A 125,194-nucleotide genomic window follows, 5' to 3' on the forward strand; every position below is an offset into this window, starting at 1 on the left:
AAGAAAAAGAGGGAAAGCACTACAGTTCAATGTGCGCATATCCAGGAATATCGACGAAAAACAGGAACTGGAAATAAATTTCTATTCATCAGAAGATTAAGCACTCTAACACTATAAAATATATTCAATTTAGGAAACTTATATACCATTTATGTATATAATAGCTAGGAATACTTTTTAATATACTATTGTTTTTCTACTATGAAATTCTTTTTATTCTCTCTCCTGATTAGAGACTGCAGTTGTTGTAGTTATAATTTTAATGCAAAATGGAAAGTACATAGATATTAAGCAACCGGAAATCCCGATTCAAAATGATTTAAAGCGTAACGAACGTAAGCGCACTCTATCGGAACTGAACAGAAATAACTTGTAACGTACAAAGCTTTTCCTCAACTAGTATTTGATACTCAGATTGGAATCTGTATGTACACCAGGGTTGGAGGGAGACAACATTGTTGCATTCTGTGGTCGAGTAATATTAGTAAAACATTTCTGGGGGTTTCATTAGATGAAAATAAAAAAATAAAATAAAATAACCATTACCTTTTTTTTAAAATAAAAGGATAAAAAAAATTCACTTTGTTATTATTTACTGCGCTACGCCAATAAATACAACCGTCCCATAGATCGCGATCATCTTTAATCTTATCTACTGCTATGAAAGAGACAATGTATTTGTTAATTTGGTGCTAACCATGAACGACATGTGAAGGTCACCTTTAGCCGGAGTCACCAGACGTCCAGCCAAAGGAGTGCATGTATTCTCCTCCCCTTCCCATTGACATCCGGTTGTCATTTTAAACACTAATATTGTTAGAGTTATACTTAGGAGTAAAATATGGATTTTTTTAAATTAAAAAAAAAAAAAAAAACAGTGCGAGTTCATCTTCAAAATAAAACGTCGAAAACAAAATTGCTTCAGTTCATCTGACACTAGATTTCCCCATCGTAATAAAAAGTACCTTCCCAAGAAAAAAGATAAACGCGAAATACGATGGTATTAACTTGCGAGAAAATGTAGGACGTTCCCAAATTATGTATTCTACACAGGAAACAGCTTGCAGTTACCTTATAATTTTGTTTAGTGAACTCTTATTAGGATGGGAGACTCCAACTTGATGAAACCAATGAAGACAATTCCGTCAGACGATGATGACGATATGGCTTAGTGAACATGACTAATCTTCTTTCTCACAGACATCATTAACACTCTTTTACACATTCGCACTTAACTCGGGTGAAAAGTAACCAAACAACACTGATGCAGCCACTGACCAGTTTGCCACCGATAAATTAACATTTTATTAAAGAGGTTAAAGTTGTTAATGGGGAATTTGTTCTATTCAAATTTTAATTTTAGTAATTTTATACAAATTCACCCAAATGTAAGTACTTGGACAAGTAGTATCCCATAATGCAAAGCACACTTCCTTTTGGACTTATATATCGGTTTGCATTATGAAAAGGATCAACCAAGACTAGTTTTATTATTATTAATTATTATGTAACATCTCCAGGGAGTCCAAAGACTCATCGAGGGAGCAGTGTGCTAACAACATCGAATGATTTACTCTTTCAAACTACTAACCGCTCTCAAACTTGCTTACTTTTTTGAGTGAGCCATTAGTAGCAGAGGCTCTGCCAATCGACCAACCTTTGCTGTTTCGACCTCTATATATAAATAGCCTATTGTAAAGATACTTAACGCACAAATTTAGTTTTTTGAAACAAAAATTAAAATAAAGGATATAATTTATTATTTCATATACTTTTTTTCATTACTAAGCTAAAACACTTTCTATAAATTTCTTTATTCAAGAATATTTTAAAAATATATTCAAAACCCATTTAATTAGTTGCATAGAAAAAACATATTAATTCTACACGGTGTATGGTTTTTGAGATTGGCTGGGTGATATGATGAAGAGATACCATACCCTTGGAGGGTATTGGATGGCAATAATGCTGTAGCCAATGAAGTTCTAACTGAGGCGCGGATATTGCTGTTACCCACCTGCCATGTACCCTTGGAAGGTAATGGATGGCAATGCTGTAGCCAATGAATTTCTAACTGAGGCGCGGCTATTGCTATTACCTTCTTGCCATGATCAGAGCTATAATAGCTCAATAACACCTTATCCCTACACTGTCCTCTACAGATAACGGGGAAGATGAAAAGCATTCTTGCTTCGCCCCTTTAAGCCAGTCCTTATAAGGACTATAAGGAGATGCTTCCTGGGTGGTGGTTGCAAATCGACCGTGAGATGCGGTGATTAATACCTTTGGAGGGTAATGGATGGCAATGCTGTAGCCAATGAAGTTCTAACTGAGGCTCGGCTATTGCTGTTACCCTCCTGCCATGATCAGAGCTTTAATAGCCCAATAACACCTTATCCCTACACTGTCCTCTACAGATAATGGGGAAGATGAAAAGCATTCTTGCTTCACCCCTTTAAGCCAGTCCTTTTAAGGACTTGAGGAGATGCTTACCGGAAGAAAAAGAAAGTCCTCTTTAGGACTTCCAGGGTAACAAATGGCAATGCTGTAGCCAATGAAGTTTTAACTGAGGCTCGGCTATTGCCGTTACCCAGCCATGACTAGAGCTTTTAGCTCAATAACACCCCATCCACACAGATTTTCTTCATTCAGATGACGGGATAAAGAGTCAAGGACTCAGTCCATCGCCCAGTTCTTTTAAGAACGTAAGATGCTTACCGGTAGCTTTTTGCCTGCTGCTTAGGAAGTGTTTTACAATCGGTGTGGGTAGTGATTAATTCCTTTCCATTGGTCATAATTTTGCAAACTTTGGTTTGCAAAAAAAAATTAGGTGCAAACTTTTGGTTTAGGATTAAAAGAAATTGTTACTCTTGAAGAGAGAGAGAATTAAAGTCATCTTCAAAGGTCTCAATTCGAATTCCCCTTATTAGAATACTTCTTGACCAGTGGGTCAAGAAGTATTCTAATATACATTAACAAGACTAATTACTTATGCAAATGGTATTCATAAGAAAATTTTTTTCTTATCCAAATAAAAGGCCGTTAAACCTTGCAATCTATTAGTGCCAAAATGTACTTGACAGTTTTGTCCCCGATGTGTACCATTGTTATCATTTACTTAACGTACGCCACCTTGTATTTCCGCATTTGTTTTGCACTTCTTAATATGTCCTTATTGGTCGCCATGCTTGCAGTTGTCAACTCAGTGATGACCTCGTGAACTTATGACCCAGCTGTGTGATTAATATTTGATGATCTTTGGTGTATATGCAGGTACTGTGTGTGTGTAGCGTCAAATAAATATCGCACAGCACAGAATGCGACTTTTAACGAAACATCAAAAGCGCCCTCTTACAACCGAATACATAACCAACAAAACTTACTAAAACTGGATGATTTCAGTTCGTCGCCTATTCGTACACTTTACTAGAACGTCTTAGGAATGTTTGGAAAACAAACTGTCCTTGAAGTGTGTCATCACATCGCTCTACTCCACCCCACCCCGTCCTGAGTCATTAGGCCTCGGGCTGTTAAGACACACGTCTCGTCAACCTTCGCCCATCTGGCACGTGCCGTTCTTTGGGAAGAAGGGGCAAGGGGGGGGGGGACGAAGGGAGGTGGAAAGAGAATAGAGGACAACTCGTTCCCGTTCCTTCTGTGGACACACTGGACGCTGGGAAAGAGTCGCGCGTGTGAACTATATATAGAAGTTTTTGTTATAAATCACGACCAACTGGCCGTAGAGTTCCAGTGGGAAACAAAACGTGAAGACAAACAAGAAACACGATTTTTGCGATGATTCCTACAATCTAAGCAATGCTGACATAGTTTTCAACTGCAGGGTCACTTCGTTCGTGAAGATAGTCCATTTAAACTATCCATTCTTGTCTGATTATTTTAATCCAGTCCGTAATATTCATCTGTATAAATATCGGTCACGGCAAGTTCTGATTGTTGAAAGCTTATCAAAGAAGGACATCGGATCAAGATGCTACAGAGCTTCCGAGATTAATATTTAACGTGTGCATTAAACTCCACGTTTAAAATACAGAGGAAGACGTGCATTTTATAAACTGCAACACACTGAAGAAATACAATGATAAACAGCCTTAACTTTAATATATAAGAAGGTTATTTTTATTTTCAACTATTTTTTGCTAGTTGCAAGGCAACTTAGAATATGAAGTATAAATAAAACAAAAAAAAGTAAACAATAGCCTTTACTATAATAAGTAACAATTGCATGTTTAACAATATCAATTGGAACAACTCTTGTTTTTGCACGAGTCACGAATATTGACTGAGTAACTCATTTCAGTCGACGCCAACAATTATCATGTTCCTCCTTCAACGATACTGCTGGTGATTCATAAGGAGAATTACGTGCTCTTGTATTATTGTTACTCTTTCTTTCTCTCTGTTTTTATGTAATCATTCTTACTATGATTCGCATGCTTGATCAGGCTTATGAATCACGTATGAGGTCAGTGAATTTTAGTGGTATCAGGCATGTGAATCACAGTGATTCAAGCGCCTCTTCCCATGTTGGAAATGACAATTTATTAAATTTATATTTAAATTTAAAAAAGAGCAAAATTTCTATATTTCAAATGAATGGCACAGGAATATAGAGAACACAACACAGAGTACTATGTCAACCTCGCTTATTATCTCTGTTACTTTGAATACGTATCATGTAATGGGCCTGCGATGTCAGCTGGTTTGGCCGTTCCCGTCGGATTTCTAAGAACTGCAGAGGGCGGTTGTAGCTTTACTATGGTTGACTGACATCACGTTGAACTACGGAATTACTTCTGTCTTCCCTTGGATGATGAGTGACAGCTACTCGCCTTTCCCTCTGGAATATAAAGCTAGGGAGAGAGAGAGAGATGAAAAAAATGTATAGACAAAAGATAATATTAAAAAGTCAGAGGTTAAAACGGAAGAAGTAAACAGAAAAAAACACAAGGACTTGGGGGATTTAAATAATAAACAACAAATGTTAATTAAATTCATTTTTTAAAAATTTCGAAATTTATCTTCATCACCTTTATATTTCTATGCAATAAAAACTCACTAATAATTCTTCTGTTCGAGATTTGGAATTCAAAATGCCCTTGGACTATTGCAGGAAGTCAATAGTAACTGCAAAGTTATTGGTATGAATTGATTTATAACAAAATTTATAATTTTGGACAAAATGGGATCAACGTAGCTCTTATAACAGAGCTAATAGCATCTTTTGTAGGGCTAAGTAAGACAGAGATGGCCAATTTATTATTATTTGATAGGATAATAATACTTATCTAATATTAGCTCATGTCTCTGGAGGTATCGAGATTAAATACAATTAAGGATCTAGAACAGGAAATAATGCATAGCCATATTAGAGGTCTGTAAATAGACGAATAGAATGTAGTGGGAAGAATGAGTCATAAAAGCAACGATAAAATGATTACTATCCTTCATTTACTCTGAGTAAATGAAGGATAGTAAAGGATACATTACACAAAAACATCATAGTTAAACATGGACTCTAGAAATAAATTGTAAACAAACAGAAACTTCTCAAAGGTCAACCTATTCAGTTTTTTGCGTTTATATATACATATACATAGAAAATTATAAAATTGTTTGATAAATGACACTTTGCATACAATTTTTACTTATATTTTTAATATATTTTATTAGAAATGATAGTAGGCCTTATATTTTACTAAAATTTGTTTGCATTTTTCTAAAATATTTTTAATTAAAAAAAATTAAAACTATTAAACACACCTATAACGATTTTATATCATAATTTTATAATTAATTATGATTAAAGGATTAATAATAGTTGAATTCCAGAAGGTTACAGATGACAATGTTGTAGCCAATGAAGTTTTAACTGAGGCTCGGGTTTTGCAGTGACCCCACAATGACCAGCGCTTATAGCTCAATAACACCCTATCCATACATTTTCCTCTACATATAACGGGGAATATGAAAAGCATTCTTGCTTCACCCATCTAGCCCAAAAAAATAAAAATAACAGTCCATGGTTTTGTTGTAATTTGTTTTGCATAGAAAAGAATAAATATTTTGTTTATTTTTTTTCCTTTCGAATCCTAGAAATTTTGTCTAACTTGGAATGAGAACATTTGAACGGAAAATATAGGATTTATGTAACACCTGAGATGCTTCATTACGAGAATCTTTTTAATTTGTGAACTGTTCCATTGTTACCAAGCTAACAATTAGACATGTAAGCATGTACAGATTGATAATTACAGAGAAAATGGACCACAAACATGGACAAAAGATAATATTGACTTGAACCGAGACACAGATAAAGACAGGTTAGCCACCATAAATAGCAAAGGGGAGGGAAGTAATGAATGATTCCCCCGGTCATTTCCTGCTTACAGTGAGCACCTGTAGTTGTGTCGAGCAAAACCGATAAAGAACACGCAACAGTGAGGTGACTGGGTTAGACAATTAAAATGTTCTGTCTAGACAGATTGGTTGATAGCAATAAGGCAACAATTGCAGGATTCTGTTTTATTATCTCCGAAAAAAAAAAAAATCGGAAAATCCAGTCAGTGAAATATATCCTTTAGGATATACAGGGTTGATGGATGGATATGCAGTCCAAATTTTGTTCCCAGAAATTACTCATAAAGGCAATCAATTTATTGAGTTAACATAATCCCACCTCTTAGCAAACAACTAATATTACAAAACAAATATTACAAAATAACTTTATTATACATTAAAATCTGACTGTGAAGAAAATAAATACAGCCAAGTCCATAGCGTAGCTATTTTTGACAGGAATTTAAGCCACCGTAAAGAAATAATAAATACTTTTTTTTTTTTTTTAATATAAGTGACTGAACTTGTTGTAAGAATAGGTGATTATGAATGATATTAAACAATTAAAACAACGTAAATGAATATTATAATTAAAGTCTGACATAACAAAATATAAGCAAGTATAATATAAATAAAATATTAATTATTTTTTAAAGAAAATCCTATTGAATAATGCATAGACGTGTCCGATGTAAAACAATGTAATTAAGAACCAACATAAGAATTGTATATTAAACTTGCAGTTGAGAAATTAGACAATAATTGCAACAGCGCCTCCAGTGAGTCAAATTAAAAATATAAACAATGTGGTTAAAGACCAATGAACAATAAAAAGAATGCATCAAAGTTGACTAAAGTGGATATTTTTATTTATTATTATTATTTTTTACTACTAATGAAAAAAATATTTCCTTAACAAGCTACATCATTACTTGCAAAATAGTGTATAGTCAAACATAAATAGGTTGATGTTGATTACCCTGTTGCGCATCTGTATATCTTACGTCTTGCACATAATGGTGAAACTCTTTATGAAGAAACCCTTCAACAACTGTATAGAAATAAACTATTTTCGTTTTGCCTGGAACCTTCAGATGGCCTCCAATTTTCATACAGAATTTGATTCAAAAGATTAGGAAAAAAATGAACCAATTTCACATTGAATAAGTATTTTTTTAAAGTGTACCTAAGCATATTTTTTTTTCTTCACTGCTGCTAGTCACGTTTTTTTTTTTTTTTTAAATTCAACATCCAAGTTATCCTCATATTTCATCATCTGACAAGCAGTTGAATAAATACATGACACATCCTGTTACTCATTTTTGTTATTTTTCAACCATTATCATTTTCCGCCATCTTGTTCTACAAAAACCCATAAGTATATTTTTCTGGTTGCCCTATGGCTCTTTTCTATTCCTCTTCAAGTGTCTATCATCAATGAAGTGTGCAGTAAATGCATGCTGGGAAATATATTTACAGATCGTAGTTTACGAAAGCTAAAAGAGAATCCACTCCACAACGCATTAAGTTGTTTAAATCAATGCTGACGACCACTGAATTGGTTCTGATTGTGCGAACGGCAGAAACTCTCTCCTACCTTCCATTCATATCTGCAGTGGATAAATGGAAACTGAGAAACAATGGGGGTACAGACCACCGAGTTTAATTATAGAACATTGATTCCATTAAGACTTGATATATGACGAGCAGGATGGTCATTTTTTTTTCTTCTTATTTTCCCCATCTTTCTCTGCTTCTATTGAAAGGATTATCCAGGGAAAACTGTGGACTTTATTAAATGCATGAAAATAACGGAGAATGAAAGACACAGAGCGCAAGAGACAACTGGGAAAACGGGGGGGGTTAATACATCGATCGCGTTCCTTTTCACAGTCCCAACAGCATCATTGTACGCTACAGATAATGGAACAGAGAGCGTCTGGGAGTCGATCTCGGGGACAGTTGCTATGGTAACCCACAGTTTTGCCTTTGCCTACCCCCCTCTCCTCTGCCTGTTTCGCATTCGCCTGCGTGCCTACCCGCTAGTAATCTTGCTTAGTGCCTCCGGGCTGAGAGACGAGTAGCCGAGCCACTGTCGAGACGGGGGTGTCCAGTGGTGTGTGCACACGCGCGCGCGCGCGCACACACACACACAGAAGAACGGAGCGTTTGCGCGCGAGCCATTTGGTGTATGCGTGCGTGCGTGTGGCGGGAACGAAGAGCAGGCAGCACGTTCGTCATACAGAAAGGTTGAATTGTGGAGTCGGGTACGTTTTTGCTGGTCAGGGGAGAAGAAAAAGAAGAAGGCTTTTATCTGTTGTTATTATTATTATCTATATTTTTTTCCCTGCGTGTCCGTTGGTGCCGGAGATTGTAGGATAATTTGAAATAGGCAGAGACCAAAAGAGAGAATTTTTAAGTCTGTGGTTTATCAAAAGGTCGCGTCGCTGTTGTTTGTACTGTGTGCAAACTGTCATCATCGTATTCTGGTTCATAGATCGAGTGAAGTGCTTTTACCTCACGGAATTTGAGACAGTGAGAAGTAAGTGTTGGTTGTCTTTAAGCGTGTGTGTTGTACACCGAATCGGGTGTTAATTTGTGTTCTTTTTTTTTGCAATAACGATTAAGGAGTTTTTTTTTTTTTTTTTTTTCTCTCGTTAGGTTTATTACGATTAGAGTTTGTGTTGAACTCAAGAGTTTTCTTGTGATAGGAAGGTAAGAAACAACTGTCTCGATAATAAGTGATCTAACGATCCCCCCCTCCCCCATTTCAATTTCTAAACGTGTCCTCTTGAACTAAATATATGTTTGTTTTATACTATTGAATGTTACCTTAATACAAGCCATTCGGTTATGTTTTTTGTTTCCAGATCTACATTCAGGTTAAGGTAAGTGAATTTAAGGTTGATTGTGTTGTTTTTAAAATTTAGTTGAACGCTTAACTTAGTTGAATTTTCCACCTAATAGAGGTGTTGTTTGATTATAAAGATAAACATGATGCTCACTAAATCATCATAAAAATTATTAGAAATACCACGCTTAAAAAAAGTGGACTATGATTTAAAAACAAACACAAAAGAACAGCCAGCCTTGTCTTTTTTAATTAACATTGATTTCAATAAGTATATTTAGCAAGTTTATTCATTATATCCTTATATTAAATGATTTTTTAAAGAGATTTAATAAATACTTCAGATTTATTAATTAAAATACCCCCCCCCCCGTTTTATCCAATATTGCATGCCCTTGATACCTACCCCACCCAACCCACTTTAAAATGGAACTAAACTGGACGGTGCCAGGGGTTAGTATCCTTATTCCAATTTAGGGCCGGCCACTTGTCCTTCCCTCATTTATTGAATTTTTTTCTTTAGACGGAGTCTAAAGAAATTACTGAAATCTGAAGTTTTTTTTTTTAATTTGTTTTTGTCTAAAGGTATTTGTTGTTGATGTTTAGAGGTTGAATTACCTGTACGTGAAAACGGCATTTGTTCGAGTTCCGCTTAAAACCACCGTGTTCTGGATATTTGGTTGCCATCATGGCGGATCGGCCATTTTGCGTTCGAGAGTAAGTCCCGTCGTTTCAGCAGCTCTGGGGAAACATGAAATGGGGTGAGGAAGCGGGTGTGTGTGTGTGTGGGGGGGGGGGGGGGGTGAGTAAAAGAGAAGGAATGTTTGCAGTAGAATTGAGACCGCACAGGATTACGGGAGATTAAAGAAGGAGAGGTAACCCCTGATGCGGGAATAAGTGAGAAAAACTACTTAAGGAAATTAACGCTGTCTTCCAGAAGGTATTCCTTAGTGGATACAGAGAATGGAGGAAAGCTAATTGGTTTTTTTGGTTGGATTAATCAATAGAGAATGAACTTGAAGTCATCTGAAGTGATTTTGTGTTGGATATCAAGGTTGTACACATTACTGCGGTTGTTGTACACAGTTTTGAATCTAAAGAACCATTCTAATGGTTCTTTGGATTCAAAACTTGTTTTTAATAGTTTATCTTCAGTCTCGCTTGTTTCGTAATTCATAAACCAAGTAGAGAGGTTAGGGGACATCGCTAGTCAGAAGAGCGCATGCGCCATCATCTTTCAATTTATGTTTGAAAAGTTTATCACACTTTTAAAATCTTTTACTATTCTTTTTATAAAACATTATTGTAATCATAAGCTAATTTAAAATATTTTACAAATTATATAATTTAATTGAATATTTATATCAATTTTGCTTTATAGAACATACTCACCTTATTTTTTTTACTAAATTTTTAGTATGAAATGTAATTGGATAAGAACTTCTTCGTTAGGAGAGATGTACTAGCCTCTTTCAGGTTGCGGGCCAATTTGGCAAATTTAGAACATTGATCTTGTGCACCAATAGCGAAATAAAATAAAATACCAGTTGTTCTGAGAATTGTAAACACAGAGAAAAGCTATTTTAACAATTTCTCTCTGTCTACAGTAATATTTTGTGTTTACTTGCAGCGTGACACTCCTTAAATTCCACATTCTTAGTTTAATCCACATTTATCTTGTTTTCTGAACGTCTCTTTCCATTGTGTCTGAGTAAGGCTCAGACATTAATATAGTTTTGAAATCGGGTCACGATATTATTTAGAAAAGATGATAGCTTAGGGGACTGAGTTGTTTATTCTTTTTTTTTATAGCACAGTTTACACAAGTGAAATGGGAGGGAGGGGGAAAATTGGGTTTATTTCAAACCGGAAGATTGACCTCGCCCTGTTATCAGTTGATCTTTAAGTCACATGAAGTCTGCTTTTTTATTTTATTTTTTTTTTGAAAAACAAGTTTTGGAGAAGATATGAACACAACCGTACAGCCAGAGATCTTTCTGTTTCAGTTGAGTTTTGAGTACTAAGTGTATCTGTCAAGAGTAATTTAGTTTTCTCTTTACACTTCCTCAAAGAGTTTTAGCTGATTAACTGAAAGAACATTTAATGGTGCCGATGCTGATTTGAATACTGATCGAGATAGATGTCCGTTCACGATTTCTTCATATCCTGGTTAGTTAAGGATTAGTCAAATAAGGAACGTTAGACACGTTTCAGACATACCAAGGAGCATCCATGACTTGGTTTCGTAATGAAAATATACTAACTGGTTTCCTTTTTTTTGGGGGGGGGGGGACAGTGAAATTAATCACCCAGACTAACATGATAAAAGGATAGAGATATGAAATAAGGCTGAAGATGAACAAACTTTCTCAATATTAGCCTTTAGACACTGAAATGTCTATTTCTTTGCATCATTTGTTTAATCTGTTAATTAAAAACATGTCCCGTCTTGTAGCACGGTTTTCACTTAATTTTTTTTTAAAAGTATTATTTATAACTGTCCTTCTTTATCCTTGACCATAATGCATAGCATCTTTCTTTCGGCACTTGTATATTATCATATATTATGAGAAGGATCACTTACCAGACCAGTTTATACTTGAATGAAATCTCGTAAGTGACACTAGATACGTAGATACTGCAAACTAATTAATGGTGGAAATCAGATTTACGTGTACTTCGTTCTCACGCATGGATAAAGAATAAAAATCTTTTGTTAAATGTCTTATTTTGGTTCACCAACACTGACTACCTTTGCCACCTAGTATATGCAAGCAGAACGCACTGTTGGTATGGAAGCATAATGGATTGGAAACGTCTAGCACATAAGTACTGCTAGTGAAGCGGATCTTTTCACAGATAAGATATTCTCATGTGATTTAGGGTATAAAAAGATTTGTATTTTCATCATTCTGTGTGAAATAACTTTTCGACTAGGCTACTTGTATATGGAGGCAGATGACTTCACATCAGATTAATCTATGAGACAGGATGGAATACTAGGGCAAAGTATCTTGAAAAAGTTCTGGGTTTACTTGCTGGAACAGGACCTTGAACAACGGTTAGTCACATCTACGAAAGATCATAACCTTTCTTGGGCAAATTTCAAAACACTTCATGCCAAAATTAATGTTTTGTTTTCTTATTAATCTTGGAATTTAAAAAAAAATGAAATGTTTAATTAAACAGCGAATTTAGAATAATATTGATACTTGAAACTGATTTGATACAGTTATAGGGATTAGTTATAAGCATTTCGGAGGGAAATTACAATACTACAAAAACAGAATAAATTTAATATATATATAAATAAAGAAATGCTGTATGACGGCATACACAGCTGGTTTGTGACTGCACGTACAGGACCAGCTGTGCATGCATTCATAAACATTAACTGTAGTATAACCGTTTCCGAATACTGGGAAGCTTCCTGAAAAGGCACCATTTTAATTATACCAAGAATGCGTCTTTATTCTGACTTACAAAGAACCTCATTTATGAACAAAGAAGCCTTCCCTCTTTAGATTGGAACCAGTGTTAAAGAAAATTTTCGTTGCATTTAAAACAGACGGTTTTGTAATCGTTCTTTGTAAGTAAAGAAAACTATCTTCACCATTTTTGGCCCATCCTAAGATAGAAGTCTTCAAATTCCACAGTGATCTTGTATTTCTCCTCTTTGCCATAAGGGCTATACGGAGGGGGGGGGGGGAACATCCCCAACGCAGCATTTTGCGCTGAAGGGAGTCATGCAAAGATTTCAGGGGACTTCCGTAACCCTGAAATGACCCTGATCTGACAGATGCGAACAAATTGTTTAATATAAATATTCTTACACGTATCCAGTGTATAGCTTGGAGATCATGAGTATCTGCGCATGCGTATATTACGAGTGATATTCCACACTGTTTATGCGGTCAATTTTGGTTTAACGTATTATGTAAAAGTGTGTGATATTTCATAGTAAATTGTATCTGAGAGATACCACGAACTCCGATGTTAGTATAGTATTGGTTTAGTGGTTTTTTTTTTTCTTTGTTCAATAATTTCTAGATTGTAACTGAAAATAAATAAACCATATTATATTTGCAGTGTTTTTTTTTTTTAAAAGTTTTATCGTATTTTAGCACATACTAGTAATGAATGTGCCTCTGAGATACACGCGACCTACGCTACAATTTTTTCGATGGCGATCTCCGCAGGGTTGTTTGTTGCAGGAGAAAAATTATAGGCAGACACTGTCTCTCCTCTAAACTCCAATTTGTTTCGGTATCATGTGACACAAGTTATCCTTCACACATGCAATGGTCACAACTATGCTGTACCTCGTATCTGTAATCCCAGATTTATAATGCCGTAAAAAAAAAAACAAAAAACTTTGGAACCAGCCTGCATGACAATTGTCTGTTCCACTTGACCCCGTTTCTTCAATCTCTATGTTCCTGTTTAAATTTATCATTTTAAATATCTTTTTGTGACGTGATTACTTCACTAGAATATCGACCTCATTTTATACTTTTAATTGCTGAGGAATTTTGTTTTCTATCTTCCTGTGTTCATTATATGGGAGATTGAAAGGCTTGAAAAGTTTCATGTTTGGTTTCTAGATCAGGGTTTTCGTATTATATAGAATTTATAAAAATAAAATATAAATTAAATTAAGAAAATCATAAAATTAAAATTTCTTTTAAAATGATTAACTATCATTATGACATTTCTCCCCCACCTTTTATAATCCTAGATAATTTTTATATTATAATATAATTTAGTCATTGTTTCAACAGTTGGGATTTTGAGTAGATGCGGTGATTGATTCATTCAATCCAATACCCTTGGAGGGTAATGGATGGCAATGCTGTAGCCAATGAAGTTCTAACTGAGGCGCTCGGCTATTGCTGCTACCCTCCTGCCATGATCAGAGCTTTAATAGCTCAATAACACCTTATCCCTACACTGTCCTCTACAGATAACGGGGAAGATGAAAAGCATTCTTGCTTCGCCCCTTTAAGCCAGTCCTTATAAGGATTGTTTCAACAGTCTGAAGTGACTTGGGAAATAGCAATTCGCGAAGTCATTGGAAAATAACCCGTATATACTGTATATATATAATTTTTTTTTTTTTAAATTTAATTACACCATGAAAAAGTGGTTTAGCGAAGTTGGTTGTCCTACTGGATAAAGTCCCAGCATTCTAATACAATGAACTCTAATCGCACTGTTTATGAAAGGTTATCCACTCTGCAAATCAACCAGGCCGGCATTTGGTACCATGGGTGAATTAAGTAGTGAATAACCGAAATTCATGCCACAAGTTGTAAATTCGAATGCTATTGTTTGAATGTTTGTATACGTCTTAAGTAGTGGACGATTTTTATTGCCCGTTAAGACAAATATTTGTTTTTTCGAATCCTGATGATGTTTTTGTGGTCTCTGAGGCAGGATTTCTAGTGTCAACACTTAACCCACCCACGGTACTAATATATTGTAAGGTAGTAAAGACTTTCATTCCAAGACATTGCTTAGCAGTATTTTTGTCTTGGAAAGGCTATAAATTTTCAGCGCATTCCGAAGATGCAGTTCTCCAACATAAGATGTTTTAGTATTACATAGTTTTAGACAGATTAACTTATTTCAATAGTTTAGTTGAAGTATTTACCCCTTTAATTGCTATTCCAGTTATGTACATTAACCCCAATACTGTGCGTGAAATGTAGGTCAAGAACCATTTGATAAACTGCCGGGAAAAACAAGCACGTGAATATTTTTAAATTATGTAAATGACAAATGTATGGAAAAAATGTATTTTTTTTATACATTAATCTTAATTCTCGGTGAAAACGAAGGATAGATAAATGAACTACTCATTACAGTAATTGTAAAATATTTTAATCGGAAAAATATAACTAAAATGTAGAGAAAGACCTAAGAAAAATCTGTAAGTCAATGACATTCTGTGTAAGCAAGATGGCGGGAAAAAGTTAATGGTTTGAGTGATAAAGTGAATTGGCACGTAGGATTCTTCGAAGTATATCACACATTAATGTGGATATCGCCTAATAGAACTCTATCCAGGATTGGCCATTGAATTTAAGGATCGCCTCAGGATCTTCTTCAGACCGGTCCCAAGAACACGCAGTACAATGGCCTCATAGTTGCTCGAGTCGTAATTCTGATCGACTAACTCGGCAATATTTTAGGTTTACGACTTCACAAAACTTGGCCTTCTAATGGAAGTAATCTTTCTAAGAAAACAGTAAGATATTGCCTAAAGGATTTTTATGAACGTAGATATCTATCGCCCCAACATTTCTGAAGATATAATGAAATTATAAGGCTTGTCACCCCCCCACATGACTGGGTTTCAAGTAAAATAGGGGGAAAAAAGGGTTCAAATGAACTTCTTTCCACAAACATGAACTTCAATTTTGTTTTTTGGAATGCTTAATTAACACTGAAGTGGCTGACGACTTGAGTGATTAAAGTGGCACATTAAGACAACGTTCTTAGTACTAAAGAGGTATCACGCTTATTTAAAATATCAAGTTCATTGCTCTTCTTACATTAACTGTGAGGACCCCAGGAATGACTGCAATTCTCAAATTGTCCTTATTAAGAGTATTTAGTTGCACATGGGAAAAAATATCAAGTAAAAGTATAGCCACGTGCCTTACGTTCTTCGAAATATGACAGGGCGGTAAAAAGAAGTGGGATTGGACGTGGAATAAGATAACTGCCGAGACAAAAGATGTTTCATTAAGCTGCATGCCCATTGTCCAAGCCAGCAGAGGCTAATAAACTGATAATCTTATTTTTATTTCCATCCATATGGCATTGTATAACACTTCCTCTGGGTTTTGATGTTATAACGGCAAATGCACATACTTTTTGCAATTGTATCACACTAGTTGACACTAATGTGAATATTAAGTTGGAACGGTTGCATTTTTTTTTTTTTTTTAGTTTCATCTTCTTAAATTAAGTGGAGAGTTAAAACAAAATTCATTTTGTTTAAAAAAATAAGTTGAAACAAACCTGCTAGCAATTAATTTGTATTAAATTTGATAAATTCATCTTTAGTTCTAATACCGTTTGTTTTTTGACATTCGAATTCAGTAATGAATGAAACTACGATACCAAATCTTTTTGTGCGTACAACTAAACTTACATAATACAGATAGTTCTCACTTGACGAATTTTTTTGGATCGGAATTTTTATTTTAAATTGTACGCTGCGAAAGACGTAACAATCGTTTTCTTCAATTACACCTGATTTTTTTATTTTGTTTTCTTTTTAACTATAACCCTTTCACTGTGATTGCAACGTTTAAAGCACATTATTTCAAAGAGACTTGAAATGTTAATAGAAGCAACTGATAAAGATTGAAACTTTTCTATCAAAGCGTTATGGAAGAGATTCAACATTTTAGACGCAATTCTGGCCTAAAAGTGTCCGAAAAAACTGAAAGGAGTATGGCATAAACTTTGCCCTCAGTTTAATGATAATTTCGACGAAGTAGATGACACTCGAGGCCTTATTTGAAAAAGAAAAAAAAAGTTGCAACGATTCACCATGTGATATAAAAATGAGAATTTTTTTTTTCAAAGGATCTTGCTTCGCCCCTTTATAATTAAAGGGGAGACGCAAGAATGCTTTTCATCTTCCCTGTTATCTGTAGAGGACAGTGTAGGGATAAGGTGTTATTGAGCAATTAAAGCTCTGATCATGGCAAGAGGGTCACAGCAATAGCCGAGCCTCAGTTGGAACTTCATTGACTACAGCATTGCCATCTATTACCCTCCCTGGGTACCAATTTTAGTCGCCTTGTACGACATGCATTAGCTACATTGGTGCTTTTTTTAAGTAAAGCCGACGCTAAAAATTAGGACGATCCCTAGACCACTCCATAGTGGCCGAAAGACCGTCCAACTCAGCGTTGGCTCCACTCGGTGATGGGGCACTCCTCCCCCCCCCCCCCCCCACCACCACCACTGAGCAGAACCGCTCATATTCCAGGGAAAAGCATCCACCGACAAAGTCCCTCAGCTGGCCGTGTTGGAGGACACCCTCCCCAGAGACTCAAAATATGCACTCCCTGGCAAACCTCCCGAAATCTAAGGGCCCCCCCCCCCCAATCACCGGGAGAGAAATTCCAGAAGAAACCTGAGAGAGCAAAACTCGAAACTCTGCGTCCGTTTAGTCGCCTCTTACGACACGCATGAATTTGCGGTGGAGCTATTCTTATCCCGGCAACCACACGGCGAATGCATTAGCTACATTGGTGATTCGCAAGAAAAGCCAATCTCTAAAAATTAAGACGATCCCTAGACCACTCAATAGTGGCCGAAAGACCGTCCATCTCAGAGTTGGCTCCACTCAATCCACTCAATGATGGCCTTCCACCCACCACCACCGAGCAGAACCGCTCAAATTCCGAAGAAAAGCATTCACCGACAAAGCCCCCCCCCCACCGTAGAAAACCTTACCCAGAGACTCAAATTGCTCCCTTAAGGGAAAAACCTTAAGAGAGCGAACTCAAACACCCGAATCTCAGCGTCCAATTAGTCGCCTCTTACGACATGCTTGGATTTGCATTGGTGCTATTCTTATCCCGGCAACCACACGGGGAAATGATAACCTGTAGTCCTTATAAGGACTGGCTTAAAGGGGCGAAGCAAGAATGCCTTTCATATTCCCCGTTATCTGTAGAGGACAGTGTAGGGATAAGGTGTTATTGAGCTATTTAAGCTCTGATCATGGCAGGAGGGTAACAGCAATAGCAGAGCCTCAGAACTTCATTGGCTACAGCACTACCATCCATTACCCTCCAAGGGTATTGGATTAAATGAATCAATCACCACATCTCATGGTCGATTGATTCACGGGCTGATAACCTGTAGTTCTTAAAAGAACTGGGAGATGGACTGAGTCCTTGACTCTTTATCCCGCCATCTGAATGAAGAAAATCTGTGTGGATGGGGTGTTATGAGCTAAAAGCTCTAGTCATTGCTGGGTAACACCAACAGCCGAGCCTCAGTTAAAGCTTCATTGGTTACAGAATTGCCATTCGTTACCCTGGAAGTCCTAAAAAGGACTTTTTTTCCGCCAGGCTTCCTGATAACCTGTAGTCCTTATAAGGACTGGCTTAAAGGGGCGAAGCAAGAATGCTTTTCATATTCCCCGTTATCTGTAGCGGACGGTGTAGGGATAAGGTTATTGAGCTATTATTAAAGCTCTGATCATGGCAGGAGGGTAACAGCAATAGCCGAGCCTCAGTTAGAGCTTCATTAGCTACAGCATTGCTATCCATTACCCTCCAAGGGTATTGGATTGAATGAATCAATCAGTTTATTGGCAAATTATTTGTAATATTATTATATGAAAAGATTAAAGGTGTATTAATATATCAAAGTTAAAAAACAAAATTAATTGGTAAATTATTGAAACTGTACCCGCATATAAATAATCATATTTCAGAAAATTTTTAATATTTTGAATTCTGTATTCATGAAAGAGGAACTACAAATTACTTTATAATTATCGATAGGTATTAGCAACTTGCCGAAATTATCGTTGGAAAGTTGAATTCACAGTACAATTTATATTAATTACTTTAATTGCATGTAATTTCTTGTTCACCTACAGACTTCTCTCACCACATAGCCTGTTTCCTCAACGACTTGTTAAACTGCTGACAGTAGTAGACTTTTTGAAATCATATCATTCCAAAAATGAAGTGTTTGGTATTATAACAGCTTGTGGCGAAACAGTACTGAATCCAAATTATGAAGTTTGTCATGTAAAAAACTGTTTTTGATTTCTTTTACTACAATTATTACTTTATGGTCCTATTACTATATTCTATCGCTATGCTTTATTATCTTAAGAATTGTCATATCACTGAAGGAACAGAGATAGTACAGGAGAATGACGATAAAGTCAAATGATACTATCTCAATCCTTTTATGCAGTGTCCGCACAATAGTCACTCAGATAATTTTTGTAATGTCTTTGTCTTACTTAAACATAACATAATTAAGAAATAAAAGTTTTTAGTAAATATAAATTTACTAGAATTTTTAAGCAGAAGATTTTTACTGATTGACATTATTTCAAACACCAAAATAAAACTAACATAACAATACATTTTATACTGTGAGGTAATGGGAGAGAGTGGAAATATAATGGGAGAGAGTGGAAATATATACATATACATTTAGAGCTTTCAAGTCCTTTTTAGGACTTCCCGGGTAACAAATGGCAATGCTGTAGCCAATGAAGTTTTAACTGAGGCTCGACTATTGCCGTTACCCAGCCATGACTAGAGCTTTTTAGCTCAATAACACTCCATCCACACAGATTTTCTTCATTCAGATGACGGGATAAAGAGTCAAGGACTCAGTCCATCGCCCAGTTCTTATAAGAACTATAAGAGAGTGGAAAAGGATCGGTCGGATTCATTTAATCCAATACCTTTGGAGGGTAACGGATAGCACTGCTGTAGCTAATGAAGTTCAAACTGAGGCTCGGCTATTGCTGTTACCTTCCTGCCATGATCAAAGCTTTAATAGCTCAATAACACCTTATCCCTACACTGTCCTCTACAGATAACGGGGAATATGAAAAGCATTCTTGCTTCGCCCCTTTAAGCCAGTCCTTATAAGGACTATATAAGAGAGTGGAAAATCAGGGATTTTTAATTAAGAAAAATTAAGGGTAACAAATGGCAATGCTGTAGCCAAAGAAGTTTTAACTGAGGCTCGGCTATTGCCGTTATCCAGTCATGACTAGAGCTTTTTAGCTCAATAACACTCCATCCACACAGATTATCTTCATTCAGATGACGGGATAAAGAGTCAAGGACTCAGTCCATCGCCCAGTTCTTATAAGAACTATAAGAGTGGAAAATATTTATATTTAAATGGGAGAGAGTGGAAAATGGAGTCCTTTTTAGGACTCCAGGGTAACGAATGGCAATGTTGTAGCCAATGAAGTTTTAACTGAGGCTCTGCTATTGCCGTTATCCAGCCATGACTAGAGCTTTTTAGCTCAATAACACTCCATCCACACAGATTATCTTCATTCAGATGACGGGATAAAGAGTCAAGGACTCAGTCCATCGCCCAGTTCTTATAAGAACTATAAGAGTGGAAAATATTTATATTTAAATGGGAGAGAGTGGAAAATGGAGTCCTTTTTAGGACTCCAGGGTAACGAATGGCAATGTTGTAGCCAATGAAGTTTTAACTGAGGCTCTGCTATTGCCGTTATCCAGCCATGACTAGAGCTTTTTAGCTCAATAATACCCCATCCACACAGATGCTTTTCATTGAGATGACGGAATAAAGAGTCAAGGACTCAGTCCATCTCCCAGTTCTTTTAAGAACTAAGAAAATATTTAAATTTGTTTAAATTTAAATAGCAGGTTATGGAAGAATCATTTCATGTCACAGTGTTGTTTGTATTGTTGATAATAACCTATAAAATATTTGTTGGAATACTTCGATTTGAAAGTATGGTGCTTGAATGTTTGAATAAAGGAGCGTCAACACGTGCATTGCCAATCACGCGATATCGCGTGATGCGAGTTCTCGCCGGTCGGCCGATCACGTGTTATCGCGTGGGCGTCGCTAACTAAATAAAAAAAATTTAGCCACCACACACGAAATTCCAATTTTCAGCTCGGCAATGAACGATATATGATATCGTGTGATGCGAGTTCTCACCAAACGGCCGATCACTCGTTATCGCGTGGACGTCGCTAACTATATAAAAAAAAATTTAAAAAAAAATTGGCCACCACACGAAATTCCAATTTTCAGCTTCGCAATGAAAGCGTTAATACATTTTTAGTTGCTCCCACTCTCGTGATATGCCTATGCATAGTAATACATTAAAAATAAATCTTGGATGAAAATGCCTGACACCTGTACTTTGAACAATCACGCTTACAATTGACATGATCTTTGGTATGTTTCTTCTATGTAAAGTGGAATACGTTCTTATTTAGATTAAAAATCGATTTTCTGAAAGTTGATTCTGTCCAAATCATTCGTAGACTAATCATCATCATCAGTAAGACCTTTCAAGTTAATATGGTTACAGAGTGCATGCGTATTTTTTTTAGCATTGCTCACTCATTCATCGAAAAAATTTTTCGAAACACAGTTTTTAATGAATTGTTATCACTTTACACCGACACGTAATTTGGATCTGGCACACCCATATGAATATGTAAACATGCGTTAACTTTGTTCCCTTTTGCTGATTTAGTTGTATTTCAAAATTGTCAGGTGAGTACTGTTACGGTTCACATTAACCTTACAAGTTTATTCTGGTTTTGGCCTCAACTTTCATTTTGTTTCGTGCTTAAGCATTGCTATGTTGATAATACGTATTTATAACCTTTCCAAAATCTTTTTTTGAATGAAGGGATGGGTGGCTTATACAGAATGGTTGTCTAGTTCAACTTCTTCAGTTAATCACAATGATTAATTTTTTTTTTTTTTTTTTTGTGAATTACGTTTATTCTAAACAATGCATTTATAAGTTTGAAGATGCAACCATATGTTCTAAGTTTATATTTAAGATCGTCAAAATGTATTATATATTTTGGTGCCACCTTTAATACGTCATTTTATCCCCATTTGAAATGTGGGGAAATTTTCAAACGACACACATTTTATTTTTAGATAGGAAATTGTATTCCTAGATGGGAATTCCTTTTCCTGAATAGCAGGCACACACACCTGTAAATCTATTATACATTTTTTATTTCGCTAATCTACAAACCTTGTCCTAGGGGCTAAACATGTAATTTTTTTTTCGGGCCCTTTCAGTACTACAACACAATCAGATTGCCAAATTGTCATTTATTCGCTTTATTTGAATGAGTAGCATTTTTGACCAGTTTGATGGAGCTCATCATTTATAACCAATCTCAACTCAGATTATAACGATGCCAAATCGAGCATTCTTAACTACGTGTTTTTGCAGTAGAACTAATTATATAATGAAACAATTTTAAGTTTTTTACGGCAACTTATTTATTGAAGACTTCACCAACATCTTAAGAAGCATTGCAGCAAAAATCTTCAGTCTCCAATTAACAAAGATTTTTTTTTTTTTGTTTTGTTTATGGATCTACTAGGATATTTTTAACATTAAAGTATAATGCTAGTTATTTTGGAATTACGGCAGAAGTAACTAAGATTAGTCAATGTAGTTATGTAAACTGTGTGTGGTTCTTGTGACCGGTTTACCCTTTTCCAGGAGGGAAAAGACCCCCCTCCCCATGAGACCAGCTAAAGAAAAAAAAAAAAATTCCCGCGCCTTATTCATATCGTTAATTCCTATAATTAGAAACTTATTCTTCCATTTTATGAAAGAATTTTCCCCTCATCCCCCCCCCCCTTCGGTTTTCCAACATAAATTCTCAGTTAAAAGCTTCAAATAATAAGACTTTGATTTTTCTGTGATATAAATGACACATAGCGATCCTTCGAATTAAAAAAAAAAAATAGTTAAAATAGTTAACTTAATGACTTTTTAGATTCATTCGAAGTTAAAGGGCACTGTACTGAAGTTGTAAATCAAGTTGCAAAATGTACTTAAAAGATGCTATCAGTATCTTAAGTATCAGTAACACGAGGATAAGGTTTATCCTGACAGGAAGTGGTTTAAGTACTTTTCATTTTATTCATATAATATATATTCCGAGGATATCTTTTGCAGCAGACAATTACAAAAAGGATATAACAGCTGAGAACTTACAACTGTCTGGGTAAAGCAGAGAAAGAGTGGACGTGGGTGCGCTTCTGGGAAGATCGGTCATTATGTCCTGTTGACCAAAAAAAAAAAAAGTTCCGTAGTATAGTTCAAATATTAATACTTTCTCTCCATTAGCAACTTGTGCGAGAAATCAAGACGCACATCGAGTTTCACCCCCCCCCCCCCACCTCTCTCTTTATTTTCTATTCCCTCGCTATCCCTTTCTAAGTCGGATATCCAGTTTTCTGCCGGCTTAATTAGCTTGGTCGTGGAAATAGTGTTAGTAGCCTAGCGTCTCTTTATCGATCGTTTCTGAGGCCGTCAGAGGGCTACTGCGTGGGTGTATGAAGTCACGTGCAATGTGTGACACGTGTGTGCCGTCTAGACTGGCTTTTCCCTAATGAATATTTGAAGCCCAGTGGAGTTATATCCTTAGTGATTTTTTATATAACAAATTTTATTTCTAAACTTACAGAAAGATTTAATGAAAAGATAAGAAAAAAGTCTAAAATTCTCTTCTATTTTAAAATTTTGATTCTGACACCTATAAAATAATTTAATAAGCTTTATTAATAATCATGTAGAGTGGGTCAATGCGCGTTTCGAAGTGAAGGGGATCAATCGACTGTGAGATGCGGTGATTGATTCATTCAATCCAATGCTCTTGGGGGGTAACGGAGGCAATACTGTAGCCAATGAAGTTCTAACTGAGGCTCGGCTATTGCTGTTACCCTCCTGCCATGATCAGAGCTTTAATAGCTCAATAACACCTTATCCCTACACTGTCCTCTACAGATAACGGGGAATATGAAAAGCATTCTTGCTTCGCCCCTTTAAGCCAGTCCTTATAAGGATAAGGAAACGCGCGTTTCATTTTATTGTTTAATTGAAATGCTGCATGCTATTCATGGAGATCACATTTCCCTATATTCTTGCATTAACAGCAATACAATTCGTTATTTCTCCATGCGACTCTTTTATCTCGGTACAGGATGCATATAATCCCGTAGCTGTTTTGATTTTTATTAACATTAACAGGAAATGCCGAAATGTTTATTTAATTGAGATGTTTCAACTTGCCATTCTTTCTGTTCTGACTTTCCATTCAATAGTTATAACAATCCGTTCATATGATTCATTAAATTTATCTGAGGTTTAATTCGTACATTCTTGGTTGTTGTAACAACCAGGTGGTCAATTAGAAAGAATTTCAAAAGAATAAAACAGGTTTTAGTTACGTAATATAACGCAGGTGATTTTAAAAATGTCTCGCGATTTTTTCAAATGCCATCATGAGCATCGTCTAGTTAACGAAGTCATCTGCAAGGACATGTTTGTACATCGTTTATTATGGAATTCATATGGCTAAACGTGGGAGAGCATTAGTGAATCCTACAAATGCACAGGTGGATTAATTTCAGTTGCTTTGTTAAGAAGCATTCAGTGGAAATTTATTATAGGCACTTGAAAAAGAATCAAAGAAGACAAAATTATGATGCGAGGGTTGTATGTATCATAGGCTTTTTCACCGATAGGTAATATATCTAAATCCTTTATCCAAGTATAATGGAGGCAACGACTTCTCTTCAAATTGTTGTGGTTCTCATAATGCACAATATATATTGTCTTTGGCACATTTCCATTTTATGAAAAAGAATCATTTTCTTTTCCAGGCTAATGATCTCAACCTAACTAATCAACTTACAGTTACACCGAGCAGTGTCCTTATAAGGACTGGCTTAAAGGGGCGAAGCAAGAATGCTTTTCATCTTCCCCGTTAACTCTAGAAGACAGTGTAGGGATAAGGTGTTATTGAGCTATTAAAGCTCTGATCATGGCAGGAGGGTAACAGCAATAGCCGAGCCTCAGTTAGAACTTCATTGGCTACAGCATTGCCATCCATTACCCTCCTAAGGGGGGGTTCATCCTTCTGTCAAACCCAGCGCCAAGCAGGGCTAAATCAGTGTAGAAGTAATATTTACAAATACAAATTATATAATGGTGTATTAACATATTAAAATACTCGACATAAATTAAAATTATATATTTTTTTACTAATTACAAGTACTTTATTTTATGTTTTATCAAGTTATAGAGCTTTCTATAAAATTTTCTTATTCAAAAGAAATATTCGTATCTTAGTCAGTATCAATGACCTTCAACGGGAAACAGCTAGATTCAAATTCCGTCGATGACATGAACTTTTACGAGGACTTTTCAACTGAAGGTGGGCAGGTTTCATATGGGGGTGCAAAGGTTTCAAGAAGCTAGTTTACTTGTTCATGATAGGCATCGACCTTAACATATATTAGTACAGAAATCCAAATCTCGTCACAAAAACGGTAAAAAGAGAAGCTAATATAATAAATGTTTGTAGGTGACTAATAAAAAGGGGCGTGGAGTAATTGTCGTCTGAAAGTCTTATATTTTGTCTTCACGGGTTATTCTCAAATATCACATTAAAGAGGACGCTGTAAACCGTGACGTTTATAACGTCACATTTCCAGATAATAAAACGATTATTATGCCTCAAACCTAAAGCATTTTATTGCAAAAAAAATCTATTTTTATATTTGAAATGTAATGAATGCATTTTAACAATCGCAAAATTCTGGCCATGGAGGAATTATGAACAGAATTGTTATAGACCAATATATGTTAAGAACCTTAACATATATTGATTCAGAAGTCCAAATCTTCTCACAAGAATGGTCAAAAAGTAAAGCTTATATAATAAATATAACCTCGTTTAAGGTGCTCAATATTTCTATTGAACACCTTGCCTTTAATGAGATTCTGCCCTTTCCCCAAAGGCAACTTTTCAGATCATTGAAACCTCATACTATAATTAAAGACGAAACAATATATGCAAACAATAATTCGAGCAATATATGCATCCCGTTCGAATTTTTTATGCAGCTACACATTTCTAAGTGGTCCCAAAGTTCGAACTTTCTTTGAATCACTTTTCCACTCCAGATTTCCTAATAGCCAAGTCATTTTTAACATTTTCTTTTTATAACTAAGATTGGGGAAACAATGTTTATGTGATGACCTAATATTTCGTAGTCTAAATAATTGATCTGTTTGCAATAAAGAAAAGGCCCTTCATGAATGGTTTAATGTTTCAGAATGGGAGATTCTTTTCGAGACGAAATGACACCGGTTTAAACAAATCTACTATTCTCTTATAAAAGGATATAATTTAAGCACAATGAACCGACACAATTTGGTCTAGATTAGAGGTCGACCCCTTCAAGAGTTTCTTGACTTTTTATCGACCCCCTGTATTTTACTATCACGTAATTATGACAGGACAAGCAAAAAAAAAAGACGCTTATGTGAGTTTTTAGATTGTTTATTTTATAGTTACAGTGTTTATTGTATGTATAATACAGTACATATTATTATATTGGCTTAACATCAAAGGGATACGTTTTTGTTTTTGACGTCCTTCTTAACATTACATATTTGATAGGAGGGATAAATAATATATAAAATGTAAAATTTAATTTAGATAACAAAATATAATAATACAATCTTCCTTATATATATGAAAATAAGACCTTTTGTTAACTTAGTATACAATTTACTAACGTTGTCAATGTGAAGGGTGTGCTTCTTTGCCGGGCGGGAACCACGAACATCCGTTTATTGGTAAATACGTTATTTTGGCCTACTTGATGGGCTTCCGTAACTATTTTCATGACCTTACTCCATCTTACAGGTCCTATTCATGTCACTGTTATCACGATTCACTCTTGTGTTGTCATTCAGGATGGAGGTAATCCAAGTTAACCGAATTAAATATTACCCATACAATGATGTCTTATAATTTTCTATCGATCCCTAAGAATGTTATATCGACAACTGGTCTAGATTATTCTCGCTCATCAGTTCATTTCTGTCTGTCTGCATTTAGATCTTCCCCATAAATATCTGTTCTATTACTTGAGATAATTTTTGCACAATTTTTATAGAAAGCACAAGGAAATCGACTAGACCATTAATTTTAAGCGAATGTTATTTAATATTATGTAAAAATAATACTAAATTCTTAATTTTAATAAAAAAAATGTCAATTTTAGCTTATTTCCAAGATATAGAATAAAAGAAAACTTCTTACACCTTTTTTTATATACTTTCCTGCTGGCTGAAATATATAAAACATAAAATCTTCGTTTTATATATATATATATATATATATATATATATTAGTTTTTAAGACGTGTGCTTATGTAAAATTAGTAGTCATCTTCCGGTTTACAATTAAAATTAATAATTATTTATTATACAAACACCTCCTGGAGTCGAGGCTCATCGAGGGAAGCAATAGTAAGATGCATTCTAACAAAGATAATGTTTATCATATCTCATCTTAAATTGGTTCAGTGTGTGCACTCTCACCATCTCATCTGACAATAAACTCCTCACCAACCACTTTTCCATTCAAAAAAAAAAATCATGCACCACTCCTTTATACAACTTCCAAGAATAACCTCTTGTCTCTATCCTCTTCCCTGCTTCAACCTTTTGAAAAATCTACTGAGTATCTATTTGATAAGCACTCTTTAACAATTTTTCACAATCATATCGCTCCTCTTTCGCCTATTTATTAAAATCTGCAATTTACATTCTCTCGATCTGTCTTCATAATCAGTATTTCACAATCCCGATATTGCTTTTGTTATCCGCCTCTGAACTTTTTCCAGAGCTTGCTTCTCACCTAGGAAAGCAGGTCCAAATCGATGCGCAGTAGTCCAGATGTGGTCTAATCAAAACATTGTACAGCTGAATGACCACATCCTTCTCTATTTGTCCGTTTTCTTAGTGTACTGGCATTTCTTTGTGCTGTTTTTAATCATTTTTGCAATATCTCCCTTAAACTTCAATTCTTTATCCACCAAGATCCTGCGCGTCCTCCACTTCCTGTAATACAACGTCTCCAATACAATACGTACCTTTTACTTTTTTTTTGAGATCCAAAATGCAAAACCTTACATTTACTGTGATAAATCGACATCACCATTGCTTTGAAGCACCTATACATCTGGATCATTCCTAGTAAATTTTCCTAGCTTTAAACAGCTCGATATCAGCTTGCAGACCACTGGTAATATCATTAACAAACAAATTAAACAACACTGGTTCTAGAACAGAACCTGTGTGACTCCACTGTTAAGTTTCCTCCTGAGAAATATGGCACCTCTATACACCACCGTTTGATATCGATTAGAAAGCCAGTTTACTATCCAATCAACCAACTAATTTTCCAATCCCATTTGCTGTAACTTATACACCAACTTATTATGTGGTAGCCTGTCAAATGCCTTTGTAAAATCCAGAAGTATCACTGTATATGAATCACCCCTATCTAGAACTATAGTCACCTTATTATAAAATGTAAGTAGATTTGCAAACCAAGACCTCCATTAACAAACCCATGTTGACAGAATATGATACATGACCCATGATACAGAATCCTTTTCTTTTCCATCCAGTCCTGTATTCTATTCCTAACCAATCTCTCCAACATCTTAACAACCGCTCCAGAAATATAAACTGGTCTGTAATTTGAAACATCTGTTTTGCTTCCATCTTTATGCAATGGAACTCCCTGGGATCCATTTCGCACCTCCCAGGTCAGGACTACATCATTACTATCACCAACTGGTGGCAATACTGATATGTTATTGACAATTACATTATCACTAAATCCAGTACATTTTGCCCACGAGTTCCTACCATCACCAATTGTATGAGATAGTGATCCCTTAAGAACTCAAATTCTCTTTCGTTTCTCCCATAAGCTATTTCTTCTTTCCAATTTATATTTCGAAAATTAAAATCTCCTATTATTATAACGCTTTTTTTACTAGCTGAACTAATTTGCCTATACATTTCTTTCTCATCTCGTTCATTGTTCCAAAGTCTGTAACACATCCCAACTAACTGCATAAATATATAGTGTAACACTTATTTCACAACCAGACACCTTCAAAATCACTCATTTTTACTTCCTACTTCCACAGACTTATATGGACACTGCTCATTTGCTGTCATTAGTAATACATCTCCCTCCTTTTTTATAATTTTTGTCTTCTCTAAAAATACTACATCTATTAACTTCAATTCCAGTCAAGATATCATTTCAGGTCAACCACGTTATTCCTATTATCTCAGGCTGGACTAATAACTAATGCTATAAACTCTTCCGACTTATTCCTTATGCTTCTCGCATTGGTATATAAACAGAGGAGGGTATTTTAAAGTTTTACCCTTGATTTTTCCATTTTTTCCAGCCTTCGTGTTATTCCTGACAGCCATTCTCATTTCCTAATAACTCCTTTCCTTGGTCTGATACCCACACATTTTCATTAAACAATTACTTCTGTAAATGTACTTATTTAAATGTAGACCACATCAGCATATAATTTCTTTCTCCCATCAGACTGATCCCATACATCCACCTACTCAAACCCTTCCTTCCTACACATTCTAGCTACTGTTTCGTTCATCATCAATGCCCTTCTTTTCCATTCTTCACTATCATATCTAGACAGCACACAGACTATCCTACCAAACTTACTCTTAAATCTAACAATCTCCATCTCTCTCAAATTCCTTACAACACGATTCACGCTGCTTCTCAAATCATTCGTCCCAACCATTACAGTAATTTCATCTACACTCTAGTCACACACTCGAAAGTACCTCCCAGCCAACATTCTTTAAAGACATCTCTGCTCTTTACTCTACAAATCGTCGAATTCCCTGGCATTATTTTCTTAACTTTCCCTCCACCTTTTTCCTCTCCTGTCTATCCATCTCAACCAAATTTATCCTTTCCATTCCAGTTCCCAAAGATCTCTTATCCAAAAAAAACCCCCCAAATCTCACTCTGTGCTGTCTGCACTGAGCTCCGGAGCCCCCCCCCCCCCAAATCTCTTTAAAATTTTGGTTCCGTACTTCCGCTCTTGATTCATCCCAGAATCATTCTCACTTTCATGCACATTTTGTCTTATGTTTTGATGTATCATCTCTTCAATTTTTATAATTTTTTTAAAGCCTGAGGCATACATCACGCATAACATTTCATATTCCTTTTAAACATATCCTTAAGTAGTGGTGGACGGAAAAAAAGAGATGCAGTCACTCAGTGGCGCATTCAGGGTTTAATCTTGGAGGGGACCGAGTACTCGAGATTTAATCTTGGTGGTGGTGGGGGGGGCTGAGTTGAGTAGATGATTTGAGAATACCCACTACGCATTGCATACGACCAATGACTGAGCATCTGCAGTGATCGCCAATATACGATACCCGTGATCTCTGGCCCAGCTAGGACAAACAAAGTATCCCCCGAGTACTACTTCGTTCGCCTTGCGTTCACAACGGCCGTGATTTCCGAGAGCCAGAGGGTATTCCCACCTTATGTGACCGTTAATTCATAAGTAGTATAGAAATAGAAGACACGACACAACATTAATAAATAATAATAAAAAAAGAATCTTAATTAAGAAAAGATTTTTGGAAAAATTTCTAGTCTTTTTTCCCTTTTTCTTTTTTTTTTTGGGGGGGGGGGGGCAGGGCCTCTTGGCCCCCCCTCCCTGGGTGCGCCAATGCAGTCACTTACTCAGTTAATCAAACTTTGCACATGTCCACTAAAGCCATTTGAATTGCCTGCCGTCCCAGTAATCCTATTTGCACGACCAAACTTACCTGAATTCTTCTTTTGTTAGATGTTGCTAATACATTTGATTTTTGTATATTTAAAACAGTGGAGTCGGTATCTTTGTTGCTACCACCATATAAAATAGCATTCCTCGATTTCGAGGTCCTCTTCTGTTTTTTTTTTTTTTTTTAATATTATTATTAAAGATTATCTTTTCCATTACCTTTCTTCCCTTCCTGGGAGAATCGCACTTGTTCTCATCCAAGTTTCCTCACAAGGCACCAGGGGAAAGTCCGATAGTGGTAGATTGGCAGCAGTGCACTCCCTCGGTGTAATCCCGAACTGCAGATCTGGTTAAGGAATGGATACCAGAATTCGTAGATGGTCATGGTTTGATAATCTCCCCCCCCCCCTTAGAAATATCCTTAGGCAACAAAGCCTGGACAACTTCTTTCGACTCCAAGGACTGCACCTGAAATTCTCCACCACCAGACCCCTCCGCAACCCAAGCAGACGACAAAGTAGCAGAAGTTGCATCACAATCTTCTTCGTGAGCCCAATTCATTTAGGTGTGACGAACACGAAATGGTCAGACCAGAAACTGGCACTCGATGAATTCAGAGGTTAGCAGGTTAGCTGGTATTTTGTATGAAACATGAATGCATAAAGGAGCGGACTCTTTTGACTAACTGGAAACGGTTATTGGTCGAAACTGATGCAAATCATGGCGACTTGTTGAACACGCCAATCGCTTCAAAATGAACTTAAAGAACAGAAGTAACTTTTTTCATTATGTATTGATAACACACGTTTCTAGGTTTTTATTTATTTTTGCAGGGAGAGGTAAGTAGGTTTTTACAGTATGCGAATGTGTATGAAAACTCGCAATAACAAAGGTGATAACCGTGTCCATGGATTTAAACAATGCAAACATTTCTGGTCCTTATAAGGACTGGCTTAAAGGGGCAAAGCAAGAATGCTTTTCATCTTCCCTGTTATCTGTAGAGGACAGTGTAGGGATAAGGTGTTATTGAGCTATTAAAGCTCTGATTATGGCAGGAGGGTAACAGCAATAGCCGAGCCTCAGTTAGAACTTCATTGGCTACGGCATTGCCATCCATTACCCTCCAAGGGTATTAATCACCGCATCTCACGGTCGATTCTCCACAACACATTTGTGGTTACATCCATTCCGAAAAAGATACTTAACGTATTCAAATATCTGTAAGGTATATAAGAATAAGATTTTTTAAAAATAATAATAAATATACTTTTTAAATAGATATTATTTATTGCAATTAATTTTATAGATACATAACTATTTCATATATTATAACTGAATAAATTTCAAATAATTTACTTTATTTTTAAAATTTGTAGATTTATGAAATCCATTTATCTGTGCATTCCAAGTTATTTTCTTGGAGACGTTATGATGGGTTGGCCTTATTGGGTAGGGTCAAACAAGAAGCTTTTAGTTCAGCTAATGTATTCAGGATGACAAAGAAACTGCTCTGTGTGGCTAGCGACAAGTATCTGCTGCTTTGTACAATGTCTCGTATTATTCCCTGAGGGTTTCACTGTTCATTCTTCTTCCAGGTGTTTGTCTGCCGCTATTAGCTAGCAATAAAGGTCACGGTACGGAAGAGGGTTGAAGGGGGGCAGCGTTGCATGTAGTAATTAGCCTGAATGAGTAGGCCTTGTGAGTACTAGACTTTTGTAAACCAGGGTAAGGCTAAATTGACTCAACCCACGCGCTGCAATATTGTGTAAACAGACACATGTTCACTTTTTTTAAAAGAGTGAATAACAATAAGCAGTCATCAAGCCTTGAATGCTCGAAACACATCGGGGACTTGTATATGTGTGAGGAAAATTTTTGATCTCGAAATACACATGCCTGCTAAAAAAAAAAAAAAAAATTATATATTCTTTAGTAGATTAGCTTCAGTTTTAACAACTGGATTTCATATTTTATTTTAATTGACTACAAAGATTTGAAAACAAAACTCTCTAATTTTGATTAAAAAAAACATCCATAACAACATAATCTGCGTTTTTTCTTTCAAAAACTAATTTCACATGTCTAAGTGTAAAATCTACAACTTAGAAAAAAAATAATTGTACTTGTGAAAATAGAATCCCTTCATGTCTTTTGGACAAATTAGTTTTTTAAACATCTTTTTAAGCAATTTTTTTATGCATACTTAATTACTTCTTTCTGGGAAGCTAGCATAAAGGCTGCACGAATATAATCCTGTAACATGTACTCAATAAATTTCCTTCCTTTGGCTTTTTTGCCACCCTCTGCAATCGAGTAACAATTTTTTTTTTTTTTTTTTGTCGTTTACTGTATCTCATGGTTGGATGGATTCCTATCTTTGAGCTTTGCAACCAATGTTTGAATGCGTCAGAACTCTATTCTATAACCTACCGTCTTTTCCCAGTACTTAAATGACAGGGATCTCTATACTGTCCTTTAAATGTGGAGACACTACTTTCCATTGGCGCACCCAGGGAGGGGAGTCAAGGGCCCTGGCCCCTCAAAAGAAAAAGGGAAAAAACACTAGAAAAATTTCCAAAAATATTTTCCTAATTAAAATTATTTTTTTTTTAAAATTTATGTTGTGTCTTCTATTTCTATGTTACTTATGAATTAACGATCACATCCCTATAGCACTTGGGAATCCTGGCCGCTGTGAATGCAAAGCGAATGAAGCAGTGCTCGGGCGCTACTTCGTTTGCTCGAGCCGGGCCAGAGGAGATCACGGGTATTATATATTGGCGATCACTGCAGATGCTCAGTCATAGCTCGTATGCAATGCTGCAATACGTAGTGTGTATTCTCAAATCGTCTACTCAACTCCCCCCCCCCCCCCAAGATTAAATCTTGAGTGTTCGGCGCCCTCCAAGATTATATTCTGAGTGCGCCACTGCTACTTTCACTCATCCAACTACTAGCTCTCGATACGAATCCCAAATCCATGCATCCTTAGAACAGCTTGAAAGAATTGGATTAGAAATGCTTGTATACGTCGGGTTCGTTTTATATCAATTTACAAATAGTGCTATTGTTATTAAATACAGATGAATAAATTAAGGCCAAGCATCCACAAAAATATCGTAACTGAAATTGTTAGCGACTATTGTTATCATCCAGCGATGACTAGCGAACATGGTCAATACTTGTAGATGAAGCACTTAGGGTTTTCAGATGTTTTAGTCTGTTGTGAATAACAGAAATTCCCGTTGATATTTTAATAAAAGAACTTTAATGTAAGGATTGCAGGGATCTCAGAAATAATGCCAAAAAAAGTCCTGAGAAGTGTTACAGGTGTAGAAGACTTAGAATTTAAATAGTTGTTTTATTCGTACTGCATTTCGCCGGTGTTCCTACGTTGAATTATTTTTACGTTCCTTTGTACGCTGACCTCGGAGTATAAAATTACATAAATAAATAAAACATTTCAGAGCTGATTCATCTGGTACATCGCTGATTTTAAGACAAGGTCCCTAAGTACACTTATTGCGTAAATTTACTGATTATATGATCTCTATAAACATTTGAACTGTGCCAGTACTTCATCCATTAATACAACATAAACTTAAGAAAAAAAAAAGCTTTTCAAATTATCCATTAGTGGGCGAAGATTTTCGGTCGCCATAGTAGACCGAAAATCGGTTAAAGAAAATGATAGTCAACATAAAAAGTGACGACATGAGTCTGGACACCGTACTTAATAAAAGCATGTGTTTCGTATGACAAACCTGACTAATATGGCCCTTTTTTATAATTTTTTTTTTTTTAAAGAACGTTGACATTAAAGGGAATTATGTGTGCTGGTAACGTCCTGTTTCTTCATAATCTTTAATATCTTTACACATTAATAACGCCCGTGTTCCGACATTCATTCACTTGCACGAGTTTGAGTAAGGACCATGCCACATGGATCCACAAGAGTACTGACAAATACGTATTGGGTTTTGCGGAGTAACAGGAAGGGGAGTGGCTAGAAATGAAAATTTATTACGAACATCGAATACTGGAACAAGCCATCTGTTTCCTGTCAAGTGTCCTAAGAAAACTGGATGAAATATTTCATCTCAGTAGACAGAGAAGCAATTTTTTAATCTTTTTTTTTGTCGCGGGTAACACACTAAAAAAAATACACTTATACAGTATTGCAGAATATTTTTCAAGCTGATAACATTCAAGTTATCTGTAGATTGAGTAGTTAGAGCAGGATTGAGACTGAGCATGCGCTTTAAGCGAATGGGTTTAACATTTTTGATGTTGTAGAGACCGTTAGTGTGTAAGCATTCGGTTCCACATAAGATAAACCAATTTAAAATGAAACGATGTAATGGTGAGGGGGCGCTCTCACGTATTTACTTGATCATTATTCTTAATTTTGCCTCATTCTGTGCAGCTGGGGTGTAGTGACGTTCCTTATACTCTAGGGTTAGAAGTCATTAACATCTAGCTACATCGGTAATGACGACGGAAAGGCACGCGTGGAACGCAATAAAATGTGGTCTTTCCGCAAAATTACCCTACAGGGGTAGTCGCTGTCCTTGACCCCCAGGGAGGTAAAGAGTTGCACGGAGCAAAGGATTTGTAAAGGGAGTTCTTTCATCTGATTACTCTGCTACTAGCAGAAGGAGAGGGACAAGATGAAATATGGTTTTGGTGGAGAGCATGCTGGGCTAATAGGGTGGTCGAATATCTTCATGTGTTAGAGAAAAAAAAAAAAAAAAACATCGCTCCGGTAATTCAGTTAGTTTCATTTCTCTCTAGAAACAGGTCCGCACATTTGTCAACTTCCCAAACATTCCCATTAGTTCGTATTTGTTTAGATAATTGTAAGGACAAAACCATACTATACGTTTCTATGTTTACTAAAGTACAATTTCTTTTACCATTTGATATTTGGCTGAACATACTACCCATAAAAGCGAACCAAACAAATATAAACTGATTATTTAATTTTTTTTTTTTTTTTAATATTTTCCAGTACGAATATAGTGTTCTATTGCAATCCCGTCCGATTTTGGAGGGAGCAAGGGCCTACCAGTACACTTAACATGAAAATCTGCGTTTATAGTATCAACCATTTAATAAATTATGAGATTATTAGCATGATATTTATCATTTGTGTAACGAAGCAGTTGACACTACTAAAATAAACTTGGATTCAGTCATGAAATCAATTATTAAATTAAATGATTAAATGTTCAATTAAATCGATTGTGGATTCAAAAATAAACGTATTCTGTTCCAGAAGGGAAACATAAAGCAAATGTTCGAAAACAACCAGGAGATCAGCAGAACTTTTTCATTTGATAGATTCAGAAAACTTGAACAGATTAAAAACAAAACAGATATTGCCAAAAAAAATGAAATAAAATTGAAGAAAAATAGAACTAATAGATATAATGGAATCAATAATTACAGCAAAAAAAAAAAAACACCAAGTCTACCAGAGAATGGTGGAGCGTGATAGTTACGTCCTATATCTCTTTATATCTCCTTTATTTTATTCGGTAAATGGTCGACGAGAAATAACTGAATTGAGAGGAAGTAACTTAATCCCAAAACGTAGTTTACGCAACTGATGTATACACTAGCTTCATCCCTGGATGTTTCATGAACTCTTTATTTTCAAAAATCTTGAATTTTAGCACACTGTTTGGGTCATCTTTGACTACAACGTCTACTAAGACGTTAGTCTCCTGAGGAGGTTGCAGCAAATGTTAGATAAAAAGCTATTCTGTTTTGGTCTGTCATGAAGTGCGCCGTGTTGGTTTCATCCTCTACCGACATCCTCTTTACCAACATTGCTTTTAATATTTTAAATCGGGATTCTGATCATGAAAAGGTTAATTCATAGCCTCAATCCAAATCATATTGTCATAATCTTTGCAGTATGACAGTGCATGACTATGTTCATTCAATAGAACCGCCACAATTTTGTGCCAGAGAATTGTACATAACACTAACATAATTTTTCCGAGTGTCAGATGAATGGGGAGGGGGGGGGTGTAGGGTTACTGGCTCAACTTGAAGATCTTTACACCCGACAGCTTTTCGCCTAGAGAACTGCGAGAGGGACGTCCAATTTGAAATAATAAATAATTTTTTTTAATCTTAAATTTTGGATTCGCTCCCCCTTAAAAGATTGAGGACCAAAATTAAGTTAAGCGTTGACAAGTTACTGATGCACATACTTAGCTTCATTTGTTAAGAAAATTTTGATCATTGATGAAAAAAAAAAAACACTAAGATAAAGTAAACGAATGATTATTAAAGGAAGTATCATAATAATAATAAAGACTATAATGAAATAAAAGTATTAACAGAATAAAGAGGTTTAATGGAGTAGATGTTTAGAAGAACAAGTCTGTGGAAAACCTGCATATTTTGTTCGCCATCCTGCTTTAACGAGATCCAGGCCAATGATATGCACTAGTTTCGCAAACAACGTAATAAATCTTGTTTTGTATAAATTCTACAAACTCAGTAATTCTATTTCTCTAAGCGATGGCGTATTCCTATTGCAAAGCTTGCTCTTGTTTTCATTCGCTGAGAGACATTTTTTCCTTTTAAGTACACGATATGTGTTCATCGGAATTTCAAAACATATGAATATTTCATCCTTCCGTTGGGTTAATGGCCGCCATAGCAAGCGAGTGGCGCTTCAGTCGCTTTGATAGATTAAAAAAAAAAAAAAAAAAAAAAAAAAACTTGCGTAAAATTAGATTTTGAATTGCGGTAAGCGACTGAATATTCACAAGATAAAATCCTAAACCTTCTACGATCTATTTTGATGGAGTAATTAGCACTGAAGATATTTACTAGCATAATATTATTTTGATAATATAACATTTGTTATTGTGATATGAATGCCATTCAACCCAAGGTTTTTATGGATAACAAATAGTCAAATATTTTGAATTGGAAATATTATCTGCATATATTATCTCGCCAGGCCGAGTATAATTTCAGATTGCTGTTTTGAGAGCTTCATATCTTTCCATAACAAATTGTTTTTCAGGTTAGAAAGATGGAATGGGAAAGTCCTTTCATTGAGGCTTCTTTGTGTTTCAAATTACATCGTTAAAGACTATGAGCGATGGTGGTTTATCAACAGCCCCTTTGTCACTGTCAGTAACCGTCACGCACTCCTTCGATTTTGCCATATGAGATAGTGCGAGAATGACAAATCGCTATAATAACAGATTGAGCTTTAACAACGCAGGGATGGGCAAATTGAAATTAATTTCCCCTTTTTTGAAGACGACCTTGGGTTTGAAATATAAGTAGTCATTGCTGTCCTCTTTCATTTATACATTAAGAGAAGGCTATTAAGTATATTTGACATTACTAGGGCAACTTCCTTCTCTCAATGACTGCCTTGAACAGGGATGTGAGAGGGGTGAATTGGGGTGACTGCGGGTTGTTATTTTACAGTAAGTCCAGTAGGATATTAGCGAATTAGACCAATCAGCCTTTGAATAGTTCGCATTTCTGTAATTATGTAGATCGAGTAACTGGATTGAAGTTAATACTGAAACGAAGGTTATATTCAGTGGAACTTCGTTTTGGTGACTATTATTCCAAATGAATTCATCAGTATATGCGTATACATTACTTTACCATACATATAAAAGCAAAGTATGATTGTTCATTCACTTGAGCTACTTTTAACGCTTTCAGGATAACAAATGGTTCCAGAATTCACTTTCAGAAATGCTTTGAGTTCATATTGTGTCATTCATAACAGTTTAGTTGGTAGTATTTCCCTTTTCAAGCTCATCTGATCCAACAATGTGGAAACAACCATCCCCTTCAAGTAGTCTTCTAATCGGAAAAGGAAACAAGCTGTATATTAAACATTTAGTGAATGAAAAAAAATAGGCTAGCATAGGAATAATATGAACACATTTAGTTCTTGAACATTGCATTACCTACACAGACATGAAGGGTACCCAGAGTCATTATTCATCCTTCCGTTCACCTTGACACAAGCCAGATGGTGGCCAGCGTCCAGTAACAGGAGTGTGGCAGCTGTCGCTTGTGTGTAATCAGTTCGGGAGGCGCTGACCACAGCAATCATCTGATAGGGTTCATTTGGAATCGGTCATGTGTGACTGTATTTGCTCTAGCGACACGGGGAGTGCTAGTGATGACAGAAGGAGCATCTCAGCATATCTGTCTACAATTTCCTTAGTTTATAAAATACAGAAGTAATTTCTGAAAACTTTTTAGAGCAGTAAAAACAAAAGTGAAGACTTTTTTTACGACAAATCGAAGAATTTGTGAAATGCTGATCACCAGACAACTTGTTTATTCATGAACATGGACTGACTACAGTTAGTTGCTGATGGACCCATTTTCGACATGCTTAAGGAATTGATTCAAGTATTTTGTCAATTTTTTTTTTAAAATTTTAATCGAGGGGAAACATACTAAATATTAGTATAAATGAGAAATTTTATACAAATGTATCTCTGTGTAGGAACTAAGCAAATTTCCCTCAAGTAATAACTTTAATTATATTTCATTACATACCCATCATATTTGAGAAATATATCTCACCATTTAACACTATAAAGATTATTTATATTATTTCTTGAGTATAACATGATAGGTATTAGATATTTATCATTTGTATGCAAGAACATAGGCAAAACTGATTTGTGTAGTCACGACAAAGTACCAAAAGAAAAGTTACACCATATAATTCGGACGTAAACAGGACGTTATACAGAATATATGCTACACTTAACGTTGCAATTAAAATGATGTACAGGAAATAGATGACAGAAAAAAGCAAAGTTAGTATGGTAGGATTCAGTTAAATTTGGAATAAGAGAATATCAAAAACATTAAACTAGCAATAGTAGGTAAGTGTTTTTCAACCAATTTTAACCTGTGGAATTCTAAAATTTGGGAGAGAAAAAAAATAGTTGAGACTAGACCACAGATGAATTCGAAGAGAAAAAGTGAAGAGATGACATTCAAAAGCAGAATCATATTAAAAATGAAGATATCAGAAAGGAACTCAACATCGTCAGCATTCAACATGCATGAATGTGGGCGATAATCTAAGGTAGCTGAGAGGTAGGCTTAGCAACAGTAACATAGATTTGACATGAACGATTCCGAGTAAAGACAAAGATATAGGTAGATTGCAATCGTCCACCCAGAGGCGGTGATCAAAACGTGAAATTTGACTATATTGGAGAATTGATAATTCATTTGGAAGGCAATCGTCTATAGAAATGCAAGCAATAATATTACTGGCTTCCTATCAACGATTCGCCATACAAATTGAATATAATTAAAGAATATTTATGTAATACTATTATATCCTGTGTACCATTTTGAGGACACATATCAGGAAATGAGCAAAAATGTGAAGCGAGTCAAATTTTAATAGCAAATCTTATAAGACAAAAAGTTTTAAAACCATAACCTTAATGGTATGTTCTGAAATATTTTGACTTTTTTCGCTCTTTCAAAATATAGAAATTTGCAACTGGTGCTCTCTCGATTTTGAGTTAAAACATGACCTAGTGTGACAAGTTAGTGGGTATTTTGATTATCAACTATCGTTTAGTTTTTCCCTTGACATCTCATCATACCCACTTGATCCACAACAATGTAATTGCTATGTAAAGCGCTTGCATAACCTCCAGATTTGCAAAAGAATGGCAAATTCTAGACAAATCGACCTGATTCATTCGAATTTTACTTACAGTCGTACTTTGAACGTATTCTATTCATTAATGTAACCATGTATCATGTCAAATGTCCTGAGCCTAATACATGGGTCCGATAACCTTTTTATCCAGAGAATGTCGGAAGCCTTTTTACATGATTAAATAATGGTATTTGAAGTAGCCAGTTATTAGTAACTCCTGCATAGGAAATTCTATAGTTGATGATCGCAATTATAACGCATTGCTGACAGCATGTCCAAATTGTGTATTTACCTGGAATATAAAGGTATCAGTGTCCAATTAGAGTTCAGGCAGATGGTGTTTCCTGTTTTCATATCACGTGACCGGTTGTAACGTGATTTCTAATTCTGTTTGTAATATGAAATGTGCACATCGAAGTTCCTAAGATCAAGCTTTGTCTTTCGTTCATTTAAAAACGTTCTCAATGTTTTATCTTACTGGATACGTAAGTTCTTTTTATTTTCAGTTATAATCTTTTTTTTTTTTCCTTTTAACTAGATTTTCACTTCAATTAGAGAATATTTAGTGTTTTGATCACTTAGTATACCAAAATATAAAATTTTCAGTGATGTATAAAACTGATCGTATAATCAGTTGGCATATTTTATGGCCTATAAGTATTCACCCCCCCCCCCAAAAAAACACCCTTTTGTCATCCGGAAATTGGATATTTTATTACTTTCTTTATACTTCAGTACGATAACGAGAGGACATAAAGTTAAGTGCGATACGCTCGGGTTATCATTATATAATCATCGTTACAAAATACTCAAATAGTTTACTTTTTTTTTTTTTTTTACCAGGAAATGATTTCGGGTATCGTGTAGAAAGATGCTACTTATCAACAAACACACGTGCAAAGTAAGTTGCACAATGGCGTAGGTGTTAATGATATTGGATATCACAATAGCACAAGTGGTATTTGACACCAGGACTAATGTGAATTTTTTTTTTTTTAATAACTAGTGCAATCGCACTTTTGATAACACGAAAATATGACTTCCATTTCCAGGGAAAAACGAACAGGACACTGTTCAAAACAGATGTGAGGTAATTGTTTTGCACTAAGTATAAAGGACAATGCACTGATGGGCTATTCTAAGGTGAATTATGTAAATTTGCCCGCTTTAGAATTAAAATTTTGCTAAAATCCTGGTATTTGTATTAATAGGATAATTTGAGCTTTCATTTGCTGTTGGGATCATTATCACAACACTGGTGCATCAGAAGAATATTTTAAATATTGTACAAAATAATCCCTTTACAGGATTTTGCCTTCTCATTGAAGCCAACAGTAAAATACTAGAAAAATTTCTTTTAGACCTTAGTTTAAAATTCTGTGAATACATAACTAAATACTGCTTAAAATGATCGTTGTCATGCATGAAAATTATGCAATTATGGCTTATAAAGAGATTGCAAATGACGTAAAAAGATTAACGGATTTTTAATTTGACATTTTTGTTAGCAAGAACTGAATCTGTATTGTAAATCTTGGATATAAACACGTCATATGATAAGCGAGAACCTTGTTGAAGAACGAACAGTAATCTTGATTTAAAACAGAATGACAGTGTCGCGTGCCTAAGTGCAAACATGTTAGGGATAAAAAAAAAAATCCTTCAACTTCAAGAGTTATTTAATATTTCGATGTTTTACATACCGCATACAAAGAAACGAAATTCCAGGGTGCGCTACTGTTCCCTGCGCTACGCAGTCGTTTTTTCGTTTCAAGGAAAGCCTCTTTTATATTTAAAATTACTTAATATATGTAGTATATTGTTATTGTTATAACTATATACTACAGTAACTGTTATAATTAAATTGCATCTCGATTTTTTAGTTTGTCTAATTTAAATTTACATCATAATTCTAATCCACAGAAGTTCCTTATGTCACATAAATTGTTTTTATTTTTTTATAACAAATTTGGCTTTTCATTACGTTTAACTACTTTTGGCGTCTGCTCTCAGTCGAATTCATCTTAAAACTGGCTTTCGCTATTTATCGTAATAATCATATATTTTTTGACAACACTATTGTGGATACAAAGCACTGTAAAATATGACTAAACAGTTAATGAAGTGACAGATATTTGAGTCGGCCGTTGACAGGACATTACAGATAACGCTATCTCCAACAAAGGAAGTCATATTATGAAATGCTTCTGACTCTACAACTACAGAATATTCCAGGATATAGCAGCATGTAAAGTAACAGGCTTAACTAGTAAGTGTTTTTTCGGAAAATTTTTAGGAGAGGCGCGTGCTTGATATTATATATATAATATTGCTTTACTGCTACAAGAATGTACTGTATTGGAACCTTTCAGATTTTTCGATAAGTACCTTTTTTTTTTTTTTTTTTTAAATTTAGTCTATAGTTTTTTTTTTTTTTTTTTAAATCTTGCACCTTAAATTCTATTTTGTCATTTGGTTAAGACAAATGTTCAACTGAAACAATATTTTTTTGTCCATTTTTTGTAACGATTACACCAATTGTCAATCTTAAAAATTTGTATTAAGAAAATTATGAATATATCCTATCGTATATTCTATCATATAACAGATTATATTAATACTAATTAATAATAATAAAAACTAAGCAAATACTTGTTTCACTTTTATGAAAATTCTGTTTCTGATGTGTAGCCATCCCGAAAAATAAGCCATGATCGATCGGTCTCTGTAGCTTCTGTCTGATGCTGGTGTATGTTCATCACAGAAGAAACACGTATTCTGGAGCAGACTCGGATATCGATCTTTGAACTGATATAGCCGCAGTTCAGTAATGTGGGTTTCTACCACTTAGACGAAAGCAAACTCAATTATATGGTTACGCTTAGCTTTCCGTGGTAGGGGAAGAACAAATTGGGAATGGAAAAGCAATGCCGTCTTTCGTTATTGCAATAGGTTTTGCTGAAAACAGAAGTGAGGGGAATTTAAAACTAGTCTGTGGTAGAGAATATGCTTAAAAAAAAAAAAAAAAAAAACTGACGTTAGACCAGTGCTTCCCAAACTTTTAATTTTGCTTCCTGCCTAAAACGCAGGAAACAAAATTTGTGAACCAACACCAATGTGTGAACTTTCCCATTAAAATATAAAAAATAGCAAAGAAGATATAATAAAAATTAAATACGTTTCTTTTAAGATAAAAAAATTCTACTTAGTCTTAAAAGATTTTAAATTTGTTTTCATTATTTCACGGTCCCCCTGAATAAAACCTACGGTCCCCAAGGGGCCGCGGCCCACAGTATGGGAAGCGCTGCGTTAGACGACTTGTGCTTCGGATACCTTGTAATGGATATACATGTCATCCGAATTTGCTTCTATTTATTTAAAGAAATTCATAATTCATTTGGTTTACATCAGAATACGTGACACATCTTGTGACATCAGCCATCCAACTTTTCATTTTTATCAAGCTGTAATGCAAGGGTATGCTTTGATTTACATCTTTCATATAAACACTTAAGGTTTTTTTTTTTAATATACAAAAATGCTTTAGATATATTATGAAGCCTTCAAATTGGGAAGAATAACAATAACCCACACTGCTAGGATTTTCTAATGCAAAAGGCAATTGACTTTTTTTTTTTTTTAAGTTAGTCCCCATCTCAAGAATGAACCATTGGTTCTTCTCCCATCATTAAGTTAATAAGGTTGGGAAGAACTCTCCTTGGTTTGTATCAGTAGATATTAATAATTATATACGTTAATTGTAAAATTTTTCTTTAGAGAAATCTTCAAACTAGAAATTTTTTATTTGAAGGAATATTCTTACTATTACGACATAAAAGATGAAGGCAAAGAATCATATCTTGGTAGCGTGTGTGAGAAAACTAATAGGCCCTCTTCGTTGTGATATCGAAATCTAGCACGACTAAGCGACTGATTTTATCTCCCAGATGAAAGATGTTTGTAAACCGATAGCAACTTGTATCGTAAATTGATTAAAGGAGTTTTATATTTTTATTAATTTTATTTAGTATTTACATAATCCGTAAACCATACTCTATAGACTTAAGCATTGAACTTTATATAAGCCACTTCACGCCTCCAATTTGCCGGTCGATAGTTTCACATCGGACAATAGAATTCATCTCCCACCCAAAAATAGTTAGACATCCGTACCCATAACGGATTCGAACCAGCAACTTGTCAGCTTGTAGAGGATACGCTAACTACTCAGTCAACATTTTGTTAATACTCAGATAATTTGGATAATGCGTTAGGCAATTTATTTATATTAATTTACAGCTTGTCAACTAAATTAATCTATCAGACTGGAGAGAAAAGAATTTGATTTTGTACCATGCGAACACTGAGTCAACCAAACTGAAAACACTCCAGGTTTTTCCCATTTTAAGTTCGTTCTAGGGGTATTGTTAATGTTTCTATTTCTCTTTTTGTCAGATGATTTTTTACAGTATAATTCCTGGAACTTATGGCTAATCGGTCTTATTCTGTCAAAATCGAAATATTGTTTCATAATTAAGATAATTTAATAGTTGATTATACCTTTTAGGTAATTGGAGGAATGGTCCTCAAATTCAGATGTTATCTATCACGTTTAAGGCCAAATGTTTACGATTTTTTTTTTTTTTTTTTTAATTTTTATAGTATGATGATTTGTTCTGAAATGTATCATTACGCTTTTTTGGATCAATAAAGACAATACAACAGCTTTTCAATCAATATCTATTTATTACAAGATATAGAAGCTGCTTAGTTCCATTTTTTCCGTTACGTTGATTTTGCGAAAAATCTTTCTTATATTTTCACTGTGTCTCCGCCTTCCCGACAACTTGTTCATATATGAACATTGGGAACCTCGGCAAAATGTCCCTCCACTCAGACGTAGCCATGTCAAACCCATTCTCTCAATGGGTATGACCCGGCTTGGAGGGACCACAGTCATGTCGCGTAATGATACCCACAGCTTCGATCGATTTCCCAATTGAATTGCTCAACGACGGACGTGAGAATATCAAGGTATAATTTAAAGCAAGTTGTCGCATACTTTGAATATTCTTCTACCAATGCCTTTTTTCTTTTGAATATTTATTTCAAAAAAATCTTTTCATAAGAAAATAGGTACTCTTGATTTTGACTTTATTAATAGTCGTCAATACGGTAATGTCTTTAGGCCAATATCGAAAACGCTAATCACACTTTTATAGTACTGTTTTTTTTTCATTTAAAATTTAAATATTAAGTCACTGCTTTAATGATTCTATATCTCTTTAATTATAAAAGATGCAGAATAACAACTCAAAGTTAATTCAGGAGCTTTTCGTTTAACATTATTAAAGAAAATTGCATAAACAATGCAAAAACATTGCAAAAAAAAAAGAAAAAAGTGAATTGTTTGACTAAACGATTTGAGCGCCACACATCATGTAAGAAATATTGTCGCTTTACAGCATAAATAAAATTAAGGTACAGTGACTTGAGACGATTAAAAAAATACTGAAAGCTGAAGTTGGGTGTAGAATCAGGCATTTATCACGTGCTGTTTTGAAACGAGATCACCTTCACTAGGATTTCGTAAATCACCAAGGAGCGTGTTTTACTAAGACTAGTGAACTGTGGCCCCTGTTGGCTATTTCACCAATTAAAGATTATTTGACAAGTTGTACGTATCTTTCTGTTAGTTTGTTTTTAACTTACTCCCTTTTACCGCTTTTCGAAATACCACACAAAGATTTTTTTTTCTATAATAAAAAGCAACTAACTCGCTTTTGTTTTTCTCGAAAATTCTCTGAAGATTTTCTTAAGTTACTTAAGGCGAAACTTTCTTGAGAAAATATTCTTAACGGTTTGCCCTTCACTGAGCTTTGTTAAAAAAAAATAAAAATAATAAAAAAAAAAGGAATGGATGATAGTATAAAATTTTCCTTTATCTTTTAACGAATTTTCGTGGCTTTTCCTCTGGAGCAAGAGTTGGGTTTCTCATCATTTGATCTAAACTTATATTGATATATGAAATTTCAGTATCAAAAGATGGCAGCAAGCTACAGGAGATCTAATTCTAGATTCAAATTGTGAAATAAATTCTTTCATTTCTGGTATTTAAAAAAAAAACAAAACATATACGATATATACTGCATTTAAGTATGTGACACTGCTTTGCTAATGACGATCCGCTCATTAATCGTGAAGTGAATATATGAATCCTTTGTATTTTTAGTTTGCTATTAAATGACTAAATAAAAGACAAAAAAATAAACTTAGTTCATTTTTGAGCCCTCCAGTTTCATAAAATCTTAACTAATATCTTAAATAATAACCCATCATAAATACCAAAATTTGTCTGTACAAAGCCACCAGCCAAGTCATATTTACATGCGATTCAGATATGAAATATCACTCCTCAACGAACAGTTAATAGCTTTGGAACAAAAACGCCTTCAATCAATATTTGAATATACACGCGATCACATTCTTAATACTGCCTTCTTAAAGACAGCCGTCAAAGACCTCCAATAGGCACAATTTAGAGAAAACAGTCGATATGTTTGTTCAATCAAATTAAACATCCATTCTCATCTAGCTCTTGCTCTCTACAGATCAACAAATGGACGCTTTGAAGATGACTCATGAACAATCTGATAATTACTAGTTTGCACATAACAGAGCAACTTAGCTCACCTTCGTTTAATAGACTATATCTGTAAGTTGTTACATGCATATTTATGTATTTCCCTAGTCATACTTGAATAAACTATAATGAATAATGATCTAGTGAATTAAAAAAATTAACTTAAAAATCAGTCTTACTATATGCAGTATTGATGACTGTTCAGAATTGAAGTGTTTTTATAAGGCAACTGCTTTAAAAGAATTTCGCAGAACGCGTGATAGCAAATAAGTCTCTTTAAACAAGAGCTGTAGGACATTAGTTTCTTTTTTTTTTTTTTTGTGATATGCGGAGCATGTCCAAGCTAGTTTTCAATTTGTAATGGTCTGAAGAGCGTGAAAATTTCAGGCTGAATTTATTTGAAAACCCGCTTTTATGTCTAGTCGCCAGGTAATTCAATTTAGATTGGTTACTATTTTTCCACCATCATCATTTCAGCAGAACCCTAGGCTATGTGTTCCTGGATTAGAAACAACCCCTATATTTACATTAGCTCTATTAAAATTTTCCTTTCTACATTTTAAGCGTCACTCTTTTAATGTATAAATGGAGGTCAAAGGTAGTTCACTTCTCATCTGGTATTGCAAAAAATAAATCAAATATACAGAAGTGTTTATTACAATAGCATTCATTTTTTTATGGTTGGCTCAAACATTAAAGGTTGTTGAACTTGTAATACACTAAGACCACGGATGGAGGAAGAAAAGGAAAACTTTTTTTTATTATTTTTTTTTTTATTAATGTTAATTTTGAATACTCCAAGGAACAGCAGGGAAGAAGGGAGGAAGAATGAAACGTCCTTTAAAGTTTAGAGTTGAAATGTGAATAGATAATAGCTGATTTACTGTAGTGTCTGAATAGGTTTTAGAGTGAGAAAACTGAAGATATCCTACTCTGAACAATGGTCATGGAAACGTGTAGGAGCTTAGCAGAAATAAGTCTGAGGGGATGCCATTGAATCAATGAGATAACGCAAGGATCACACACAATCGTTTTTTTTTTCACAGACACGAATTCTTAGCTCTTTTAATGACATTTTCAAATGCAGCAACACATGTGAATGAATGGAATTGATGTACAAGATTAATAGCTATTCAGAAATAGCGCCTGGGAGGACAATTTATCTAACTTTAATGAAGAAATGTGTAGTTTTGGAGGTTAGCAATCCGCAGAAATATCACTGTTAGACTATTGATAACATAAAAAAAAAAAAAGGAATTATTATTCTAGTGAATAACATATTCCTTTCAGTATTGTGAATGTGCTAAGTTGTTTCACTAATTTCTTGTACTTATAAATCTCATTTTTGTGTTTACATATTTGGATTAAAACATGGCTTGTATATTCTGACCAAAACTTGAGTTGATGTTATTGCGTTCGCTGCCACACGTAAGCCATGAAATTAAAACTGCATTATGAATATTGTAGACATTGTCTAAAATGGTTAAGTTAAGTGAACAAAATTGGAATTAGATTCGCAGAACATGTAATGCTGGAATAAGTCCTTGGCTTCCACTAGTAGCTGTCAGTAAATTGGCGGTGTGGCGGTGGTGTGATATCACGTCTTATTTTCTTTTTTTTTTTTTTTAATTTTATTTTTAATAATATGCAATATTTTCATAATTACATTTTCCCTACCTGGTTTGTTTGGTTAAAATTAAGGCCAACTTTGTGGGAAGCCCCCCTCTAAAGATAAATGCCTTCCAAGCAATTCGAAATCTCATCTTTGTGGCAGCAGAGCAAGTATTATGATATCCTTGCTACGACGAATCTATCAAGGAAATCTGTCCCTATAATGAACAACGTAAGTGTTCATTATAGGGACAGATTTCCTTGATAGATTCGCTGTAGCAAGGTATATAGTGGACATTTTCCCTTTATTTTGAAATTAATTTTACAATAACGAAATAAATGGTTTGTATACACAAGTATTTCAAAAATAAAACGTATTACTCTAATTAGCCTATTTGTTAGTATGGAAACATTTTCTAGGTTGATATTTTTCTCAAATTCTGATCAGATTAATGATCTTTAGAAAATCATACAGCAAAACAGCCACGAGCCACACTCGATCTTAACGTAATATATAATGATGTTTACCGACTTAGTGTGCACAATGCTTTCCGTATATTTGTTATTGTTTATAACTAAAGAAAAGGCTCCTGAAAGCTTTATCACTTTATCATTCAAAAACTTTAAAAGGAATAATAAAGTTCTGTCCAATCCATATAATATAAATGCGCATAAATCTCAAAAGTATCCATTGTTTTAAAGCCAAAAATAACAGCGAGCGCCTACGATAATGCAAGCTTCAGTATGAGTTGCCTTGGTATTGCTTTGCTTAAGACGTTGACCTCTCCAGAAATCTGTATATCCGCCCCCTCTTAATTAGTACGTTTTGAGGAATTCAATCTGACAGCTGTTGTGAACTGTAGGCCGTCATCAGCACAAATATCATACAATCCCTAGGTAGACTTTCGATAATCTTTTGAAGCCTAAAGATTTCAGAGGTAAACATTGTTTCTATTCATGGTTCTGTAAGAGAAATATATTTTTCTTTTAATACTTCGCATTATATTTTTCAATATTATTTGGGACGTGTTTTGTGCTTTTAGTGGTATCATCCGAGCAATACTAGCAAATGTAGTGTTTGCTTAGCAGCAAGCATATTACACTTGCTGTCAAATACAGTGGAACCTTGCATAAGTTATATTTTATGTAGTATAAATTTACATATATATTGCAAGAGATAATTTAAAGCTAGCATTAAGTAAATGAAACCCTCAAGGCTGTGTTCAAATTACTGTCTGGGCGATCCGTGTATACAAAATCTGCATAAATCTCAAATGGATTGGAGAATTTCGGATTTTTGATCTCCCGCCTTGAAGGACTTTTCAAAATGCAGAGTGGGTTTTACAAAATGTATTGAGAGGGATTGGAAATTTTTCTAAAAGCTAAATTACTTGTGGTATATTTTTCCCCAGTAGATATAAAACTAATCACTGCCGCTGCATTTCATCAGCTTTCCCTTCTAACACACCAGCCTTTGTATTTTATCTGTTCGGTAGTGAAGTAAGTGAAAACACTTCAGATCATGCCAGCAATCCCTTAAATCCTCGAGTTCCCCCACTTCCAATTAATTTTTGCACCTTTCTGTCCTTTACATAATCAAGTCGATTATGCATTCGAGACTACACACCACTATGGCTTGTTTACTTTCTCTCTACTCGCGCCATCTGCAACCCCCACCATTGTAATACCGCTTTCACTCGCCAGTTTGGGTGCGATTCATCATCTCTTCTCTCGCTCAGCATTGGAGTAACGTATATGCCAATAGGACGGTTCCTGTTTTTCCTTGGGCTTTACCAACTGAATAAGGCGACTGACTCATTTGGAAATCAATACTGGCGACCCCGTCGATCAGCTGCGCACCATGACGTAGCGAACTCACAAAAGATGTCTGCGCGGTTGGTCTGTCTGTGAGGCTTTGCTTTTCCGCTTATAAATTGGCTTGTAAATGAATAAATCCAGAAAAGTTTGTTTTGAACTGGTAGTTGTGTTATTAACAGTATTGGGTAGTTAATATTAACCAATTTAATTATCAACTGGTTCGTTCACTTGGATCAGATAGAAAAAACATTCAAAGGCAATGCTTGATATAACAAAAGAGAATGAAGAGATATCACTATCCTCGAAGTGGATAGTGAGAACGCCTTTTAGATGGAAAGCTGGTTTAAGTTTCTATCATAGGTGAAGATTTTATAACTTTTCTAGCGAAAAGTGAACTAGCTGGTCTGATTTTTTATGATTGTTTTCTTTACATGAAAACCAGCTAGCGATTACACCCAGTTTATAAAGAAATTCTCCTAGCCCTAGTTGCTTTGACCTAATCTCAACAAGCATCGATTCAACCCAGAACAGATTTAGTTTATTAGGGTGTCGCTGACAATTTTCGGTAATTTTGTTTTTCTATATATTTTAATGGCAGATTATTTTTTTCCCCTAAATTTATTTCAGATGTTCTTTGATGTGTTTAAGAAAAAAATTCAAAAAAGCTCAGTGGATTGCCTTCTCTTGAGTAGTTTTTAGAATTGACTAAACTATACCTGAAGCATCGTAATGATTTACAACATTACGAAATACATCTACATATCCAATGCATGACGCAATTCATTTAAACCGAAATACAAACAAAAGGAAGGACGTTTGAACACATACACTGAATCGTAATTCAAATCTTTTCAGAAAAAAAAAAAACAAGGTCATCTGCAACAAGATTCATTAAAGTTAACAAAGGCCACTCAGCTGGATACAGCAATAACAAATTACGACTTCGCAGTCACGGAGGTAAAAACTTACCTGTATTGCGGTAGCTTACTTTTAAAGTTAAGATTTCTAACCGTGATTGTAAAGCCTACAATTTTTTTTTAATTGTGAAGAAGACATTAAAAATTTAAGGAGCGAAATTAGCCTATATTCTTCGCATGTAAGAAATATGCTACGTCTTGAAACTCAAGAACTTCATGCGAGAATTGTATGCCTTGATTTCGAATGCTATTTTTCCTCAAGTTTAATTCACTTAGGTTTTTAGGTGAATCAACGAAGATTATCAGAATGCAAAGAAAATTGTACAGTTTTTGAAAAAAAAAAAAAAAAAAACCTCTGCAGATGACAAGTGATCCTGAGATAGATTTAAATCTTTCAAATGAAGACATTTTCTAAGATGAACATTTTTAATGGGCGTAGGACCCTGGGTTGTTGAATTCACAAGTGAAATGTTTTTCGTTTTTATAAGGGACCCAATAATGCTGGTGTTTTTATGGTACTCTTAAAGTGACATCTAAACCATTCAGTTGGTGTTAGAGATGTCTGCATTCGAATAAGACGATTTAGTACGTTCTTATACCTATGGAGAACACTTCGCAGAACGGCTTTATTTCACTGTAGTAAATTTTCCGTTTTTTTTTTTTTTTTTTTTAGTGATAACCTGAAACAAAAGTTTTCTGTTCTTATACAACAATCCTACATCTAGTTATTCTCAACAAAATTGACTTATGCAGTTCTTTATCGTATCTTCCCTGACAGCTTTGTTTTTATATAGTTGTTATATGTTCAGAAACCCTCTTTGTTTGCAAATCTTTTCAATTCATTCTTTGTAGCGTAGCTTACTCTTTCTTTTATACACTTTATGCAATTTAGAAAACAGGAAATCGAACTATTTTTAGAATGGTTCCAACGGGGAAACTTCCACCATTTGTTAGTGATATAATGCAGACTCATGGAGAACCTACCAGTATAATTGAGTGCGGGGAGCACATTAATCACTCGTTTTTAAGAATGGGCGAAAACTGACATGACACAACTGTTTATTTGACCGTTACAACTGGTTTGTCTAATTTGAACTTTGACAACACTCAGGTCTATTCATAGATTTCGCTATTCCCATGAGGAAATGGACAATTCTTGTTTATTTTTGATACTCTAAAAATAACTCCATAAGAATTTTTAAACGCTCACAAAGCTGTTTTATCTCTTCAAAAATTCGTGCCCTTCAAAGAAGACACCTTGGAAGGACTTGTAGAAAGTGTTTATATTCATGATTTATTTTTATCGTCCAATTCACAGAAGCAGTCTAGCTATTGTTTTATAAGTTCTTTCGAAGTGCTTTTCAAGGCGTACTTATTCATTTTTAACATACCTGTTAAAAAAAAAAAAAAGAAAAAAAAGGCAAACTGATGGCGCCATCTGTCGACTTTCTTATGAAGTACAAGCCATTATGTGGTTGTAGGAGAGAAAAATTTATGGAAAAATGCTGTGAGGGTTATTATAATTCGATGCGTTTTTAAACCAATAAACCTAATTTTGTCACTTATTTCATCCCTTATTGATTTCGAGTATATTAACCATGGATAGGTCTTAAAATTCGATACTTTGTTTCACTTTAGCCCTGTAAAATCCCAAGTTTAGTTTCAATGACACTCGGAATGGTAAAAGTGTCTTATATATTTTACACCTCACGTGCTGAATGCTGTCTGAGAATTAATGTATCAATGTCAGGCCATTGGCGATTATTCTAGTATGTTGCGTGACTATTTCGCATTCTCTATTTCCCCCCTTTTGAGATTTCGCTCCTCTTCCGACAGTCACCCCAGCTGCTTGACATGTGCGAGGTAGACAGACTACCATTGAATGGGTACGTTCAGTTAATAGACTGCGAAAAGCAATATTTGTCAAATGGGGTTACTCTGAAGTTATGGTGTGTCGGCCACGAGGAAAAAAAAAAGAAAAAAACTTGGATAGCCTACCAAGTGAAGGATTACATAATTCTTCACTCCCCTTCTCGTTCTTTGTGTGATAGTGTACTTTTATTCAATAGTTGTAGATATACATCTCTATCATATTTTCAAGCGAAGAGTATAGATATTTCACTAAATAAAAGGATGGACGAAAGATAGCTCAGCATTTCACAGCGTGTCTGTATTTAAATTTATGAGGACTTGTGTTTTTCTTCCTCGTTGTTTCAGAGTTACTCTGGTGTGAAGTTAATTCTTCTTTCAGGAATTTTTCTTTACATTTATAAATGCTTTGATTTATAATAAAATACATTTGTTTTTAACAATCAACTTCAATAATGTTTGAGTAGAACCTTTTGTTGCCATAGTAACAAAAGTTCTGCTTACTTGGCCATTTGCGACTGATATGTTAAAAATCGGAAGAATCTATTTTACTCCAAGTGCTTTGGTGTGTTTTCGCCAATCGTGGCCCCACCCTTGTGACTTGAGGCTAATCCGGTTGCAAGGCGATTGCACGTGCAATGAAGACGAGCGCAGTTTTATTTCTTTATTTTTTTTTTATCGTATTGTCATGCTTTTTTTTTTGTTTTAAACTCGAATTACCTCCTGATTTGGCTTTAACAATATAATTCTGTTATTTCTTTCGTTTGTGAGGGGGGGATACAATAAAAAAAAAATTAAATGCTAAAAGCTGCCTATGGTGGAAAATTGCAGCGAGCAGGTAAGCTATTATTATGATCAGTCGGTTAGTTAGCTAACTCACTTAGCGGCGTCGAACCCATTAGCGACCTTACTATTTTATTTATTAATATCCATACGTAATTTCTCCACCACTTTACTAAAAAGCTAAACTGTGTTGTGTGCGCTTTCCATTCATTATTGATAACGTAATTGATAGTTTTTGTTTTCTGTTACTTTTCACATGGTTAGTCTTTTAATGTTGGTTTTCATTTAATCTTTAAGGGAGTTTTTCAATTTATTTAAGTGGACGATGTCATCTACTCAAAACAACAGAAATCGGTGTTAAATCCGCTTTCGTATTGATTTATTAATAACAATGGAGATGATGTGCCTAATTTTAATTCCTGTATATCCTTCAGTTCTAAATACTGACTTATAAGCTCAGTATATGGAGCTTTGAATTATAAGCTTGAGTATTATTGGCGATTTTGCTAGCACATCTTATACATGCATTTTTAAGTATTAATTTATAAATGTACTTGCATAAGTCACGTTTAAGTCATTCAAGTGGAATATCGTATACTCCAAATCTTTGTCACATTTGAATATTTTATTTTTGTCTAGTCATCTGTTTCTGAATAGTACTTCATTTTGAAACTGAATGGGCACAATTTTTTTTTTTAATTTCAAAATCTCCTGCAAATTCAGATATTAAAGATCCGTTTAGAGATATAGTTATCGCCAACAATCTTTATTGTTCATTTGTTGTCTTCACATGAATTTGTCCATCTCTGCACATGTTTTATCACTACATAGGTAATAAAGATAATATCTCGTTCTTCCTACTTATGTTCAGTATCATAAAGCAATTAAATCTTTTTTCGTTCAAACTATTATTTTTAATATTTTTATAACAGCTGTAACGAACCGTAACTATCCATTAAACTTGGGATACTTCGCTAATCTACGTTCTATAAACAATCACCCCAGAATTGACCGAGAATAGGAAATATCACTATAAACCTGTGGGCTATTTAAAAAGTATCTGGAAAATAAATGATAGACAGATTTTTATCTTTTACCGAAACGAACAAACCAGGGTAATTACATGGTGATCATTTTCCTCCATAACCAAGTAGCCTAGGCGTGAATTTATTCAGCGAAAACACAGTTTTATTAATCTTACTTATACATAGCAATACATGAGTTTGAATCCTTATAATTATCAACTATAGCCACTTAAATAAAGCGCAGAATTTCAGCTGGTAGCAGTTACGTTAAAATTTGGTAAAGTTCAGATGTCTTTCTCTTCTGTAGATGGCCCATCTCCTATTGTAATCTGTTATCGAAATGGAAACTGCTTGGTGTGAGCAAGGCGAATATTATATATATATATATTAATCTCATGGCATCGGTGATATTCAGAGACTAGATACTGAGTAGTTACATGGATTTTTCCATTCCATTTTAAAATGCTTCTTTGGACCTCTGTTTCTCATTGTAATAACACCAACTGTTGCAAGATTGCCCATGCGCTCTAGTATTACTCCTATTAAAATCATACATAAGATTGCTGTAATGATCTGGGTTACTTTTACAACCAACCAATACGGTTTTCATCAATATTTTTGACAACTTTTGAGTGCCGATGAAAGGGTTCTGTTATGTGGTTCACTTTTTGACTATTTTACGAATCCAAAACAATACTGTAAATTATCCTATAACTGCAGAAAGGGCTCAAGTTATTGACTCTAGCAACCAATCTTTTTATTTGAGTCGAAGTGTAAGTAATTTGTGTAAAGAATCAAAAACATTTATCCGTCACAATTTGCGCAATCCCGAGTTCAATGCACTTGAAATTGTATGTATAAAATTGTGTCCATAACAGCATTATTAGATACGTAACTATGATATACATGATCTATACATTCGTTAGCTTAATGAATGACAGTATTAATTGCATTTTAAAGTAACAACAACACAACCTTCCTGTATGGATGCGGTTAAAGCCCTGAAATAAGCGATGACAGGATCTGTGTGGGCCGAGAAACATCCGGTTTATCCCAGTGCGGGAAAAAAGGCTGGAACATCCATCAGGAGGGATGTTTATTGTCTGCCACGAATGCCTTCTGAGCTTGCAGACGCAGTGATAAGAACCATGTTTTTGGTTGTCTGACCTCTATCGCTGCAGTGATAAAACGCAGGGCGCGTGCCCGGTGTTCGAGGCTGTCTCACGTGTCTGCTCCCACCATAGAGGGGGAAGAGGGAGAGGATTGAATGCACGAGACGGCAGGAAAATGAAAAGAGGGGTGGGGAAAGCTTAGAATTTGAAATAGCTTTTGCTATATAACCAGCATTTTTTTAAAAACTATTTGCGATTCCTCAGTCATATGTTATGGATTATTAAAATATTTCCCAAAATTTTCTTGAATTTCGAAAAAGAGAATTTTTTTTTCTTCTTCAAAACTGTATTTTAAACGTCAGATAGGCGGAGCCTCATTTGCCATCCATCTAATATAGTTAGACATCAAAACACTGGAGTTTGTTCAGATGTGTCGAGCTTCAGCAAGGTCTGGTCAGTCTATTATATTAGCTTGTAGCGGGGGGGGTAGTCCGAAGTGAATTAATGTACTCGGGAATCACGGTGTGATGTCCGGATCCAATAATATCAGATTTATTTCAGACTTGGTTATTCATCAAATAACCTGCTCGCTAGTAATAAATTGGACTAAACATAACGGTTTCGAAGGCTTCAGATGGACTATCCAATAATCTCGCATCCCATATTCTTCCAGATGTAGGTACTAGTTTAAGACGGAGGGTCCACCGCCGTGTTTCTAGAAGACTTGCTGAAATTCTCCATCTGTGTCCACTTATCTTAAACAACCATGAAAGGTAAGCCAAGTGAAGAGAAATGATTACATGAGGGACACACACAAAGGAAAAAAAAAAAAAATCTATAAATATCCTAAAATTTTCCAGATCTAATTCCCAAATATATGCTGTCTCCTACTTTGGTGTCAAACTCACCAAACTACATTTATTTTACAGTTTCCCATTCAACGAAATAAATCAGTTATAAATACGAAATATTATATTAGTAGACTTCGTTTATTATTATTATCCATACTAAGCATCACCAGCGACACTTGGTATGGATGCTTGGTACTCTAGCAATTCAGATCACGATCGATTATTTTTCTGGGGAGTGGGAGAACGTTAATAACCATTTTTACTGCATGTGGGCTGGCATTATAAGAATGCCAAGTGGAATGATTGTTGCGATTTTTTTTTTTTTTGCTCGTTTTCTTGGGCGGATTATCGTTTGTTCTTCTGAACACTTATTTGCATTAAATGCCTCACTGCAACAAATCGTAGTTGGGGGGGGGGAAGAAACATTGACATGCGCAAATTTTCACATTCCATTTCCCTTCTCTTAGCGGAAAGACTGGTTAAATTCTCGCTGTAGTAGGAATGAAATGCAATATTTTAAAACAAAAAAGATGAATTCTCCAACTTCCGGATGAGCCCAGTTTTTTCCAACAACTTTTTTTTTAATATATGCAAACTAGCCAGAGAACACACGACACAGACATAAGTCTCATTAATATTCTAGTTGCCTTTGTGTAATATCTAAACAACAAAGACTTGAATAAGAGGTGAGTTGATTGTGTAATAAGAATCACGCATATGGCAACTAGCTTTCGTCAAAATCTTCGCATTTTCTTTTTTTGTATGTAGAAAGATCGAAATAGTTGCAAATTATCAAGAAATCCAAAAAATGGATAATAATATAGCCAAATGTTAGAAATTTGCATTGTTTAAGTGTCAGCAGTGCTTTCCAATTATTACCAAGACTGTTTATTGGTCACAACTTTTGTCCAACTCTAATTCTACTTTTACTAATTCATCTTTTGGCTTCCTACTTTCTCTCAAATTCTACATTTATATCGGTAATTGTCCTACCATTGTCATGGCTTTTCGGCTGAAGATGAGGGAAAATTATACAGACGTAAAGAATTACTTTCCCATGAAAACAAACCAACAGACCAGAACACACTAAATTAACCTGCATCATACGCCAGCGTAATAATCTTTAGTTGGTTCAGCCTAATTCTGAACAGCCTACCTTTTTTATAAACTTGAGCATTCATATGCTCATTCATCTTTAGTGGAAAGATATTACTTGTGCAATCTGGATAGAAAAGTTTCTCCTGCTATTAATTTTGATATCTGAATCTAGACAAGATTTCTCTTCTTGAACTCTCATTTCCAACTTACTTAGCATAACCATATCACTAATATCGCCTATTCAGCATTTAAGAAATTCTCTTTCCTCACTTCAGAACAACTCTAAACCTATAAGATCATTCGTTTTACCAATGACTTGCGTGTCATGGGTAAAATTTCTCAGATTTTCTCTTGGTTGTCAGAAATGGTATTGGCAATCTCCCCATTTTTTTTTTTTTTTAATCTGTTTTAAGACGGAGTGCTATTTACCACTCCTTTAAGTTAAACTCAGAATTTGATTTTTTTTTCATTTTCGTTCGTTCTCGATGTTTTCCTTTATAATTTTTAATAACCTAGAATTCAACCAAACCCTCTACCTAAAGTCGGTGGAATTGCACGTCCCCACATTATTAATTTTCATAAACAGTAATAACCATCTATAATTAATTTAAGTGTCGAAAGTAAATTTTCGATAGTGTTGTGGAACAATTTTTTTTCTGTTGTGCATATTCCCCGGTATATTTTATCTTTTTCCACTAAGAAACAGTTTTATTTTTTTTGCCCGTCTAGTGTTCAAGGATGCGTTAAAAATAAGCATGTAAGGTCTAGGTCTGGGGAAGACATATAACCACAGCTGTAGGAAACATAGGATTGAAAGAAGGAAACAACTAAAAAAAAAAAAAAAAGTGACCTTGACTGTGGTTTCTTTTAACGATCTTATAGAGACAAACATTCTGACGTTAGCGACCCAAAAGTCACACCTGCCTCTCCTTCCTATTCTTGAACCCCCCCCCTCGTATTGCACGTGATTTCATTCTCCCTCTTGTTATTTAGAGTCCCTTTCGAAAATGCAGTAGTAAAGCCAATTGTGAACACTCCTTCAAGGGTTTAAATATAGACAGAAATTTCACTCATTTCTGGAATGCTTACTTGACATACATTAAAAGGTTCAGTTACATCGTGCGTTAAATACTCATAATAAAAGTTAGCAGTTTCCATATTCGAAGTACTACATTTTTTTCAATGGTATTTTGTGGTTGCAAGTGACATTATTTAAGTTAATATTAGTATAACTTAGTTCTTCTGAAAGGGCAAAATATTAGCACATTGCAAAATTGTCTTAGACATTTTAATGGGGGGGGGGGGAACATTACGCATTTGTTTCTAGAATCAAATTACTACTAGAATTTTTTGTCTTAAATCCATTTGACAATTCACTGACTTCTGTTTGTTGTTTGGTTCCAATATAACAGATCCTTTAGAATGTTTATTACTGTTCATTCTCTTTATTAATGTTTCTATGGTGAATACTATCAAATGCTTTATTAAAAGACCAATAAAAGAAGTCTTTCTACACTTCCAAGTTTCTTTCTAATACCATTCTGATATCAGATATTCTTTCATGTTCCTCTAGTTTTCATAAATCCACTTTGGACGTTATTCATTTCATTTGCTGTTTGATTTTTATTCTTCCCAGTTATAATTAGTCATAACAATTTTATTATGTCCCTCATTAGGCTTATTGGCTAGTAATCTTTACATTAAACTGCTCTTTATCGAGATGTTTATAAAGAAAAATTTAAATAGCGAAGTCGGATAAAAATCATGATGCAGTCAGTCGGTAACAATTTAAATAGGTGAAAATGGAATATATAGTTTGGAATCGAACCCAGGGCTTCGTCTATACTGACTGAGCTACAGAGGCTCTTCCTATCGAATGCAATTCGAAAATAAAATTGGATCGATTGATTTGAATTTATTCTTGTACTGTACTCAGAAACAACTAGAATATTTTTTTCTTTGCGATAGCATATTCTGCTGTGTATCAGATCAGATATTTAAAGATTGTCTATCCTGCTAGTTACTTCACTGAACAAATCAGAATTGATAAAGAGGACGCTAGTGACGTAGCTCGAAATAAGTCATTTTTTTTATTATTATTAAATACAAGCAGATGGAGGAAACTGACATTGGCAGGCGTGTGTGTATCGTTATGAAACACGTCAAACATCACATCAATGAAAGTGAAGGAAATTTCTACACATTTTTTAAATTAATCTAATTGAATTCGTAGGAATAAATCTGAATGCAGTTTTATTAATCCACTTTATGATTTGATATGTTCATTTGTTACATTAACATCCTACAAAGCAGGAACATTATCCGAAGTACATTGATGTTTTCTTTATAATCAGACACAGTATCAATTTCCTTGAGCCTTGACATTTTTAGATTTCATCATTTGGAAGTAGGTTGGTAGTCACATGATTATGCTTGTAGAATATTTAACCAGGAAATATACACGTGCATTCGGCAGACTGTTGGCTTGGGAAAGGTATGGGGAGATGAATTTATTTGATGCTTTAGCTCACCATACACGTGGAAGATAAATTTATTCTCACAGCAGGGAAAAATGTTCCATATCTAAAATGTTAAGTCGAAGAAATGCAAAGAGAAAAAGTAGTTCACATTAATGGTTGCAGATTAGATTACATGAGAAATGGAACATTTAATTATGGGGATTTGTAGACAATTATACAAAAAGTTTTTGTATAATACTTAATTTGTATAGACCAAATACCGTCCTGAAAATGTCCAAACATCTTATCCTTCATAAGGTGCTAACTGTGAATGTTGCGACGTCCTGCTGACTGCAAGGCGGAGGTGTTTTTTTTTATTTATTTATTATAAAGTTATCTTGTCTTTTTTTATAGAATAACTAGCAGCTCGAAAGTCAGAGTTAATGGTCCACAGTTAACGCAGTTCTCTAGAGCTTTTCTGCTATTTATGTTATTACAAACACAAGCTTTACGTTGTGTAAATATCGATTTCGAACTCTTGCATTTCCCGCTAAATCACTCTGGCTGATAGAGATACTCCTTTTCATTACATTTGCTGTTAGTTCTCGGAATTGATCAGGCATAATCCTTTCGTTAAGTTTTTGTCGACTACATCCCCTTTTCCGCTTAAATGTCACAATGCTAAACATTTCCGTCTTAAGCATTTCCTGAAGACGCCGACAATGACAGACAAGTGATATTGAATTTACTCAGATCCCCTCCTCCTCCTCCGATCTAGTGAGTTCATTAGTGTGAAGTGTGTTTTGCAACTGTTCAGCACTAATGTTATCTAAAGCGGCGTATTCCAAACTTTCAGCATCCATTTTAAATTTTAAAATGTTAGTAACATTAGGAACTCTTTCTCTGATGCAAAGCTCAGTTGAAGTTATATTTCAAACATGAATATTTATAAAGATTTCCTACGTCTGTGTGTAATCACAGTAGAAACAAAATATGAAATTTAAAATTTGAATAATAAAAAAAAAAGTAAAATGAGATTTTTAGCGGAAAGTTCAGAATGCTCACTGCTTGAATTGACACTTTCAAATGCAAGCATTTCGAATCGCGTGGTTAGAACTCGATCGTACCGTCAAACACGCGGTACTTCGATACATGCCAAAGAGACTCATTTTGTTTAAAACTTTTAGTCAATGAAATATTAATTGTAGACTAGACCTACACTTAATGCGACAATACGGCGACAAAAATAAAAGTAACATAAACAAAAAAATAATAAAAAGTTCCTTATACCTCTTAACGATGTCTTGCATACTCCTGGGGGTACGCATACCACACTTCCGTTTTTAATTACATTGGCTTCCTTTCTAATTATCAAAGTGGTTGCGTTGGCGTAATCCAGATAATGCTAATTCTTAATTCAAATACAGTACTTATCTTTCCTTCTGTTTTTTTTTTTTGTTTGCATGTCACTATATCTGGATATCCGTGATTAAAGGATTCAGAAAACTGTTGCCAGTAAAACTCAGTTGAGAAGGGATTTAGGGAATTCGTTAATCCCCAATATTTTCTACCTTCGGCACTTTCTCGCCTTTTTAAACGTTTTAAATGCAAATTATTTAAAGCAGTTCCTATTTTAAATTTGTATAAATTCAAACCACCTAACTGCTAATCAAAGTTAATATCAAATTATTACATTCCATTTGCTTATCCAGTCGGTGTTTCTCAATCCACGTATAAGGAAAAGCAAGATTTATATACTCGCCGAAAATCGGTTTTAATTCAGCTAAGAAATCGACCTTACAATATGCATTAGAATATATAATTATACTAATTAGGATTAGGAGCACAAGATGGTGGCATTTGTCTTTGATTCAATTATTTTTTTTCTTAGTTTATCCATGCCTTCTAGGGATCGCACTAATCAGTTTGAAGATAAAGGTAGGCCGGTCACTAAAAGAGTTTATTTATACAGTATATATATAATCTCTGAAGAGGATCAATTTTTTTTCCCCAGCATTAGTTAGCCGAGCGAATAGTGCTTTTCAATTAAGATTAACCTTGACAACTGTTGGCAGATATTGCCAGGTGAAAATCTCGCTTATGTGGAGTCCTTGAAATGGTTTTGAAAAGGGGAAAAAAAAAAAAAAAATCCTCTACGCTGATCTCAGTGTAGAGGATTTGTATTTTTGTTGTACTCTTCCACTGGATGTATTGGCTTATTTTTATTTTTGCAAATTCGATACGTGTTGTCTATGATGGCTGACCACTGCCTCTAACACAATGATCGAAAATGGTCATTTGGATGAGATGGTCATTTGAATAAACGATTCAACGATGACTTCTAAGGCCGGAACAGGCCATGCTAGGCCTAAATCCTTGATACGCAAGATGATGATGACGGATGACAGGAATAATAAAATATTTCAAACAGGAATAGAGACATTGCGATTAGGGAAACAGAAGCGATTTAAGGGAGAAGCTGTAGGTCAGTTGACGATGTTACACTTTGGAAAGACCTGCGAAAGGTCTTTCTAAAGTATAACATCGTCTAAGCGTAAAGTGTCTTTTGTTTGAACTTCACAACTGAGGGTGACTTACTCGTTCGTGGATGAATTTTCCCCTCTAAAACTCAAGCTTTCTTTTGTTTTCATCCAGCGAAACGGACACGCTGACCTCAAGAACACACGAACAGACATAAACATTGACCTCATAGACTTAATGGATTCAGACGTAATCCAAAACACCTCACTCTAACCACTTATGGCCATCGTTAGTGTATAATATTGGTGGTCTACATTTTTTTAAAAAATTCCCATGAGGTTAAGGTCGTACATGTGGTGAAGAAACGCTGTTTTAGATCACCAGAATAAGCCTATTTATATTTCGGAAGACCAACGCAATATTTCAAGGCTTTCAAAACACTGTCAGACTATTAGGTTAGTAATAATTAAAATACATCAAAACTGAAATAAAACTTCTGTCATTTAGCAAATGTAATCAGAAGAAACATAAACACTTGATCTTCTCTAACCGCAGTCACAAGGGAAAGAGAGTATGACCTTGCTTAAAAAAAAAAAAAGCAACAAACCCTCTTTCATGTGATATTCTCTTGAACTGCTTAAGCGTTCCAAGCAACAGTTATTGCTCCCTTAGTAACCTTGACACTGGCTGGGAAACGCAGTAATAACTGTTGAAGAAAGACGGCCACTAGATGTCTCCACTAGTTAAAATATTTACAACTGTCTAGGAGGTTAGTGCTCTCTGTAACCTCTAGGGAATCCGATCTTAGAGAGGCTTCAACCTACGCAGAAGGCACTTGATACTTGACATGACTCTTGTGCCTTCATTCTTCACTGTAAACATTGCCGGTACTATGAAAAGTTCATAAGCTTGATTAAAAGTGATTAGTACTGTTTTTCCCCATTCCCCCCCCCCTCGATCAGCTTCAGTATTACGCACTTTTAACTTCACGGAAGAAAGCCTTATGGCCACGAAACATCTTATTTAGGCCAAAAGATATATTTTGAAATCCCAGCTGATTGTTTAAACTCGCTGCTGATATTGCTCTATACATCACTTAATATGCTCCCTTCCGAGATTATTTGGCATAAAGGCATTGATCGAATCGTAATTTCTGATAATGCACATCTCAAGGTTCCACTACTAAAAACCAACCTATGGTTGCCATGGAAACATTACGTCACATCCGACGTCAACCGATTTTTTTATAACATCAAAATTTTTTTAAGTCCAACTTAATGTTTTTTATTTTCAGTGTTTTTAATTAATACGTTTCAGTGCTTTTATGATAATCCCCTACACATGAGAGATTCAAGGAGGAAGAAAAATTTTTTATTAACGTAAGATTTGAAAAAACCAGTCGTTTCGAAGAACAGTAGAGGATGAGAGCAAAGACGAAAAATGATTATATTTGTGAAGTGTATCCAGTAAAGTTTTGGAAAGTTTTTGTAACTATTTTTCTTAGCTTGGTTATTTATAGTCAAGCTTATGATTGAAAGTGGGAGGGACACGCAATAAACAGTAAGCTTTTTTTTTTTTTTTTTGCTAAGGCATACGCTTGGAGAATTTCGCCCATTTTGTTTGCAATAGTGGCTGCAGCAGATATAAAATTATTCCTTTAAATTTAGTGGAACGCCCGAATTGATTAGTTTTCTTTCATTTAAAATGCGAACAAATTTTCTTTTAATATCTCTGCGTGTAATATTTTATTTATAATCACTGCCACACCACACGAGTAGTTGTGGAACTTACAGAAAATTGCTGACGAAACTTACCTCACAATGACTTTCATGAACCAGATCACAGGGAAAAAGAAAAGTTCTTAGTGTCGACCAAAAGATTTTTTTCTGGTCTGCATTTTGTTCATCTCTGCTCCGAGATGAACAAGAAGCTCTGTTCCGAAGAAACTATGGTTTTTAACTATACGTATAGAATGCACACATTAGTAAGATAAGGAACATGGAACTGCCAGAATATTTTCTTCTAACATGCCAGCAGAAATATAATATCCATTAACACAATGGTATAAAAGTGAAGACGAAAGATAGTTCCATTTCCAAATGTGAGAAGACCGACTTCTTTGGTTTAACACTGATTGCTACAGGAAGCGATGCTTTCCATCGCTTAATTTAATATGTAGATCGGTCAGCTGGTATATCTGCTAGCCATATTTATAATTTTTCATTTGAAAATTTGAACCAGGCGTATGTTGGATTGCGACTAGTTTTTCGGGGGAGGGGAGAAATGAAGTTAGTCGAGAAAGAATTACAATTTACTAATCATTTTATGGTATCAGAAATGAAAGATCTTTTTATCTCCGAAAAGTTACTCAAAGGCTGAACTTAGATTATTAGCTGATTGAGAAGGAATATAGTTTGGTTGCTAAGCAACTTATCCTGGTTCTGAGGCGGTGGGACAATGCTGTGCGTGAGAATTTCCTCCTCTAACATTTAATTTAATCAACTGATTTTAACTAAATTATTGATTTGTTTGATGATTTATGGATAATATATAAGAACTTTCGATTAAAACTTACTCTTTTCTTTGAATTCCTACAAAAGATAGAGAAAATAATTTAGAAAAAACCGTTTTTCTAAATTATTAATGAATTTATTTCCTCCTCCTCATGTTAGTCACAAGGGAGGAGGAAATAAATGGATGGGACTGTTCTTTTCCTCTATACTTGGATATTTCTGTGTTTATCCAGGAGTATTTTTGTGCAATAATAATTTCAATTCGTGTATTTGTTAGTTATTAGACTGAAGAATTTTATTTATCATCTAAAATAGTTCTAATTTCATTTATAGATGTACCTGTTTTGAAATAGTCTAGACAGAAAGAAAGAAAAATCCCAATTCATCGTTGGAGTGATCTCCAACAGCCTGGGTGGCCGAGTGGTTAGCGTATCCGCTCTCCAGCCAAAAGGCTGCGGGTTCGAATCCCGCTGTGGGCATGGATGTTTGTGATTGTCTTTGGAAATACTAGTTGTGGTGGTCGGAGGTAGATGCCGTTGATGTCGTTGCGGTCAGTTGGTGGATTAAGTAGTACAGACAGCTGTAGAGCAGATGCCCTCCCTCGATGAGTCTTTGGACTCCCTGGAGGTGTATAATAATAATAAAATGTATTTCTTAGGAAATGTTTTAAATTACATATCTAACACTTTTCTTTTTATTATGTAATCGTTTTTTATAACTTTTCTTTGTTGAAAACCATACTCACAATTGAAAAAAAAAAAAAACGAACGCAATGATGAGTTACTGAAACTTAAGGGATTTTAATCATTCACATTTTTTTTTCTCCCTGAAACGCTCAGTCAATTTCAGTAAACTGAAATCGTCGATATTTCCTGTTATGTCTACATTTTAACTGAGCTATGTGCGGAGACATGAATGTAGTATGGCGGACGGCGAAGGCGTGGCAACAACCCTCAATGTAGTAAGTCTACTGGTCGTTACTAACTAGCTAGCTGTGCGCTCACACTTACTCGATTACAATATCAGTATCCAACAGTGTTCTCTCGTTTGTCCAACCCTCTAAAATCCCTCCCACAACTCCATGCACTTGTGATTGCCCGAGGAGATTGTTGGTTCACCCCCTAATGGCCACATGAAACCGTAACGGTTGTATCCTCCATCAGAGGGGCGATCACCATCTGTTTTCTCCAGCTGCACCGGACCCCTGTCGGTTTTATACTTCTCACTGCGCTGACAGCATGTAAACCTTTCTGCTAGGGGAGAGAGGAGGATAACATACAAGGGAGAGTCCTACAGTGACAGCGAGACATCTGGTTGAGATAGTGTAGGCTGCAGTCGTGGTCGCGCTTGGAAAACGATCCTAGAAAATTAAACTTCCTTGAAGGCCATGAAAGGAACGCGCGAGCACACACACAATGTTGTTGATGTATTTGTAAATCTCTTCTGCCATCAGTTTGGGACGATTTCTTATGGTGTTAGGGGAAAAGAGCGAGCCGCTGTTCATATCGAGTTTCACTTGAGAACAAAGAATTATTTAAACAGTAGTTTGTTAGATTTATTTGCATTCTTTCTATTAAACTAGTACTGATTCTATCAGTTCCCTTTCCCGTTAACTTCTGTTTCTGTATTCATAACAAATGAAATTTAATTGTCATCGCCTTTTTTTGCATCTTATTTAAAATATTGAAAAACAAGCTTTTTTTATACAATAAAACTATAATTTCGATAAAAACCAACACTTACAACTATTGCTTATTATATTCTAACGTTTATTGACAATAGTGCTGTTCTGACAACGGAAACATCCCGACTATCATGCCACCTAGTAGATGTAATCAGAACTCGCTTGCTATGAAAATAAAAATAAATAAATGCGCAAATCTAAGAGAGCAATTCATGTAACATTTTCATTTAGATTGTTTTGTACTAATGGGGATATGAAACCCTTTTATGGCAGTCGGTTATCTTTGGAACTGGAAGTTACAGCGATCTTCTGCAATTTTATTATTTTTACGATCACAATAAAAACTCTTCGCTATCAGTTTTGATAATAAATTCGCTAGCCAGCTTCATACTTCACAAACATAAGTTTCGAAGACCCCGAGTAACACAAGTGAGTAAAGATAGCAAATATTTTGGAAGATGGGTAGGAACCAGTACAGCAGAAATGTGTTTGAAAGGTAAAGTCGATGAAGAATGAGCTTTCTCAAGTCAGTAATAACTTTTTACTCCTTAGTTTTGTAGTCAAAAGGTTTAGATTTTTGTTCCGTTCGCAATAGTTTGTTTTAAAATGCCCAATTCATGTTTATTTTATCGATTATAATTACAATAAATTTTCAATATAGAATTTCTATGTGATAAGTATTAAAGATTTTCTTGAATCGATTCAGATTAAATTATATGGATTAATATTTCTGTTTTCATACATTTCAAGAATGGCGCCAGTCACTTCTGATTGGAGTATGATCAATACTTTGACAAGAATGCCAAGTAGAACGGAGCCAAACCTAAAACCATTGGCGTAATGAACAATTCAGAAGAGTTTTTTTTTTAATTGTCTGCTCTTGATTTTGGTGCACTTAATTTATAGAAATTTCCAAGAAATCCTTGAATCAGTATTGCATATCGCAATTGTTAATTGTCTTTTCTGGATTTACAAAAGTAACCAAATACGGTTAAAAAAATAATAAAAAAAATTAAAAAAATAATACTCCACCGTCTAAACACAACATACTAATATTATTGGAATCTTATTCTTAACTCTGTTCTAATACTATTATAGTTAAATAATCCGAGATATCTCCTCTAGAGACCAAATATGGTACTTTTTCTTTTTAAGATGGTTCATACCTCCAAGCAAGCAAGGCAGTGGTCTCGCACCAGTCCATAAAATTGTCTACCTAAATTACTTTTCTGTCATGGATGTCCAAAACTATCTGGTCATAAAACCCGGCTTTTCAATCATTGTTGTAATCATCAGAACTTAATCTATCGAAGGGAACTGAGGTTTTTACATAAATACGTAAAACTTGTATCTCGAGTATTATGTGTGTATATTGGCCGTGGTAAAGAAGAGGGATTGCCAACCCACGCCAGTGCTCGCGATGACATGTTTTCTTTGCAAACCAAGAAACGTATTTTACAACTCGGAACTCAAGAATACGTTTAACCACCGTAAAATGGAAATTGGGATTTCTATATACACACATCAGTGGCTTGTACCAGCAGGCACTGCAATGTTAAAAATGACTTGAGATTAAAAGCTTTACTGTTTTTCGTATGAAATCCTAAGACTCATATTTTCGATATATGACGAATACTTTTGTTCGAAGATATTTTCAAATAAAGAAGTTACGCTGAAGGTTTTCATGTCATTGTTCATTTGTAAACAGCACTCCCTTCCGTTGTACAATGTCCTGTACAATGAAAGCAGCCATAATAATGCCATTATAAATAACTATAGATTAAATTCCCGAAAAGTAATTTTTTTTAGTTGTAGCAAATACTAATAAAAATATTACATAACTGTCTACTGACCAATACACAGTACTATCAGTTTTGCATTTATGCGTAGTAATTTTATTAAATAGAATCACAATAAATAATTTGGTTGCTGGTTTCGATTTCGCGCATGCACAACGTGGTAGGGGAAGGATGTCGTATAATTGAGTTTCACGCTCATGCAGCTGTTCTGTAGCTCATCAAAATGAGCTACAGAACAGTTCCACCCCATTCACCGTGACAAGTGCTGAATGGGGAGAGAGAGTCTTTATTTAATTTATGAAACAGTTTTTTACTCGACACGAGATACGAGTGAAACCACAGTCGGTGTAAACTAAACTTTGTCGTAAAATAGACGCCAAGGTCGTTAAAAAGCATTAACGGGACAGTTTGTAGGCTCAAACTGTGAGGCTTATTCTAGTGCCACTTTTTACGACCAATATATATTTTTAAGTGGCCTTTGTCAGAGGAAATTGCTGTAGAGTACATGCTGTAAAGAACAACATAAATCAGTCACATAGTGTGATTCCGATACTAACCACTAACTTACGAATGTTACACGGGCAAATAGACTAATTTTTTGAACTTAGCAGCTGAGAACGGACTTTGGAAATTAATCACAATTTATGCCCCCTCTCACTCCAAATGTATAGAGAAATATTCTTAGAATATTTCCCGTATTTCGACTTCACCTAAAGGTGAATCGGTCTCATTCCGTGGAAGGGTCAGAGTTTTCCCCTTATACAAAAGTCAGATCAGTCGGAGAATACATGACATTGAAGTGGTAGACTTCATGTCAGTCGCTTCGTCTGCAGTTTTAACTAAACAAAATTTCGAAGTTTTTAATAGGTACCCGAGTAGTTAGGCTTAATCCAGGTTCTTACGATGTAAATAATCCTGAGAATTTTCAAAGTCGGAAAAAGCTTGAAATTAATAATTAACATTTTTTTTCTTCACCCTGATGTGCATTTTAAAACAGTTTTTCAGAAATATGTACTGGAAAAAGTGGTTCATAAATTCAAACGTCAAGTGTCAGAACGTTGAACATTTTGTCAGTACTTAAATCCCAGTTATGACTAAAATAGTAGTAATATTTTTCAAAATCGCATGATTTATCTGAAAGTTAATGCTCCCTCCTTATACAGCTTCCAGGAATGATTTTATGCTCCTTCCTGTCTATCCCATTCTGTGTAAAACCTCTTCCACACTAATCTGGTAATAGCCCTCTTACTAACTTGTGTCTAAATCATATCCCCCCCCATCCCCTTCCTTCTATCTGCCAGTCTCTGCAAGTTACATTTCCTTAATTTGTCTTCATACGCAACATTTCAGAAACCACCACCACCACCAGAGATAATGCTACTGTTTTCAACCCATTTGTGGATCTCGGTTCTGACTAACCTCTGTAACAATTTAACCACAACTCCAGATTCACATACTGGCCTAAAATTCGAATTCTTAGTCTTATTACCATCCTTATGAAGCAGAACGATTTTGCCTTCTTTTCACTCCTTTGGAATTTGATCCAATGCAAAACCGTTCATGAATGCATTCTCTTGCGATGACCAGAGATGAGACAGGCTTCCCAAAAAAGTCGAGGGCTAAAACAAACGCAACCTACTCACTTTTGGAGAATGAAAATGCATTTAGAGAATTTATGTAAGGAAAAAAAAATTATAAAATTTCGCACAGGAAATAAATCGCGAGAACAGCTTTTATGTATCACTTTAGTCTTCTAAAGACTTTCATGTTTGGAGGAGATAAAAATGGCATGTTTAGTAAGTCTAGATTGTTCAGCTCATGGAAGTTATTAGTTTAGGTGATCCGCATGAACAATTTGCAAATCTTGCAGAAGCAGAGTAGATCACATGTGCAAGGAATTTGATAATAGGCCAAAGAAGGAAGTCTTTTCTTTGCAGAAAAGAGGCAAGTTTGATGAGGAGAGCCGTCCACTTGGTGGATATCATTGGACTTAAGTAATGTGGACATGCTAAGATGTTATTTACTCAGTTAATTTACTCAGTTATTCATCTTAACTGAGTAATGAGTAATTTACTCATTACTCAGTTAAGATGTTATTTAATCTAAATAGTATTCAATCTGGATCAAAAATATTTGCATATTTAATGTTTTTCATTTCATTTGAAACATTAAAAATTTAATTTCTGATATTTTAAAGAACCCATATTCATAAGTGGAACACAACTTGGGAAACATTTCCGAAATGAATTTCGTTTGATAAGGCAATGCGTATTTGAATAATTTAAAAAACAAACTACTGACCCTGGGAGTACTTTCGATTCATCAATTCATGGATGAACCAAAAGACCTTTTAACTTTAAGAGATAAAAAAGAAAGATAAAACTTTTGAAATTGCTTCTAAAGTAAAATGTTATAGTTAGTTTCGGAAAGCATATGAAAAAGATAAATAGTATATGAAAATTCTAGTAACACGCAAAATAATCCCTCCCACATACAAAAAAGCAAACTTAAACGCTTCAGGATATTAAATTAAGCTTCAATACTAGTGAGTGCTTCAAAAATCGCAACAGTATGCAGATTTTTGAGTTATGACTTAGAAAGAACTTTGATAATTGAAAACTAAGCTTCTTGATAGCTTTCATGATGTTACATCTGCAGAGAAAAAGACCATTATGAGTTTTGTTCCATTCAGAGACGAACTTTTTTTCGACTTTTTTTTTGCAGCCAGTTCCCGAGTGAGTTGATTTTCTAGTGCACACAGATTTTTTTTTTTTTCTTCTCCTTCTATTGGAAAATGATTTTTAATTCTGCAACTCAGCAAAATCGACAGTAGAACAAGCAGGTGCATAAAAAAAAATAAATAAATACGGATTAGGTATATCTCCGTCTATACAGCATGGTATGGGAATGATCTCGGAGGTGGCGAGAAGTAGAAACCTGCTACCTATTGATTGTTTAAAAAAAAAAAAAAAATATTCGCCTCCTGAAAAATTTTTATTATTGAATTAATGACTCGAAATTTATAGGAACTTCCTAGATGTAGTCTATCCACGAATATAATTGCATTAAAAATTATCTAAAATGGTTTCCAAGGAAATATATATACACACATAGCGGCATTGAATGTCTTTTCTGAAAGGAGAATTTATTACAGGAAAGAAAGCATAGCTGGGTTTATTAAAGAATATGAGCCGTTTGTTATTTAACAGAAATACGTGTTTACCATACAGATTTTTTTTTTTTTAATGACTGTTATTAATGGAGAGCACCGAAGAATACTTAATGTGAGGACGTCTGATCTAGCCAGCTCATATTCAGTTATTGAAGTCACTTTATTTTTAGTCGACTTCAGCGTTATCAGACTACAGTCATTGTCGTAAGCACATTTTTAAATTTTAATGAGAAAGAAAACTACTTCATATCAAGAGTCAGGGCGATGATACTTAAGCCAAGCAGTGTAGCGAGTCATCACTGACTACTTCTATGACAAGAATCATTAGAGTATTTGACCTGCTGTAACTCCTGGTTTTAAGTTGCGAATATTGATCCGCTATTATGTGATGGAGGTAGGCAGTAGAAACACAGCCTGCAAAATTTGAAATGTTAAATCCAATTAGTGAAAGAACTACATCGCTGTGAAAATAGCGACAAATGTCCCAAAAACCTTTTTATTCTCGCAGACCAGATTTGGTTGGAATTGTTCAACAGATTTCGACTAAATGTAGTCTTTTATTCAAAGACTTAACCTTTCGACGCGGCTATTATTCATACATTAAGGTTTATTTACATATAAAATATACTTTAATATATAAGACGTAGCTTCGAGAAAGTTTTTTTTTTAAATTTATTTTTTATCAAATTTCTAAGAGGCTGACAAAGTTTTTTCGAAAATTCACCACCTCCACATAATGGACAGACGTGTATAATAATATATCCTTAATATTAGCGTGATCTGCTTTAAATAAAGCAGATCACGCTAATACGCATTAGCACGTAATGGGTAATATTATTAGAAATACTTTTATTTTTCGCTCTGTCCGTTCCCTCAATTTCTTACCACTCCTACTTCGAATTAGATGTTATAACATTCTCAGTTCCGATGTTGTATCTGCTATCACAAATAGTATTGAGGATAAGAATTACTTGACAACTATTCAGCTTTTTCATCAAACGTCAAAAGTAGAATCGATAAGAGAATGGTCGTTACTTTAGGTTAATAGTTCAGTCACTCGAAGTCACATTCTAGAACAGCAACTTGAACTTTGTGCGCATTATGGACAGACGTGCTGTGGAAGAGACCCAACCCTCCTCGCCACTGTTTTTGATGACTTCATTTAAAAATCTTATCGTGATACCCATCAGTCCATGATAGTTTTGTGAGTCATGTACTTGACTCTCCCAGAAATAGTGACTTGATTTTTCCAGATGATTTATGGAACTTTTTTTTTTGTTGGATTAAACTCTACGATTCTTGAAACTCAGGACCGCACTTCAAATATTTCAGAGTTACTATGTGTGTGATGTAATTTTTGTTACGTGACATTTTTATATTAGCCTATGCAAATTAATATACTGATGCCATTGATAAAAAAAAAATACTCATTACACATATGGAGGTTCATTCCGGAAACTGACAAACCAGTTAAAAGTTGTTCGGGCGCAATTAAAACCAAGCCATGCTATTTCCTAGTAAATTCTTTCAGATTTAAACTCACACCAACTTTTCTTTAAACAAAAAACGGATTTATATTTTGTATCCTCTCATGGCCGTGTCTTTTCAATTGTCTTTTGACAATTTGTCTATTAATCGAAGTGTGATGGATGTACCAGACATTCGCTTCAAGCTATAATTAACAATTGACAGGTCTAGGATTTATTGATAACCTTAAAATTGCTAACTTCACTCTATAGTCACGTAGAAGAAATCCTTGAAAGCTTTTCACGGATATTCATTGAATTTACTGAACACATCTGAAATTTCACATCGATGTGAAATTTCAGATAGGAACTTTATTTTTCTAAGGGATTTATATAGTTACTTGAGTTTAACTTTACAATTCATAGAGACTTAGGCGTGGATTTTCATGCTGATAAAACCAATCAATTATATTTTTAATGTGTTATTTATTGAATTAACTGTGTTAGCAATTTCTATAAAATCTTTCGCAAGTTGTATTTTTGAGTAGGATAAATATCTTTTTGCAGAAAAGTAAATAAGACTTGAATCGTAGAATGGGGATCCACTCAAGTAAACAGAAGTCAGCAGACATCACAACTCCTCCAAAGGATAAAAAAGTGAAAAGACGCAAGAGTAAGAAGGAGAATGCTACTGCAAATGGTGAAACAGGTATAGAAGAGGTTGGTATCCAGGTAAGTTAGAATGAGAAATTGTAATAATTTGAAAAATCCAAAAAAAAAAAAAATCTTAAAATTTTAAATCTGAATAAGTGTCCCGAGTTAAGCCAGAATGTTAATTTGGTCCGATGATACCTCTTTCCAGAGGTTGGAATTAGTACTTGTATACCTAGGACACAAGCTTAATTTTATAAAATGGAAGAAACCATTTAGTGGAACCAAATCGAAATAATGTAATTTTGAATCATCCGTGAACATTTGTTAGGATGTTTTCTAAATTTCATGTTCTAACATTTCAGCCAATAACCAAATTAAAACAATAAAAAAAAAAAAAAAAAAAATATATATATATATATATATATATATATATATATATAAACCTTTCGAAAAGTTGCAGAAATCCATTTTTCTGGTCTTAACCGATGCAAATTTTCATTTATATATCATAATGAACAGAACTTGCACTTCAATATCCTATGGATAAAATATCCAAAATAAAATCAGGTTGACTTTCGAATGACATTTAAAGATGTATATTCAGTTGACTCCCGAAAAGCTAAGTCAATATGGGATAACATGAGCTTTCCCTATTTAATTTCTACGGTAACTATAAATGCCCCTTTCTTTACCTCTCACCCTTTAGCTTTGAGGACTTTCTCTCTCTCTCTCTCTATATATATATATCTATATATCTATATATATATATATATATATAGATATATATAGAGAGAGGAAAAAAAAAGATCGAGGCGTAAACGTAATGTAATTTAAAGGTGACTGAACACAGATTAGATACTCTTAATCATGAACCAAAATGCCATATGTTTCAGTACTGGAAACAGCTAAAAAAGTGAGACAAAAAAAAAAAAACCTTCAGAGGACTAAGGATTTGGGAGAAATGCCATTGGGATATGCAAGGGTTTCATTACATCTTACAGGAAGTGCAAAAGTATGATCTTGTTAGACGGATGTTTGAACTATATATTTGTTATGGGAGATTCGAATAATTCTGCTGCGTTCCTTACATTTAAATGTGAATTCATCCTTTTTTTAAAGGTGCGAATTTATATTGGATTCTCATTTTATCACTGTACTCCTTAACGAAAGTGATTTGTAATTAAATGTCATATCACTTTCATTCGTTTGTGGAATAAATTGAATATGTATTATATCAATCCAAAGTCACAATTTTAAAACTGAGTCAAATGTGCACAAATTTAAATAAAACTTACATCTATTTCTAATGTTTTTAAGAAAGTGTTGAATTCATTCTTATTTATACAAATCATTTTTCGAAATTTGCCACACAATTATTTGAATGTATTAATTTCCTAATGCTGTTATATATAATGGAAGCACCAGACATCTGGAAAATTAAAAAGGAATTTTCGACATTTTTGATAATTTAAAAAAAAGTGACAAAATTAATTGTAATGATAAATCTTTGAATTCTTTGAGAGTAGAATGGATTTCAGTTCAGTTCAAATTGTGCACATAACGAATAAAATTGATATAAATAAGAAAACCCCAATGAATTAAATTTTAACTTTTTTTTTTACGCCTTAAAATTTCAATTCCCGTTTGATTAAGAACATCTTTGTCGTCAGTTTCTTCACAAAACTGACGTCAAAGATGTAAACTTCAGGAAAGTTTACATGTCAGCAGTGCTTAGTACTATGTACCAGTCAGACTGGATAAGCCAGGAACTCGGTCCTTCAATGTTTTTTTGTCACTCAGGTGTCATCCAGGTCTATGAAAATAGTTTATTACCTGAACTGTAGACGGATATTAGATGAATCGGATGAGTGTTTACTGGCTAGTTTGTTCTGTTACTCGACTCGATTTCAGTTGGAAAAGCTTAGAAAAAATCACTTGAGCTTTAATGGAATTCCAGATCCTTCCATCAACCATGCACAATTTTCTCGATTTCGTGGTAGAATCAATATCACACTTTCGGCGAATGAAAATTCTAAAATTATTTATGTTAAATTGTTTTCTCGAAACTATGTTGAAAACTTGTTTCCTGCACTTCTTTCACCACTGACAAGTAGTCTGAATGCGCAATGTCGTATTGCAACTCAAATACTCAAAATGTGTGATGCGAAATGATAGATATTGACTTAAAATTGATAAGAAATAGGTAAGAACATAAATCGCAAGATTCATTTTGGCTACACATTTGATTACAAAAAATAAATAAATATAAATAATCGAAAAGCAAATATTGGAGAATGCGATTCTGGAACACGTGTGCAACATATGTCATGTAAAAATGAACGTTTATAAACTGGACTTTGTTTTATTTATATATGTAATATTGAATTTTCAACAGTTTTGGTTTAAAAAAAAATTAAATTTATGGACAACAACTGAGCCACAGGCTGGTCATTGGTGAAACTGATCGTCTCATTTTACAACAGTTGATTTTTTCGTCGGTCAGGAGGTTCTTAGTCACCGTAATTTTTTTATACGATGCTTAGCGTTTAATGATACGCTGATACCTAATATCCTATTCTTTGGTCGGATTGTTGAGGTTAGATAATATTCCTCCTCCTCCTTCCTTTCAATTAACTCATTTCACCAGCAGTGATGTGCATATCCTGTAACTTCAGTATCTCCATTCATACGTATATAACCAGTGAGCGACTTGAGTTCGCGACACGATTGAAATTTGGTAAGCGAGCAGCGAATAAAATTTTAAAGCATTGTGAAAATGAGTCATCAGTTCGACATAGTTTATATTACAGTGTCCATATTGTTTTATATAAAACAGGATTGGGTGAAAACAGATCGATAAAATAAATCTAAATGGCATGTAATATTAATTGCTGACGTAAAATACTTCAAGAATGCAATACGGGAAAACTTGTACAGTGAAGTACTGTAAAATAAGCCACCTCTTACAATTGCTGTATAATATACAACAGTACACTGAAATCAAAATATCAAATATAACACGACTTGCATATTCTTATTCTCTATTATTTACTTGTTTGTAGCTATTACTCATGTATGTCTTAATTATTAAAATCATCTTTTGATACACAATGAAAATTATTAGTTTAAGGGAAAGTGTTTTCTTTCTTGGCATCAGGATTCTTCTGTTTGTCAATATTTAGCCTTAAAGGAAGAACTGTGTTAACACAACTCATGTGAGAAATTTACTTAAGGACCTTAATTATTTGGTCAAGGCTTTGGCCTACTTTCCATTGTCATTTGAATAACTACTTTGCTTATAAAATAGAAATTAGCAGAGGACCTAATTAAGTAGCAATTAGTGAAATATGGCTCGGATCTCACAATTACTATATTGAGATTTTCATTTAGAGTATACTGTTAAAACGATCTTATTAATCTTTAATTTCGATATTTATTATTAGTTCACATTCAAGTACAATATCTTAATTAGGCCAGGAGATCAAATTTAATGAATACTTCCTTCTAATCTTTATTTTGTGAGTTGTCTGCATTCCTCGGCTGGCATTTCCTGTGTTTGTCAGACGAGGAGGAGAGGGGAGAAATTGGAAACCAGTGGTGATTCACCCTTGAGGGGCTGTTTCCTAGTTTCTAGTTGGTTGATATCCTGCCTAGTGATTGGGTGGGGAGTTTAGTCACATGGATGTAAAGATACTTATCATTTCTGGGGGCCCCTCTTCCACATACTTAAGAATAAGTTGTCTGTGCAGGGCAGCATCATTTGATTTTAGAACTTCTAGTTTAGGCACTTACAGTAAATTCTTGCAGAGAATATTTTTTTCCAAGTCATGGTGGGTATATTTTTATTGTGCAATTTCTATTCTTTGGAAGTTATTAACATGAGCAGATTTTTCCCCCATAAAATATTTTTCCAGAAGAATATATAGCCTGCTTTTGCATTATTTTGGATGTAATGCATTAAACATCTTTATTAAGAAAACACGCCAACATCTAACCTGGCACTACTTGAGCCATTAAGTGGTACTAGTTCAAATCAACTATTATCCCGACCCTCATTATTTAGATATTCTGCTATTCCTCCAATATTTGTAATCTAGCGTGGCAATTATAAAATGTGATTAGCTGAAAGAAATGTTTAATTTTTTTTGATTGATTTATTTTAATAGTATCCTCTTATAAGGAACCTGATGCAATTGGTAGCAGAAAAACAAAACTGAAGTTAAACTTGGGTATTCTGAATTTATTATTTGATGGTCTTCCTTGAATTTTTTTCTTTAAATTTGAATTTGTTTTTTCTATATTATATATATATATATATATATATATATATATATATATAACAAAAGAAATTAATTTTCACTCAGATATAGTTTTTATATCATTAATCAGTTTACCTTACTAAGGTAAGAAATTTTGTCATCATACTTGAGGCACTTCCAAAAGTTAACTTTGTGACCTATTGCTTCCCGTGTTGGACACGTGATTTAGTTCAACATTCTCCTTTTTGTGTGGAATTCTATTACGATCCAGCAGATGTAAAGCAGATCATATGAGTAAATCAGAAGCTGAAGAGGATAAACGCCTTATTGCAATTTTTTTATTTCATTTTTCCCTTAGAAATCAGTAACTGATTTGGGACGCATAGTTTTTTTTTTTACTGTGTACAGCTTCTCCGTTAATAGCTATTGTGATTAATCGAAGAAAATTTGAGATAGCGTATTTATGTCTGTGTTCTTTGGAATGGAATGAAAATTACTGGAAAGGAAATACCTTTTCACCATCCCATTGAAAGTGTTTCCAGTCCTGATGGTTTGCGCACTCAAATCTTTTCAACCAAAGAGCATCGCATAAATTAACACACACGCAGCCTCATGATTATTGAAGGCTTTTTTAAATATCACATTAAGTGCTTGTATACTCTAAAAGTCTAAAAAACGATTTTTTGTTCCATAATGCTGAGCTGCGAGATTAACAACATAAGTTTGATTCTAGTCTAGTTGTCTACTTAGAGGAAATGTTTTTGTATACTTTTTTGAGATCTGTCTATTTTAGGAATAAAGTCGAACTTTGGTTATTGCAGACAAGATTATTGCAACCAACAAATCTACTCCAGAATTCGCTGCGAGATGGCGATATTTATCAGCCATACTCTCGCCCTGATGTTTTACATAATCGGTAGTCATTGGCGAAGGCTGAGGTTTCTCATACCGTCTGCCCACACCGATTTCCAAAAGTTAAGGCTAAGAGAGATTTGCCTACTGTATTTTGTGAATAAAAAGCATTATAGAATTTCATTTATTTCTGTATTACATGTTGAATTGTAATGGTCCCAATAACTGAGTTCTGTGGAACACTTGTAATATTCATCATTGATATCACCATCCGCCATGTGCAACAGTTTTCATGTATAAGCTTTTTTGCTTTGCAAAATTCAGAAAGATCACAGTATATGCATTTCCTTTATCGGATTGAAAAGGATGTTACTGAAGTTGCACTTCTTTGTCTCTTATCAAACAAATATTTGGAACTTCGTTAAATTTGCTGTTCGCCATTCGGAATCAGAGCAGGAAAAGTTTTTACCATCTTTATTTCTTAGGTGTTTGAGGAACAACGTCATGGTTGGTCGAGTGGTGAGCGTAGCCTCTCCACCCAACAGACTGCGGGTTCGAATCCCGTCACGAGCATCGAGTTTTGTAGATTGTCTTTAGGTGAATTTCATCAGCCGGTGTGAGATCACCACTCCGCTTATTGGAGGCTGAAGTAGCCTGGAAAAAAGTTACATTTTGGTCTCTAGAGTAGGGTTTTCGGATTATGTCAAAAATAAAAGTATTAATTATATATATTTGTAAACAGCAACAAAATTCTTAGCGAACACACGGACGGCGCTAATATAGTATAGGTATACGCATCCTTTCGTGGGTAGCAGTTTTTATTTTAGATTTCCGGCCGAAGCAGCTAAGGCGAGTATATTATTATTAAAACCGTGTTTCCATGGAATCAAAAGACTCATCACGGTCCTACATTGACACACTAGCCATTACTCACACAATACCTATCATACTTCTCTTTAAATTCTTTCACAATCACCTCTGGCAACGCATTCCATTCATTCACAACCCTCGAAGCAAAAAATCTAGCTGTAACACTCTTGTTAACCACACTCTTACCCAATCCCCAGGGATGGTCCCTCGTTCTCTCCCTTCCTTCACTGGTCTTAAAGTCATCAGTATCAATCATATAAACCCCCTATAATAATTTGTGCCTCTGTCATATCTCCTCTCCTACGTCTATCAGCTATTATATATGTAAATTGCGTGTGTTCGGTTTACCTATTTTGGGGGATGAAAAATCTCGGGATGAGAGCAAAGAAAAAAAATTACATTATTTGAATTAACCTTGATCATGATCGAATTATGTTTTGAGTTTGCATATTCCATATATTTGACTGTGGTATTTTGTTTAATTACTGAAAGTAAATCATGTAATCAACATCTATTACAATATAAATAATTGATTCATAGACGGCTGCTGCCATGCGATTATATTCCGTGACACCTGCAAGGAGTCGAGACTAATCGTGGGAGAGTACGCAATCTATCGTCAACACTGCTTTATCATCCATCTGCACACTACGCCATTTGCCGCAACTTATATTTTTTGTCTATAAATTATGTGCTCGTACTAAAACTGATTTGCCTGTATGTGGGATGAAAAACCAGAGTTTTCAGAGGAACAAACAGCTACTACAGTATGAAATCAACTGACTTGCCTTCAGTTGAATAGAAACCCATATAAAGATTACTCTTTTCCGACGAGGATCGAACTCGGAAATCGTTTTTAAGGACATTGAACCTTTCCACTGGAAAGGCTCAACGTCCTTACGTTTTTCCAGTTGCACTACAGAGGTTCTTACTAATTAACCTTATCTCGTATTATCTGAAACAGTAAGTTCTATTTTTGTTGAGTTGCATGATTTAAAATCTGAGTGGGGTTTGCTTCCAGGAGAAGAGAATGAAACCTATAATGGTGTGTCTTCTGGCAGTCTCATTATGGAACTAAATGTTGCCACAAGGTTACACAGGTACGTTAATATCGTCACATCAAAAGTTAAACCATTTCATATATCGTAATGTCTCAAAATATTAATGTTTATAAATAATTTAATTGAAAGTGAGTTGGCCGATCTCATACAGAGGTAGCAGGTTTTTTTTTTTTCTCGCATACAGGCAAATCGGCCGTGAGAACACGCAATTTTTGGACGAAACATACTGTTGTTAGGCGGTAGATGGGTGTTGATGGTAGTAGTGTCCTATATGACGAATTTGTAGCTACGCGCCTTTTTTAGTGTGACAGTTTCGATCCTTGATAAAGTGTTCTGTCAGTGGCGCTTTTCTTAAATCGCCACCTTTGCATCTGTATGAATGTCATAGCGTTCCTACGCCAGGATATAACGACCGTGACATCCAAATAGACAAATACTGCAGCATCTTTTGAAAGATACTGCAGCATTTGTCCGTTATAAGAAACCATTTTAACCATGGTATGCAATTGGAATGCAGTCGAAAAGTTCTTATAACGGTTTGTGTCACTGGCGGAATTTGAACCCATGTCTCTTCATTCAAAGGCTTTTTTTTTTTTTTTGCTTGTAATAAATAATAATAATAAAAACCTTACCATTTCCTTTGGTTCACCGCTTTTCTAACTAACCTGTTTAAATAATTCTTCTATGTACGCCTGGAAAGCGCAGCTTTATCGATTGTACATTCTGTCTCAAAATTTTATTCTCATTTATACCTTTATCAAATTCTAATTTTACTTCCTCCAAAGAAGTGATAGCTCATTGCTATAATTTTGGCGCATTACGTCAAACTGTGTGTCTAATCTTAGTTGTTTGTCGCTTGTACATCCATATTATTGAAATAGTGCAAATATATAAAAATGAGACTTTTTGTGGTTATGAGACCATCGGTACTTTATTAATATAATCCTGCCTACTAATAAATAAGGTAATAAATATATTAATAAAGTACCGATGGTCTCATAACCACAAAAAGTCTAATTTTTAACTATTTTATGATATAATTTAAATATTGCAAATATTTTATTATTCCGGTAGGTGGTGTCTTATAGCAGCATTTTCCAAAACGAGCAAAATGGCCAGAGATTGCGCGCATTTTAATAAACAAATACGTATGTAGGGAGGTTTGTATAGTTTAGCGAGGCTTTCCACAGTTCCTGTGATTCCATGAAAATCTTATGTAACGCGTGCAATAAGAATAATATACCGTGGATGCTAAAAATGCTAAAATCCAGTTAATTTTCCATTGTCATGAAAAACATTTTTACTGCCATTAGAATGAACATGCGGTGTAATATGAAGAATGTAAACACTGATATCTATCTTCCTTTAGAGGATAAGAAAACTTTTTTTTTTTTTTTTTTAAATTAGCGTTCCAACGAAAACTATTCCTGTGTGACAACACGAAATTTTTTTGCGATGGGAGGTATATCTTTTAATTTCAGCGCATTTTGTCGTGACGAGGGGAATCCTTATGAGCTTTTTCAATTGAAGGTGAGTTAGCCGATCTCATACAGAGCTAGCAGGGTTTTTCCCACCTGGAAACTCGGTTTTTCATCCTGCGTATAGACGAATTGGCCTTTAGAACACACGCAATTTACAGACAAAACATACTGTTGTTGGCGATGATGGGCAGTAGATGGTGTTGATAGTAGTGTTGTAGGAGGAGAATTAAGTAGTAGTAGAGAGGGTGAGATGTATTTAGCAAAGTAGAGTTGAGTGCCCTCTCACTGTGAGTTCTTGGACACCCTGGAGGTCTCACATAATAATAATAGTAATAATAATAATTATAGGCAAATCGTCTGCGAGAACACATGCAATTTACATACAAAAAATACTGTTAGTGGTGTCTTGTGTGCTGATGGTAGCAGAAGAGGAGAGAGAGTGAATTGTGGAGTGGTGTGTGAATCCTTTGGCTCTTCGGAGGATTCAAGTAATAATAATCTTGCACATATACCAGATATTTTTTATGGGTGTCTTTTGGTGATCTAAGTGGTGAGAGTATTGTCTATTTAAGAATTATACAAATTGTATGTAAAGTATCTTGACTCTGACAGAGGAACTTTGGGTAATACGAATACAATTAAATTTTTTCAATGTAAAAATGAAAACTTGAAAGAAAACTAAATGTTAAAGGAAAACTAAACACAGAATGTTTTACATCAATTTATTAATTTCTCTTATCTCGAATACATTCCTTTTTATTCAAAGATTTTCAAAAATACATATTTTGGGATGGGTAATATGCAGTACTTTTCTCCCATCCAATGTGTTTTTATGAAGTAAAACAAAGGAATCTTGAAAAAAGACAAAACAAAACTGAAGCCTACTTGCAAAAGTAAAACACAAGTTTGAGTATATTATTTTGAATCTGAATTTCATAACCATCATTTGATGTGCTTTCTGGTTCAATAATCTTCTGTATTGCTGCTTTCAAGTCCTTTATGAAACAGTCAGTTAGACTGTTACCTGTTTGAGTATATTATTTTAAATCTGAATTTCATAACCATCATTTGATAAAACATTGATAAAACACAAATTTTTTGACACTAGCTCATGCACTATGGGCTCACAACTCTTGTTGACCATTGTTTTCATTTGAAATAATTCAATGGCTCTTGGTCTTCAGTATTATGTAGCTGTTTAAATAAGTTGCAAGCAATTTCTGTAATGACTTGAAACTTCAATAAAATTTAGTTAAGGGGAGACATCTCTACCAATATATTTTAACTGCTACTTGTATTACCCCTTAGGGATATAATTATATATTATATACCACTTCAATATAGATTTATAGTAATAATCAGTATTGTCTTTTGAGTTAAAAAAATAAACTGCATGGGTTATGAGCTGCTGAATTCTGGACAAATATTATTATTATTATTATTTGACACCTCCAGGGAGTCCAAAGACTAATCGAGAGAGAGAGAGTGTGCCAACAGCATTGAACGATTTGTCCCCTTCCAACTACTAACCACGCTCAAACTTACTTAACTGAGCCATTAGTAGCAGAGGCTCTACCAATCGACCAACCTTTGCCGACAAAATTATATTGAAATGTGAATCAAAATGTTACTGATGATAGACAAACTTCTATGATTGAAATAATTTTTTTAAAAATATTTTATAATACATTAAGTATTGGGTTAAAGTTGCTCATTATGGGTTCTCTAGTGTGAATTCTTAAAGATTATATAGTATAAAGCACACCAAGTATAAGATTTCTGCTATATGTAACAAACGTGGATAATTTGTGACTTCCAAGATAAAAGTATTTTGCTGGTTGACTAATTAGTTTATGTAAGTTAAATGTGTCTTATGGCATTCATTAGGTAGCCTGGTCCTTAGAAAAATGGTACTTATAACTTCCATGTTGAGTCTTTATTTTAACTTTGAAAATATTGTTTCAGGAACATAAAGAAGATGGGCAGAATAATTCTGATGCTAAGACCACTGATGATGGTGGTGATTCTAAAGAATCTGTAGGAACAAGTGAAGAAAAAACTGAAGAAGAAAAGGATGATTTAGTCAAAAAGGGTGAAACTGAAAGTGCTACTTCAGGTGATGCTCCAACTGATATTGTTGAAGATAGTCCAGATAGAGAAACAGCAAAAGATATCAAAACTGAGAAAAATCAAGCATCTTCAAATGAACCGCAAAGCCCTGATCAGTCACAGACTGTTGCAGAAGCTGTAGAAACAGCTAGTGAGTCAATAGCTAATGAACCAAAACCTGAAAATGAAAATTGTCCTGTTTCTAATGCAGAATCAAGCATAGAAGAAAAATCTGAATTAAACCAAACTGAACAGAGTCATAACAAAGATCAGTGCCAAAATGAGATCAAAGATGCAACAGAAATAGAACCTCCTACAACTACATCACTTCCATCACCTGCAGAAACCACTTCCATACCTGATAATGTGCCTTCTGCAGATTCCCCCAAAGGAGAAGACTTGCAGACTTCAGAGTTGAAAATAGAAAATGAAGTCGTGAACTCCCATTCTCCTGAAATACAGGAGAATGGTGTGGATGAAAGCGAAGAAAAAGGAGCTGGGGAACAAACCGATGTGCCTCAAAGTAAGGAGGAAATTATTACTGAAGCTAGTCAAGAAGTTGTGAAAGAAGTTCCTGCAGAACAGGCAAGTAAAAGCCTTTGAATAATAATAATGCTGTTGTAGCTAATATTTAATATGATATAGTTTTTAATATTTAAATTTTTAGTATATGAATTTACCATACATAGATACAGATCAACATGTATATTTAAGTTTTTACATACAGAAAATTTGGAGCAGGATGGAAATGGCCTATATTAGAGAGATGTGCCGCACAGTGGGAGAGTAGTGGGAAAATTTAAAACTGCAGATTAAAAAAAAAAAAAAAAAAAGGTCCATTTGAAAATGCCCTGTTCTGAGCTTAAACTTAAATTTAACCCAATGAACAATACTAGTCATTAAAGATCATATATATTTTGCAAATAAGCTCACCAGTTGGTATTATTATGCGGCCTCATCCTTGATTCCCTGAAAGATTTTAGGACAACTCATCGAGGAAGAGTTTCTTTCAGCCCCCCCCCCACAAAACACTTATGACATGTTTATTGAAAAAAACACTTAACATTTGCTTGTAGCTCATCACATACACACACAAAAACCATGGAGAAGAACCAGGATCTCGCATGCTTCCTGACCATACCTTAACTCAGCTTTGAAGGATGACAACCAAGTTCTCTCTTACCTACTATTAGCTGTAAACTTAACTTGTGCTTATAATGTAAGATCTCTTACCAACTTAAATGACCTCACTTCTGTCTGTTACTCACTTTGAAAACACTTTCCACAAGCTGTAGTCATATGGATAATTTTGTAGGTCAGATGTCATCATGGTTATCCGTCATTGGATTTTTTTCATTTGTCTCCTTATCTTCTTTGTTTTTTTATGCTTTTCCCATTTCTGTGTTTGATACAAGGAAATTTTAGATGAGAAACAAAATAATTATCATATTGTCAAGACAAAGAGAATCAAAAGGTTGCGAGATAGGATATAATGATTGTCGCATGAACTCCAAGTGGGAAAATTGTGAAATATGCCACCAAGGTTGGATGCAAAAGAAGTGATCAGATCTAGCAAATTAATGGTTATCTGTCAGTATGTTTTTGGTTGTTATATGATAGACCAAAAGAATTGGCATAATAATGTGTATAGTACTCTTATGCCATTTAGATTACTTTTATGTTAAGGCATTTGGGAGGTGGAAAGAGAGAAAAATGTGAAATAAAATGGAAATGGGAGCTATTAGTGTGAAATGGCTGAAGGAGTTCTGCCTACTCCCTTTGAGAAATAAATGTGAGAGGATTTCATTTTGCAGTGCATGGGGGAGGAGAAATGCAGTGCAAATAATGTAACAATACAATTTTTGTAGAAAAGCCTCAAATGAAGTAGGATCTCAGTTATGCTTTTTTCTAATGTTAAGAAGAATGAAAATAAAGGAAAAGAATTTGTGGCATTGGTCAGTTCAGTTTATCCAAAAAATTGGCATAAGTTGATACCAGGTTGGTAAGTATGGAAATTTTTTTAAAAAAAATGATTCCCCATCTTGCTTTGTTAAACACAAGTGCGCACCAAGCATAATTGCTGTTTGGGTGCAGGATTTCTCTCTGTAGTACTGCTTTCTCAGACTTGTTTTTCTTGTTTCATTTACCCAACTAAAAGTTGAGGTAAATGAAACGAGCAGTGACAGACCAGTAGTAGATGATAATCAAAAAGAATGCAGACAGGAGCAGCTATCAATACTTGAAGTAGAAATAGCTATCAAAATTCTGAAATGTGTAAAAAATTGGAGTGGATGTTTGAACGAAAATGCTCCATTATGGAGATATAAGTTTCATGCTGGCTGTAATGCATAATTCAGAAGATTGAATTCCAAATGACTGGAGTAAAGCTGTCATAGTGTACCATCTATAAAAAAGTGAAATAAAATAAAATGTAAGAATTACAGAAGAATTTCCTTACCGAGAGTTGTTTCAGGTGAAATTTATGCAAGCATATTTGAAGAGATTAAGAAAACAAAACTTGGGGAAAAAAGAACAATCAGCATTCAGGCTAAAAAGGGTTAAGATCAGATTTTTACTTTGTGAAAATTAACAATACATAATGTGTGTTAAGCTATAAGTTAGCAGTTAGAATTGAAGGAGGTGCTTAAGGATGTTTTGATATAAAACAAAAGATGTGTGTGCACGTGTGCTCACACACGATCTCCACTGTTACTTATCTGTATGGATCACATTATGAAATGAAGTGGCATTAAACTTGACTGTTTAATTAAACCAAAATTGGCTCTTTACTTTATGCAGATAACAAACTTACATAGGAAATCAGCAGTAAAAAGACCAAAACTGAAAACTGAAAATAGGTAAGAATGCAAAACTTCATCTGCATTCTCAATGGAGAATCCATAGAACAGGTTAGATTTTGGTCAATTTTAGTGAAGATGGCAAATTTAAATATGGAAATAAGCAAAATAAGAGAAGCTGGCATTGGTAGTGAGCCGACTGAATAAGAGAAATAAGCCAAAACACTAAATTTGCAGTATATAATATGGTGTTCAAACTAATTTTAAGTTATAGATCTGAATGTTGGGTTAGAAATAAGTTTATCAAACATTTCTTGTGAAAGTGCTGCTCAGTGAGAGTTTGGAAGTACAAAATCAGGGAAACTACAATAATTTGGTGGATACGTATGTATTTGCATGTGAGCATGGGTCCAGGCAATCTAGAAGCTAGTATGTGGGAAAGTGATCACATGATGCTAAATGTAGCAATCCAATTTAACTTTAGTCGGCTAAGTAACACAAGGTATAAGGGAGGATGGGGTAGTTTATGTATACTAATGCCAGAAGTATTCGAAATAAGGTCGAAGAGCTTTTGGCAATGTTAAGCACAACTTGGCCAGAAGTTATAGGCATTAGTGAGACGTAGTTGACTGAGGATGATATAGCCATAGGAATAGAATGAAAGGGATAGTGTCTTCAGAGAGCACAAAGGACAGAATGGGAGAGAGGATTTGTTAATGATAGCAAAGGAATTAAAGCCAAAAAAAGGTGTGTAAGTGTACATCACTGGAACAGGGACTCAGAGGGCAGTCTGTTGGAAGTTACCTGGTGTGAGATAGAGGCCAACAGGACTAAATATGTAATTGGTTGCTGCTGTAATATGGGTGCATGTAGATGACATGCATTCATAAATTACCATGATGAGTACAAATCGATTTAATTATTATGGAGATTTCAACTATACAGGCAGGGAAGGAAATGGAATTTATATAGCTGCTGAGAGATAATTACCTGATGCAACATGTAATGAAGGGGGCACGTGGTTCAAGAGTGCTTGATCTGATCATTGCATCAGAGAATTTAACACTAACCAATCTAGCTAGGTTGCCTTTGTTTGGAGAAAGTGATCATTGTAGTTTTGACCTGGGAGATTGTCAGTCATGAATTTTCTATTAAGAAGGGATATATGTGGAACTTCAAAACAGGTGATTATGATAAGCTGAAGAGAAAGCTTTCAGCAGAGCAATGGCATAAGAACTTGGAGAGAGAGATGTTGTTGGTGTATGGGAGGTGGTCAAGAGGGTGTTTGAAGAAAGCAGTATCTGAATGTATACCTAGAATCAGAAGGATAAATCAGGTAGAAGTTAGATGGATGAATAGCTTCATTAAGCAGGAGTTGCACATGAAGAAAAGGTTGTGGAGGTATTATAAAAACAAGGTAATCAGCATCCCCACAAGCAGTATAATGTACAGACAAGAATGGTGAGGAAGGCCAAAGCTAGTTATGAGCGAAATCTAGCTGATGAGGCCAGAAGAAACCCTAAGAACTTCTTTGCTGTTTGGAAAGTAAAAGGAGGAATGACTATGGAAAGATGACTTTGAAAAGTGGTGATGTTGGGGAGGTAACAGAACTAAACCAAATAGTTTAGTTCTGTTACCTCCTCAATTCAAGTTGAATTGAGTGAACATTTTGCAGGGGTGTACCATCTAGGTTGTGACATTGCAGTGCCATATGTGACATTGATTGATAGAATACAGGTTGAGAAATGGAGGTGCTTAAAATATTGCAGAATCTCAATACAGACACTGCCATGAGATTAGATGGCATGTTGGGCCCACATTATTATGAGAATGTGCAAGAAAGTTATCAGCTTCTCTGACCAAGCTGTTTCATTTAATCCTCAGTAGTGGGAAGGTGCCAGTGGAGTGGAAAGAGTGTAAAATAGTCCTATTACATAAAGGAGGCTCTAAGACAGAAATAGTAAATTACAGGCCAGTCAGCATCTCAGGAGTGGTAGTTAAGGTATTGGAGAAATTGGTGAAAGAATTGGATGGATATGACTATAAGGGACAACATGGTTCTGTGAAGGGTCTTGCCATAGTAATTTGCTTACTTTTTTATAATCAAGTGACAGGTGAAGTTGGATAAGGGAAATGGCTACTTAATGATATTGCTAGATTTTGCAAAAGCATTTGACAAGATTCCACATAGAATGCTTGCTTAAATTGGAGCAAATGGGAATGGATATGAATCGGCGATTTGGATTAGAGGATGGCTGATGGACAACTGTCAAAGAGTGGTTTATGGAGGAGTTGTCTCCAGGAGAAGGCAAGTGACCAGTGGTGTACCACAGGACTCTTTACTTGGTTCTCTGTTGTAATTTGCATATCAATGATATAGGAAATGATATTGACAAGAAATATTCAGTTGTTTGCTGCTGATGCTAAACAGGTAAGAGTAGTGATAATGACGGTGCTGCAGAGATCCTGCAGGAAGACTTAGACTTGCAGTATGGGCAAAGGTAAATGGCTCAGTTTAGCATGCCCAAGTGTAAGGTGCTGCACTTTGGGAAGGGTTCAGAAGTGTGTGCTATATCGATGTAACTGAACTGCAGGAAACTAATGAGGCCAAGGACTTGGGTGTGATTGTGGACAGGAAGTTTATATGAAGGGCATATTGCAAAGGTAACCAAAACAGCAGATCAGATATTGTGGTTGTTGAAGAACACTAACAAGCAGGGATAGAGAGGTTATTTTTCCCCTAAGGTTGCATCTGGAATACTGTACACAGATCTGGACTCCCATATTCCATGGTGATCAAGGTATGGAGAGTGGCAAGTGAGAAAGATTATGGCAGGTCTGTGGAATGCTCTCTATGAGAATAGATTGTGGTTTTTGAAGCCTACAGTATGTAGGCTGAAAAATTAGCTGATAGGTGGAAAAAGAGGAAACCTGATAGAAGCATTTAAGTTATTAAAGGAGTTTATAGAATTGACATTGATACAGTTTTCAGTAAATGGCAAGAAGGGAGAGAACAAGGAGGCACCAATGGAAGTTATATAAGAGTGTTAGGACTAGGTTTTTTGCCTAGTGGTGAATGGCTCGATTGGGTTGTGAGAGGTGGTTGTGAGTGCTTCATCAGTGAATGAGTTTAAGCAGAATGATAGTTATTGTGTGAATAAATGATGAGTCTTCTGACTCCATGGAGATACTATATAATAATAATTTTTCCATCCTTTGGCAGCTGTTCACTCCTAATCTTTTCTAAAAAAAGATAGGGGACTAAGCAGATGGCATTCATGGTAGGATCATATTAAAATGAAAATATTATAAATAAACTTGATACAGTTTGCATTCAAAATGCACAGGTAATCTAAGGTAGAGAAAAGGTTAGTACAACAGGAGTGTTTGATGGCAAGATAACAAAGATACAGAGGAAGACTTTGATGTTGTTGTATTGATGTCCTAGAAGAAAGACAGAATAGAAAATCTGACAATAATGAAATGTTACAAGTGACAGGCTAATTTGGAAGAAAGCTGTTGATGGGAGATTAGTAATAGTGTAAACTTAATTATGTAGTACTGTTGTAGTATTCTGTATGACTCTTTGATAGTGCATGTCAGGAATTTGATAATGAATAGTAGAGAATTTATAATAAACAGTTGAAACTAGGTTATCAGCTAATTAAAGTATCCAATGATGGTGAACAACAGTCCTTTTGATCACACTGAATGAATTAAAAAAACATTAATAAATCTTAAAAAATAAAGGCTGTTTTAGAGAATTATATCTGAGGTTCTGCTAAGTGTTGAAGTAATGATAGTATATCAAAATTAGAACTTGTTTTCACTCTTTTGGGTTTGATTTATCAATGGATGGAAAAAATTAATTTGAATTCTGGAAATACTCATATGTTCACTCTGCCTAGATTGTTATGATGCCCTTCTCTTTTAATCAGAATTTAGATCTATCATGTGGATTCCTTTCTACAGATTAGGAAAGACTTTCACTAGAGTAGTATAGTATATAGCTATTTATGTGCATTTTCTCTTTCGGTGATAGTAATGGATCACAGTACATAAGTCAGTGGCATCTGTCGTTTGTTAAAATCATGTTTTGTATAAAATTTCTTTGGAAATAATTGGGTACCTGCAAGAATAATTTCTAATTTCTTTTTATCTTGGAATCTTAAAAAGGAAGGCATTGTTAAAAGAATGACAGCATTATGCATGGCTAGGTTGTTTAATTTTTTTCCTTCTAGAAGATGTTAAAGTATTCAGTTATGTTTAATCCAGGAAAGTTAACCAGAAAAGTAGCTTGTGAGTGGCCTATTGGGACATCATTTCAATGAATGTGTAAATTTGATTTGCAAATACTTTCTACAAACCATTGCAGAAACTTTTCAAATAAAAATTGTGAGTGACCTTGTTTTTCCAGACTTTCATATTCTTTGTCCAGAGTTCGTATTGGCTATCTTTTATTAGATGAGAGGTTTACAGGAAGTGTAGAAGTTGACTGTTAATATCCATTACTTGAGAAATTATTGAGTGTAAGCAAGAAGATGGTAAGAGTTTATCATCCTCGTTTAAGAATAGGTTGACATGGACCAATTTCCAAGCAGCATGATTTTAAATATCAGAGTAGTTTGGCCTGTATACTGCAATATATGTAGTTAATTTGATACACCTGGAAATTACCATGAGGGAAGAATCTTTGACATATTTTACAGCTTAGTTAGGCTGGCCAAGTAATTAGTACTGAATGTTACAGTATATGTCGTCTTTTTTTTTTTTTTTTTTTTTACTGTTACCATATTGGTTTAGGGAATGGTTATGTATTTTCAAAAATACATCACCAATTGTATTCAGTACTCTTTTACTTGCAACACAGATTTCGTGCAGTCATCTTGATGCCTGTGCAGAGAGCCTTGATACCGAAATAGGGCCATAAGAATGTTGCCTGATTTGCAGCATAATACAATTATTTAGTGAATATACTAAGAAATGCATTTCTGACAAATTATAAAGGAAATAGCTTTTCACAACTAACAGATCAGCAGTGGTGCAGGAACATTTTAAAAATACAACTCTTTTACCACTATATAGTAACTAGCGACCTTTCAATTATTTGTGAACGTACCTTCAGTTAACCAACCCTTGAATTGGTTAGTGTGTGTGTGTGTGTGTGTGTTAAATGGCTTCTAGTGCAGTAATTGTTGTACCTTCAATTACTTGACAGGCAATTGAAGAGTTGAATAATTGAGATATTACTGTAGTTGAAAATTTAAGCTATTCTATAGAATTAATTTAATGGCTAGCACATTCATGTAGCCTGTATTATTTAATAGTTTGTATTCAGTCACACTCCTTCTGATTAAAAATTTAATGAAAAACACTTCACTAATTTTTGTGAAAACAGTTTACACAATATTTCAACAAAACTGAATGTTATCAAAGCAAACATTCATATCTATTAAATAATTTAGCACCTGTGTAGCTCAGTGGAAATGGCACACAACGTTCATGGTGCTAGGCTGCCCCTGAAGAAAGAACGTTCGTAAGTTATATTCTAGTCACTGACTAGAGTAAAAACCAGAATTTTTGTCAGCCTGGTTGGCCGAGTGGTTAGCATATCCGCTCTCCAACCAAAAGGCTGCAGGTTCGAATTCCGCCGTGGGCATGGATGTTTGTGATTGTCTGTGAATATACTAGTTGGTGGTGGGCAGTAGATGGCATTGTTGTAGTTGTTGTTCATTGTATTTGGTGGATTTGAGCAGTGGAGACAGAGTTGTAGAGTAGGTGCCATCCCTTGATGAGTGTTTGGACTTCCTGGAGGTGTTACGTAATAATAATGATTTAATTAACTTAGTAGATATGGATATTCCCCTAAATCCTTCAATTTTCAAAATCTAATAATACAAATACAGATGAAACAAAAAAATCTTGGATTTTTCATCCTGCAAAACTAAAACTGGCTAGAATACAACTAGTGCCCTCATAGTGGTATTTGTTTTGGTCATAATCCAAGTAGATGAAATACAGAAATTCAGGTAGTGGAAACCTGATTAAAATATTTATGGGCCACCTTCATACGATTAGTAAACTTTAATTAATTTCAACTTGGTATACCTACTGAAATAGTAGATAAAGGCAGAATGATTGTTTTATTTATATATATATATATATATATATATATATTTAACTTTGTATACACATTATATTCAGCTGAAACAGCTTCAGCATGCTTTAACCACTTTACTGGCCATTATGGATCAAATATGCATCCTCATACGCTTCGTATCCATTATATATTTCAATGTAATATAAATGGTATTACAATTTTAATATGCACTTCACATATAGACGTTTTGGCCGGTAGCGTGGTTAAAGACACACTTTGTTATGAATTTTTTTCCAATAAAAATTTGTAGAAGTAAATTTATGTTAATGTAATAATAAAATGCAGATGTTTGCAAGTTGACCTTAATTCTAAATAATTTCAGATGTTACAAATGCGGAATATATTTAACAGTTCTATAAAAATAAATGGGTTACACATAATAGTATAAAAATATATCTCACTGTTATAGAAATTGACAATTTTTAAACACCTTTTCAGTTGAAGGTGAGTTAGTTTACCTCATTCAGAGGTAACAAGTTTTTGTGCTTGTAATGAATCCTTGGAGGTATTATGCAATAAATTATTACTAATACTATCCAGGAGAGAGCACTAGTTAATAAATGAATCCTCTTGTAACTCTTACCATTCATAGGCCTTGTTTCTGTCTTTTCCATAGGTATTTTCAAGGATGCTGAACTACATTCCTCTTTCCTTTCAGCATGTAAAAACATGAGCAGTTGCTGGTTAACATACACCATATCGGCCAGCCTGGTTGGCCGAGTGTATCTTAGTGTATCTGCTCTCCAGCCAAAAGGCTGCAAGTTCAAATCCTGCCATGGGCATGGATGTTTGTGATTGTCTGTGAAAATACTAATGGTGGTCAGTGGTAGATGCCGTTGGTGTAGATGATAAAGGTAGTTACGGTTGGTGGAGACAGAGAGGTGTAGAGTAGGTGCCCTCCCTCGATGAGTCTTTAGGCTCCCTGAATTGTTATGTAATAGTATACAGTTTTAGACTTCAAACTTACTAAACCATTTTTCCATTCTCTTTTATTTTGTCTACCTTTCTTCTAATTACACATTTCCTCAAGTACTATGGCCCACAGCTATTTTAAGAGACATTGAGTTCCTTCTTTCTCCTTAACACTTAATCTCCCATGTGGTATGTTTGTGTGGTTGGATTTACAATCTAAAAAAAAAAGAAAATGAAGTTATCAGATTTTTATTAGTGATAGTTTGGTTATTTTTGATAGTACTACTAAAATGTAAAATATTATTAATTGTAGAATGCTATTGAGATAAAGTGCTTTATTGTTCTCACACTTTGATTAGTATTTTGCTTATATGGGATCTAATTATGTCCAAATAACATACAATCATTAAGAGTTAATTATTTCTTTCGTCTTCTTAACAAAAAGAGAAAGCAATGCATAGTATATTATCATTATGCAGCACCTCCTTTGAATCTCAGGACTCATTTTAACCTAGTCTACTAATTTTCCTTGCACATGTATTTTTCAGTTAATTGCACATGTTATCTGGCTGACTGGTCAGACATGTCATGAACTGAAACAAATGTTTCATTTCATGACATGTTTGACACAAAGCCACAATATGCATTTGTTGCTGTCATTATTTTGCTGTAAGATAAAGTATTAATAACAGAACATATTTGCTTAATTTCATGTTAATAAGTAAATATGATCATATATATAAATCTTCCAACAATAAATATTCTTACCATGGTAAATTATGTGGTTCAGATGTGCTAGAAATGTATGCACCATTGTAAATTTCTTTTCTTCAAATGATACAAATGACTGTTTGAGTGGCCAAAACATGAGAATTTCATCATTGTATTCAGAAAGAAGGAACTGTAATTTCTTTTTACACTTCTGAGATTTTTTGGGTATTGCAATTAATGTAAAGTTTTTAGGTTGCATTTGTGCAACTTCTGGTCACTTTTCTTATTATTTTAGCATTTAGAAATTATCTCTTGATAGTTGCTTCTGAAGTTTCTCAGGAACATGATCCACAATTGTGGTTTCAAGTGAAAACACCAATTTCTGCCGTTCCATGATAATATCTCAAAACTTCATTGTTTAAAATTGCTATGTGGACTTGGTTGGGTTGTTTGTAATTATGGCAAAAACAACTAATGCTATGAGGGCAGTATATTATGTATGTTAATTGTATGTTTGTTTTCCAGTTTTGAGGGATGAACTTTTTTTTTCATTAAACCTTTACAACTTCATACAAAATCATTTGTATTTGATGTTTATTACACTAAATACAACACTGGTTTATATATATTTTTACATTTTTCTTGTAATTTTTCAAATGGATACTTTCTGTTATATCCCTTTGGTCCATTTAGGTCATCTATACATGACCATTTTTGTGTTTTTTTTATAAACTCAGCTGTTTATTAAGATTTCTTTTTTGTTAGCAGAATGGTACTGTGAATGGAGAAATAGCAGAAGAGGAGAAATCAAATATGACAGTACCAACTGAACTTACATGGGAACATGGAGGCACAGAAGTTTCAGTTTGTGGAGATTTTAGCAAATGGATAGACCAGCGTCCTCTTAAAGAAAAGTAAGAAAGTTTCATATTTTTAGCATTTTTTTCTTTTTTTGTTATTTTATTAGGATGCATGTTTTTAATTTATGAGTAAGGAGGTCGTCCACATATGACCAAATCTATTAAATATTATGTGGATAGGAGAAAACTAAGAAAGCATTTCTGACATTTATTACCTCAAACTTTCATTGACAACAGGATTTATCAGATTCTGTATCTTCTTGATCTTGCCTACATTAATTAACAAAAAAGGTGAAAATAGTTTCAGAATTACTGAGATCAAGAAATGAATCAGAAGAATTATTTAATAAAGTTTTTTCTAGTGTTTTTTTTTTATATGCATACATAAATTTGTATAAATACTTAAGTTTTTATGTGTATATACATATATTTAAGACAGACCAATATGAAAACTTCATGAAGAGAAAACAAAATTGAGGATAATTAACTGTTTATGCAGCACTGTGAAAGACTTTGGCATTTCCATGCCATCATATATAATTCGATATTGTATTCATAAATCTGATTCAAGGCAGCAAAAGCTTATAAAGCATTGATGTTCAGAATAGAGCATCCCTGTGGTATAGACATCTTTTGGCCTGTATGAAACAGTATTTTGACTAATTTTTCTCTTATTCTATATAAATTTATTCAGTTGACTTTGTACCATACCAGCTTTGCTTATTCTATTGTCTTTCTGCAATTGTCATCTATACTAAACATTATCCATAAATAGTTGAAAGTTTTACTTGTTCTGAAAGGTTTACTTGTTCTGTAGGTTTTCTCCATTCAGCCTGCAGCTGATTTTTAATGCCCTACATATTTTCAGTGTTTATTGCTGATTTTCATGCCTAATGTGTTACAGCAGCTGTTCAATTTAGTTAAGGAATTCTGCAAACTTGTATTGGATTTATTTAAGAATATAACATCATTTACAAAGAGCTGAGATTAACATCTCCAATTTTGATATCAGGCCTAATGCCAGTTTTCTTCATATGATGAATAATAGGTGGAAGTAAGCATAAAAACAAAGGTGCACACTAATTTTATATCAAACCATCTTCAATTATCTCCTGCAGTTCTAAATGCTGACTTATAACTTAAATATAGATTACATGTTGCATAATATAAAGCTCAGTCTATATATAATTATTTTGAACAGCTTTTCTTGTGGCACTTCATCATGCCTTTTTGGAATCCACAAGAATTATATACAGATCCTTGTTATATTCTCATGATTTCTCAACTGTTTCATAAAGCAAAAATCTGATCTTGACTACCTCTAATTTGGTCCATCCCCAGCTTGATCTCAAAATTTTGCTTCTACAATTTTTCTTAGCCTCTTCTAAGGTCTGCTTGAATTAATCTCACTAAGGAAATTCCTCTGTAATTCTCACATTTTTTTTTTTTTAGATGGATATTATGAGATCTTTACTTTAGTCTTCCACAATTCAACCTTCTGATCAGGCACTGCTAAATTATGCACTGCAGCCATTGTAAAACTTTTCTACCTTTTACATTTGAGCATTTATGTTAAGTATCTATTTCAGTTGCCTTTCCATATTCCAAGTTTTTGAGATCTTTTCTACCTAAAGTATTGATATATAATCTGGATTGCTTTTCTCTTGAATATTTTCTACCACTGTTGTAGAAAGTTTTTATCACCCTGTTATAATTTAAATTAAAATGGCTGAGAAATTATATTTAAACAATTAAACAAGAATATAATTTCTTAGCCAGTTTAATTTAAATTATAACCAGGTGGAAAAACTTTACAACTATCTCTAACCCAAAATAATTAATAGGGTTTATACACCTTTTCGTTACTTGTATATAGAAAATATGATTTCTGCATTACTTACTTCATCATTGGTAGGATCTCTACTGTTTTCAATCTATGTAGCAGACATCCCTCTGAACCCAAGAACAACATTCACTGCATTATATGCTGATGATACTGCATTGATGTCAAGTTCACTGAGCCCAAAACTGGCAACTAAAAGACTATAAAATAGCATACACACTTTAGAAAAGTGGATGGCAGACTGGAGGATCCAAGTTAACCCCCAGAAAAGCTCAGCCATACTGTTTACTAGAAAGAAAATCCATACCATGGAGGATATTTATTTATTTGGGAGTAAAGATTCCATGGCAGACTGAAGTTAAATATCTTGGAGTGATTCTTGATAGTAAACTCCTATTCAGCAAACATATTAGTTACATTTCCTCAAAGACATCCAACGTCTTAGCACAGCTCTACCCTATGATCAACAGACAAAGTAAACTGGACATGCAAACAAAATTAACAATTTACAAGATGGTAATTAGACCGGTTATCACTTACGCATCCCCAGCTTGGAGCCACACCGCAAATTCTAACATTCTAAAACTTCAGAGATTACAGAATAAGTGCCTGAGGATGATTCTGGATGTCCCCTGGTTCATAAGAAACACCCAGATCCATAGAGAAGTTAATATCCCTTATATCTCTTCCTTTCTCATAAATCTAGCTGAGAAGTTCTTTACCAAGACAAGTAACCATCCAAACCCATTAATCAAGGAAGCCTCGGAATATAATGAAGAAGAAATCTACAAATTTAAAAGACCAAAATCTATTTTAAGTTCAGCTGAACACAACTAACTTCACTGTCCTCAATGGGCGAGCATATAGCTCACAAACACTCCATTCAAAGTTCTTCCATTACAAGACAAAGGGGAATATGAAAAGCAATTTTGCTTCACCCATCTAGCCAGAAATGTTAATGTTAATGTCATCATTGGTATCTTTTCTGGGTATGGCTTCCACTGATTGGATTACAATAAAGCTCGAAACTGGTCTGATTAGTAGCCCTTCTTATAATGCATAGCATTATATGTCCAAAAGGATGTGTACTTTGTATTATAGGATTATAAGGCAATTGTGAAATCATTAGTCTGTGTAGAAGAAGCTAAGTCATGAAGATATCTCAAATGCAAACTTTGTTTGCTTATTATTGGAAAAAAGGATTAAACAATAATATAATTCTTGTTTTTTTTCTCTCCTTGCAGACTACTTCACCAAATGCTTTTCTGGCTGAATTAGTCATTTTCTTCAGTGTGCCATAGTCTGCAAGGCTTTTATCGTCATTTTCAAACTTTCACTTTTTTTTTCTATTAATATTTATGCATTTGAGTCTACAGTTCATCTTTGAATGCTTTTAGACTGATTATTGTTAAAAAGGCTTGTACATATTTTCTTCTTAGTATGGCATTTTTATACTGCTCAAAACTGAATAGTGATCACTTATTTCTAACTCCTGTAAACTCTATATCCTTAAACCAGTGGAAGGATCTTGTCAACAAGACATAACAGAGCAGAATCAGATTAATTATTTCTTGTCTTCTCCATGTGAATTTGGGTATATTAATGATTAGTCCATACCTGAACACAATTCCAGCATGTACTTGCCATTATTATTAGCCTTCTTTTCTCTCATTTTTGGCAAAACATATTTATATCCTATTCATTTCCTAATTTGCTATTCAGATTTCCGACAAGAACCAATTTTGTAAGCTGCCTTCTCTAATGGCTTGCAAAATTCCTTCATTTCTTCCTTATTAGAACATTCCTTGCACCATAAGCTCAAATAATTCTCATTGTCCAGTTTATCATTTTGATCTTTGCCCACATCATTGCCTTTTATATCAGTTCCACATACTGAGATTGAGACACATAGCATATGTGTGGACAGACTACTTGATATTTTCTGCAGGTCAACATTATCTGCATGTTCAGTGTTGAATACTATAGCTACTTATTTTATTTTTTTTCATATTATTATTGCTTGAATAAAACATCTTCTATTTCTTATTTTAAAAAGCTCTCGTTTTTGTCATCATTATTTTGGTAACACCAATTATGTCAACATGGTACTTCACTAACTGTTCTGCCAGTTCTACTTCTTTCCCATTGATACTTCTTACCTTCATGGTGCCTATATTAAATTCTGCTGGTGTTCCACTAGCTGACTTCACTGGCCTTGATTGATCAAACAAAAACAAAGTCTTGTTTAATTGAGTGATGCCCCAGCTACCATGACATTTCATTTCATCTTGTTGTACCATTATTGTTTTGGTTTAAGCCAATACTTGAATATTCTTCTTCTTCAGCACAACAGCCCCATGTAGGGCCTTGGTCTCCCATTTTTGGGCCTCATAACTCACTATGAGGTGGGGTCGTTACCCCCACGCTCAACCATGTGTAATTGTCTGTGAAATGTTGTGTTCTTAAGACAGGTTTGCCTGCTTTGTGGGAGGAAAAACCCCAGATAAACTGGGGAGAAAAACCCTGCAGTCCATGCCCAAGACCGGCTAACTTGGCTATGTCCGAGAAAGATCCTTAGCTCCTCACGTCAGCGATGAGAATCGAATGCAGGTCACTCTTTTCCCAGGCATATAGTTGCGGAGCATGTAACCACTCAGCTAACCATGTGGACAATACTTGAATATAGTGATGGTTTAAACTGGTCAGTTAAATCCCATATTGCTAGTCCATTATCATTTTGTTCAGTATTCAGGTCGACTCCTACTAATGGACTGCATGATCTAATAGACAAACTTAGGTGTTGGACATTATTCATAACTTATTTTAATGGTATTAACAACACCAAACAAACTAATTTATAAAAAAAGATGTTTATTATAACTGGCTTATATTTTGCTGGATTTCAAACCAGCATCTTCAGAGCACAAAAGTGCATATTATAGTTTACATGCAACAATGACTAAAAAACAGTTCAAATTGTAATAGACAAAGATCTAAAGTCAAATCTGTCACCCTTTAATGTTGTGAAAAAAAAAAAAAAGTAGTATTACAGCTATGTTCTAATGATATAGCTGTTTCTACAGAACTTAAATATCTCTGTGCCATACCTTCTTGGCCAATTGCTACAATTCCTACAAAAGAATACAACATCAATATAAACGATGTGCACCACCACCTGCAGTCATCTAAACCATAACTACTGACATCATTTGATATTCCTATCATAACCCCCCAAATGTCCACCTCAACTGCCCAAACTATGCATTACACAGTTCTTTCTGCCACAGGGGTGGCATTTGTGCATTCATCAGGACCAATATATCATGTCAGAGATTGCAAAACCTCTAATCCCCCTTGCTGATCTGCTTTGACTCAAAATTTCCCCACCAAATCAGTCTTTCTTTTTTATGCAACCTCTCTGTCACTCTCCAAACTCCATTAGGCAATAAGGATGACCTTGCTATTGGGGTATTTCAACTGCAAATCATCCTTCTTGCTTCAAATTCACAACTTATATTAGTTCCCCTTCTCCAATTTCACTTTTCAAGTTGGTAGAGATGGTGAGATGTTTGCCATCAGCAATGACCTATCACATATCTTGACAGATAATCAGTCTCACTATCAGAATACCTAACAATCCCCTCCAATTTGCCAATATACTTGATCTCTTCCTTATAAGCTTCCTTTCCAAGTTTACTGTGGTGTCACTTCTCCTCTTGGTAATGCTGATCTCAACCTCATACAAATCTCTTTTTTTCACAGAACAACCTTCACCTACCAGTACAGTCTCATGTCCTTTAGCACTACAAGGGTGCCAAATGGGACAACCTCCATGACTTCTATTCCTCCTTCCCATGGTCCAAATACTGCTTTAGTTCTTCTGATCCAAACACCTGCTGAATAACAGAAATCATCCTCACAGGAATGAAGGCTTTCATCCCTTATTCCACTTCAAATTCTCAGTTATCATCCAAGCCTTGGTTCTCAAAAAGTGTGGCAATGCAGTAAAAGAAAAACCTCTGCATACCACAAATGGCTCAAGACCAAAACTCCAGCAGCTCACTCTGCCTATACTGCAGCTCACAACAGTTGTAAAAGAATGGCTAAGTCCAAATCAGACTTTGAAAGGGCCAAATGGTGCAACCTCACCTCCTACCTGAATGGCTGTTGCTCCTTCTGATCAACACCCTTGGCAATTCATTGGGTACAACTTCTTCCCACCTAGATTTCCACTACTCTCATATCTGGATGGTACTATAGTTACCTCACCTAAAGACAAGGCTGATTTACTTGCATCACTCTACTCTTCCAATTCCTACATTAATGACCTGGACAAATTTCCCTCCATTCCACCAAGAATGGCTCTCCCCATGTCACCCATAGTCTTCTGCCAAAAAGAAATCCGAAAATTCATAACTATTAACTAGCATCTACCCTACAACATGGAAACAGGTCCACATCCAGTCCATCTCAAAGAAAGATGATAAAAGTCAACCATTGAATTACTGACAAATTGTTCTCACTTCTGTTCTCTAAACTTATGGGAAAGGTCATCAACAATCAACTCTTGAACCACCTAGACTTACCAACTTATAAGTGACTAGCAGTAGTATGGATTTCACCACTCATGATCTACAACTGATCTTGCTTTCATCACTCACCTCTGGACTGAAGCTGGAAAAATTTGGAGAAATTCATGTGGTTACCCTTGACATTTCAAAGGCATTTAATTAGGTTTGACATGGGGGGGTCTACTTAATAAACTGCCATTCTGTGGTCTGCCTTCCACACTCTGCAACTAGTTCGCTAACTTATTCAATATACGTCACGTGGATGGTTTCCTCTCCTCAGATTTTCCACCAATGCACAAATACTCCAGGGTTCTGTTCGTTCACTCACTCTATTTCTCTTGTATACAAATGACCTGCTCTCATAGACTTTCAAATCTATCCATAGCTTTGCTCATGACAGTACACCACATTTCTCCTTTTCATTTGATGAACATTGTAGTGCTCAAGTATTGGTGATCCACAACATCCAGTGGCCTGTCTAATCCCCTAGCTATATCCCATTGGGGCAGGGAAAACCTTGTGAATGTCACCAAAGCTCGGTCGGTCCTATCTTAATCTATTGCAAGCTTGCATTCTCCCTTTTACCTTCAGTAATACTGAGATATCCAAACATGATCAGATTTCTCTTATTTGGACTGACCTGGTCTTACCAATCTTTCCTGGCGCAACCACATTTCAATTATAGTTTCTACGGCCAACAAAAACTTTGGTGCACTTTTTTGCACAAGACACTACTTCATCACAGCTGCTAACTTCATACAAATCTTAAATCTGCCCACTCAGCCATGGAGTATTGCTCCTTATATTTGGGATGGTGTACCAAATTAAAAAAATATATTCAGTACCATTATTATAGCATGTCAGGACTGTCAGACCACACTTTAAATATCCCTTCACACAGGATTAGATGGGAGAAAAGTAGTGTACTATTTAGAAGTCATTACAGGTCAGAAAGATTATTTTTAGAGTCAGCCATGGCTATGAAGAATTCTCCTCACCCGAACAAGTATGGTTGCAAAAACATTTAGGAGACATATCTTAAGATCAATTCCTATGAAGCTGTAATACATTTTTTTTAAATTAGAGGGTGCCAAATTAGGAGTTTAGATCTTTTGTCCATTACAGTTTGAATTGTTTCACTTACTCATTGTCATCTGTGAATTATAACATGCTCTTTTGTGTTCTGAAGATGCTGGTTTGAAATCTAGAAAAATATAAGCCAGTTAATACACATTGTTTTTGTTAATTAGTTCATTTGGTGTTGTTAATACCATTAAAATAAGTTATGAATGGACTGTACCATGTGAAGGTGAAGTGAACATTTGTTTAGAAACCCCAGTTGGTTTTTGAAAAAGGTTGAGTGCTTCTATCATATAGCAGTGACCCCAATTATTCAAAATTTATTTTTAATGCTTTTCAAAATCAGTATAAATTTTGGAAATGAACTTTGTTAAAAATAAATTTGCAACCCTGAGTAATGAATTTCTGATTCATAGAGACAAAAAAACTTGTTCATCTCTAGAACATTTAAGAATTACAAAAGATCCCTCATAAATAATGGAGACTGCTCATTAATAATTACAAAGTTGAACCAACAGTTAATATAATACCATCTACAATTATAGTACAATCATTAATTATTGTTTGAAGGCATTACTAAATGGATAGCTAAAACTCCCAGATATTGTATCCAAACATAGTGCATCTCATATATATTATGAACATATGTACTATGTTTTGACTGATTTTACAGAAAAAAGAAATTATTTATTTTTCATTCCCATCAAAGATATCCTTTTTTGAGCTCTTTGTTTCTTTGACAGATGGGTAGATTAATAGCAGAATGATTATTAGGTTACGTGTCTTGAGACTTAAGTGCTGGGAGGACATCATGTTGGAGGTTTAATGGAATGTTTACAACACTAGGAAAGGATCTTTGGTAAAACGGATATGGTTAGCAAGTTTACGGTGGGGCTTAAAAGCTGCATAGAGGTTGTACTCTTTTTTTAAGGACCTGGCTATTTTTTCTGATGTGCTGCAGATGTAGGGGATGGTGATGGCATTTCTGAAATCCTTCTGAAGAGATGGCCAGGGAATGGGGAATGGATAAGTTCTGTTCTACCAAAGATCAGCTCCCTCCTTTCTTAGTGCCTGGAGTATATAAAGTACCCTGTTCATGCAAACTGGCTTACTTTGAACAGACAGGTAGATCAGCAACCACCTCTTTAGAACAACACAAATCATACATCTGCAGTCATTACTATAGCCAATCTGGCCTTGCAGACCATGTTTTGGATACAACCCACAGGATCTCCTGGAGAAAACCACCATGCTCCACCATAGTAAATTCAAAAAAGAAAGATTGTTTTTAGAATCTGTGGCAGCACTCAAAAATACATGGGTGGTCTGAAAAGTTCTTGGCCTCCACCATAAATGGCAAGATTTTTTTTTCTAAGTTGGTACATCTGTCATAAGCATCGATGTGAAATTGCAAGTCATTCTATCAAGTAGTTTTTTTATACAGTTGTCGGAAGCCAAAGTGTTGTCTGTATCCCTTGAAATGGATAAAATTGAGTTTTGTGCAGTTATAGAATTCTTTGTAAAAGGTTTAATGCCAAAAGAAATTCATTTGAAGTTCATAAAAGTTTGACACTCTTCACCTTCATTTTCGACAATTAAGAAATAGGCTGGTTTAAAGGTGGCCGTACCAGCCAGTGGTGCACCGAGGGGGGGGGGGTGGCCCTGGCATCCCCAAAATAAAAAAGGAAAAAAACACTAGAAAATTTTCCAAAAATCTTTTCCTAATTAAAATTAATTTTGTTATTTATGTTGTGTCATGTCTTCTATTTCTATACTACTTATGAATTAGCGGTCACATAAAGTGGGAATAACTTATAGCTGTCGGGAATCATGGCCACTGTGAACATAAGGCAAATGAAGTAGTGCTTGGGTGGACTGAATGCTACTTTGTTTGCCTGAGCTGGGCCAGAGGAGATCATGAGTATCATGTATTGGCGACCACTGCAGATGCTCAGTCATAGATCATATATGATGTGTGGAGTGTATTTTGAAATCATTCCCCCCCCCCCCCCCCCAGATTAAATCCTCAGCACACCACTGGTACCAGCCTTGAAGATGATCCACGTGAAAGACATCCAAAAATTGTAACAACACCAGAAATCATCGAACAGTGCACAATATGGTATTGGATGACTGGCGAGTCAAAGTGTGTGAAATTGCTGAGACTGTAGGCATTTCAAAAGAACATGTAGGATACATTTTGTAAGAAGAATTGCAAATGAAAAAGCTTTGTGCAAGATAGGTGCTGTGCAGATCAAAAATGCACTTGCATGAAAATGTCTGAACAGTGCTTGGAGCAGTTTTAACAAGAATAAAACTGATTTTGTGCAGCAATTTATTACTATGGATGAGACTTGGATTCACCATTACACACCAGAATCCAAACAGCAGCCAGAACACTAGTCAGACGCCTGTTGCCGGTTCCATAAGCAGGAAAGGTCATGGCATTGGTGTTTTGGGATGGCATTTTGTTTATTAATTATCTTGAAAAGGGTAAAACAATAACCGGGGAATATTATTCCGATCTTTTAACCAGACTAGATGAAAAAATTCGTGAGATAAAGACCCGGTTTGCAGAAGAAAAAAATCATCTTTCATCAGGACAATGCATCTGCCCAAAAAGGTGTTTTTAGCAATGGAAAAATTAAGGGATCTGCACCATGAATTATTGGAACATCCACCCTATTCCCCAGATTTGGCTCCCTTTGACTGTTATCACTTCTTAAAACTAAAACTCTTCTTTGCTGGTCAGAGTTTTTCTTTGAATCAAGAGGTGATTGCAGCTGTAGAGGGGTATTTTGCAGATCTTACTGAGAACCACTACAGGGATGGGATAATGGTGCTGGAGCATTGCTGATATAAATGTATTTGTCTTAAGGGAGATTATGTTGAAAAATAAAATAATTTTGAAATTATAAATTCGTTTTTTTCTTTGTTAGGCTGAGAACTTTTCAGACCACCCACGTAAATCAAATTTAAAGAAATATGGTTGCATAAAACTTCCCAAAATTTGGGAAACATTAATATCAGAGGTCTCACTTTACATCCTAGGCCACCTACAAACACCCATAGAGGGCACACCACCTAGATAGGACTTTCGAGTCCTCCACGTGTTTCACTTAGTATTGTGTTGTATTTGAGTGTGTGTCACAAGAATTATTTTTAATCCCTGATGTCTCAGTGACTGAGACGAAATATTGGAAGTATTAAAATTAGTTTTTAATTCTTTCCTAGTACTGTAAATATTCCATTAAACCTCTAACATGATTATTAGGTTATAAGTTTGATGTTTTCCTTCAACAAACAAAATATCCCTGTTGTGAATAGTAATATTGAATATAATGTTCACAATGGTTGTTTTTCATATTATGGAATATATAATTCTGACTTATCAGTTGAATGCTTTTATTTTTTCATAATTTTATCATAGATCTTATGTTAAGTTCATTTTCTTTTCTCATAATTACACTACAAAAGCTATATTAATAATAATAAAAAAAAAGATGAATGTCAAAAACTTGTGATTCATAATTTTTTTTTACTCCATTGTTATGTTGTTACACAAATATAACTTGCCTTTATATTTTGTATGAAATTTTCTGAGGATTGAATACTGCTTGTTTTTCAGTTGATCAGCACCCTTTTAGAGTATCAGTCTACCAAAACTGTTTAGAATAATACATTGTAAAAATTTTAATTGTTAAACATTGTTTGTCATATGAGATTTTTTTTTGTCAAGTTATTATTAAACGGGATGTATGTAATTTAAGATTACGTTAATAAAAGTAATATTTTCATCCATTGATCTTGAATCTTATAATGAAATTTTTTCTTTGTACAGGGATGGTATATTTTCCACTAGTGTAAATTTGTCTGTAGGGGAACATCACTACAAGTTCTTTGTAGATGGAGCTTGGGCTGTCTGTAGTAAACAGGTATTTTATATAATTATATATATATTATTATCCAGGGAATCATGGACTCATTGAGGGAGCTATATATCACCCAAACCAGTTGTCATTAAACTCATTCTCTTAAATTTATTCACACTAGATGCTCTCACCACTTCAAGAGACAAACTGTTCCACTCACTCTTCTGCGAATGAAAAATCTAGCTCTTACATCATAACTACAAACAAACTGAACTTCCATGGATGCCATGCTTTTTCTCTCCTCCTTCCATAAAATGAAAAATTTCATCATCCTATAGTACCCATTAAAATTTTTATAGACCTCTATCATATCGCCCCTCTTTCTCCTGTTAACCAGAGTCTGTAGTCTGCATACTCAATCTACAAAGTGTTTTAAACTTCAAGTGTCATCCCCTAGAAGGAGATTGGCAACCGTGTCACGAACCTTTTTCTTTCTTTTACTGCTCTGGAACATTTGTGGTAATTCAAGCCAGTTCAGTCCTTAATGTTTTCAAACCACATTCTCCTGGGTCTACCTCTCCCTCTTTTCCCCTACAATTTCCCTTAATTAGATGTCCAAAATATTTACGTTTTTGTTCTTTAATGATTTTCATTAATGTTCTTTTCATTTTTGCTTTCTTTAAAACATTTTAATTTTCTCTGTTCATGATATTTTAAACATTCTTCTGATGGTTCATATTTAAGATTACATTATCAGATGTATTATTTTTGTTGATCTTGATCTTATAATGAAATTTTTTCTTTGTACAGGGTTGGTATATTTTCCACTAATGTAAATTTTTCTGTAGGGGAACATCACTACAAGTTCTTTGTAGATGGGGAAACTGAAGTATCCCTATTCAGTTTTAAACTGAAGTACTCTTATTCAGAGGAATCAGTAGAGAGAACCAATAGATAAAATATCCTGAAACTTGGTGGGTACTCTAACCAGATCATGGGGAAGAGATTTTGACAGCGAAAAAATTACTTCAAAAATGACCAATAGGGGAAATATCGCACTTTCAGGGTTGGGGGAAAACAAAAAAACATGAATTTCACATGCTATGATTCATAATACAGTATAAACAGAGCAAGACTGACTCTATAGTCATTTGATTTGTGTGATGGGCTCTCTTTGCCTGAGGCAAATGTTGCAGCAGCACTTTGAGTACAGCTGCCTAAAGACCTTCGTGAAAAGGCCCAGTGACACCAAATGTAGTGTGATGCATGGAGTGTTGATTTGAAGAGACATGCAATTTTGACAGTTCAACCAGGAAGAGGGTGTAAATCTGAAGTTCCTCAAATGACTGAAGATGTTGCAACTGCAGTTGTTGAACAGTCAAATAAGAATGCTGTAGATTCATGCAATGTATGTGGTGCAACAAGATTTGGCCTACACGATGGTGGAAAATTTTGCATGAACATGAAGAATTTCAGTGCTACCTGTATAAACTCAGCCATAGCAAAGAGTTGCAAATAGAAGATTCCAGTGTCCAAGAAACGTTTGCATCAACATTTCTCACATGCATGGAGGTGGACAAGGATTGCTGATTGGCCTTGGGACATTCTGTGGAATGAAGTGCAGTTTTATGTTTGTGGAACAGTAAATGCTCAAAACTGCCACATCTGAGTTACAGAGAATTCCCATGCATTTCAACAAGTTCCCTTATGTTTGCTAAAAGGTCACAGTATGGATAGGATTTATAGCCACATATGTTGTCAAGCTGTTTTTGTTCAAAGAAATCCAACTGGATTTTATCAGGCATTGAGCAATTTTGTCATCCTGCAGCTGCAGTAGAGGGTGCCTGAACACAACAGTGTTGATGCAAGATGGATCACCTCCCTACATAGGACATGAAGTTCAACAATTATTGTATCAACATTTCACAGATGATAGTGACCAGTCACTCATTTTCTATGAAATGGCCACCGCATTCACCAGATGGGGCAGTGTTATGTCTTTATTGTTTCTCTCTACTTTCTTAACTTGTATGCTTCTTTAACCTCTATCTTTTCTTGTGTGTAGCCTAACTAGATTCCACCTAGGGATATTTCCTTTTCAGATACTGGCAAATTTATATTTATACTGTGCCAGCCAGTATCCTATAACAGGAATTCAAGTTCAGGGAAATATTCCTAGATTCATCGGCATACACTCTAACACACACTTAAATAGATATCGGTACTTTGCAGTCGTGACCAATGATCTATTACTTAAACATATATATCTAAAATTTCTCCTGCTATGGTTCTAATTTTATAAGTGGTAATTTGATATCTCGAATTCAGGCATGACTCAGGCATATGTAATAAAACATGTTTATTGGAACTAAATGACAATTACAACTAAATTGAATCAAATGACTAAAACTTCTAAATCTCATGCTAAGATAATTAAACAATTCTAAACTAATCAAGTTCATCTAGACAGATCAAATTGTTAATCACACAGAACAATAGAAAGCAACGACAATATTACACTAAATTAAGATTCTCTCATACATGCTGTTCATAGAGTACATGCTATACAACTTGTTGCTTTCTCAGTTAAGGTTATCTACTAAACAAATTACGCTTATTACTTCAGTCACATACAATTAGATTTGTTCCTGACAATTCCTTGTCCAACAGAATTTGCTGTCTCAAATACGAAATCTTATCCAAGTTCTATAAAGGATTGTCCACATTACTTAATCAAACATAAATTTCAATCCTCTATCACTTCCGTAACATATAGCAAAGATCTCTACATTACCCAGTTCTTTCCGAAGGTCTATTAACTACCATGAGTTGTTCTGGTCATCCTTCGATCGGCTATCTCAGCACCTGGCTTTTGGCTACGTCGTCCTTTCTACTGCTGCCAGACTCTAATTATTTTCTTCCACGACTGAGGGCTATCTCCACTCCTTTCCAATAGGACATCCAGTGACTGGCATGATTTCTGCATAGGCTAACGGTTTGTGTATAGGTCCACGTGGAATCTTGTTTAGCATAATCAGGAAAATGGCCTGCTGTCCGACATCATAGAATTCTGGCTCGTCCTTTCCCCGACCATCGGTCAAGAATCCTTGCTCGAGATGAAATCCGGAACAAAAAGCCTGCAATATGGTGCACATTGCTTATATTCTATGTTCTAGCGCCCTCTTTCTGCTGTATCCTTTTTTTCGCACGACCCTTAGTTTTAATGTCCTTAAGATGATCCTTACTCTCCCTATTGCTGTTAGGTGCTGTCTTCGAGGAAAGTGCGCTTATGTTATTTTCCGCGTGTGCTGTAGCCTCCGGCGTTACGACCGATACATGCGTTTCAGACACGACCTTTGTACTGTTTTTCATTACCTGTCTGGCGACTTACGTTATTTGAGATAGCTTAATAGGACACGTATTTAACCTAATATTTCTTTTACATAGACTCATTAATCTGACATAATTCTCTAGTATAGTTTTCCGTTTTTGACTACAAATATTTCTAATACAATTCGCATATTAATACGCATTCTCTTATACAACAAACAAGGTCTTATTACTTTCTGCTGGTGTGCAGGTATTATCTTAAATTAGTTAGAATTTTCATGTTAGATTCTGAATGAACAACTTCTTAGAAAATCCTCCATTCAGGATTTTCTTCTTAGAAAATCCTCCATTCAGGATTTTGTCTTTCAAATTCTGTCTCCATTTTGTCTCCACTTTCAAATCTGCCATGTAAAGAGCAGATTTGAAAGACAAAATTGCATATTATGTGTGAAACCTTTTGACAGATTAGTTGTTCTGCTGTAGACAATGCTGTATAGATGGTGGTATCAGCTATTGGTCCTGCACAAAGGCCAACACATTGAATGTCACCTCCATTGATCATCTGGATCTCCTTGCAGCATGTTAGCTCTATGTGATATGTTTTTTGTATCGCATTATTTTAATCATTTCATAAAATAAACATAGAATAATTTTGTTTGGAAAATGATTCAGTCAGTGGCAATCACATATCATCCAGTTCACTTTAATAATTCTCTCTTGTTCATAGTGCCATGTTTCTCCTGTTGGTCATTTTTGAACTAATTTTTTTGGGGGATCAAAATCTTTTCCCCAGGATGCGGTTAGGGTGCCCACCAAGTTTTTTTATATTTTGTCTACTGGTTCTCTCTACAGGTTGTTCCGAATAGTATTTCTTTAATTTGAAACACACTGCATTCTGTAATAACAATATAATCTTTGTAACTCTTCTTTTGTATCTTTTTCACAGCTTCTTTTATCCCCTTAGAACAGTGCTTCCCAAACTTATGGATGTAAAGAGGCCCCCTTTGGAAAAATTAAAATATTTCACGGACCCCATCGGAAAAAAATCGTAATACAGACATATATTATTATAATATTTATTGTATGCATATTGAATACTCAAGAAGTTGATTGTTTTTCTTTACTCATTCAAAAACATAAGATCCAGCATTTTCATAAATATAGTTTAGTATTTAATTAATTGAAATTATTCGAGACATCTTTATTCCTCCATTGATATTTTGGCATCCAGATATATTGTGACTCATATCTACGATGAACGTGCCAAAAATTATTTTAATAAAGTTTAAAGTTTGAACTGTTTTAAGACTAAGAAGATTTTATTTTTATCTTAAAAGAAAGTTTCATGTGCTTGTACTGCAAATGTACAGTAACAATATACAGTATAAGAATATAAGATAATATAAGTAACATGCATAGCAAATATTACATTTTTAGAATCTTAATACACTGTAATAAATTTAGTTTAATTCTTTATCCAAGTGTAAGCAAACAAAGTTTGCTTACACTTGGATAAAACTTGGATCAAAGCAAACAAAGGCAGAAGCAAAAAAATAGGAGAGAAGTCATATTTACCCATACAAGTTGCCAACAGGTGTACCACCTTATTGAATTACTCTGGATTTAGAGAAAGATGTTGGAAGTTTATTTTGCACTCGATTAGACTATAATAATATCCCCACGTTTATCTTAGTATCTCGACATTTGGGTCTGCCTCCCACTGACGAGACCTCAATAAAGGTCAAAACTGATCTGGGTAGTGGCCCTTTCCTTAGTGCATAGCAGTATACATGTCTGCAAGGAGATGTGCTTTGCATTATGTGAGATATTGAGACAAGGAGTGATGAGACCTCGGTCCACCTTTGCTTGGAGTTGCCTGGTGTTGCACCACTTTACCTCAGTCCTGAAGATATTTTCAGATGCAAACTTTGTTTGCTTATACTTGGATAAAGGATTAAACTAAATTTATTATAGTCTAACCAAGTGCAAAATAAACTTCCAACATCTTCCATACACGTTTGACATGGCATGTTATCTTATATTTTTATATAGATAGATATATTATTATCCATTTGCAGTACAAGCACGTGGAACGTTTCTTTTAAGATAAAAAAAAAATCGACTTAATCTTAAAACATTTCAAATTTGTTTTCATTATTGAGTAACATTACATGAGTAACGGCCCCCAAGGGGCTGCGGCTCACAGTTTGGGAAGCGCTGCCTTAGAATACAGGAGACTGTATTCTAAGGAATTCTATTATAAGTATTCTATTCTAAGGAGACTGTATTTTAAATTCAAATGACTTTCTTTCATTCTGTATGGAACATACAAGATGCATGGAATCTCAGTTTTTTTATTTTATTTAGATGTACTCTTCAGTGAGTCCAATACAAGGCTGCAAGATTCCTTAAAAAATATATAAATAAATAAAAATAAAAAAATCAACCATAAAAAGACAAACTACAAAAATGCACAACATTGAAAATATCAATTAAAAAAAAAAATCAATATCGAAACAACTTTCTACTTTTCTTATACTTTTACCAAATCCTGGAGACTTACAAATTCCCCGTGTCTTCATTTCCCTTATAGCAAAAATTAGATCAACAGTTATTCTGCTTTTTCTAAAATTAAATATTCTTTTAGAGTTTTCTCTGTTTTACCTTTTATTTTTCATTATCCTGTCATAAATCTTTGCACAGCAACAGTGTTATTCCTGTATAGTTACTATACTGCCATCAGCCTCTTTTATATTATTGGAACAACAATTCCTCTTCGTCCTATCATCAGGTATCACCTCCTTTCTCCAGATCAGTCTAAAGATGTCATACAACCATTTCAATCCTGAATTATCAGAAGCTCTGATCAGTCAACAGGAAATCATTCTATCTTATTTCACTATGACTTTCTTCATTAACAGATCTTTTAAAATGTTGATACATCATCTCATCTCCTCCACATTCACCTCCTGGTACCTCACTGCTTCTATTCTTCATTAATCTGTATAGCATTTTTTTTTTTTTTTTGTTCTCATTAATATCTTCCAACTTATGTGTAAATTCAATGAAGCGTTTTGCTCTTCTTTTCTTTTCTTTTTTTTTTTTTTTTTGTATGGCTCTTTCTCTCATTGTGAAATTTGAGCTAGTCTTTAAGAACTTTAGATTTTTTGACTTGACTGCTTCTTTTAAATCTCCTTCCACCAGCATGTTTCTGTACCTTTTCTGCTTCCACTTGTTCTTCCTATTTTTGCTGTTTCTAGCATTTACATTTTGCATTTTTCATGTTCTTCATTTACATTATTTGTAATTAACTCAGGTACCAAGTCCACGAGTTAGTTCATTCTTACTTTTAATTTCAAGCTGTTCCACCATCCAAAGATTCAGCTTTTTTTGCCACAGTATTTATTTTATATACATAAAGGTGGCTATAGGAAACCTGATCTCCATCCAAGGCGAAAGATGGCAAAACTTTGTTCATGACTTCCCTACTCCAGTGTTTATCAAGAATGAAATGTATGTTTTCTTCACGAAACCAACTGTAATTATGTGGGTTTGTCTTTTCTGAGACCAGCTGTTTCAAATTTTGAGAATTTCTGATGCAAAAATGTAATAACATTGCTTTTCATTTCTTTCAATACAATTAAATGGCCTGAAAATTTTTTTTTTCCTATTCTTGTTTTATCTTTTCTGGCTTATGCATTAAGGTCTAAGATTATTAGTCTTATTTTGAAAATGTTCTTTTCCCCCTCTTCAACTGTGTGACTTTCTATGTCACACAGTTGTCTTCCATTTAATCCTGTGAGGCAAGTCAGGCCTGGCAGACCATCCAGAGTATGCCTTGTAGTGCACATACACCTGGACCTGGATAGGTGAAATTTGTTTTCCATTACACTCAGATACAAGCCTTACTATCCTATTGCTAATTCCATATTTATAGGTCTGTAATTTACTTCTTTACTGTTGATGAAATCAACCATTTTTTGACTGTTCATCTTCTTTACAAAACAAGTCTCCTAAGGTCCTCTTTCCTTGTTTTGTCTATTTCTGTCTTACTCAAACCCAGAACATTTAATTTCATCTTCATCCCTTACTTGTAAGTGGCAGTATACTCAGTGTTTTATGGTATAAACACCAGAAGAACAAAATAAATTTGGGTTAATACTGTATCCCTGGATTTGAAAGCAACATTTCAGAGCACAAATTATAACTGGTGCATAGGACTCAATTAATTGCAGTAGTATTAAAGTTGTAACTGAAAAGGAACTAATGTCTCATTAAGACAACTTCTAGGAGCCAGATAAAAAATGAAGTTGTTCAGGCAAGTCAAGTATGTGGGTCTTAGAATAACTCCCTTATCTTAGACAAATTAATGTAGCAATGCTTATTGAGGTTAGGTGAGTTTTTTCATATCTGATGTCAATTCTAAAAATGGTCTTTCAGACCTGTAGTGACTTTCTATGTCATACAGTTGTCTTCCATTTAATCCTGTGAGGCAAGCCAGGCCTGGCAGACCATCCAGAGTATGTCTGCTAGGCCTAACTTGCTGCACGGATGATTGCAACTTGTAGTTATGTTCAAGACAGATGGTGACAGATCTGCAGTCTGTAGAAAGTTCTGGGAAAATGAATCTTATACATTCCAAGATCTTCAGCAGGATAAGGCTGATTCTTTGGAGAATAGATGGTTTGCTACCTGGATGTGTGGTTTGAAAAGTGACATGAAGATTATATTTATGAACTTTTAGCTATATTTTCAGATGTGTGGAAAATGGAGTGGCTGCAGTATTTTCTGTTTTATAGGGATTAGTAATTGGCTTAAAAATTGTTATGAAGATAACTGAGTTCTCTGGCAAGGGATGTGTCATTAGAACAAATACCCTCACTCTGTGTGAGTGGTATTCAAAGTAAGGATGGATAGTTGTGTGTCTCCTTACTTTGAATACCTTTTAGGTGTGTAGGTGTCCCTTGAACAGAATAGAATAACAAACCTATTTGGTAGTCATATAATGGGTATGGCTAGAAAAGGAAGGCAATTGTTTTCCTTTTTTCTATAGTACTTTTTTTTTTGGATGTTAGTTGTTTTAAATGAAAACAAATGTATCTAATTTTGTCTTAGCCATAAGACCAAATAGCAAACACATTGTCAACATAGTGTAACAACACTAAATTTCATTTAAAAAAAAAAAAAAAAAAAAAAAAAAAAAAAATTGGCAAGGAGGAGGAACTGGGGGGGGGGGATCCATTGCAGTCCCATCTAGCTGTTTGTATTTTTTCCCTAAAAATAACATATAACATCAATGTTCCTGCAACCATATTAAGCTCCCCCCTCTACATATCTGGCTTGTTTAAATTTACACAGGTTTTTTTTCACCAGTGACATATATTTTGACATTTTGCTATAGTAAAAGAAAAGATGTCTTTCTTTCTTAGACATTCTAGGAAGGCTTTGATTTGATATTTTTTTTTTTTTTTTTTTTTTTTTTTTATAGCTGAAATTCCATTGTTGGCATACTACAACTTCACCCCATTCATTATTCAGATCTGATATATACAAGTTAGATATCACACGAAACAATACTTGGATTTTGACTTATGCAGTGCAGAGCTCACTTTGACATGAAATAACAAATCATGTAGGGGAAACTCTTCAAAATCAGTTGGACATGTTTGGATCAATCATGTCCATGATGACTTTGCCAAGATAAATAACAACTTGAATGGCTCTGCCAAGATCAATAACTATATTCGTATATAATTTTATGTAGTTTCTTGGTTTAGAATGCTTTAGATTTGTATGATGGTGCATTGACTTCAAAATTAGCATGTTGTGAATTCCAAAAAATGAAGCTTATGCTATTAAAAATAACATGGCTGCCATCAGTGCACTGAATTACATGTTACAGTAGTATATGACATAAGAAAACTACTAGACATCAAATAATACATTTCCATGTAACTTCCCAATGATTACAGTATTAAGATAAGCACGTTGACTGTTAAATTTTGCCACCACTTACCACATTGTGGTTCCTGTGGTGCTAAAGTCATATTAATTGTGTTAATAAATATGAGCAAATAATTTTTATCATGTAGCTGAAACTTACTTTTGAAGCTTATTTATGATATTTATACTTTATTATTATTATTATTATTATTAGTCACCTCCAGGGAGTCCAAAGACTCATCGAGGGAGGGCATCTGCTCTACAACTCTGCTTCCGCCACTCGCAATCCACCAACTGACCGCAACTATACCAACACCATCTACCGCCATATACAGAATGCTGTATAAAACATAAGGAAATCATGAGATATTTGTGAGATATTTAAGAAATATCTAGTTGTTGCCAGTGATTCTAAGCTGAGGAGAGTAATAGTAATTAAAGATGATATAGCGATCTTGCAGGATGATCTGAATCTGGTAGTGGTTTGGCAAAGAATTACATCTGCCAGTTCAGTGTAATGTGTAAGTGTAATGTTATATACTTTGGGATAAAAAAAAAAGTACAGGCTGTATATTATATAGATGGAACTGCACTGCAAGAAATTGAGATCAGGAATTCAGGAGTAATGATTGACAGAGTTGAAGTTCAGAGGACATATTGCAAAAAGAAGGCAAAATATCCCAAAGGATCATTTAGATATTAAGAAATACTGACAAACAAGGATAAGGAAGTTATCTCTTTATATAATGCTTTAATATGACATCATCTAGACTATTGTGCACAGACCTAGTCACCCTTCTTGGAAATAATGGAGACGATTCAGAGGTGAGTGATTGCAATGGTGGCTATCTGAGTGCCCCCTGTGAGGATGGATGGAAAGTTTGTGGGTAGCAAAGTTTAGCAATATAGGTAATACAAAAGGGGATATAATACACAAGTTACTAAAGGAGGTTTTTAGAGTAGATATTAAAATTTTTCAGTACATGATGGAGAGAAAAAGAAAGAAAACAAGGTATTTCCTCCATGGAATTGTAAGAGCATGGTTATTGGTTTTTGTTTATTGGTTGGTTAGGTTTAGGATTCAGAATGAAACCAAAGTATGAAAAAAAAAAATTACTGTAAACATATCTATTTACAATAGATATAATAAGGTTGTTGTTATTCTCTTTATCCTTCTAAGGAAATCTGACATTCCATATTCTCTGTAAATTTACAATTATTAAATTATTTCTAACATTCTAAATTCTCATCACATACAAAGGATAATGAAATGGTCATGCTAAGATTTACTCAGTATGAACTCGAAATTATCTTATTCTTTGAATCTCATTTACATTCAAATCTATTTTTAAAGACAAGCCTTATAAACTCAAAGAAATATACAAGCTCATCCAGAGCAGGCTTTTTACCAAATACTCATGCCCACGGTGGGAGTTGAACCAACGACCTGTTGGTAGAAGAGCAAGTATGCTATCCACTCGGCCAACCAGGCCAGCAAGAATAAAATCAAAACATGAATATGGCATTCAGCTAAAAGTTCCATAGTTTCTCATGGCTGTATGGGAACTTGGGCAGCATTTATTTCATTACTGTCCTCTTTAATGTTGCTTTACTTTATTTTCAGTTATTCATCAAGTCTGTCTTACCTTGCAAATTCCTTAAACCCCAATAAAAGAAGTTGAGGATCTCACTTGATTATTATACTTCACGTGTCTTCTTCTAGTAATAAAGTTTCTTTAAATATATCTTTCCTTCATTTTACTGACGTAGACACGAAGAATAATTGCTCAGGCAATAAGAATACATTTAATCAATCAGTTCCAAAGGGACTTGCAAGAAAAAAACAACAAAAAAACTTGACTGCCAATACAATCTTGCTTTGGAATATACCACTTGTTTCCTGTTAAGCACATAACATGCTTACTAATATATGAAGGCTTGATACATTATACAGTTATTCAGCATTTAACTTCACAGTTCCTCACTGGAGAGTAGATAAAGATGCTTATAAAAACTTTCCTGAGATCCCAGAATTTAATTTGGTAGTTTTTTTTTTTTTTTTTTGGATTGCCTTCATCTCTTGCTTCTTGCTGGCTTGCATTCTTGTTACTTGGTTTACACCCAGTAATAGCATTTTGAGTGGAAAAGATTACTTAGGTTTTTAGAGACTGAGGAAGGTATTGATGTGATGTGCTTATGCCAAGAGAGGCTGGATGTAAATGTCAGTCCAAGGAGAGAAATCTTATCCTGTCTAATCTGCATATTACTGAGGGTAAGGGTAGATGAGTTGAAATCCCTTTTGTGAGTGAAAAGGCAAGATTGCATTTTGGTGGCATTGTAGGTGACCAGATTGTACTTACCCCAATGAAGGATGATATGGAGATCAGTGTTTGTTGAAAGAGGAGCATGAATGGAATGTGCTGTCATTGGCAAAGCTGTGGATATGATTGGCAGTGATTGAGAGTAGGTTATTGATGTATAGATGAGAGGATAGGTTCATAAAATAGTGCTGAATGGAACCCTGAGGGAGTCCTCAGGGTTCCGTTCAGCACTGTTTTGTGAACCTTTCAGGTGAGCACTTATTAGATTCTTGGTGTTCTTTGGAGTTTGAGATACGAACATCTGTTTCAAATTTTTAATTCAGAAATAATACTTTTTAATTCATTTGTTTTAGTTCAAATAAGTAATTGAAATTTACACTCTGAATAAATTAACCATAAATGAATAATCTTAGCATTAGCATATTTTATATATATATATATAAAAAAGGATTTTTTCAGATACTGCATATAAATATTTTATAATTAGTTTATATTTGTGTTCCCTTTTCCAAATAACCAAACTTGGTATTTTTCTGTGATTAGTTTCTTTTTAAATTGTTTCCTCATAATTTACTTGAAAATTAACTTCTTTCTACTTTTCTTTGTTGTATTGTAGCCAACAGTGGAATTAGATGGTCATGGGCAAGTAAATGTGATGGTCATAAAGGCAGCTGCTGAAGAATAATGAAACATATCAATTCTTCCTTGCCTTTCAACATGAAGTCCTGTTTTTGGTACGAGCCCACCTGACTTTATTTCATGACAAATAATACAACCAACCGTGAAAGTTTAATGTGAAAGAGCATTAGTGCAGTCCAGTTGAAAGGTGATAATTATCTTGTATTGGCACTCTTGTCATTCTCATCAGCTCAGATATTGTGGTGTTAGAGCTAGCACCTGTGTGATAGTGGTAGTTGGACACAGTAGGTAGTTAATCAAACTCATGTACTGTAGAATGGTGTAAACCAGGAAAGTATGTTTTTCTTATGTATAGCACATATATTTCAGCATGCTGAACTTATTCTAAGACTGGAAGTTTGAACATTTTATTCACTAGAACTTAGTAGGATTTGAAAGGAATGAATGTGAGTCTGTGTGTGTTTAATGACATCAAATTATGCAAGACTTTTTACTGGTTTTAATATTATTTCAAATGGAGCACACTTTCCTGGTTTACATGAAATTTTCATACGATATTTCAGTCACCTTTATTAAGATTTTGGCTTCTTATCTTCCAAAGGCCCTTTTGCCAGTGTATAAAACATCTTATATGTATATGTACTATGATATGATAAAATATTATTGGTTTTTGAAAGTGGGCCAACTTTATGTTCCTCAAACTTTGAATTTTGTGAATACATTGTGGATTATAATTGACTTATTTTTTATCAAGCAGTACCACTCTTTGTATGAATAATTCTTTGGTAGCTTTTTATGGTAAGGAATATTGACGTTTTGCATATGCTTTTATTGCTACCTACAAATAGTGCAAATATTTATATACATTTATACACTTGTACTTGACTTAGTGCTCAGTGGACATTCTCTTTGGAAGAAATCTTTTTGATCTGTTTATATCAGATTTTGAAATTAACAAAGTATATTATAGCTTGTTTTAAAGTTATTTCTGGCAGTCTTTTACAATCTACCTTCAACTACTTTCCTCATTTTAATTCACATTGCGTGCCTTGACTCTGTTAGAGAAGTAAAGCAGTGATACTGAACTGGACTATGTTTGGTTATGTCACTTTTACACAATTCTAAAAAATAAAAAAATACACAGATGAGGTAGCAGAATATTATTTGTTACACTGTATGAAAAGTAAAGTTCTTATTTTAATTATCTTATAATTTTTGTTTTGTTACATGTATAGAAAGATTTGTTAAGGAAGAATTTTCTTCAAAATTTAAATAATTACCAATGAATCTGCAATGTCTAATTTTATTAAATATCTAAGCAAAGTAAAAGGTTTGTACCTTATGCATATTTGGTCAGACTGTGAATGATATGTGCCATTAGTCAGTGTAAAAATGAATGTAGAGGAGCAAAAAAAAAAAAAAATCAGTATATAGAATTTTTGCAGTTTGAAATACTTTGTCATTTTCACGCTTATTTTTCCTTGCACAAGTTTGTTTGAAAGTTTTTGTTAATATTTTGTACTACTGGCAATTCTTCAAATAAAGCTTTTCATTACTAAATACTGCTGTTTTTTATGTGTATAATTAATGTATTTAACCAAAGTGTAGGAAGTTATTTCAGTGGTTAAGCACTTTGAATAAACAATTTAACACTGCAAAAAACCTTGGACATTCAAAATTACTGTAGTTAATCATCTTCAAGGTTTATTGTAATTAACTTTAATATTACATGTAATATTGTTTTTAATCTCGAAAAATTACCATACCATTATTTATCTAACAACAGGACTACATTTAGATTTCTCCACGTTCCTGCCCACCCTTTAAGAGCATGTGTTTTAGCTGTTGTGTATTAGTCAATTTTAACTTCTTTGACAGGATTGCCTCAAGCTTACTAATGGTGAGACAGCTACTGGGCCATTAGGGGCTTCCACTCTTTGAAAGAACCTATGTTCTATTTTTTATTACCACCTTCATTATTGGGCTTGGCACTCAAGCTACTTAGAGAAGTAGTTTAGAAGTCACTATGCATGTTGCATAATGGGGAGAACAAGAGTCCATCTCTGGAAGCTGTATAAGGAGGATGTGATATGAATGGGATGAGTAAGTTTCTTGCATTGGAGAGAATGAGGGGTATTGGAATCCATTACTCAGTGGGAGATGAGTACAGAGGTGGTGAATATACTTGGTTTGTTGAACTGTGCATGTGACATTGCCATCATCCAATGAGTTTTGACTTCATGGAAGTCTGATAAATTTTCTAGTATGAGGATAGGCAATACTTCATACAATGATAGTGTTAACACATGAGTTAAATAGTTTCTAATAACAATTTTCTTTCAACTTGGTCTCTTTCTTCTGAAACTACTAATGTGATCAGTGTTTATCCTCTTATTCACTCCAACTGCATTTTTCTATTTTAGTCTCCTCATCCCCCCCCCCTTTAAAATCAGTTTTGCCAATCTCATCTTCCATGTTTAAACTATGTTTTCTTAATATTAGCTCTGCTTGTACATTCTTGAATGCTTTCTAGTACTTTATTGATAATGCTATTTTTTAACATCGTTTTACCATTGAAGCCATCCTTTCACTTCTGGTTAAATAGTTATCAACTGTCTTAAATTTTTTTTTTTTTTTTTTTTTTTTTTTTTTTTCCTCTTTCAAAAAAAAAAAAAAAAAAAAAAGTTGAACTGGTGGATAAACATTTTATCAACTAGTTTTCAGCTCCACACATTAATGTTAGTTTTGAACATTGTCTTCTGGACTGGTAGCCAGATCTTTTGGATGATTTCTGTTTTCATTAGTACCTGGTTATAGTGCAGGTATAAAGGGACCTGTAGGCATCTACTTAATTCCTGTTGTAGTGTAATAGCCATGTTTCAGTGTACAATATATGTATTTTGGCTAAAATGTATTTTTTAAATGACAATCCCACCCATGAAAGGTTAAACCTGTAGTGTATTAGTATTGGGAATGGGCTAAGGGTTAAATAATCTAGGAATCAAGTCTAGAGATCAGAATTTTTTATTTTCCTTCTCTCCCAAGCCTTCTAATAAGCATGATGATTGGTTTCACATTTGGGGAAAAATTATCCATCACCTAAAGATGCTTTATGAACATGTCTTCAAGTCCTACTGCAACATTCTATACATTTGGCCAACAAAGACAGGAGATTATTCCTATTATTAGGAATAATATTCCTATTATGGCCTCCCTCGATGAGTCCCTGATTCCAGGGGATCAAAAGAACTCGTCGAGGGAGGCCATACATCACCCATGAGCTTTCATATCTTAAACTCATTCACACTAGTTGAATTTGCCACTTCAACAGGAAAATGGTTTCACTCACTCACAGTTCTGAGAGAAAATTCTAGCTCTTACTTCTTAACTACACACAAACTTAATTTCCTTGTCTTCTCTTTTATATATTGAAACATTTTATCAACCAGTATCTTATAATACTCAAACATTTATAGATGTCTATCATGCCACACACACTCTCTCTCAATTTGTCCTTGTAGTCTTCATTTCATAATCCCAATATCATCATTGTAACTCTTCTTTGCAGTCTTTCACTGGAACCCTGGAGATCAGTGTTTTGTAAAGAGGAAAAATGACTTTCATATCCTTACATATCAATGCCTGTTTTCAACATTGCAATTATCCTCCGAGTTATATTTGCAATTTTTGTTATGTGACTGTTGAACTTCAACTTTCTATCCACCATAACTCCAAGATCTCTAGCCTTGTCAGCTACATCGAGTATAATCTTAGCAATATAATATGCTGTTGGATATTGCATTATGCCCAAGTGCATAACTTTATGCTTATTAATATTGAATTGATAGCCAGTATCATTTGTCCACACTTTCAGTCTATTCAAATCACCCTGTAAATGCTGTATATATCTAGCATCTCTGATTGCCCTGCCTATCTTTGCATCAGCAAACTGAGGATCTCCTGTCAGCCCCTTTTCAATATCATTAAATGTATAGATTTAAACAAGTGGTCCAAGGCCTGATTCCTGGGGCACACCACTGGTCACCTTAAATCTGGGAGATTCACATCTCCCATATATCACTTTCTGATAACTGTTCATCAGTAACCTGCTTTTCCAAGTCAATAGTTTATATTCAAATCCCATATCCTCCCATTTATTTAACAGCTTTTCATGTGGTATTCTATCAAATGCCTTAACAAATTAGAACAATATCATAGCTATAACAATTCTATAAGATATGAACGGATTGCTAAAACATGACCTCCCTTTAGTAAACCCATGCTGTTCCTTTCAAAGTATATCTTGTTTGTCCACTCATTTCTGTATGTGAGTTCTTACCAACTTTTCTAAAATCTTCTTTCCAGAGATACTGATAGGTCAATAGTTAAACACATCAGACTTTGTACCACCCTTATGCAATGGGATATCATACATTTTTTTTTCCCCTGTGGGATTTTTCCTGAGCTAAGACTCAAGTTATACAAACATATCAAGGGCCTAGTCAGTTTAGCTGAACATTCCTTTAGCACGTATGCTAGTATCCCATATTTCTTAATTGATGAATTCTTATCCAGATTATGCAACAGTTGTAGCACTTCCTTATGCATCTCTATCTCCTTATCCAGTGTAGTAGTAGCACTGTGCATTATGTTACACCAGGTTGTTAGATCTTGGTGAAGTGAGCACTCATTATTTGAACTACTTCATCTGTTTCTGATACCAGGGTACCGTTTGCATTCAGTAAAGTTATTCTTCTACAGTCATTCTTACTTGCAGCATAACGATAAAATTCTTTTGGGTTTTCCTTTAGCCTGTGTGGGCAGGTTTTCATGCTTCAGCTTAGCTTTTCATAACAATACTTTTTTTTTGGCCTGAGCTTTATATATATATATGTATATATATATATATATATATTTTTTTTTTAATAACTGCTTACTCTTTTTTTTTTCTCATGATATTCCTTTCTCATCCATCTTATGGATCTCTTGTTGAATGAGATTGCACATCTATTTCATTCCCATTCTATTTGTTCTTCTCTCTAGAGACATGTTCAGATACTACATCATTTAAGCATCTTTTCAAAACTTCCCCGTCAACAACTGATGCAATGTAACCAATGATACAGTATTCTGATATTCTGAGTTTGTCATAATTTCTGGGTTTGTAGTTCAAATATGGATTGGAACATCCGTATAATTGACTCTTCCCAGTTTA

At 34.6% G+C, this 125,194-nt stretch overlaps 1 protein-coding gene across 5 annotated transcripts; it reads left to right on the forward strand.

The window, feature by feature from the left end:
• The first annotated feature begins 8,452 nt into the window (after positions 1-8,452).
• LOC150101484 (uncharacterized) lies at positions 8,453-121,539 on the forward strand. 5 transcript variants are annotated; one of them, XM_090400004.1, is made up of 7 exons: positions 8,453-8,899; positions 9,019-9,072; positions 74,221-74,385; positions 84,796-85,524; positions 96,289-96,434; positions 107,716-107,809; positions 119,957-121,539. In XM_090400004.1, the coding sequence occupies exons 3-7, from the start codon at positions 74,248-74,250 to the stop codon at positions 120,023-120,025; spliced, it is 1,176 nt and encodes a 391-aa protein (XP_090256130.1). In that variant the 5' UTR covers positions 8,453-8,899; positions 9,019-9,072; positions 74,221-74,247; the 3' UTR covers positions 120,026-121,539. The 5 variants fall into 5 exon arrangements, with proteins under 5 accessions (XP_090256130.1, XP_090256129.1, XP_090256133.1 ...); XM_090400003.1 differs by lacking the exon at positions 9,019-9,072; XM_090400007.1 differs by lacking the exons at positions 8,453-8,899; positions 9,019-9,072 and adding an exon at positions 42,510-42,621.
• Positions 121,540-125,194: the final 3,655 nt, after the last annotated feature.

Source organism: Typopeltis vanoorti, chromosome 11, assembly GCF_054136105.1.
Source record: "Typopeltis vanoorti isolate ZY-2024b chromosome 11, IOZ_Tvanoo_1.0, whole genome shotgun sequence".
In the NCBI taxonomy this organism is placed as follows: Eukaryota; Metazoa; Arthropoda; class Arachnida; order Uropygi; family Thelyphonidae; genus Typopeltis; species Typopeltis vanoorti.

What these genes read in the sequence shown, in the direction of transcription:
- LOC150101484 (XM_090400004.1), top strand. Translation starts at nt 74,248, where the DNA reads ATGGGGATCCACTCAAGTAAACAGAAGTCAGCAGACATCACAACTCCT. An exon ending in TAGAAGAGGTTGGTATCCAG is followed by an intron (nt 74,386 to 84,795) that starts GTAAGTTAGAAT and finishes ATATTGTTTCAG; the next exon opens with GAACATAAAGAAGATGGGCA. An exon ending in CAGCGTCCTCTTAAAGAAAA is followed by an intron (nt 96,435 to 107,715) that starts GTAAGAAAGTTT and finishes TTCTTTGTACAG; the next exon opens with GGATGGTATATTTTCCACTA.